The following is a 121,896-nucleotide window of genomic DNA, read 5'->3' as shown; positions in this document are numbered from 1 at the left end:
CCTGCTGGCATATTAGCCAGGGTTCTCCAACAGGATACAGAAGGGATTCATGCTAGGAATTTCCTCAAGTGATTATGCAGACTGAGAAGTCCCATATGGGAGGCCCAGGAGATCTGGGGGTGTGATTCAGTGCAAGTCCAAGGGCAGGAGGACCAGGAGTCCCTGAGCCTGAGGACAGGAGCCCACGGACTCCCCTGCTCAATACCGGGAGTCAGTTCCCGTCCCCCACCTTTCCGTTCCATGGAGGTCCGCAGAGGATCGGAAGGGGCCCACCACACTTGCGGGGCTGGAGGCCTGCTCCCCTCACCGCCGACTCAATGCAAGTCTCTTCTAGAAAACACCCTCACACCACAGGCAGAAATCAAGCTTGCCAGCCACCGGGGCATCCCACGGCCCATTCGGGGATACCTGAAACCAACGACGAGCCCAAGTGGAGAGAGAGAAAAAGGGCCAGGGCTGGGCCCCGTGGCCACCCTAGCAGATTCCCTCACGCCACCCCTGGCAGAGCCTCAGGCCGAGCTGACAAGGGAGGAGGGAGTGGGAAGGATGTGGTTCTTTCCGTGTGAATGCGAGTCGTGCTTTTATGAAGAAGCGGTAGAAATACCCCGAGTCTCAGAGGCAGAAGGGAGGGGAGCAGAATTCATTCGTGGCTTTTCCGACACGTGTAAAAACGACTTCATGGCACCTCAGACCTCCAAGGTTGGGGTCTTGGGTCCACGTTTTCACATTCCCAGCTGTTCCCTTTGCTGCCTCACCCTCGGAGGTGTTTCTGTAAAATTCTCTTTTGACCTTTTCAGTCACCGGCTTTGCAATTTTACACCTTAGGCAAGTACCCATATTGAATCTTCTCTATTCAAGTACCTGGCCCGGGCTGTCTTCTGTCTGAGCCCTGCCCTGCACCTTGGCAGTTTGGGGAGTGAGTGAGTCCATGTTGGCCCGGAGGAGGGGGCGGGGGAGGGGAGGTGATGGGAGAGATGCTGCCGGGGCCCAAGAGGAGGCAGAAGGACTCAGGTCAGCGAGCAGGCAGGGAGAAGGGAATCACGCCCACTGTCCGAGGTCCTGGGGCCAGGTGTGGTCAGGGGCCTGGGTCCTGCTGGGAAGGGAGGAATCAGGAAACCTCTCCTGTCTCTGTTTCGGGCTGTAGGTGGGGGCGGCCGATGTTAAGTGTGGGTACCATAGGCTTTGGGCCCTCCTGGTCTTCCTTTGTCCACCTCCCTGCAGAGAGCCAGATCCACAGAGACTAACTCCTGACCCCACTGCCGACTGCCCACTGTCACTGCCTGACCCCCGGTGCCTTCAGGGGCCCCATTAGGACTGAGAGAGGAGCTGCAGGGTCCAGCCTGGCAGAGACTGAGTTATTCCACACCCAACTTAGGAGCCCAGGCACCAGGTCCTGTCCTCACCACTGGTCCTCAGGGATCCCCTGGTCCCTTGTGCAAACCCACACCCCCCGGCCTGTCCTGATCAACAGGTTCTCCTGGCAGCTCCAACTGGTTCTACGGCTGTGTGGGCTCATGCTGGGCCCTAAAATGAGGGCCTCGTGGGCCTGAGGCAGGCATGGAGGATTCCTGTTATGCGCCCCCAAATTCCCATGCTGAAGCCCCACCTCCCGCCCCCAGCACCTCAGAACCTGACTGTATTTGGGAACAAGGTCTTCACAGAAGTGACATGTTAAAACAAGCCCTGTAAATCTGGCTGGTGTTCCTCCAGAAGAAGAGGAGGTGAGGACACAGAGAGACGCCAGGAGTGCGTGCGCCCAGAGAGGTGGCCGGGTGAAGAGGGCGGCCGTCTACACAGCAAGGAGAGGGGCCCCCCAGGGGGCCGGCCCCCACACTGTAGAGGGCGGCTGTGTGCTGTCTCAGACCCGTGTGCTGTTCCGTCGCGGCAGGAGCAGATTAGCCCAGTCCCAGCCTCTTCTCTGAATGCTTGTTCTGGCTTCCCTCTGTGTTAGATTCCCGGGAATTAGGCAATTCCTGTGATGAACTACTACAAGCCCAGTGGCTTGAGGCTTCCCTGGTGGCTCCATCGGTAAAGAAACTGCTGCAATGTAGGAGACCCAGGTTCGATCCCTGGGTCGGGAAGATCCCCTGGAGAAGGGAATGGCAACCCACTCCAGTATTCTTGCCTGGAGAATCCCCATGGACAGAGGAGCCTTGGCGGGGTGGGGGGTACAGTCCTTGGGGTTGCAAAGAGTTGGACATGACTGAGTGACTAAAACTTTCACTTTCTTTCAGTAGTTTGAACAACACAAATGTGTCCTCCTACAGTTCCGGGTCAGGAGTCTAGAACCAAGGCTTCGGCGTGGCTGGTTCTTTGTGGGAGTGCCCAGGGAGATGGAGAAGGAAATGGCAACCCACTCCAGTATTCTTGCCTAGAGAATCCTGTGGACAGAGGAGCCTGGGGGCTGCTGTCCATAGCGTCGCATGGAGTCGGACATGACTGAAGTGACTTAGCATGCATGCATGCATTGGAGAAGGAAATGGCAACCCACTCCAGTATCCTTGCCTGGAGAATCCCTGGGACGGAGGAGCCTGGTGGGCTTCCATCTATGGGGTCGCACAGAGTTGGACATGACTAAAGCGACTTAGCAGCAGCAGCCAGGTAGAATCGTTTCCTTGCCTTTTTCTAAAGGCTGCACAGTCCATGGGTTGGGGCCCCTTCCTCATCTCCTTCACGCTCTGAGAGCTCCTACTGCTGATCTGACCTTCCTGCCCCACTCTTGGAGAGATAAGTGTAGTTTCAGTCCAAACCAGAGTCAAGGGAGCTGCTGACCGAGGGCGGGGAGGATGGTGGCTGGCGTGTGAAGACCCCGTGGTTATTACTGTCATGTCCAACTCTTTGCAATCCCATGGACTGTAGCCTGCCAGGCTCCTCTGTCCATGGAACTGCCCAGGCAAATATACTGGAGTGGGTTGCCATTTCCTTCTCCAGGGATCTTCCCAACCTAAGGATTGAACCCGCATCTCCTGCATTGGCAGGCAGATTCTTTACCACTGAGCCACGAGGGAAGCCTGACCCTGTGTTTACACTGAATGTAATCCAATTGCATAACCTGGGTCTCTATCTCAAGATTTCTAGTTCAGTCACAGCTGCAAAATCCCTTTTGTCTTGTGAGTAGGTCCCAGGCCCTGGGATCAAGATGACACCTTGGGGTAGGGGGATGAGGGGTTCATCTCCAATCCCTCATCACTTAGACTCCCTAACTCCCTCCTTCTTGCAAATCTCCAGGAGCTGCTGGAGAAGCAAAAGCTAGGATGTCTCCTGGCCTCCTACACCCTTGGCCTCTACTCCCACATTTTCCCCACCTGGACTGCCCAGTGCGGGGCTAGTGAGAAGAAAGGCCCAGTTCTGCTCTGTAAGTCCCCCTGAGAACAGGTGCTCAGCCAGGAGGGCTTCCATGGTGTCTGAGAGACCCCACCAGGGAGAGTCAAGTGAGCTGGTTACTAAGTGACTCATCTGCTCCTGATCAGCAGCAGGGGCCTGAAGGAGTTTCGCCAGCTCTAAAACCTCAAGTGTTCTCACCTGGAAAATGGGAACAGTGGTGCCTACCTCGTTGGGTTATGGTGCGAATTAATCGGAAATTTCTTTTTTGCATGGAAAGAGCTCAGCAGAAAGTTCGGCACTTCCTCGGGGTTCAGAGAATGCTGGTTGTAGTGATGACAGTCAGAATTTCTACTCTCTTTGTCTGTTCAGCCCCACAGAGTCTGGGGAGCTGTCCAGGCTGTCCTGTTGCATGTGCATGAGTTTACAGGGCTGGGCGCTGTGATGCTGGTGGCCCGGGGCGGTGGTTCAGTGAATCTCCCAGTAGGGCCCTGATTCCTCCGAGGGCCCCTCCCAGACTCCTGCTCCAAACGTGGGCTCCCAAAGGGCCTCTGCTACCCTCCCTTAGTTCAGGTTCTCCACTCAGGTGAGGGGGAATTGCATGAGACTGACTTCATACCTCCCAGGAGCACCTTGCGTGCTCAGGGAAGGGGCCTGAGTGCCACCTTCCCGAGGTATGCTGGGAGGGGGGTGTGTGTGTAACTGTGGGTGAATGTTGGGGGGCTGTGTGTGAATATGTGTGAGGGTGTGGGTGTGGGTGTGGGTGGGTGTGTGAGAGTGCAGGGTGCAGGTCCGTCTGGCCCCACCCTCCCACCCCTGGGGATACACTCCTGAGGCTGGAGGCAAGTGTGCAGAGCTCATGGGCGCGGGGGTCTGAGAGTGAGCCTCCTCTCCTCTCGGAGGCTGGGGAACTGACCTTCCCCCCCAGTTATGGAGCCATCATTTCAGGCTTGGCTAGTCTGCTGCCTCCGTGGAGGCCCTGGTCCTGGGTCTGGGAAGGACGAGGGGAGCTGGGCTGTCTGGGGAGCGGGCGGTGCAAGAGGGAGCAAAGACCAAGGCTTGGGCTCACCTGGTCCCAGTGGCCTCCGGCCAAGGCGTGCCACCCTGTGGGTTTCCGTTTCTGATGTGGGCCATGGGCCGTGGGCCCAGATGCCCCTGAGCACACGGGAAGGGTCAGTGAGCCAATGTGCGTGGCTTCCAACCAGACAAGAAGGGGCTCAGTGCCCTGCCTGCTGAGTACCTGGCGCTTAGAAACCTCAGAACTACTGGGTACCTCGCCTGGCAGGGTGCCCACTACCTGGCTCTACCCACACCCCAGCCCAGGCTCCCATCCTCCCACCCATCTGCAGTCTCTGCCCCAGGAGGCCTCCAGAAAGTCCTGCCAAAAAGCTCCCTTAGCAGGGCGAGGCGGCCCCGGCCAGGTTCCTGTTTGCCTAAAGCAAAGCCACAGGCCCTTCAAAGGAACCTAGCAAACCCGGATGGAAGGCTTGTTTTTTTTCTCACACAGAAGGAGAAGGAGACAGAAAAGTGTGCTAAGTCAGGCTCCACTAAACTCACAAAAGCCTCTTTGTTCCAGCTGAGATGGGTGAAAAAAATCACAGAACTGGGAGAGGGTGTGTGCTTGTTTCTCCGTTCCTGGTGTTTAGGTAAGACCAGCCCCACCTAGCTTCCCTCCCCATCCTGACCCGAATCCTCTATCCGTCAACCCTCTTGTCTGTCTTAGGGATGGTCCCCCAGCCAGCAGGGACTTCTGGGGTCTTTAGTGTTGGATTTTCATTTTGCAAATAATGATACATGATACTTATGAATTGATAAAGGTATGCAGTACCTATGGCTGTTTTGTGTTGTTGGTAGAGATGCAACTAAAGCTCCCACCAAAGGTTAGCCAGCTGGTCCCTGGCTGAGCTGGGGCTGGAAGCTGGTCACTTGGGACTTGGCCTGGACTTAGCCTGTGGTCCTCCACTGTCATTCCTGGCTCTGATGTGAACAAGTCTGCTTGTTCCTTTTTTTTTTTTGGTCGATAGTAGAGAGAGATTTATATTAAGATTTGTTCGTTTCCATGAAGTCATAAATGCCTCCAGGCAGGTCACCGTGTGCCTGGCACCCCCTACAGTTGTTCAGTGAGCAACCTGGGAGACGGAACAGGGCAGGTCTGCTTCCAGAGTTGATCCAGTAGTGTTAACTCATCCCTCTGGCATATGGAACAATGCCCTTGGAGGGAAATTATGCCTCTGTTCCTGAGATTGGGACTCCTAAGGCCCACCGCTGGGCCCATTAAGGGCTTCTAAGGCCTGGACACCCCAGCTGAGGCTGTGGGAGGCCCCTGTGCACTCAGCCAGCTTGGGCTGAGCTGGGTGAGCAGGAGAACCCCCCTTGTGGAGCAGACAGGAGGGCGTTTCCAGGGTGCTCTGATGAGGCAGACAGCTGGGAAGCTGGACACAGAAGAATATGTGTAGTTCCTGTCTTGACTCACAGGGGACGCTGTGAGTTTATGGGCTGCCTTCCCATTAGAAGCTCCATTTTCTCACCTGTTTAAAACCAGGCAGAGCTCCTCGTGGGCTCATGTGCGGGCCCACTGATTGCTGGGCCATGGAAGAAGGCCCTGGGCTTGTGGGAAGACTCTCAGAACGGCTGCCTTGCCCTGGCCATGCTGCAGGACTAAGGGCAGAGTAAGGACTAATGGTGAGGATTTCTGGTGGGCACATTTTATCCCAGTGGAGGGAAGGACTTTCCATTAGTAAAAATAAAATGCTACAATCGGGGTACAGACTCCTTGGCACCTCAGTCCTCTCCGTCCCTCTGTAACTGAGGCACTGTTGGGAGTGTGTGTGTGCACGTGTGTGCGTTTAGCTTAATGACACATTAGAAGTGTGCTGTGCTATTTCATTCATGGTTTTTTAAAAGAAGCTTTATTTATCCTCAACTTCTGTTAAAGTATAAACATATGTCTTGAGCCAAACAACTACTGACCCCCGACCAACAAGTTACCCTCAAAACTCATGGCTCAGAGGACAACCCAGTTAAGGAATTCTTCTCAAAAGGTGACCCCTTGGCCAGACTCATTTGTGTCTGGGTGTGTCCATATTACAGAAGCATTCCTACACTGATTTCCTACACTGATCCGCCAAGCTGGGTGGGGTAGGCAGGCGAGTATTAACTTTCTTTTGCAAGAGAGGAAATAAACACCTGCTGGACGTCGCATGGCCAGCAAGCAGCTGGCCTGGGAGAGGCAGCCAGGATCTCTGGTTCCTTCTACTAAGCCATGCCCAAGAGAGGAGTGGGCTGCCTTGAAAGTCCCTGCAGCTCCAGACAGATCAGAGGATGGTGGGACCAATCCATCAAGGGCCCCCGGAGCACAGATTTGTACCGTCCAAGCCTCCTCCTGCCCTGCTGGTGGGGGCAGAGGTTAGCACAGTTTTTAGGAGTTTAATTTGGCAATATGCATCAGAAACTTTAAAGATGTGCTATGATCTGACCAATTATTTTCATGGCTAGGAATGCGCCTTCAAGAAATAATCAGAAATGGGCACCAGATTAAAAAATTAGACACAGGATCACCATAGGATACAGCAATGCCTCTCCTAGGAAACAAAAACATGCGTCCATTGAAAAAAAAAAAAGTTGTATGGGACTGTTTATGGAAGCACTATGTATATCAGCCTGAAAAATGAAAACAAGCCAATGTTTATCAACTGTTGAATGAAAAAATAGAACATGACATATTCATACAATGGAATATTATTCAGCAACAAAAAGGAATGAAGGGCTTCCCTGGGCTCAGTGGTAAAGAATCTGCCTGTCAATGCAGGAGACCCAGGTTTGATCCCTGGTGTGGCAGGATCCCATACCCCACAGAGCAATTAAGCCCGTGTACCACAAATACAGAGCCTGTACTCTGGAGCCTGGGAGCCGCAACTACTGAGCCCAGGTGCTGCAAATACAGAAGCCGGAGGGCCTAGAGCCCGTGTTTCACAACAAGAAAAGCCACCAGAATGAGAAGTCCTCACACCGCAACTAGAGAGAAAGCCTGTGCAGTTAGACAGACTCAGCACAGCCAAATATAAGTAAATAACTAAGAACTGAAAAAAAATAAAAATAAAAAGGAATGAAGCCCTGACACTTGCCACAACACAGATGACCCCTGAAAACATTTTAAGTGAAAGAAGCCTCTCAAGAAATTCCACATGTTGTATGATTCCATTTATATGAAATGTCCAGAACTTGTCTCTACAGGGAAATTGATAGAGACGAAAGTGGATTAGTGGTTGCTGAAGGCTGGGGCAGGCAATCGAGGAGGAACAGAGATTCACTACTACTGATATAGGGCTAATTCTAGGGGGAACACAAACTTTCCAAAATGAGATTGTGGTGATGATTGTGCAACACGGAAAACACTAAAAAACATTAAATTGTACACGATAAATGGCTCACTTGTATGGTATGTTATTTATATCTCATTAGAGCTGTTTTTACAATAAACTGTGGAAAATTCTGAAAGAGATGGGAATACCAGACCACCTGATCTGCCTCTTGAGAAATTTGTATGCAGGTCAGGAAGGAACAGTTAGAACTGGACATGGAACAACAGATGGGTTCCAAATAGGAAAAGGAGTTCGTCAAGGCTGTATATTGTCACCCTGTTTATTTAACTTATATGCAGAGTACATCATGAGAAACGCTGGACTGGAAGAAACAAACTGGAATCAAAATTGCCGGGAGAAATATCAATAACCTCAGATATGCAGATGACACCACCCTTATGGCAGAAAGTGAAGAGGAACTCAAAAGCCTCTTGATGAAAGTGAAAGAGGAGAGTGAAAAAGTTGGCTTAAAGCTCAACATTCAGAAAACGAAGATCATGGCATCCGGTCTCACCACTTCATGGGAAATAGATGGGGAAACAGTGGAAACAGTGTCAGACTTTATTTTTCTGGGCTCCAAAATCACTACAGATGGTGACTGCAGCCATGAAATTAAAAGATGCTTACTCCTTGGAAGGAAAGTTATGACCAACCTAGATAGCATATTCAAAAGCAGAGACATTACTTTGCCAACAAAGGTTCGTCTAGTCAAGGCTATGGTTTTTCCAGTGGTCATATATGGATGTGAGAGTTGGACTGTGAAGAAGGCTGAGCGCCCAAGAATTGATGCTTTTGAACTGTGGTGTTGGAGAAGACTCTTGAGAGTCCCTTGGACTACAAGGAGATCCAACCAGTCCATTCTGAAGGAGATCAGCCCTGGGATTTCTTTGGAAGGAATGATGCTAAAGCTGAAACTCCAGTACTTTGGCCACCTCATTTGAAGAGTTGACTCATTGGAAAAGACTCTGATGCTGGGAGGGATTGGGGGCAGGAGGAGAAGGGGATGACAGAGGATGAGATGGCTGGATGGCATCACCAACTCGATGGACGTGAGTCTGAGTGAACTCCAGGAGTTTGTGATGGACAGGGAGGCCTGGTGTGCTGCGGTTCATGGGGTCGCAAAGAGTCGGACATGACTGAGCGACTGATCTGATCTGATCTGAGAGCTGTTTTTTAAAAATGGACACCCGGATGCTGTTCTCAGAATTTTAAAATAATAATAGCAAAATATTTAAAAATAATCCCTAGGAAAAACAAATAATTAAAAAATTATAATCTATCCATGAAACAGTGAAAATGTCAGTTGCTCAGTCATGTCCTACTCTTTGCGACCCCATGGACTATAGCCCACCAGGCTCCTCTGTCCATGGAATTCTCCAGGCAAGAATATTAGAGTGGGTTGCCATGCCCTTCTCCAGGGGATCTTCCCAACCCAGGGATCAAACCCAGGTCTCCTTCATTACAGGCGGATTCTTTACTGTCTGAGCCACCAGGGAAGCCCCAATCTATCCATAGATGAAATATAAGCAGTCAATAAATATGTAAGACTCTTTTAGATAAAATACTCATGATAGATTATTAAAAATAAAATATAAAACATGTAAAGTGTGATTCCCATTTTTTTCTAATTTAAAAAATTAAATGTTTTAATTGTAGGTTTGCACTGAATTTTAAGAAATAATCCAGAAAGGTGCTGTGTACCCTTTTCTAGTTTTCCCTATGGTAATATTTTGCAAAACTATAGACAATACAATACCACAACCAGGATCCTGAGATTAACACATGAGGCATGGAATGGCTCCATCACTACCAGGATCCCTTGGTATACCCTCTTGGGGCTAAACCCACTTTCTGTGCCCATTCCCATCTTAACTCCTAGCAACCCCTAATCTGTTCTCTGCATCTATTTATCTGTCATTTCAAATTATATATGGAAGTGTATAGTATACAACCTTTGGGGATTCAATTTTTTTTCTCTCAAAACATATTTCTCTGCAGATTCATCTAGGTTGTGGCATGTACCAATCATTCATTCCTTTTCAGTACTGAGTAATAGTCCATGTGTGAAGAGCGATGCATTCACCCAGTGAAGGACATTGGGCTGTATACAGTTTTAGGGCGTAATGAAGCTACTATAAACATGCTGTTTAGTTGCTCAGTCACGTCTGACTCTTGTGACCCATGGACTGTAGACCGCCAGGCTCCTCTGCCCACAGGATTTTCCAGGCAAGAATACTGGAGTGGGTTGCCATGTCCTTCTCCAGATTATAAACATATGTGTACTGAAATCTTAAATATATGTTTTTTCCCCCCTGGGATAATGCCCAGGTGTGCAATTACAGGGTTGTGTGGTAGTTGCAAGTTTAGGTTTTTAGTTTTTTCCTTTAGAAACTGCCAACCTGTTCTCCAGAGTGGCTGCACGCTCTACACCCTGCTTGCAATGCGTGTGTGATCTAGTTTCTCGGCATCACTGCCAACGGCTCCTGCGGTTGCTGGCCTGGCTCCGTTCCTGCAGCCTGAAGGGAAGGGCTGCTGAGGGCTTCAGGCCTCAGGAAGGAAGGACAGGCTGCAGGAAGGCTGAGTCCTGAGAACAAGTTCTTAACTAGCGGACAGAGAGGAGAAGACAGGCCAGGATGGTGGAGTTTGGTTGTATTTGCAAAGTAGTGGAAGCTCCAGGGAAAGCTGGGGGTGTGGTGGGGAGTCCAGAGTGGGATGTGAAGACCAGAGATGGTAGCACCTGAGGTAAAATACAGAGTAAAAGTGAGAAGGGACGGAGCGGGTAGAGATCTCCATGTAGAGAGAGGCCTGTGACAACAGGTGAGAGGAGGAGAGAGAAAGAGACCAGGAGAGAAGACAGCACGGTACAGGTCTAAAAAAGGGAAGAATGGAAGGAAAGTGATGGACAATGGGAAGATTTACAAAGAGAGTTCAACACAGTGAGGACCAGAAGCAGAGAACGACATGAAAGGTCTGGCAGACAGAAGTCCACACATGGTGGTGGGGGGGTTGGGGAGAGGAGGTCAGAGCTAAAAATAGGCACAGAGTTGGCGTCACCATGCCTTTTCTTGGCATTTATGAAGAGCCTGACTGAAGTGTTTGTGACTCTTGGGCACAGACCTGAGGGGCCGAGAACCTCGACTGCATAGATGACTTATCCTTACATATGTAGCTTCCCCAGGACCTGCACTGACCCTGGGGAGAAGGAGACTCAAGCTTCTGCTTCTGGGCCCTCGGGTGGGACCCCCTCCACAGCCCGGGAGGGGCCCTGGGAGGTGTTCACATGGCCATGTGTGTGTGTGGACAATTTGTCAGCGGGCCCAGTCACAGCCATGCTCACTTTCCTCCCTGACTTAGGCAGGTTGCGGTCACTCCATGTACAGTTACACCATCCACACACGTTCTGGTACAGACACGGCCTCGAGGACACACCTCCCACCAGAGGCCTGTGGTCCTACAGCCACATGAAGGCTGCCGGTGATGCCAGGGCTCTGGGAGGACGGAGCAGTGAACGGAAGTGAAGTTCCACATTTACGAAGCCTGAGACTGGGCTGCAAAAAATTCTTCCAACCATCAGATGCAACACAGTAAGGATTTGGTTCCTCTCAAGGCCTAATCTGGAGAAGGCAATGGCACCCCACTCCAGTACTCTTGCCTGGAAAATCCCATGAATGGGGGAGCCTGGTAGGCTGCAGTCCATGGGGTTGCTAAGGGTCGGACACTACTGAGCGACTTCACTTTCACTTTTCACTTTCATGCATTGGAGAAGGAAATGGCAACCCACTCCAGTGTTCTTGCCTGGAGAATCCCAGGGACAGGGGAGCCTGGTGGGCTGCCGTCTATGGGGTCGCACAGAGTAAGACACGACTGAAGCGACTTAGCAGCACCAGCAGCAGCAAGGCCTAATCAACACTGAGGTTCTCGTCTGTCAGGGACATACATGTTGATGTAGCTTGTGTGGTTGTGGTGCAGCCACATCCCCTGGGGGACACAGGGTCTCTGGTCCTGGAGATGGGTTAGTTCTGCAGCCCACCTGTGGGTGCTTTCGCTAAAGAGTAGCTACATGAAGGCAGGTGTTTCTTATCTCTAGTAAACAACATAGTGCCGGGCACGGAGCAGGCAGTCAACAAATAGTTGTAAGATTTATAAATGAATGAATGAAACACACACTGAAATCAGTATCTGATAGTTCCTTCTCCAGACTCTTGAAAGTCCCTTGGACAGCAAGGAGATGAAACCAGTCAATCCTGAAGGAAATCAACCCTGAATATTCATTGGGAGGAACTGATGCTGAAGCTCCAATACTTCGGCCACCTGATGTGAAGAGCTGACTCATTCGAAAAGACCCTGATGCTGGGAAAGATTGAAGGCAGGAGGAGAAGGGGATGACATAGGATGAGATGGTTGGATGGCATCACCGACTCAATGGACATGAGTTTGAGCAAGCTCTGGGAGACGGTGAAGGACAGGGAAGCCTGGTGTGCTGCAGTCCGTGGGGTCTCGAAGAGTTGGACACAACTTGGCAACTGAACAAAAAGTTCCTTCTCCAGGCACTGTGAGTGGAGCTTTATCTGCAGGACACCGTGGTTCTGGATGAGGGTCCTGTCCTGTCCCCCTCCTACCACCCCACTTCCAGCAGGTTGATGGAGATTAGACATGAGAATGTTGACGGGACTAGATTCCAACACCTGGTTTCATTTGCCTTGAAGTCCCTAGGTTCTAGATTAAAGAAACCTTGGTTTTCTTTGGAGTCTCCTGATTCCCCGCAGTTTTTTAAACACAGGACTTGCTTGTTGCAAAACCTCCTTGCCTGTTTTTGTTCCCTTTCAGTAGAGACCTCGCCTTGGCGCCAGAACTGAAGTTTCCTCACAGGTTTTGGATTACAGAGAGTCCTCCTCCAGCCCCGGAGCGTTCCCGCTGGGAACATGGTATTATTTTTTGAAGCTGTGACTGTGCAGAATCTGAGGCTTGGGTAAGGCCGCAAAGACTCCAGATCCAAGGACCAAAAATCCACTTTTAAAATTAAGTAGAGGACTTTGGACCCAGATTTTTATTTGGAGAGCCTGGTTCTTGGAAATGTAGCTGGTCTCTCTTGGGATGTCTTAGAAATGCTCTCATGAATAGCGTCAGGCGTCTGCTCTCCACCCCCTGTTGCAAAGCTTGATATAGGGGCTTCTTGGGGTACAGGGATAGCCCCCCTTCCCATGTAGGTGGTGCTTCTGAACTGGTGGGTTTTCTCATTTGGGGTCCTCTGTAGGCCTCTCAGAATCTGTGCTATTGTGAAACTCTGATTCACCCAGATCAAAATGTTCCCTGAGGATGTTTAAAACCATTTCTTGTGGCTCAGTTCTTCCTGGAAAGGAAGATCATCTTTGTTTTTTGGCCACACTGCGAGGTTTGTGGGGTTTTAGTTCCCCGACCAGGGATTGAACTCAGGCTCCCTACAGTGGAAACGTGGAATCTTAACCACTGGAATACCAAGGAGGTCCTAGAAGACCATCTCTTTACCAGCTTCTACCTAACCTCCCCTCTTTCTTTCTTTTTTTAAAAAATAATCTTATTTTTTATTTTTGGCTGCGCTGGGCCTTCATTGCTAAGAAGGCTTTTCTCTGGCTGCAGAGAGCAGGGGCTACTCTCAAGTTGCAGCTCCCGGGCTCCAGAGCACAGGCTCAGTAGTTGTGGCCCATGGGCTTGGTTGCTCTGCGACATGTGGGATCCTCCAGGGTCAGAGATCGAGCCCATGTCTCCTGCACTGGCAGGCAGAGTCTTTACCCCTCAGTCACCAAGGAAGCCCCCTAACTGCCTCTCCCACCCCTTTCTGAATTGAAAGACATTAATCCAATCCTTCTGGGGTATTTTCTTTCTCTCTTTTGGTGGTGCTGATAGTGAAGGGAGACCCCACGCTGATCACACTTTCTGGGGTGTTAGCACTTCTTTTCCAACCAGGTCTATTGCCCTAGCTGAGCTGGCCCAAGGAGAAGTTCTGAGGCTTCTGACCCACTGTGGAAGGGGGAACTGAGGATGGGGCCTGAGGGCAGTCCCCTGGCCTGTCCAGTGATCCCCACTGAGGGAGCAAGGAAGTGGGGTCATTCATGTCTGGGTCCTCTCCAGTCCCCAGGGACCGATACCTTTAGGGTAGTCATCTCCCCCATTCAGTAATGTGAGTTTCAGTGGTGCTTTCTGGGGAAAGAATCTCCCAGATCAGAAGAAATCTGACCCAGCCTGGAAGTCAGGGATTGGAGAGACAGGCTTTCTGGAGAACTGAGCATCTGATAAGAAGGATGGACAGGAGGTGGTCGCTCCTTTGTGCCTCTGTGCCTTTTCCCATGCTGTTCCCAACACCTAGGAATGGCCAAGCCAGTCCTGCCCACCTGCCTCATCCCACTGCCTGTCTGTCTTCACCTCTGCACCCCGCCCCCCACTTGCTGGAAGGCAAGGCATCTCCTCCTCCACTCGCCCACTTCCCTCCCGCCACCTCCCAGGCGCTGTCTTGTAACCACTTGCTTGCTTATCTTTCCTCCATCCATCGTGAGGTCCTGAGTCTTAATTATCTGTGTCCCCTGAAGCCAAGCACGCACACACACGCAGGCACAGGCACAGGCATGCACACACTCAACAACGCTAGTTGAATGAGAAGCATATTATTTGCACGCAAGTCTGGTTTGGCCCCCGAGCTTCATTTTTAGAGAAGCCATTTTCAGCACAGGGGGGCTTCCCTGGTGGCTTAGTCAGTAAAGAATCTGCCTGCAAGTTAGGAGACCCGGGTTCGACCCCTGGGTCCAGAAGATCCCCTGCAGGGGGGCATGGCAACCCACTCCAATATTCTTGCCTGGAAAATCGTCATGGACAAAAGAGCCTGGTGGGCTACAGTCCATGGGGTCGCAAAGAGTCAGATACAACTGAGTGACTAAACCACCACCACTATTCAGCACCGGGGGATGTGGCCCCACTTTCAATGGCAATTGGTCACCCCTGGTCATCCCTGGGGTCCAGTGAGGCATCACCAAGGACTTTGAAAAGCTGAAGTGTGTCAAGGGGTGTGGTGGCCTGAACACACATCACACAGATCCTGCTGGGAGTGAGAGGTGCTTTGGAGAGGAGAGGGTGAAGGGTAGAAGTGATGGGCTCCACAGCTATGCAGAGAACTGACACAGAGAGAAGGCAGGGCTCTGGAGTCAATGCAGGGTGTGTGTGCGCGTGTGCTAAATCGATTGGGTCATGTCTGACTCTTTGGGGCCCCATGGACTGCAGCACACCGGGCTGCTCTATCCATGGGTTTCTCCAGGCAACAATAATGGAGTGGGCTGCTGTGCTCTCTTCACCCAGGATGTAGGCAGAAGGAAGAAATGCACATTTCAGACCCATGTAAGGAAACGCTTTCTAAGGAAAAGAATTATCCAGCTGTTGGCCAACTGGTCTGGAACTCTCTCATGGACACGTTCAAGGAGATGCAAACCAGCCCTCTCTCCAGACGCTGTCAGGTCTGGGCCTTTCATTCTGGATGGGAAACTGGCTCAGATGAGTCCCTAGGTGGTGTGCAGACCTAGGATTCTTCAAGTCTAACACGTAGCTTCTGGATACCCCGTTCCTTCTGAACCGAGTGCCTGGCTCCTTCCCCTCCCTGGAAACTCCGAGGCTGCTAGAAAGATTGGAAGCCTTGAGAAGGTGTTGAGGGAACCATATGAAACTCCTTCACTGATTGATTGTCCCCATGGGCGCTGTCTCCTTTGGGCATGGACACACTCCCGGCCTTTCCGAATTAATTCAAGTGCATCTCCTAGGACCAGCCCCTGACATTTCTGTCCCCTGTACTTAGAAGGAGGTGCCCCAGCCCCCTAGCTCCTGGCACCTGGTCGGAAGGCCAGGGAAGGCCTCTGACAACTTGCTTCCCCTCTCTGGGTGGGTCCAGGCACCTGTCTGAGACCCCAGTCGCTATAGAAACAAAGAAGATGGTGGGGAGGTTAGCAGGTGAGTTGGGCCCAGACCTTTCTCAGAGATAGTTTTTTTTTTTTGCTTTGTTTTCTGGTGGAGAAACACACCTCATATTCCCCATTCATATTCATTGTGGGCAGTCTCCACCCTACACGTGAGTTTTAATTTTAAATTTCTCTAGTGGAACAATGGAGTCATTTTTAGCCAGCCAGTTTGGGGCGCCTTTGAAGGGCCCCTGGAATCTGCAAGGATCCACAGGAGCCGGCGGGGCTGGGCTGAGTTTGATTTAAAATTGGAAACAGGAGGCAGAGGAAAAGCTTTATATAGCCTGGGAGGTCCAGGAGCCCGGCGCTGATTTATGACCAGCCTGCTGAAAGCCCATGGAAGCCGAGGTAATATTTATAAATTCCTTCTCCAAGGATGGATGGAATGTTCTGAGCTGCAGCAGAAAGCACCTTTTTGGGATGAAGGGAGGTGGTTTAAGTGCAGCTATTCAGTGATCCAAAGGAAAAGGAAACGAGGGTGTGGAGGGGCTGCTCCACGTCTCTTCTGGAAGCACAGGCTGGTCCACAGGCCTGGGCTCCTTGCTCACATCTCCGGGACCTCCCTCCCATCCAGGAGGGCTTGGGGCCTCCTTTCTGATGCTCTGGACCACCCCCCCACCCCATCCTACTCAAAGAGGCCAGGGTCCCATGCCTGACAAATGCGGTGACTGCATTTTACTAGTGAAATGAATAGCTGGGCATCTGGGGACAGGACAGGTCCTGGAGCTGTGGGGAGGGAGGAGGGAAAAGAAGATGGGGTCGGGGAGGCTGAAGACAGACACGGGTGCAGTCCAAGAGCCTGAGTCCTAGGTGAGAACCAGAATGGGAGTGGTTGGTGCCCGGCATGCAGGTGGGCGCCTTGAGGGGTCCCCACCTGTAAGCCATTGTGAGGGACTTGTGGCCACTGCAGTGTGGATGCACCAGCCAGGGCAGGGGACCCCCGGCCTCAGACAGCATTGCCCTCTGTGTGCCCCTCTGGCCGGCATCCCTGTTCCAACCCTGGCAGGTGGGGAGAGTGGCCAGCAGGCGGCCAAGCTGGCTGATGACCCTCCTGGAATGAGACAGGACCATGGAAAACATTTTTAAACATTGTGTCAAGAAAGCAAAACCCAGGGAGGCACAATCCCTATTGACCTTGATGCCGGATTCGCACCTGCTGGCAGAAGGGAGGCCCATGCATCACCAACCCACGTGTGCTGGTTCCCTGAGGCTTAAGGTCATGAGAGGCGAGCTGAAAACAGAAGGGCTCTGCTGTCTCTGGGGAGGGGGCAGTGGTTCCAGCCCGTCTGGACCCCTCCCCTGCCGCCCAGCCTCTGGGCATCACCGGCACACCCATGGGAGGACCAGGAGGTCTTTCCAACACCAGCCGCGTCCCTGCCCTGCCCCATGGGTCTCCACGAAGGGCTCTAAAACCTGTTAAATGCAGGCACAGAAAGATACCCCAGCCCTTCCAGCTGAGGTGTGGGTAGGCACACAACCCCTGTACTTCAGGGCACCCCATGGGATGGGGGGCACTGAATGCCAGCTCCCCAGCCAGCTCCACGCTGGTGCCTACAGACCCATGGACACTGGGCAGGGAGACTTGGGACCCATGCCCTCACTCACCCCTCTTCTCTCCCTCCTGCAGTGCTGAGGGCACATGCCATGGAAGGCATAAGGCCCCTGGGGGGGACGTCAGTGCTGCTTTTGGCAGGGGGGGCCTTGGTGCCCAAATGAGCCTCTGAGGTGATGGGCACTGGACTCTGCCCGTGGCACTGCGGGCGCTGCATCCGTGGCATCTGGATGTGCCGTCCTCTTTTACGGGCTTGTTCCCAAGTCTGTGCCTGGAGGCGCTCAGCCACCCCTGACTGTTGAGGCGGGAGGAGGCTGAGCCCACGAGATCCCATGGTCAGAGCCCCGGCTCCCCTTCCTGCATGAAGGGATCTCTGTGGTTGCCCTGCCTGGACCACTTCCCATTCCAGACTCCGACTCTTCCCTTGGACCATTTCAAGGGAGGGACATGCAGTGCTGGGGCTGAAAGGATAATAGCAATGGTAGCTTCCATTTATTAAGCACCTACTGCATGCCAGGCATGTTAAGAAGATGGTATCTAATCCTCACAAGTGCTGGGGGAGGCATGGTTCTCATCAGGTCACGTGGAGGCCCCAGGGGTGATGGGTGCGAGGTTGGGGTACAGACATGCCTCTACCCCCAGCTCTGCCCCTTCCGCTGCTTTCTTAAGCTCTCAGTGTCTCGGCTTCCTCCTTTGTAGACGGGGAAGTGATGAAGGGCAGCTGCTTGTAGGGCGGCTGTGAGTTACTGTGCAGGCAGTGTGCTCACAGGGGGATCCGGTGCCCAGTTCAGCTTCCCCATGGGGAGGACAAGTGACTTGGTCCAGTTGGCGGGGGCAGCAACAACCACCAGAAGGCCAGAAACGCCAGTCTGACGAGGCCCAGAGCCCATGCACACCCCTCTACATATGAAGACCCATGCATGTGGGGAGGGTGTCGGGAAAGGACTCATGGAGATGGCCCAGCTGCTCTGTGACCGTACCAGGGCTGGCAGCCCTTCCTGATGAGTCCCGGGGTAGCGTCCACCCCTTGAAACACTGTCATCTCTGACAAGCCCCTTGGCCTCTGGGTCATCTGATGCCACCTCTGGGAGCCAGAGTTTAATGCAGGAGGTGCGTCTCTTACTGCACTGGCATCATGGTGGCCTCTCCAGTGCTGGCGTCTTCACTCTATGCTTCCCAGCAACTCCATCGTGAATGCAGGGAGACCACGGACACAGACCACTGTTCCTTCCACCCCACAATCCGCTCAGATCTTAGAGCTCTACGTGGATTTCTAACGACCCTTTGATGCCAACTCATCCATTTTATTTGAAATAAAAATTCAAGATTCACCTTGCTGAGACCCCTCTCTTTGCTCTGCCCACCAGTGCACGATTTCATCACATTTCCAAATGATGAGAGAGATTGCTGCCTCTTGGGGCTAACAAGGATCATTTCTGTCCGAACCAGGGAAAAAGAAACAGAGCAGGAAAGCAAGCGTCTTCTTTATTCCCCTGCAGACTCTTTCTCCCTTACATTCAAATTTCCTTCCAAGAAGGTGAATATAAACCCGTTAGAACTGACTCCTGGCTTCAAGAGATGAATCACCATGGTTTGGCGGAGACAGAAAGGAACCAGGGGGCATGTGGGGAAAAGAGGCCCGGACCCCCGTTGTCAGCCCCAGTCAGCGCCCCTTGCCCAGGGCCTGGGCTACCCCCTCCTCCTGAATCAGAGTGGATTGATGGGGGTGCCAGTTAGGGGTTCTGGGTGGAGGGCCCTCCCCGGGGACACGCAGCTGTGACTGTCTTCCTCTGATCCCTGCCCAGGGCCCCTCTCGAGCGTCTGCTCCCGAGGCACTGAGCATTTGAGCTTTGCTGGTCTTGGCAGTGGTCTGGGTCGTCCTGAACGAGGAGAGTGTTGGGAGGTGGGCAGGAGCAAGGAAAGGAAGTGAGGGCAGAAATCTGGATCGGTCAGCCAACCAGAGAAGGAGCAGTGCCTGGAGGGGTGGGGATAACAGAGATGGGACACCCGGGCAGGGGTGGGCTGGGAGAGTGGCTTCACTTGAGACCAGCAGGTGCATGAACTCCTTGCAGTTCACCTGCCCATCTGCGTCCATGTGTACCGCCTGGATCATCTCCTCCACCTCCTGGTTGTTAAGCTGCTTTCCCAGCCAGGTCATTGTATGCCGCCACTTGGCGGTGCTGACCAGAACTTTGCTGTCCTTGTCAAAGACATGGAAGGCCTCCCAGATGTGGTCCTCGCTGTCCCCAGCCTTCACCTTCCAGGCCATCAGGCCCAGGAGCTCGGGGAAGCCCACAGGGCCCCTGCCGTCGCAGTCCAGTTCACCCACTACTTTCTGGAACTCGGCCTTGGTAGAGTTCGGGCCCAGTGACCACAGGACAGTGCCAAGCTCCTGCATGGGGATGGTGCTGTTGCTGTCCGAGTGGAACAGGGAGAAGGCCTCCTAGAACTCAGCTACTTGCTCCTTGCTCAGTTGCTTGGCCATGACCATTGCTAGGAGGTGGCTGGGCATGCAGGGAAGTGGCTGTGTGTGTGTGGAGATGGCCTTGTGCATGTGCAGGCGGCCAGGTGCGTGGAGAGGTGGCCGAGAGCACATGGAGGTGGCTGTGCTGCACGAGCCCCATCTTTCACCAGCACTTAAAAGCAGCCGGGTTGTCCCTCCCCTTGCACGCTCCCCACCCTGCGGTTGCCTAGAGCCCAGGTCCTGCTGGGACAGGAGTCCAGGACAGGCAGCAGGCTGGCCAGCTGGTTGTACTGATGCCAGCAGCTCTGGGAATGGCCAGACCCTCGTCCCCACTGGCCAGAGCTGCGGGGACAGCTTCAGGGAGGTGAGTGGACAGCCTCGAGAGGGATGAGTTCTGGGTTTGCCTACTGGATTCGCCCAGTTCCCACTCTTTCTCCTCCAGTCTTCACACCTTCCACACTTAGTAAAAGCACCAGCCCTGAGCCCTCTCCTCCCTGTGAGTTTGGGTTGGGTTTAGAGGATGACCTGTGAAAGGAAGACTTGATAAACTAAGTGCTATAGCTGGACGGTGTGTCCCCACAAGATCATATGTTGGGGGGACGTGTCCACGAAAGACCATGAGGGCAGGAGCAGGAGAAGCGCTGGCCGTGGGTGTGAAGCTGACACGGTGTTTGGGGGGACCAGAGGCCAGCATGCCTGGGTCACATTGCCTGACATGGTCTGGTGGATGGGCTGCCATATTCTGTGTCCTGCCCTCCTCACCTGCAAGGCGTAAGTGGCCAACAGGAGTCTGCAGGTTTCTGGGTCAGAGCCTGAGTGGACTCTTCATAAAGCAAGTTGAAAGGGAGCTCAGGAAGGGTTTTAGAGTTGCGCCTGACTCATAGGACACAGTGCTGTGACGACTGAATTGTTGCAACCTGCTGGTTAGGAAACTATGACAGAGGGAATGTTTTTAATTTCCTGAGCTGTGTGTTTTTCCCCCTGTGGCCTCTTAGGGCGGTGATTCCCTTCCCTGCAGGATCTATTTGTGGTCTTCAGTCCCATTTATACATTTAAAGATTACTGGAGACTGTAAAGAGCCTTTAAAAATGTCTATCAATATTTTCTGTGTTTGACATGAGAACTAATAAAATTTTAATATATGTAAATGTATTTTATGTATTCATAACTTTTTGTAAGGAATGTAGAATTTTATTAAAATTTTTTTTTTTACTGGAGTGTAATTGTTTTACAAGGTTGCTTTAGTTTCTTCTATACAACCCTGTGAATCAGCTATAAGTATACATATATCCCCTCCCCCTGAGCCTCCCTCCCACCCCAGCACTCCTCATTGTACCCCTCTAGGTTACCATGGAGCACTGAGCTGAGCTCCCTGTCTTACAGAAGCTTCCTACTAGCTATCTGTTTTATGCACGGCAGTGTGCGTATGTCCAGCCTACTCTCCCAATTCATCGCACTCTCCCCTTCCCACCCTGTGTCCACAAGTCCCTTCTTCATGTGTGCCTCTCTATTCCTGCCCTGCAAACAAGCAAAGAAGAAATGAAAACACAAAAATAGCGTAGTTTTATAAAAAATAATTAGGGACTTCCCTGGTGGCTCAGCAGTAAAGAATCTACTTGCCAATGCAGGAGATGCGGGCTTGATCCCTGAGTCAGAAAGATCCCCTGGAGAAGGATATGGCAACCCACTCCAGTATCCTTGCCTGGGAAATCCCATGGACAGAGGAGCCTGGTGGGCTACAGTCCATGGGGTCGAAAACAGTCAGACATAACTTAGCAAGTAAACGACAACATAAAAAAATAATTACATTTCCAAAACAAAAAATAAGAATCACAGTACCTAAAAAAAATAATTTTTCAAATCTCCTTAATGCCTGGCTTTATAAAAGCTTGTCTGCTTCTGCACTCAGTCTGTGGGCAGGGGCTTTGATTTGAAGTATATGATAATTCAGCATCACATGATAGGCACACCTGGCAAAGGAGAGAATGTTCAATGACCCTTCCAGAGAACTGTGGTTCTTCTTGTTGGATACCATATCAAAAATTGACAGGTGGCAGCTTCTTAAAAGTTCACTGTGGTATGGACTCGGAAACCATGTCAACGAACTTTCATCCTGTTCCGTTGAAATCCGCTGGTTGCTCCTGTGCGCCGAGTGACCTTTCACCCGCTCGTGATTCGGTGATGCCATGTATCAGCCAATTGGAAACCACTAGTTTACTGAGTTCCGCAGATCTTCTGAATGCTGAATCACTTTATTCATAGTTTAAAAAAATTATAAAGGCCTCTTGTGTCTCCGGCATTGGCAGGCAGATTCTTTACCACTAGTGCCGCCGGGGAAGCCCCCACGTTCATCAATATCATCACCAATTCTGTTAGAAGAGGATCTAAGTATTGGGATCTAAGTATTGGGAAGTCTCAGGGCTGTTTTCTGATTTCCCCCCACCGACCAGCACTGGTGACTCAGACAGTAAAGAATCTGCCTACAACGCAGGAGAGCCCTGTTGGGAAGATCCCCTGGGGAAGGGAATGGCAGCCCACTCCAGTATTCTTGCCTGGAGAAGCCCAGGGACAGAGGAGCCTGGTGGGCTACAGTCCATGGAGTCACAAAGAGTCAGACACGACAGAAGCGGCTGACACACACATAGACAGAAGCCCTCCATGACAGGACGGGCCCTGCGCTCGGGAGACATCATTTGCTGAATGAGTGGAGGGCCGGGTCGTCACTCAGGCAGACTTCTTCCACCTGCAGGAGCCTGGACCTGTGTCATCCCTTCCAGCCCTTCCCTCTGGGTCAGACCCCATGGGGTGCCCCCAGGTGCTCCCTCCCAGGTGCCAGCTTCACCCACGGTGTGGTCTGTCATCTCTTTTCACTGTTCACAGGTTTGCCATGTGGCTCTGTGGGGGCGGGTGACCTCTGTGTTGACCCCTGGGAGCAGCTGCTGAGGTTTCACTCTCTGGCCTTCCAGCCCTGGCTTCTCCGTGGCTTCACATCCCCACATTAATGCTAGAAAAGTCCACTCCCACCCACACAGCATTCTTGCTGTTCAGGCCTCAGGAGGACAGACTCACCTCCCAGCTTCCTGCAAGCCGTCTGATCACCTGGGGCACTTTGATCCAACTCTGTCTTTGTTGTGGAATGCTGGCTTGGCTTCATAGAGAGGCCCGAACACAGTCGGGGTGATGGGGGCCAGCAGATCTGGGGAAGGTGGATTTCTCTCCTCCAGGCCAAATGTCTGGACGTGAACCCAGCAGGACCAGGCAGGAGGTGCAGGGAGGCTCAGGACAGAGGTGGGGGAGAGTCCTGGGAAGGGGAGTGTGGTCCCAGGACCCCGGGGTAGGGCATCCACCTTCTCCCCTTGTGGCTTTAGGGCCAACAGCCCCTCAGAGTCTCCTTGGTTCCAGGGCATGCGTCCAAGGGCCAGTGCAGGGCTGTCCCCGTCTCGGGCTGTCTCTGGGGTGTTTGGTCTGCGCGGATCAATTTCCTACCTGTGACTTTCCATCACTCAGTCTCCAAGAAATGAGCAGACACACCTGGGTTTGCAGGGAGCACACAGCATGCACTATTGTTGTGGGATCTTTGCAGTTCACACACAGTCTAAGAGTAACAACACTGACACAGACAAACACGGGATGTGGTGGTGGGATACCAAGAGTTGAGTTCAAGCCCATCTGGGGACAGCAAGTAGCCTCTACCAAGCACGTGGTCTGGACCAGTGCTTTCTGGGGCTTCTTGCTTTCCAAGGCTGGGAGGAGCCAGTGACATAAGTGCATTTTTGCTCAACTTCCTGAGACCGCGGGAAAAGCAACACTTTCTTAGTCGCCCTTATTGCCAGGAGAGGGTCTTTGCAGCTAGTTGGGGCCTTCTGTGGGAACTTGTGGGGATCTGGGATGTCCTTTCTCACCTCCCCCTGAAGACAGTTGCAGCCCAGAGCCTGACCAGCTTGGGAAGGATGTTTGCTTGGTCTTGGTCTTGTGTGAATCATCAGGACTCCTCCAGGCCTGTCCTGGGCTGTGCCTTCAGTTCAGGGAGGAGACCATCGATCTAGATCAGAGCTGTGCAATGTTTAATTAAAACCTGATAAGTAGCCAGGTGCGTCACCCTTCAGGACATGGGCGCTGCTTCCCGCCTCCTGCTTGGGGTCATAGGCCACCCAGGTGATTCATGTTTATGATCTGAGGCCTCACCTGCGGAATGAAGTCCACCGAGTGTGGAGGAAGCCCAGCACTCGGGTTGCTCTGAGGGTTCCCTGTGTCTTCCTGGGCTGCTGTGTCCTCCAGGCAGGTCCTGCTGCTTTCTTCAGGTGGCTGGTCTATGAGTCCACCTCCAGGGTGCCCCCCTGGGCCACCCCTGCCTCTAATCCTTCCAGCTCCTCATCAGTTTATCTGCATCCACAGTGTCTCTGGGAGCCTCACCCTACTTTCCACCCAAGGTGACATATTGTGCAGTCACTTGGTTGTGTCCGACTCTTCGACCCCATGGACTGCAGCATGCCAGGCTTCCCTGTCCTTCACTATTTTCTGGAGTTTGCTCAAACTCATGTCCATTGAATTGGTGATGCCATCCAACCATCTCATCATCTGTCACCCTCTTCTGCCCTGAATCTTTCCCAGCATCAGGGTCTTTTCCAATGAGTTGGCTCTTCGCATCAGGTGGCCAAAGTATTGGAGTTTCAGCTTCAGCAACAGTTTTTCCATAGTTGCTTTCCTTTAGGATTAACTGGTTTGATCTCCTTGCAGTCTAAGGGACTCTCAAGAGTCTTCTCCAACACCACAATTCAAAAGCTTCAATTCTTCAGTGGTCAGCCTTCTTTATGGTCCAACTCTCACATCTGTACATGACTACTGGAAAAATCATAGCTTGACTATATGGCCCTTTGTTGGCAAAGTGATATCTCTGCTTTTTGATATACTGTCCAGGCCCTAACATATAGGCGCCTGTGTTTAGTTGCTAAGAGTCACTTTGATTAACTCAGGATTAAACATTCACCCAAATCAAAACACATCAGTGCTACAGCTCACAAAAAAAGTAGCCAAACAAGACAGAATCTCTTCTTGGACTTCCTGCTTTCCTGGGGAAATGATAGTTTCTGTGATTCCTGTGGGCTTGGTAACTTTTCCCAAGTAGCTCACCCTGCAGTCACTTACTGCCTCTGCTGTGCTGTGGGCAGGCGAAGGGGTTCTGGGCTGGCCTTGGGGTGGAGGCCAGTGGAGAGCAGGCTGGGGGTGGGCAGGGCTCATGTGTGTGACTGTCCCGCCTTTCAAACTTGCATTTGATGGTTTGAGAAAAAATGGACAAAGTATTATAGGGACTAATGTGGCTGAGGGGCTAGAACGCCACGCTACGAATCTTTTGATACCGAGATGCACTTGATGAGTGGCTAAGGAGGCCCATCTGTTCCTTTGAGCCCTCATCACCACCGGGATGTGGTAATTATGTTCAAGAGAACAAGCTGCTTTCCCCCAAGGGTCTGGGACTCACTAAGAGGCCAGAAAGGTGTTGGTTCCAAGTTCCCAGGCTTTGAAGTTTATGGGGTACGTGCTCAGTCACTCAGTCACGTTCGACTCTTTTCGACCTACTGTAACCCCCCAGGCTCCTCTGTCCATGGGATTCTCCAGGCAGGGATACTGGAGTGGGTTGCCATTTCCTCCTCCAGGGGACCTTCGTGATCCCAGGTATTAAACCCACATCTCCTGTGTCTCCTACTTTGGCAGGTGGATTCTTTACCCATGAACCACCTGGGAAGCCCAAAGTTTATGGGTGATGAAAACCTTTGCGTTTAACACAGGAAAACATGTGTGTGTGCAGGTTCAAGCATCTATGGGTGGACACATGTGCCCGCTGGTGAGCAAGTGAGGTGTGGTTGAGGCAGGAGGCTTGGGGCATGCATGGTATCTGGACAGGGCATCAGAAGAGCAAAGTAGTTTAACTCCCTTTAAGATCATTCATCCCCTGGATTTGAACTTGCTCTTGGAGACACCTGGACTCTGCAGAAGTCCTTCCAGAGATGCCGAGGGAGCAGGAAGAAGCAGATGGGAGCTACTCTGCTTCCTTCCTTTCCCCCCACCAACCAGGAAAGCCTGCTTTTAGCCACTTCACTCATGTTGGACAAGTCAGACTCTCCTGACCCCTGGGCCTCACTGGTCAGCTGATCACAGTGAGGCCCAGAGCACCATGCAGTCACACTTGGAAGGGTCAGAGAGCAGCTGGAACATAAGAGCTCAATGAAGATGAACTGCTCTCTCTCAGACCAATAAGGCTTCATTTGAAATGTGGCGCCCCTGCTAATAAAATTCTGAGAGCCATCCTCTAGTGCAATGCCCTCATTTTCCAGACCTGGTAACCCATCAAAACTAAGTGGTTATCCAGCACTGTGCAACTGGTGAGTGAGGGACAAAAATGTGCCTCATAGGAGGGTCTCCTGGCTCCGGGGCAAGTGCTCTCTATGCCTCCCAGGCCGGCTGTCCTTGGAGAATAGACCCAAGGGTGTTTCTGGCCTCTGAGGGGTCCTTTCGCCAGCCTCAGCCCCTCGAGGCGGGGACAGCATCTGGTCACTGGAGGCTCTCAAGGTCAAGCTCAGCCCTGGCAATGGGCATCTGTTGAATGGACGAAGAAGGCTATGCTTGAGGTCACGAGGCTGGATGGAGGCCCCACTGGGATAGAACTCAAGTCTCCTGGAGCGAATGATGGAGTGATGGAGGGGGGGACGAGGTGGGGGAAGGGCTTGTGACTTCAACCTCCCAGCACCCTAGGGAGAATCAGTGCAGTCCCGGCTCTAAAAGCACCAGCAGAAAGTCCTCCGTGTGCACCCCCAACCCCGGATGTGGATACAGGAGGGGTGAGCGCACCTCAGGGTCTGACATCCCACCCCCTCCATCCCCTCCACCCTCTACTTCCTCGCCTAGACCAAAGGCTTCGCGCCTGGACTGAGTTCTTGGGAGCGATGGGGCTGAGAGCCAGAATGTCTGTTTTCACTAATGAGATGCCGGCAGAATCAGCACTGTAAGTACAGATGGAGGAGAGACGCTGTCCTCCTGGCACCTGGGCTAGCTGTCTGCTTTGCGCTCCTCTCTGGACAGATGCCATGAGAGGTAGAAGGGTTTGGGTTTCGTGGTCTGGCAAGCCCAGATCCAAAACCCTGGCTTGTCCATGACCCCGGTTTGTGACTTCTCTTGAGCCTCAGTTGCTTCATCTGGGAGCGGGAGTGAACAGCGAGGACGAGATGAGGTCACCCTCAGAACCCTTCTCAAGGCACCTGGCACACGGGAGCACAGGTGTGAGGAAGACTATCACCCGCTCCCCCAGGTAAATGGGGGAACACAGGTGTGGGCGTGGCTTTACCAGGTCAGGCAAGTAGGCGCTGGCAGGTGTGGAGGGACAGCTGGTGACAGGGGAAAGCTGGGGCCACCACCCCTGCTGACCACAGATATAAAAGGTTCTCATCAGACCATCACTGAGGGCACCCAGAGTCCTGGGGCCGTACGGAATCAGGTGCAGAAGGGAGCAGAAATATGCTTCCTCACTGTTGACCGGTGACAGTGGGTCTGTAGGAGACTCCAGAGCAGGAAAGAGCAATTTCCCCGAAGAAGGAAGCAGCCTGAGAGACAGATTCTGTTTCTAGGAATCTTGGTTGGCTGGACGGGATTGTGGGAAAGAGAGACCCCAGCTCTGGTGGCAGAGAAAGGGCTTCCGGGATCTCATGATGAGGGAGGAGGGGGCAGGGACGCTGACCCAGATCCTGGGCACCGGGCTGAGCCATCCTGGCCGTGGGCAAGAGGTGACCTGCCAGGTTGTGCTGTGTGCTTGTGTGGCTGGAGCGGAGCTGCCCCCACTCCCCAGGTGTCAGCCCTGCCCTGGTCTAAACCAGCACCCCTGCGCGGCTCAGCCAGGGTTCCCCAGACAAGCACAGGGAGACGAGTGCCCCCTGTTCAGGACTGGGTCCCTGTCTTCTTTTTTTAAAAAAAAGGATTTATTTTTTACAGCACCGAGTCTTCCTTGCTGTATGGGTTTTTCTCTAGTTGCTGAGCGTGGAGGCTACTCTCTAGTTGTGTCTTCTCTAGCGTGGAGCAGGGGCTCTAGGGCACCTGGGCTCAGTAGTTGCAGGCTCCTGGGCTCGAGAGCACACACTCAGTAGTAGTGGGACATGGGCTTAGTTGCTCCGCAGCACATGGGATCCTCCTGGATCAGGGATTGAACCCATGTCTCCTGCATTGGCATGTAGATTCTTCATCCCTGAGCCACCAGGGAAGTCCCCCATCTTCTGTTTTGTCAGGCCCACAGTGCTGAAGGCAACTCTGGGCTTTTCCTCAAGTGATGTCACCAACAGAGATGAAGAGGACGCTGTGGGACACTGGGCGAGAAGTGGGGAGGCCAAGTAGAAAAACAGCAAGCCAGGACTGTGTATCGAGTAGCCAGCACTCCTGCCGGAGTTCCAGTGGGCAGTAGGGCATTGCGACATAGCTGATGGCCACGCTCATCTCCTCTGACCACCGGAGGGACGTTCCAGCCAGTTCTATAGTGATGGGAAATAAAACATGTGAGACCTTAGGAAGATTTCCACCTGGGATGATTAAAGTGAAAGTGCCTGGTGTTCTGGGATAAGTCTCAGCCCTCTGGAAGCACTTGATGGAAGCACTTCTTACAGAAAGTGCTGGAAGACAAGTCCACTGTTACCGGGTCAGGCGTGTGCATGGATGGTGAGTGGAGTGTGACATGTCTCCTGCCAAGTTCCCCTAAAGAGAGGAGAGGACAGTCCTGCCAGCCTGCCTTGTGCAGGTGAGTTGTGGGCCCTGAAAACCCAGCAGCCCTGGCTGGCGAAGAGTCGTGGGTGCAGAGCAATCAGACACATGCACGTGATGTGATGTTTACCTCCTGGAAGCCCCAGAATCACACATCTGCTGCAACAGAGACCTGGAAAGGTGGCCTCCAGCCTCTGATCATGTCCTGAGAACATGCTCATCCAGCGAATCTGCTCCTCTACCAGGAGCACCGGCCATGTGAGGGCAAGTAGGAACAGGAAACAATAGAAGCGCTAGGAGTGAAGTGGGACAGACACTGTCCCCCGCACCTGGGAGCCCAGGTGTTTAGTTCAGATTAAGACTTTCTGAGACCTTAGAACAGCCACCCTGGTCCCCTTCAAGGATGCTTGTCCTTTGGCCTGGAAGCAAATGCTGGGAGGAAGCGTGGAGGTGCCGGGCGGACAGCAGCACTTGGGCAATGGGGCAGCGAGGGACAGTGGAATCCCTATTATTGAGTGCCTTCTGTATGCCAGGCTCTAAGCGACTGCCTCCTGTCCGCTCATGTCACCCTGACATCCCCGACATCCCATAAAGCCCGCGCTGTGTCATCTCCTTTAAAGGGAGGCCCCTGGAGCTGGGGAGGTGAAGTCACCCACCCCAGGCTGGTGGAGAGGCCAGCCCCACACCCCCTGCTGCCCGGACCCTGCCATGTGGCCCAAGTGGGAATGTTGTGTTCAGATTGGGGGCCTGGTGGGGGCAGCAGGCTGGAGCAGGGGAGGGGGGCTTGCCTTGTGGGCGGCAGTGACCCCCACACGGTGTCTTTTCCCTTTTCTTGGAGTGGGTCTCCTGGGTAAGATCGTGGCAGGGCCGTTCCTGCGGAGACTGGCTCAGATGGATGGAGAGGCAGGTCCCTGCAGGTCTGGGAGGCGGAGGAGCCTTAAGACCCGTCCTGCTGGTTCCTGGTGTTTCACCCACAGAACCCAGACAGCAGTGGGGTGCCGTGTCAAGTCCCTGGGAAGCGGAGCCACCCTTGACCTGGCTCTGCACACCTCCCCCGCACACTCAGCCACACACATTCACGTGCACGTGCGCACGCGCGCACACACACACACTTATGGCTACTGAGTGTGCGGGTTCCCTACCCCGAGGGCCTCAGGACTCACCCGGCCAGCCTGGAAGAGGTCACCTTCCTGTCCCAGCCTCCTCCATCACCCTTCCTCCTGTAGGACTGGGGCTGGGAGAAGTCGAGTGTCCCTGGGAGATAGAGGTGGGGTCAGGAGCAGATGAAGCCTGGCAGGGCAGGCTTGCTGGCCCACCTGCCAGAGTCTCCTCTGCCTCCCCCTTCCCTCTGCTCCAGGCTCTCCTTCCTCTGCAGACCAAGCACCCCAGCGGGCAGCAGGCACAGACATCCTGCGCCCCTGCGGGGACCACAGCCTCCCTGCTGGGTCTGCAGCCCTTCCTCCCTCCTCCTGTGCCTGAGGGCTGCCCAGGGAGTGGCAGCCCCCAGTCTCCTCATGCTCAGCCCCCAGCCTCCCAGGTGGCCATCCTTGTCCCCTTACCCACTGGCCTTGAGAGCAAAGTCCTCTTCCAGTGAATACTTCTAGGAGTGTTGGTTCACACCAAATGCAAACATGAGGACTGCATAGTCAAAGCTATGGTTTTTCCAGTAGTTATGTATGGCTGTGAGAGTTGGACCATAAAGAAGGCTAAGCACCAAAGAATTGATATTTTTGAATCAATTGGTGTTGGAGAAGACTCTTGAGAGTCCCTTTGATTGCAAGGAGATCAAACCAGTCAATCCTAAAAGAAATCAACCCTGAATATTCATTGGAAGGACTGATGCTGAAGCTAACGTTCTAATCTTTGGCCAACTGGACTCATTGGAAAAGACCCTGATGCTGGAAAAGATTGAAGGCAGGAGGAGAAGGGGACAACAGAGGATGAGATGGTTGGATGGCATCACCCACTCAATGGACATGAGTTTGAGCAAACTCCAGGAGATAGTGAAGGACAAAGAAGCCTGGCGTGCTGCAGTCCATGTGATTGCAGAGTCAGACATGACTGAGTGACTGAACAGCAACAACCAAACACAAGGTGGTCATGGAATAACAGCACCTTCCGTTGATCAAAGAAGCTTCGAGCTTTGATCCTAAGAGGTCTGATCAGATACGGGGACTTATTATCCTGTCTCATAGCTTTGTGTGTCTGTCATACAGACACGCAAATTAAGTCCCCAAATCAAAGGTGGAATTAGAACCTAGAGTTAAAGTCTCCTGACAGTGTCTGCAAAGCTCTCCACTTACAGTGCAGAATCAGTGATGAGAGTAAATGAGATGAGAAGAAAAGGAAATTTAAAGCACAGATTTATATCTTCAAATATTCTTTAAAAATAAGCAAGGGAGCTGGGCTGGTCCCAGTAATCAGTGGCCCCACCCTCCCCACTTGGCTTATGAAGCTGGTCTCCCAGGAGAATCCACACCCTCCACCCAAGACAATTGTCAGTTTCATTGAGAAACTGATTGCTCATTATGTATTGGCCTCTGCACTCTTCTGCTCTGAGATGAGATAGTGATCGTCTTCATGATGTTTGTGTGCGCTCAGTCATGTTCGACTCTTTGCAATCCCGCCAGGGTCCTCTGACTATGGGATTCTCCAGGCAAGAATATTGAAGAGGGTTGCCATTTCTCCTCCAGTGGATCTTCCTGACCCAAGGACTGAATCCTGGTCTCTTGTGTCTCCTGCCTTGGCAGGCAGGTTCCTTACTACTGAGTCACCAGGAAAACCCTTCATGTGAGGAGATGGGCAAACAGAAGATTTCCCATCTCTCTGCATCTGGGTCCCCTGGACTCAGGGTGGCCGGGGGTGGATGTGCACGGTCAAGAAGTGGAGAGGTATTTGCCCACTGCCCTCTAGGGAAGGACAGAATGCTGTCAGATGGCTGAACCAGGAGTGGAACTTACTAATTTCTCAGGAGGACAGAAGCAGTCTGCTCCTCCCCTGGAGGCATAGCTGGGGCAAGTCAGGGGATTTATAGGGATCATGAGGGAATTTGCTTGAGAAAGTCACCATGGGGGCCCCAGGGCAAATGTCCCTTTACAGCCTTAGATCTCAGGGCTAAGGACTTGGGTATGGTCCCCAGGGCCTGAGCTCTTGGTCTAAACTCTGCTTCAGAGCAGTGGGCAGAGGTGAAACAGGTAAGACTATGCAGCCCGGGAATTTGTCTGCTTAGGGCTGACTTAGTAAACCCATAAGGCAGACCAAGTACCAGTCACCCACTTCTACATCCTCCCACCCCTGGCATCTTTGGGGGCTGCCCGATCCAGCCCAGCGCTCTCAGGCAGGACCCCTCTGGAGTTATAAGTGAAGGGTCCCCGCATTCCTGGGGTCTCTGTAGAGAACCCGGGACTTGGGACAGAATCAGAGAAACTAGAGGGGAGCTAGAGGAGAGGACCTTGCGGGATACTGGAGGCTTCCTCTCGCCTCTGAAATCACACTTCGAATATTCACTTCATGAATGAACCTCAGCAGTAGTTGCGGCAGGCTCTGCCCACCTCCACCCCCTGGATCCCCCTTTCTCCAAGCCAAAGGCAGGCAGATGTGCCCCACCTGAGGACCTGCCGGCCACTGTGGTCTGGAGAGTGATGAAGCCCGCAGTGCATCCTGGGAGAATCCCACTCAGCTCTACCATCACAGCCCATCCTGCAGGACGGGGGCTGGACAGCCCCAGAGAGAACAGGAACGTTGGCCACAGCCCTCCCGGTTCTCAGGGCTGTGGGAGGCTCCCCTCCCCTTTCCACACTGGTCTCTAAATTTGGAGAAGTTGTCTTGAGCCCCCCATCTTGAGCTTGGCTGGACTGTGAGAGTGCCATGGGCACTGTGCTCTGCTGTTGGGGTGGGTGAGGCCCGGTCACGTTGGTTCTCTGCAGCCTTTCCTGGGGCGGGCCCGCCTCTCCAGTTCCTGTATTTCTTGTCTGTCTGCAGTCCGCTGTCCCTCCCTGGGAGGAGGATCTCGCCCCGGGACATGGGGGTGGGTGGGGAGTGTCCTCCTCCCTTTGCTGGGATGCACAGAAAAGGAGGGGGTTCCCAGCAGTGGCAAGGCTGCCGCCTGAGCTGTGTTCTCAGACACACACAGCCTTGGTCCCAAGCTGGTCCCAGCTCTGACGTGAGCCCTTCCGGTGGGTTGGCAGTGAGCTGGCAAGCTCCGTAGCAGGTGCGAGCGACATGGCAGAAAAGCTGTCCGAAGAGCAGGTGGCGGAGTTCAAGGAGGCCTTTGACAGGTTCGACAAGAACAAGGATGGCACCATCAGTGTGCAGGAGCTGGGCACCGTGATGCAGGAGGTGGGCCTGAAGCCATCAGAGGCTGATCTGAAGGTGGTCATCTCCCGGCTGGACACGGAAGAGAATGGCAGCATCAGCTTCCAGGAGTTCCTGGAGGCCATGGCCGCATGGCTTCAGACCTCAGACATGGAGGGCCTGAGGGAAATCTTCCGTGCCTTCGACCAGGATGACGATGGCTACATCAGCGTGGACGAGCTCAGACAGGCCACGTCCCAGCTGGGGGAGAAGGTGTCTCAGGACAAGCTGGACGCCATGATCCGGGAGGTGGATGTGGACCAAGACGGTCGGGTGAACTATGAGGAATTCGTGCGCATCCTCACCCAGAACTGAGGTCCCCCCACCCCCCGCCTGCTCTGCTGCCCCCTGCCTCCGCCCGACTCTGGTCCCACTGCCCGGTCAGGCCCTGCTTCCATGTGGGGACAGTCGGTGGTGGGCAGGAGGGGCTTCCTCGTGGCCTGGGGTCTGATCTGCCCGGCCAGACGGAGAGTGCTTGAGAGACGGGGGTGCTCGTTACCTTGCAGAACTGTTGTGAGGAGACCCAAAGCGATGCGCTGGTTGGAATAAAGGAATGTGAGCTCCAAGGTGTATGATTGTGCTTGAATGGGGGTAGAGGGGGGCTGGGGAGGGTGGGGTTTGGGTGGGGTCGTTGAAGAGCCCCAGCAGGGGCATGTGGGGTTCCCTTGAGCCTCTCCCCGTTCCACTCAGCCCTAATGGGGGACCCTAGGACTCCAGGGGGAGAAGGCAATGGCACCCCACTCCAGTACTCTTGCCTGGAAAATCCCATGGACGGAGGAGCCTGGTGGGCTGCAGTCCATGGGGTCGAGAAGAGTCGGACACGACTGAGCGACTTCACTTTCACTTTTCACTTTCATGCATTGGAGAAGGAAATGGCAACCCACTCCACTGTTCTTGCCTGGAGAATCCCAGGGATGGGGGAGACTGGTGGGCTGCCGTTTATGGGGTCACACAGAGTCGGAGATGACTGAAGCGACTTAGCAGCAGCAGCAGCAGGACTCCAGGAGGCCCCCCTCTGATGCCCGTGGTTGAGGAGGTTGGGGGGAGCGCTATGAGTGGGATGGCGCAGACGGGACTCGAGTGTCTGCCTGAGCTCCAGTCAGAACCTGGGGCCAGAGTCTGGACCAGGGGTGGGACACGCCTGCCCCTCTGGTGATATTTATTGCCCTTTGCATGTAGCCATCTGAAAGAAAACTCTGTGTGTGTGTGTATGTCCTGCATTTGAGATATGGAGACTAATAGAGCCAAGTAGGGAGCCCTGGAGGACCAGCCCTGCCTTACCTGAAGGAGGGCGGGATGGTCAAGAAGTGGGAAGGACCAGAGATGCTGTGATGAGGTAATGGGAGGGGATCACACTTGAGGGGTGGGGGGTGTTTCCCATCAGATCCTAGCTCAGGCTCATGGAGGAAGGTGCCCCTAAACCCTTCGGCTCCAGCCCTTTGGGGCCCCTTTGGGGTTGGGGCTCTGAAGCAGCTCCCTGGGTGTGCGTGTGCCCACAGAGGAGCTGGGGGGAGGCCAGAAGTCAGAGATGGGAGGAGCATCCCCCCTTCCACCCCCTGATGTCAAGCTGAGGTGCCATTGGAACCTGGGTTTTTGCAGTGTTGCTGTGTAGTTTCTAAAAACCATTCTGGCCAGAGCCAAGGCAGAGGTTCTCAGTGCAGGGTGGGGACGGACAGAGTCTGCTTACCTGGAGGCCTATAGCAAAACACCTGCCCAGCCCTTTACCCTCCCCTATTCCTGTTCGAGGGCGAATGACAGAGCAGTGTACCCGTGCAGAGGGGGTGGGGCCAGACCATCCGGGTGTGCTGTAGCACCGAAGAAGTGTTTCCATTTGGGGATATTTTCAGTGGGTCACTGGGCCCCGTGACATCACATCTGCTGCACGGTCCATCCTAGCCCTGTCCTCGGGGTCTCCCTGAAGCCCCCTGCTCAGGCCTGGGCTAGAGGGGGAGGAAGACAGAGAAGACAGGCAGGAGCTCTGGTCCCTGAGGGTTCCCAGGGTGGGATCGGGTGTGGCGTCTGGTGGAGATAAGAGGGAGATGAGGAAGGGGGCAGAGGCTGCTCCCTCCTCCTGAGATTTCAGGGGTGGGGCGTCCAGGATGGGGGTGCACCCCCCCAGAAAGTCCCCATTCTCTTAGGGACGCAGGTCACAGAAGGTGAGTTTCTAAATGAGCGATTCTTAAATGCCAAGCTGGTCCAAGGCTAAGGGCTCCAGGCTCTGCATGGAAACAAGGAAAATAAAGATGTTTGGATGAACTTGATGTATTCAGTTTTTAAAGTTCTGAGAACATGCTCTTTCTATAGTTCAAATGTCCTTTCTTTAATGAAATGACTCTGATGGCAGATGGTTTTTTTTTTCCCCCTTTCACGTACTTCCTTTGAAACATGGGGAATCCCATGTTAATTTTGACATCTTACTGTCCTGTGAGGCCCCAACCTCTGAGAAGAACAGCTCCAGCCTTTGGCACATAAAACTGATCTTCTTCCCTTAAAAAAAAAAAAGAAAAAAACGATTCTTCTGACTTTGAAGAAGTATGAGGCTCATACCTGGGAAGAGCAGACTCCAGGATGGGGGAGGGGGGAGGGGGGGGAGGTGTGGGGAGGAGGGGAGGAGGAGAAGGGTAGGGAGGAGGAGGGGAGGAAAGAGGAGGAGATGGAGGAGGGAACCCGGAAGCGCTTGGTCCCTAGACTGGCTGGAGCTAGGATGCTAATGTACGTGTGTGTTTAGTTACTTCAGTTGTGTCAGACTCTGTGACCCCATGGACTGTTGCCTGCCCAGTCTCCTCTGTCCAAGGGATTCTCCAGGCAAGAATACTGTTGCCATGCCCTCCTCCAGGAGATCTTCCTGACCCAGGGATTGAACCCCGGTCTCCTGCATTTTCTGTGTTGGCAGGCAGATTCTTAACTGCTGAGTCACAGGGCAAGCCCAGGATACTAATACATGGATGCTATTTTACTCTTCATATCCGTGTGTGTAAAGATGTTATACTGAGAACAGTGCAAGCAGTTCATGAATAGTTAGAGCTCGCAGAGGGAAAGAGAGAGATGAAGCCACCAGCAGCCTCTGGCTGGTGTGAGAACTTTGAGGCTCATCCCTGTTGAGCTGTTGCTGAAGAGGGCTTGCTGGGGCCACAAGGCAGGAAGAAAGCTGCAGCAGTTTCTCTTCATCTGTTGTCCCGGGAACAGAGAGGGAATCGTGAGTCTGGGAGAGGAACTGACTTGTTTCAGGGCTCTGATGAGAGAAGGACATGGAGGGACCTCAGGGCTCCATCGGCACAGTTGATTTCCATGGAGATTCCTGCAGCCCCGCCCCTGGAGGAAGTAGCCCTGGGGAGGGGTCTTCTGGGTGGGCTGGTGGGGACCAAGGCTGGACCAGCCTCTCGAAGCTGTGGGCCTGCATTTGAGTGCCTTTCTCCTTCCACCTGACACTGCAGGGAGCACAGAAATGGCTTCACATCGGCTCCAGGGGGCCTGAATGACCTTGGAGTGGGGATCCCAGGTTACCCACTCCCCTCAGAAGCAGCCCCACCCAGTCTCGATCCCAGGGGAACTGCAGAGCCAGCTGGAAGGTCCTGGCTCTAGGTCAGATCAGGAAACCTGGGCCTCCAAAAGCCATTTCTCTGAAAGTCCACTTGCTAAGACTAGTTCTTCGAACCGTCAACTTGCTGTTTATCTCCAATTTACCAAACAATTATCTCTAAGGACACTAAGGATTACAGAGATTCACACTGGATAAGATGCTCTGAGCAGTTTCTGAATATTTCTCTGGTTTTCTTTGTTCAGTTGGATATTTTAGTTTTTAGTTTGTGGCTTGGAAATTGGTTTTGTTGCTGTCAGTTCATGTCAACATTGAACCATAACCTGACAGAGATGAACAGTCTCTGAGTCTTTCTTTCTTTTTTAGTATATTGGGGAAGGGAACCTATTCCTTTCAAGGTGGAGTAGCTAAACCCTTGGCCTTAAGAATTGTAGATGGATGGGGTAGGTTTCTCTCGAATAGATTTTCAAAACAGACTGCTGCTTCAATACTCCTTTCAATTTACAGATTTGTTAACTGCCTCCATCAAAGCGCTATTTTGCGTACGTTTTAAGTATTTGATAATTGCTCATGTCTGAAATGTGTCACGCACAAAACTGACATTTGGCTGAGCAGAACTAAACTGACACATCTATGGAAACTGGCTGGGGTGAAACCACTTTGGCAAAAACAAAACTAATTTCAACTAAAGCAAAAATTCCCCCATATCCTTCAAGGTAATAGTTTTAATGAATTATGCTTTTTGTTGTTGTTCAGTCACTAAGTCATGTCTGTGAAGGACAGGGGAGCCTGATGTGCTGCAGTGCATTGAAGTCACAAAGAGTGGGACAGACAACGAAAGCAAAAATTCCCCCAAATCCTTCGAAGTATTAATTTTAACGAATTAAGCTTTTTGTTGTTGTTCAGTCGCTAAGTTGTGTCTGTGAAGGACAGGGGAGCCTGGTGTGCTGCAGTCCATGGGGTCACAAAGAGTCGGACACAACTGAGCGACTGAACAACAGGGTCTGTAGAGACACAGAGAGGTTTGTTATGGGAACTGGCTCATGCATTATGGAGGCAAGGCCCCAGGACCTGCTCCCTGTGGGTGGAGGCCCAGGAGAGTTGAGTCCAAACCTGAAGGCTAGGCTTCAGGGGGCTGACGGGGTACACCCTGACGTCAGCCTGAAGGCTCAAACCAGGAGACCCCTGTCCAAGGGCGGGGGAAGGTGGAGGTCTTGGCTCAAAGCAGAGAGTGAACTCGCCCTTCCCCTGCCTTTTCGTTCTGCTTGGACCCTCAATGGATTGGGCGATGCCCCCCCTTGCCTCCCGGCACTGGGGAGGGAAATCTGCTGAACCAGGTCGAATTCCTATCACTGCTGTACACACCCCTCCCACCTGCACCCAGAAACAAGACTCCTGCAGCTCTTGGGGCATCTCTTAGCCCCACCAAGATGACACACAGAATTAACCATCACTCGGTGGAGGAGGGAAGTAGGAGATCCCAGCACAGGTAACTGGCAAGACAGATGATGATCTGGACATCAGGCCACCGGTTCCAGCTGATAAGACTTCAGATCGATGCTCCTCTCTTCCCCCTCAAAGTTGGGAAGAACAGGTTCTCAACAGATTCAGCTGTGCTCCAGGTCCTCAGGAACCCTCTAGATTAATTATCCAGCCCCATTTGTTCTGTCACCCCACCCAGGTTCTGAGCTTTGAGGTCATGAACATGGCCCCTTCACCCAGATTTTGCTAGATGGTCACAGTCCAGAGGGCACAGCCCTGCATCTGAGAAGCCAGGGCCTGCCTCCTCCCTCCTGGCATCGCCCAGCATAGATGACCTCATCCGCTCCTCCCATGCTCCGCTCCACGTTACCGCAACCTGGGAAAGGGCCCGTGCCCCTGCAAGCTTCTTCTTGCTCACCTGCATCTGTTTGCTATCTCTGGCACTTGGGTCTCTTTCCCGCCTAGACGGCCCCACCCCAGGGCACGGCAGGAACTTTCCACATCATCCCTGCCGGTCCAGCCTGAGCCCGCCTTTGCTATAAGCCATGATTCCTTTTAATTTTTTTTAAAAAATTTAACCTTTTTATTTTGTATTGCAGAATAGCCAGTTAACGATGTTGTGATAGTTTCAGGTGAACAGAGAGGGACTCAGACATACATACACATGTATCTATTCTACCCCAAACTCCCCTCCCATCCAGGCTGCTACCTAACACTGAGCAGAGTTCCCTGAGCTGTACAGCAGGTCCTTGCTGGTTATCCATCTTAAATATAGCAGAGTGTACTATAAGCTGTGATATATTGAGTGCTGGCTGCCAATTAAAGTACCTGGAGAGCTTCGGAAAAGGTCACATGTGGCCCCCCCCAATGTTCTGAACCCACAGTTGGTCGGGGGGTCCTTGATGTTCTGGGGTACCTGGCTTTGCCCTCTGCTTCATGCTCCCAGGTGCTTGGTGGCCGAGGTGAGAAAGTGAGAAGAGAAAGAAGCACTTACCTGCCTCCAAAGCCACAGTTCTGCCTGATGACCCTGCCCTGGGCCTCCTCCGCCCCACTGGTCGGGGGCAGCGCGCTGGGAGAATTGGGGTGGTGAGCACGGCCCAGGCTAGAGGCTGCTGTCGCCCAAGTCAAGTCTGAGTCACTTTGGGAGCCGATGGTGCTCTCCCAGTCAACTCGCAGCCCCCTGCGCCTGCTTTGCCCCCCAGAGCCAAGCCTGGAGCCCTGGTCTTTCTGCCTGGCTGACCTGGGACCCAGATGGGAGTCAGATCTGGGGAGGGGGTTGCAGGTGCTCTTGGCAAACTGAGTTTTCCTGCATTCAGAGCCGTGGGTACCCACGTGGGTGCCGATGATGCTTACCTGCTCATTCCTTCTTTCCACAGCGTTTCCTTGAGCCGTACACCTGCCGTGGGTCTGAGGACAGGAGGGGGCGGTCACAGGAGCCGCAGGAGGAGACGGAGCTGCCCCGAGTGTGCAAACAGGAGCCAGTTCTCCCCGGGAGAGCCGGGCTCTTGCTGAAGCTCAGATTCCTTTCTTGCCTCATCTTCCCATCCTTCCCTCCCTTCAACGTATTTCTGGGTAGAGTGCTGTCCAGCCCTGGTGACGCAAGAGAGTGCCCACTTTGAAAGCTCCCTGTGCTGGGGACAAACCTGGGCACAGATGAGAGCTGGAAGAGGGGGTGCCCACTGGAGCACTACCCCCCACCAAGATGGGGGATTCCTCCTGCCGGGGGCAGAGATGGCTGGACAGGACGTTTCAGTGGGTCTCTCAGTGTTGGGGGCTTCGAAGACCACTTGGGCTGTGGGCATTGCGAGTTTCCAGCAGTTGCTCAGAAATGTGTGTTGAGGCCCCCAAGCTCCTGAGGGCGGAGTCAGGGAGGTTCTCCAGCTGCCTGGGCATGCGTCCGGGTGGCCGCCCATCCCTGACCACACGTGGAAAACAGATGATGCAGCACTTGTGGTTTGTTCGGTGAGAACACCATTTGGGGAATAACAGGGGTCCTTGGGGGAGAAGAGTTGGGAAGCACTGATGTGAGGTTCTCCAAGACCCTCTACGGCAAGGCCAGCAGGGGAGGAAGGAGGAGGGTCCCAGTCCCTGAGGGTGAAAGCCAGGGGTCGGGCAGGACTCAGGTTCTGACCTGAGCCTCACTTGCTCTGCCTGCAGCCTGCAAGGATGATGGGCCAGTTGTCCTGAGTCCACCTGGTCTCAGGGAAGGCTGGGAAAGAGCACAGTGGAGACCCTGCCTGAGTCTGGGGAATCTTTACCCATCCCTCGCCCCCTGCTGCTGAGCCCCGCCCGCCCCCCCCCCCACTCCGTCTGCCCCAGCAGGGGGCTTGGGCAGCAGGTGATCCTTGACGTGAGGACCCAGCCCTGTAGCCAGGGCTCAGCTGCCCTCTGGGGCGATGGCCCAGTCGATGACGGGGGTCACGGTCCTTGAGGGGAAAGAAGGCTGGACAAGGCGCCTGGTCACCAGGAGAAGAGCCCAGGGAAGACCGTGGACAGGAGGGTGGGCTGGGAGTACCAGGATCTCCCCCCAGATACCCAGGCTCACTTTGCCAGCGGCCTTGGAAGGAGTGAAGCTGACCTTGGTGCTGACCTCGAGTTAGATCTTGGCCCTGGTTTTCTTGTTTGCAAAATGGAGGTGGCAATACTTTTCCCCTGAGGGCTCTATCAAGTGGTACACAGGGGCCAAACCACCTCAGACATGGTAGAATAAGCACAGAGGCGGCCGCCTGAGGCCGGGGGGTATGTGTGTCTTGTCACAGGCTCCCAGGTCCGTGTGGATCCCCGGGCCCGAGATGATGGGCTTGTTTTACTCCTGCAGCTCTGGGTGGAGCCTGAGAGGTCCACGGGGCTCCGCTTCCTCCTCTGGGTTTTCCACGTGGCAGGGAATTTCCTGGCAGGAACCACTGCGGTATCTGTCAGGGCCAGTGGGCAGGGATGCTGGAAACACAGCCATTATTGCTCCCCGGACAATGCTGGTGTCTTGCTCTGTGGGTTGGTGCTGGCGAAAAAAGAAAAAAATAGACTTTTTCAGCACATACTTTCAGACCAGAGGATTGTACTTACATGTACATTATGATTTTTATGGGGGAAAGAGAGGGGAGAAAGAAACAGAAAAATAATTAAACCAGTAAATCTTTTGGTTCTTTTGTTTTTTTTTTTTTAAATTTTTTGGCTGCTCCACGTTCAGGATCTTAGTTCCCCAACCAGGGGTTGAACCGGTGCCCCCTGCAGTGGAAGCATGGAGTCTTAACCCCTGAACCTCCAGGGGAGTCCTAAACTGGTAGATCTGAAGGGAAGTCCATTGTTGACCAAAGTTTGGGCCTGATGGTGCCCGAGGTGGTGTGAGGACTTAACCTGACAGAGATAGCCGAGGAGAGAGCTGGCCTCCCCCTCCGAGGGGGAGTGTCCCGGGCAGGACTTATCTCCTGGTGTTTTGTTTTCAGGACGCTGATTGTTACTGTTTGCTTCTATTTATAGTGAGGAAAGTTGGTTTTCCACTTATAATCATGGCCTTTAAAATACATTTACTGAGTGCAGAATGTGTGGAGTAAAGAACAGCAGGTAGTGAATGGTACAAAAAAACCAGAGAATTGTGATGGTGGTTCTAAATGACCCGGCCTCTGGAGATATCCATGTGCCCAAGCCTTTCATTGTCCTGAAGACTGGCGGAGGCCCCAGGAGAGGTGGGCTTGACCAGAGTCCCAGGAGGGAAAGATGGGGCATTAGTGCCCTGGAGAACAAGAGAGACCGGGGGTAGAAACAGTGATGATGTAGGAGAAAAGGTCAGAAACTCCCCCAGTGGGATGGCTGAGGCGGGGGCGGGAACAGCTGAGGGCAGAGGACCCTGGACCTCGCCCCTCTGCAGGGGCAGGCTCTGTTGCCCTGGGGAGGGCCCCAGCATGGTTACCGCCTGCTCCGTCCTCAAGCACCGGGGGAGCTCGGGACTCAAGCCAGAGGCCAATATCTGGCCACAGCCACAGGGGGACCCTTTAAAAACACAGCTTCCGAAACTTCTGATTCTTTGCAAAGTTTTTCAAAAACTTTTGGAGGTCTAAAAACTTCTGTTTTTGCTCATCTGCACAAGCACCGTGAACCACTTTCTGCCTCGTGACCTGTAGGTTTCCACCCAACTCTGAGGACAAGTCTATCCTCCACTGTAAAGTCAAGAGATTGAGTAAGAGTGGGCTGTTCAAGTTCAGCTTGTGGGCCTGGGCCAGTGGGACGCAGGATTTAGGGGCAGAGGGCGGCAGGCCTCAGGCTACAGTCCATGTTTGTGACCTACTCCCCTGTTTGCTGCCCTGGGAGAGTGGCCTTGGTTTCTCTCCCTGAGGTTTATTTTTTGCTCCCTCTACTTTGGTCCAAGCCCCAGGACATGAAAAGGGAGAACAACCCTGCCTGAACTCTACCTCCCTAAAGGTGAGGGGCTGGGGTATTCACAGGGTAAGGACACAGCGTGGTCTGAGGTGTGGGGAGAAGGGAAAGGTGATGGGAAATAAAAGGTGAGTTTCACTGTTCTGAGCAGGCCTTGACTAAGCTGTGGGTTTTCCATAGGACACTTGTTCAGTAGATGGAGCAGTTAGCAGCTTCTGAAGGTAGCCTTTTGGGCCCTGATGTCTCAAAGGTCACCAGGCGGACACTCGTGCGTGCCCAGTGGGAGGCTTGGTGGTCCCAATCAGCCTGAACCAGACACAACTGACTCCAGATTCTTAGAAAACAACTTGGGCAAACATCTTATTGTTTGTGCTCAGTGATGTGTGGAGGACACGCAAGCCTTTTGTGACGGCAGTGAAAGCAAGCTTGATAAATGAGGACAGGTACAGGTGTATTGGATTTAACAATTTCCTTTGGTTTCAAAACCTTAGTAAACATGAGTGTGTGTATGCTAATTCTCTTCAGTTGTGTCTGACTGCGACTCCATGGACTGTAGCCCACCAGGCTCCACTGTCCATGGGATTCTGCAGGCAAGAACACTGGAGTGGGTTGCCATGCCCTCTTCCAGGGGATCCTCCCAACTTAGGGAGTGAACCCGCACCTCTTACATCTCCAGCGCTGGCAGGCAGGTTCTTTACCACCAGTGCCACCTGTGAAGCCCTAATTTCAGTTTCTCCAGGAGCAAAGTAGCTAGTAGCTAGTTCTGGCCCAGTGTCTTTGATAAGGTTGCCAGTGGCTGGGACGTCCCTGGTGGTCCAGTGGCTAAGACTCCATGCTCCCAATGCAAGAGGGCCTGGGTTCAATCCCCAGTCAGGGAACTAGATCCCACATGCCAAGACCCAGTGCAGCAAAATAAATAAAAATTTAAAAAGAAGATGGTGGCTGAGGTTACAGCATCTGAAGGCTTGGCTTGGGGCTCAAGGTTTCCTCCCCTGCTCAGGGGCCCCCTCACGCTCTGGGCAAGCTGGTGCTGACTGTGGGCGTGAGGACTCAGTTCCTCTGCCTGGGGGCCTGTCCACACACCAGCGTGAGTGTCCTTACAGCCTGGTGTCTGGCTCCCTCCAGGACCGAGCACGGCAGAGCGGCTTCAGAGTCATGAGCTGTCAGCTCCATCTTATTCTGTTGGTCATGCAGGCCAGCGCTGAGGCACTCCAGGAGGGGGCGGGGGAAGGTCTGAACTCCAGGATGGCGGCTCATGGCAGGCCTGGCTGCCATAGGGCCCTCACAGCACTGAGGGTCTGCATGGGCCAGCTTCCGTCTGGTACCTTGACTCTCGCTAAGGCTGAGCCGAGATATTGTGGCTTTTCTGGTTCATACAGCAGATATGTCTGAGCACTTTTTCTGTGTCAGGAGAACTGGTGGTAAGGACGCAAAGGACAGTGACCTTACAGACCAGTAGAGAAGGTGATACTGACGGTGGGAAGTGCTCAGTGTTGCGGGGGCAGCAACAGATCCCTGGGGGGGACTAGTGGGGGTATGGGTCAATGGGGCCTTGGAGGCGCAGCCTGGAACAGGTGAGGCCTGGCTGGGTCTGAGGGATTGAACCAAGGATTAGTTAAACCCATCGCACCTGCCTTTACTCATCAAGGTGCTTTTAATTGTTGCTGCAGACGTCTGGCTCATCCTCCAGGCTGCAAGGCGCCTAAGCAATAAATAAGACGCTTGCTCCGGTTGTTTTCCAGAAAGCTGGAGTCAGCTGTGTCTAGTTCAGCCGAGCAAGAGTCAGCGGTGTCCAGTTTGAGCTGAGCTGGTTGAGACTGGCTGGGACCACTGACCTTTCAACTGAGTGTGCGAACATGCAGAGGCCTGTTGCTGAGCTATGTCTGCACAAAGCGACGACCAGGGCACCCTTTTCCATCACCTTTCCCCACGGTCCCCGTGTCTCAGACGACCTGCTTCTTCAGTCTTCATCCCATAAACACATAAGCCCCTTGCCTGAGGGGAACTGGATTTGGGGTTTGTTTTCCCATCTCCTTGCTTGGTGGCCCTGCTGATGGACCCTGTCTTTGCTGCAGACTTTGGTGTCTCTGTTTTGGGTTGCTGTACATCCAGGTAAAGAGGAGCCTGGTTGAAGATGGGTAGGAGGGAGAGGGAGGGGGAAAGAGGGGGAGGGGGAATGTGTGGAAGTAGAGGGAGGAGAAGGAGGGAAGAGGGGGAATGGAGAGGGAGGGGGAGGAAGGGAGGGGAGGAGGGAGGAGGAAGGAGGGGAGGGAAAAAGGGAGGAGGGAGGGAAAGGGGAAGGGGAGGGAGGAGAAGGAGGAAAGGGGGGAGGGGGAAGGGAAAGAGGGAGGGGAGAGGGGGGAGGGGGAAGTGTGGAAGTGGAGGGAGGACAAAGAGGGAAGAGGGGGATGGGGGGAGGGGGAAGGAGGAAAGAGGGAGGGGGATGGGGAAAGAGGGAGGGAGGAGAAGGGGAGGGGGAAGAGGAGAGTGGAAAGGGGAGGGGAAAGGGGAGAGGGGGAGGGAAAGAGGGAGGGAGGAGCACTCTCCCAGGTCGGGGAGCCTGCCTGGCTGCTCAGGGTGCTGGGCATTGCAGGTCAGGGTGTCACTTTCCATGGCTCTGACTGAAGAACCTCATTCCGCACCCTTTGGACCCATGCTGATCAGCAGGCAGATGCCAGCATCTGCCCTTGCTAGTCTGTTCCTGCAACAAAGAAAGTGACTGGAAAGTTGGGAGCTCCTGCCCTGGAGGACCTGGCTGTGTTAGCGCTGGAGCATGGCTGCTGAAATAGTTTCCACTTGTGGGAAAGATCGCCTACACGCCCCTACCCCGCAGGCACGCAGCATGTCACGTTCCAGGGACTCTGCCCAGTCACTTAGATGCTGTCCCGAAGTGTGTACTGACATGCCTGTGGGTCTCTTTCCCTTGTTTTGGAAAAGCACGCTGCCCGCTAGGATCAGCCACACGGAGGTCTGAGAGGACTTGCCTGACCCGGGCCTACTGTGCCCCCAAAGCTGTGCTGCTCCCTGTGAGATGCGGGCACCTCTGATGCTATGAAAAAGTCACCGCTGGCTATTCACTGACCCCTGTGGTTTGTGAGGTTTGTCCCATGTGGGCTTCATGCCCTCTTGTCTTAGGCCGCACGTTCCTTTGGGCAGAGACTCTGGGCAGCCCCCTCCTGTCCTGAGGCTCAGCTGGGCCCTGAAAACACGGTGGTGGAGTGGTAAGAAAGCAGGGGTGAGGGCGCCCCCAACTCTGCAGAGTCAACCTTGGGGGTGTCTTCTGCCCATCTGCTTCCTGCCCCTCCCCCAGTCATCACAGCTTCCATGTCTTTCTCTGGCAGGTGGGTGAGAAGCTGAGGGCTGAGCATCACACCTGGAGATGGAGCCTGGTGGGAAGACGAGCTCATGTTGGCAAAGCTGCATGCTGGCAGATAACAGCCTCTTTTCCAGCCCTGAGGCAGTTTCCAGCTTCTCCAGTCAGGTTCAACCCACAGCTGTAGCCTGAGAAGCCAGAGGGGAGAGAGCTACTCCAACCATGGGGGGAGGCCTGCTGCTTCCTGATCCCATCATAGAGCCCCGCTGGGGAGGGGCCAGAGTGGGAGCCCTGCTACGGTCCTCCATCCTCGAGCACAGAGAAGATGGGAGAGAGGCAGGGGTCTCTGCCCGGGGCTGGTCCACCCCAGCTCAGCTGAAACACAGGCGTCTCCAGCCCAGACTCCATGGGGTGGACAAAAGGCAGTTTTGGGCCCCTCCCACCCAGACTGTGGGGCAGGCCCAGGATGCATGCCTGTCTTAGATGCTGGCCCTTCAGGAGTGGCTGCCCTGGGTGGGTTGGGGCTGGGATAAGCCTGAGGCCTGGTCTCTGGGTCACTGTGTTGGGTACCTGCTGGCCATATTTGTAGAGCATGCACACTGTTACTTGTGTTCTGATCTCTGCAGACTGTCCTTGAAGGATGTGTGCTCCTGGGTCTGGGTAATTTTTTTTCTTTCTCTTAAAAGATAAGACTTCTAAGAGCAGCTTTAGGTTCACAGCTAAACTAGGTGGAAAGTGTGACATTTCAATATTCCTCCTCCCTCACACCCGTGGCTTCCCCGTCATCATCTCCACCGGTTGGTACTTGTGTTACAACTGATGACCCCACATGGACATGTCATTATGACCCAGAGTCCACAGTTGACATCAGGGGTCACTGTAGGTGGTGTGTGTCCTGTGGGTTTGGCCGAACAAATAATGACACGTATATTATACATCAATACAGTATCATACAGAGAAGTTTCACTGCCTTAAAAACTCTGTTCTCCACCTGTTCATCCCTCCCTCGCCACAATCCCTCAAAATCAGACCTTTTTATCCTTGGCATATCTTGCCTTTTCCGTGACATCAAACTAGTTGCAATCATATAGCGTGTAGCCTTTGTTTCCTCCATGTCTTCATGACTTGACAGCTCGCTTATTTTAGCATGTAATAATATTCCCATCTGGATGCCCTGTAGTTCATTTATCCATCACCTACTGAAGGACACCTTGGTTGTTTTCAAGTTTTGGCAATTATGAATAAAGTCACTGTGAAAAAGCACCCATGTGCAAGTTTTTGTATGGACATGAGCGTCTTAAGAGGCAGGGAGGTGGTTTACTGTCTGGTCCTTGCTGGAAGCTTCCCTTGTAGCTCAGTTGGTAAAGAATCTGCCTGCCAATGCAGGAGACCAGTGTTTGATCCCTGGGTTGGGAAGATTCCCTGGAGAAGGAAATGGCAACCCATTCTAGTATTCTTGCCTGGAGAATCCCATGGACAGAGAAGCCTGGCAGGCTACATTCCATGGAGTCACAACAGTTGGACACGGCTTAGTGACTAAACCACCTTTCTGGAAGGTTTCAGGGTCGGGCTGCGTGGAGAAGCTTCCCTGGGGGACCTGGAAACACCTGGTTTCTCACTGGCTTAGCTCCAGGGGGAACCCATGTCCGTGTGTCTGGGAAAGAGGGCAGGCGAAGGAAGCCACTGATGGAGAGGGAAAGGAAAGGCAAACAGGGGAAGAAAAAGAGAGGAAAAGGCTGTGTGGATTAAACCAGAATCCAGATTTTTCTGATTCTGTTGCCAAACGGTAACATAGGACATGGATGTCGAGTTGTTGAGGCAGGTTTGTGGGTCTCTGAGAGGGCAGAGAGTAGACCATCTGTATTTGATGAACATTCTGCCTTTATTATGAAAAGTGAAGCCTGGGGGTTCAGAGGGGGTTAAGAGATTAAGGACTTGGATACAATCCTGGAATTTCATTCTTTTTAACTTTAGCATTTTTAATGAAAAATTTCAAACATCTCTTCAAGAGATATGCAGAGTATAAATTCTCATGATGCCTCATCTTGCTTCAGCAATTCTCAACTTATGTGGTTTCCTTTTTATCCCTAACTATGCTCTTGCCGTATAATTTTGAAGGAAATCTCAGACCTCATGTGATTTTTATCCATAAGGATTTCAGTATGTCTCTCTAGGGACACTGCAATCATAGTACTTCTGTCAAAGAAAATATAACCATATCTTGTGCACTTTATCCAGTCAATTCTGGATATTTTGGATTGTCTTATTTAAAAAACCATTTGCTCGATTTAGGATCCAAACAAGTCCATACATACATCACAATGGTTTGATATATCTCTTAGGTGTAGGATTCCTCCATCTTTCTCTTTGAATTAATTTTACTTTGCTGAATGAACTCATTTGTCTTAACTTCTTGCAGATTGAACTCAGGCTGACTTTCCTGGCAAGACTGCTTAGGTGGTGGGTGGGCGCCTTGTCTGGAGGTATGGTGGTCTTTATTAATGGTTGACATCTAGATCCATCAGGTCATGAGGGCTTACAAAACGGTGCTATTCTATCCTGCCTTCTTCACTGATTAGCTGGGCCACTGCTCTAAAGAAAACATTCCCTTCCTCAGCTATTTAGTTACCCTGAGATATGGTTTGTGGAGGAAAGGGCAGAATAAATGATTATCAGTTTTCAAAGGAGTTGGGTTTCCTGAGATACTCCAAAGGGCGTTTAAAAAGTGGTGTTTTCTTCTTATGGAATCACTTTGCAGCTCTGGGTTTAAATACTCATTATCTTAGTGAACGTGTCCATTGTCTCAAAGCCTCATGATACATAGGACTATGGACACTGGATCTGAGGAAACAACTGTACCTGGTAAGTCCGAAGACTTGCGGTTCGTTCTGGAATTCCTCACTTATGCAGGCAAAACTCCAAGCCCTTCTGATCTGGGAAGGCCTCTGATCTAGGATTGAGGGAGATTTTCTTTTCTAGGATACTCCTCTCATGGGAACTGGCTTCACTGGACAAAGGGATGCGATTCTTTCTAGAGTGTTCTTTAACACTGATTAAGAAAAGCCCAAGTTTGCAGGATGTTATCAGCTACTTTTACCTCCAGGTTGTGTAACCCTAACAGACAATACCACCCATCCACCAGTGAGTGTCTCCTCGAGGGACTGGCAGTTCTGATGAGGAAGAGAACCAGAGAGATGCCCACGCGCGTCTGCATCAGTCACCAAGACTGAATCATGGCGGCCCAGGCCAGGCATCTGTTGATGGTTGTAAAATGAACTCAGTCACATTAGCGTTAGGCGTATGTACAGAAAACCGAGCACTGTGCCAGGTGTGTGCGTTCGCTCAAGCACTAAGCATACAGGAGAGCTAAGTCAGCTCAAGAGGGACCCAAATCAGCCAAAGAGGCGCCAGTCTTAATCGATTCAAAGGCGACTTGGTGACACTGGTGCCCCATTGGCTGACGATTCACCCAAGCGCCCGTACCTCCCCTCCCACCTGTGTGCACACAACCAGACCGAGCCCTGGGTTCAGAAAGACCACTCTTTGCTCAAAACAACACACACAGTGTTTTGAGTATTCTGCTTGTATATATTTAACTTAGATTCTGTGAAGAGTTTAAAGGCAAACTGAGAAGCAGGTTAAGTAGATATATGTCAGTACTACCTACATACCTGCTGGATCAGTGATGACTAAGAGCTGACTTGTGGAATTCTCTGTATCAGAATTACTGGGGGGAGTGTTGACAAATATAAATTAGGACCCCTGTACCCCACCCCCCCTCCCACTGATTCAGTGAAACAGGTGTGGAATTGGGGGAGGGGAGCTGGGGGTGAGGCCCGGTTATCTTCATTTTTTTTCAAAGTACCCCTCATGACTCATGCCCAAACAGGCTTGAGAACTACTGGAATAATCAGAGATTTTCAAATACAGATGCAATTTCTGAAGGGTGTTCATTCTACACAATTACTCAGTTTCTGGGTCTTATTTCTTCCCTAGAGTGATCCCAGGAAAGCTATATAGTTTCCAATAAAACATCTTCTGATTAAGAACATAGGAACTATCATTGTTTCTACAACTTAGGAAGCTTATCAAGGTAACTCTGGAAGAAACTGTATTTTACAACATTTCTAGGAACGATTAGAAATCTTGCCAATTTCCGATCACAACCACTGGTGTAATCTACACTATTAGGTTTGAATTTGCAGAGGCAGAAACCTGAGTTACCTAAATTAAAATCTGAAATTAGATTAATGAAGGACCTTTGTTAATAGCTTGACTACTGTATCCAGAAAGTGGCCAGGTGTTCAGCTGTCTTCAATTCAACTGCTGTTTCTGATTAGAGTGTGTTCTAATTGTTTAATAAGATTCAAAAAACTTGACCTAATCTTTCTCTTTTTGATGCATTTTGAAGGCATATTTGTGACCTTCTAAAACCTCTGTGAAGCTTGTCATCACCTCCTTGGCTGTAGCAGCATGTTCTGGCAGAGGTCCAGCAAACATCCACCAGTCAGGAAACCTTTAGGTGATTATGGGTGTGACTTTTTTTTTTAATTGTATAATTCATTTATACAGAGAAATCATTTGGAATTAATTATTTACAGTCTTTTTCAGTTTTCATTTCCACTGGCCGGATACAGTTCACATAACAGTCCACGTTTACTGGAACAGTCACCATGACAAATCTTCCACGACATGGGTTTTCAGTCCTCCCCCATCCAAGACAATTACATTTGAACAGAAACATTTCAGAGTAAAACACTCACCGGTCTCTTTTCCCCTCTTACGAATAAATCTGCCAGAATGGATCTAGATCTAATATGGTCAAATTTTCAACACATTTCCTTTTCTTTTCAAACCCCTTATTTGCAAGTACTGTAAATCAAGGCAAACACCATTCACATCCCCCAAGCCTTCTACGACTTACTACATACTCTCGACTTCAGCTTTTACTATCTCTTCTCAGAAATGTCTGACACAATCAGACATTTTTACTTTAAGACAAAACTACACTCTTTTTCCCTCTGTTTTTTTAAAAAAATACTTATTACCAGTCAATTGCCTTCCCTCTTGCTTTTCAGAGAATATTAACTTTCCATGAAATCCTTAAGATGGTTTCCTTTCAGTAGTTCAGAACACACTGAGTCATTTCATGTGTGTCCACCACTCTGAAACACTACACTTTAAAAATCGCAATTTTCTTAATTGGCTCAAAAACAGTATGGCTTGATTTCACTTGGTAAAGTTAATATGATTTAAAAACATACACACACACACATTTTTAATCAAAGGAGAAAAATACTTTAAAGACGTGCCAATTTGAAAAGGGATCAAAGTAAAAAAAAGGAAATACTAAAAACTACTTTACAATAAAAAAAATTAAATAATCGGCAGGTTAAATCAATGAAAAATGAGGAATGTAGAGTGAAAAACAAACTAATAAAAAGCATTCCAGTTGGCAAAATGGAAAACCGATTAAGTTTGGTTTGTTTTCCAAGAACTTATGTTTCAATGTAAATTTTGAAATATTACAAATATTCCAAGTAGATTTAGATGCCAATGTTACAATTTCAAATTTTGCATGCAAAGTTCATCAAAGAAACACTGGTAAAATCCTGGTATTTGTAAAATTTTAAGTTTTGGCAAATATTGTAAATATCACAATTGGTATTAAAAAGTCATGATGAATGCAGAATGAAAATACCTGTTAAGTATTTCATTTGATTAAAAATACCAGGTTTGCATGTTCTAAATGATCTGAGAAGAAAAAACAAACAAACTGCAGTTTAACAGTAATCTGTATATGTATCTTTAGCTGCCATTAAAAAAAATAAAAGAACAACAACCAAAACCAACCAACCACACAGAAGACATGAGACAGGTACTGAGTAATGCTGCCTTGCTCACAGGACAGAAAGAAAAACTGTACAACGTCATAAATAAAGTCTCTCCTAGCTGTTGCCCAGAGCTTCCTTTATACCAGGGTCTCCTTCCGCTTGCCACCGACCTGGGCTCTGTCCCTGGCTTTGCGGAGGCTGGTGTGGGCTCGGGGTGCTTTCATGCCCGTCGTGTGGTCTGCTGTGTGCACCGGGGCGCCACACTCAGCAGCGTCTCCATCAGCTTTGCCCTGAGTCATGCTAGAGGCCATGGATGCCCGTCTCTGGGCCCTGGCGTTGCTGGTGGTGGTGGGGTTCTCCCTGCATTCCTGGTGGAGCTCCGAGGGGCCGGTGGCCTGCTGGAAAGGGGCGATGGCGCTGCGGATGCAGCTGAACCACTGCTGCTTGTGGAACACGTCGTTGGCTTGGAGAGTGTGGGACTGGCCCAGACAGGGGTCTTGGAAGCGAACTCGGAAGATGTTTTTAGCTAGAAAAATAAACATTGACAAAAGGAAATAGACTTAGAAAGCTATTCCTAGATGTGGTCAGACTACATGAGTATGGGTGCTGGTCTCCCCACAGCAGACATCTAGGAGGCAGTGCCCTATGTATCATGTATGTATGAGGCAGTGCCCATGTATATCAGGTACACATGCGGGAGTCAGAGCACCACAGCACCTGACGACTCAGCGAGTGGACCAGCTCGGGATGACATAACCCATTTCATGTTTAGTGTGTTGTCTGGGGACAGATTCTTAATTATTAAAGCTGAAATCATTTAGGTTCTGAGCTTATGATCATTGAAACCATTTTAAAGTGTGACTGGTACCTTTATCTGAGTTGCCAAAAGCCCCTCGGAAGGACCCTCCCATCCTCACGTCTCCATCCTGCAGGTCTTCCAAGACCAGCTCCTGGACGGGGATGGGCTGCCGGTAAACCTGGTAGGAGTGACGCTCGTTTCGAGTAACAGGCCGAGTCAACACCAAGATGTCTTGAAACAGGAAAATGTGCAGTTTCTGGAGAAGCAAGAAACAAATACTTCTTAAATATAGAACTTTGTGACTTTAAGTGAGTGAAATCCATTGTTAAAAAAATGTGACTGGATCTTAATTTTATCAAATTCATTTACTAAGATCTCCTTACAAATGACTTCATAAAGATGGCGCTTTAAAAGCAATGCACATTCTCCTTGGAAAGCTTTTCTCACTGTAGACTATATACAACTTTTCTGTCCATGTGTAACATTAGATCAGCAGCAGCCGAGCAAACGCCACGCACCACAAAGACCTGTCGGTGGCGATGTGACTGGAAATGCCAGGACTGTACACTACAGTCTTCTAACAGGGCAAGAACTTAAAAATGTAAGCTGGTAAAAATGTTAATGGTTCTGTTTTGTCTAAACAGAGACAAACCTAAGCTTTTATAGAACAATGAAGCCTTATAAGAGAAATCAGAGATGTAAGATTTAACTCTTTCCAAACAGAACCTCAACTTATGAATTGGGCTTCTGAAAAGCACATGATGAAATAAAAAAACCATTCCACGTGTATACTTAGTTTCAGCAGGTACCTTTGTAACTAAGATTGAAAAAAGAAGTCTGCTCTCATTCTATCTGCTGTCAAAGTTTGTTTCATAGTGCTAAAAACTTCCACTACTATAAACTCTTCAAAAAATTATTCTGAAGGATATGCTTTTTTATTAAGCATCATAAAACTAGCAATTTATTTAGAAACGAACCCCTAGCCAAACAAGTTGACTTATGCTTCAAAACTAAAAAATAAATTATTACTGATTCTCCACCAAGACATTTAAGTCACTCTGTAATGACAGAAACCAACTATTTGCTTTATCAAAGCTGATAACATAAAATCCAGTTACTTTCAGTATGTGATGAGTTTATTTTATAAACCTGCTTCATAATTCATGTGGAAAAAACTAAACAATGGGAAGAGGGCAGGAACTGCTCACTTCACATAAGTGTTAAATGCACTTACATGTCCGTTTTTATTTTTCAGTTCCCCATGGCAGAGCAACACTTTGCTTGCTTCAATTCTAGGGTCCTTCTGCTTTTCCTCCAGATACTCCAGCTTGTCAATGTAATATTGGCATTCTGATTCACCTTTCTTCACGTTGATATCAGAGAGAACTCCTTGTATTATTAGTATCTAAAAAATGATATATATACAAAAAAATCAATGGTGCGTTTTCAGCATATTAATTTATCCCTGTTTTCCTACAGGATTAAAATGATAAAATTTTACAACTTGAAGGGACCCCAGGAATCAGATAATTCAGTCAGTCCCTTCATTTTACAGTGTCAGCCACACTGGTGATTTGCCTTAAGTCACACAGCTAGCTAATGAAAGATGTCAGATTAGAACCCAGTCTTCCGACTAAAACATAGATAAAACATCTGTTACACCTCTTTACTAGTGCATAGTGTGCTAACACACAAGAACTGAAAGTTCATGTACTCATTCAGCATACAGAAGCTGTGAGGGGATCACTGTGTATCTTTCTCAGGCAAGTTAACATGCAAACTGGCAAAGCATAGGAACCACTTCTTGGGTTACTTACAGCCTTCTCCAGGAGCTGAACATCCGGGTGATCTTTGGGAGTATGTCTAAGAATCTCTTTCAACAGTAAAGGGTATTTGACAAGGCGGCTTCGAGGAATATCGAGGAAGCTCCAGAGATCCAGTTTTCGGCTGAAGGGAGACTCCAGACACCGCTGGAGGAAGTCCTGGACTCTTGGGTCCTGTTTCTTCTGATCCAGAAGAGCCTTGGCTGCCAGCTGGTTACTGCAGTAGCCTTTGTAGGCATTCAAGCCCGGCAACTAAAAAGCAGTAAGAGAAATCAAAGAATAGTCCATTAGTGAGACTGCAACATGTCTAAGTTTCTAAGACATGAAAGTGAAAGTGAAGTCGCTCAGTCGCGTCCGACTCTTTGCAACCCCGTGGACTGTAGCATACCAGGCTCCTTTGTCCATGAAACTTAAGAGCTATTCGTGAAAGTTTTTAACAAGCTGTGAAGATTCTCCTGCAGGTGATAATGGGTGACTGTTCTCTCACTTGACTGTACGTGCAAAGGCTGTCTTTCATCACCGAACCTCAGCCATTCCTCCTAGAACAGGGCCTGGCATCGGCAGGCACTCAGATGTTAACTCAGAGAGTAAGACAGGTAATTAACAGATGTAATGTGGGAATTCTGTCCAAGGAGGAACATATACTTAAAACAAATGAAACAGTGTCATTCATGATATGTTTTTCTTAAACAGTGACTGTAACGTCTATGTACATTTGTTCAGTTTTAGTGCCCCATTTATCTGATTTTAGAATCCACTAACTGGATCAAATCAGTGTGATCCTGATCACAAGTGACAAGCCTGCCCTGTCTGCATAAACCTGCTACATACCCAGTTCACGAGAATCTGGCCAACGTGCTCCACTGTCCCGCCAGGCTTGGTGGCTTCTCCTATTCTCTCCAACAAATCTGAAGTGTAAGAAAGCAGAAATTCCAAGAACAAGTTTATTTAAAAATAATTCAGGGAGGAGCAAGACAGTGGTAGGGGGTTAAGAGGTGCAAACTACTATGTATGATATAAATAAGCTACAAAGACATACTGCACAGCACAGGGAATGTAGCCGTAACTTTAAATGGAGTATGATATTTAAAAATAGTAATCACTATGTTGTACACCTGAAACTAATTTTGTAAATCAAACTCTATGTCAATAAAAATTTCAAAAATATCCTGAACTAAATTAGAAGTTTAGATTTAAAATTACTTGTTGTTGCTGTTCAGAATCTTATGAAAATTAGGGAGCAGATCTTACCTTCATGCAGAGGTATGTAAGCATCCAAATCACCAAATATATGTGTGAGCTCCTCTTCTGACATAATAGACAGCTTTAACATGGGGTCGTGGTAGGCCTGTTGGAGGAGAGAAGTACATCACACACAGATCAAGCAAATAAAACACGAAGAGAGGTCTGCATGTGAATCAAGCCTGACCATGTAAAAACCAGCATGACTACTATTTTATACATAACAGAAATTAAAGTACATGTTAATCTTGAAAAACTCTTCCTGATATTCACATTTGAAGAAATGTGTCTGATAAACCTCATCTAAAATTAGTATACACCAATAGATACTCTCTACTTTTCAATTTCTAAAGGTAACACCCTTTAGAATTTGTGGAATATAAGTCTTAAAACCTATGGCACAGGAGAGAAAGTTCTTTACTGACCTTTCTTGCAAGTTTTAGGTCCTCAATTAAGTCCTGTTCCCCTCGGGACATTTCATAGATTGCCTAAAAAAATCCAGCAAACATCACAGGTCACTCCTTCCTTTCAGAAAGGAAAATTACATGCAATGGATAGTTACCATTATTTAACTGATGTTTGAACAGCGCTTTTCAAAGTGACTCAGTCTGAACACTATAATTCAGAATGGAACCTCTAATAAGAGGATGCCATACGTTTCATATTCTACCCCATCAGGGTGTTAAACCAAATGACCACCACCCTCTGCAAGTGCTGAAAACGGCTACTCAAATGCAAAAATGCAAGTCTATCTTGCCGGAGGTGTTAGTTTGCTATTCTTCCGACAAAACACATGTTTAAGAATCAGAGTCTATGTTTCATCTTATGCTAGAGCACATAAAGTCTTGCTGTGGGGTGCACACCTCTTGACGTCTGATCTCCCTGGAGGTTAGAGACTGCTTCATGCTACCATCTAACGTCTCCGACCACAGGGCGCTGCTTCTCCTCTTGGCAGGCACTGGGACTGTCGACCTGCTGGAAAACTTTTGGGCTGAAGCTGGGGATCTGCTGTCACCACGAAGGGTAAATGACTTAAAAGAAAAGAAAGAAAAGTGAATAAGAAAAAGCTTTGGAGGATACAGAAACTATTTATTTTTTCCTCAAAAAAAAAAAAAAAAAAAAAAAAGGACAAATTAAAAGGTTGTGGCAGTTTCTTTATGCATAAAAGTCATTTATGCCAGCTTCAATCTGACAGTATTATAAAATATTTGTCAGTCAAAATTACTTTCTGGGAATAAAAACTATCGAAGTTCTTGCTTTGCTCTAAGATGTAAACTAATATAATGAGGTTATATAAATATTGTTTTGACAATAATATTCCTTAACAGCATATTCCAAAAGAGGAAAATTATATTTAAGTATAACAGTACAAACTTGTCTGTACAGCTCAAAGAAAATGCACATTTTAGGCTTCTATAAAACATTGCCTCACTGCATTACTTGCTCCTACCTGTATTGTTTGACCAAAGCGCCTGACGGCTCCATTTCTTACAGGAGAGATTAGATTTGCCAAGGATGTGACCCGAGCTAGAGGTCGCACTCTTTTATTGCTTGGCTCCTGTGAAAACAAGAACAAGTTATACTAAACATGTGTTTAGGTATAACTATTTCACCAAGTTTGTACAAAATGTTAAGCTCTCTCAAAAGTCAGATATTTGTACAGTATATACAAGAAACATGGAACTCTGAAAGTAAATGTTGTTTCTCATTGTTAAAACATAAAGAACACTAATGAGTAATGGAAAATTAAAAAATAAATGGTACAAGAAAGGTCAAATATCTGAACATCACTGAGAACATAACATACTATCATTAAACAAAACAAAACAAAAAATCCAAAATTAAAACAAAAGAATGATACTTAAAATCCTACAGAAACTTTTAGTTTAATATTAACTTTTGAAAAATACCTTCATATTATGAAAAATCAAGCATACACAAAAGGGGAGAATTGCATAATGGATCTTGGTCTAACAACAGGTTTCATCTGTGCCCATACTGAAATATTTTACAGCAAATGCCAGACCTTCTATCATTTCACTCTTAAAATACTTCACTTAACGAACAGCCTTTAAATGAAGGTATCTGACATTGGGATGAGTCAGCTCCAAGGCAGCCAGGTCCCTGTGGTGGGAGGTGTTCAAGCATAGGTAGAACAGTGGTTAAGAGGAGGCTGAGCCTCTGGACTCAGACTGACTGGGCCCAAATCCTGGTTCTGACACTTGACAGGAAACATCCTGGGTCCCAATGTTCTCATCTGTAAAATGGAGTTAACATGAGAACGTCTCTTATAAAGGTGATATGAAGATTAAATAAGATGTTTAAAGGGTTTAGAATAGTTCTCGAAACATACTGAGTTTTATCTATTACTGACATCCTTTCTCAGGAATATTTCCACTTACTATGTAAATACTGATATTTATAAATAATTAGATCCTCTCACACATTTAATTATCAAGGAAAAATATATACAGATTGAGAAGATGTAATTATTTTACATATATTGTTTTTATAACAATAATAGTATAGCAAACACATCATTTACCAAAGATTCCAAAACCTTACAAACTGCATTTCTTTAACTTTACAGCTAGGAGAGTGGAGGCACTCCACCAGGTGACTCACACAGCTGCCTAGGTAATGAAGGTTAGATCATAAAACAGTCCTACCCTTTATAATGTCCATGGTGCATAATTATTTGTTTGTAATTTTTGGTGCCTTTGGCAATTTGTGGCATGCTTGACAAAATTTTAATGAGGCTACAGAAGGGTACATGATGAAAAATTACACAAAACTCACAACTTAAAAATGACAGATGAAATTTTTTTCTAAAAAAACTTTGATATGACCCAAGTCATGATAAAGAGGAAAGTGAATAAAAATAATCCCGAGAATAATTTGAGAGTAAAGTGGCAGAAAGGGTTAAAATCCTTCGGAAAGAACTTAAAAGATGGAATATCCAAACAAGCAATGAGACTTTTCAGGCTCTGAAGGTGTGGACATAGCCGTGGCCAGGAGGCTCTGCAGACAGACCACAGTCCAGGCCCCTGGGTCAGTCCTGAAGAGGTAGTGCGGCAGGCCAGCCCCCACCCCCACCCCAAGAAACTGACTCCGAAGTAAAACCGTGAGTATAAAGCCACAAGTGTGTGAATGTTAAATGAACTGAAAAAGAAACCTCCCGAGATATCTACTAAAACAACGCACTGTGTGGCTGAGGACATGTGTGAATGCCTTTACCAGACCCATCTGTGCAAGACTGAAGGGACACATGCGCGGGCAGAAGGCAGGCAGAAGGCATTCCTTTCTATTTAGTAAAGGCAGGACAAAGACGCTTCTGTGTGAACGGAGATAGAATTACCTCACAAAGTAAGATATGCCAGTGCCAAGGAGAAACAGAACAGTTGTCAGAAAGATCTGCCCACCGATTGGAAGGAGAGGTTAATTCCTCATCCTTGTTTAGAGCATAACCAATTTACTTCCTGGTAAATCATAAAGTATTTAATTTCAATTGAGAAGTCTTTGGAAAGGTGTTCTTCCCAGTGAATTTGAAAGGAAAAGTTAAGTTTAGCTGGAAGGAAAGGAATTTCTGATATCTATTTTAATACATAAAATAAAAAATTCTTATCTTTGGATCAGTCAGTACAACTACTAATTTCCTGGTAACGCAAAACTGTGATATTTAAAATGAAAACTACTGAATTTAGATAATTAAATGTAAAGATATCTAAAGCATCTTTCTGAAACTAAAACTGAAATGTGGATTCTCTCTCTGAGGGTGGTGGGGTATTATGCCAGGCAGTATATGTGTGGTATTAATATGTTCCCAGCCCTTGAGAAGCCCACCCATAATCTCCACAAAGGAGATGCCAGTCTCAGGAGTTTATCTAATCTAAAAGGTCTGGGAGGAGCGTCTGGCTAGCTCTGTCACAGAGCAAGATACTCTTGAGTCTGTACCAAAGTAGTGCTGAATCAGTACACGGAGGAGGGCCTGGGGTGAGAGGACATTTTCGTACTTTCCACACTGGCTTTTGGGATCTGAAAGTAATTTTCATGCCTCACTAAACGTTCACATGTGAAGAATGCTTGTAAGATACAACACAAACTTTTAGCATATATATTTATTATAAAACTACAGAGAATTTTAATGAATAATTCAAAAAGTATGATTGAAAGGCAAAGATTTAATACTGAATATGGCTCACTAATCTCAGGATAAACACATTTGAAAAAAATGAGAGACAACTGTTGTGGAAAAGTGTTATAGACCAGGTCACCTATAAGGTAGGGACAACAAATTGTCTGTTATGGGTTAGAATTTGGTCTGTGTGAGCTACAACCAAGAGCACTGTTTCTTTAGAGGTTGAGATGCGCCATCTAACCTACTCTGATTTCTTGTGGGGAATGCTGTGGAATCCACCCATGTCTGTCCCTCTGCAAGTGAAGGAACAGAGGGTAGGAGTCTACCTGTCTTACCAGTACCCAAATAAGGCTTTCTTCCTGGTTTTATTGTCGTGTTATTTTTGTTTTGAAGTGTTGTTAGCAACATTATGGTACATATAAGAAGCTTAAAGAATGCATACAGATACTGAGACTGTACACCCTCCTTCAAAGAGGATCTGAAAACCCAGGGGAACAATAAAGAACATAAACAAGTTTCACATGTTCAAGGAACTTTCTACTGTCGGCAACCTTTCACTAGGGCTAAAGTTCATTTGGAAAAAACCCAACACCCTCTAATATAAACTTATGTTGTTTATTTAGGTTAGCTTTTAACCAGACTATCTAGGTTCGCCAGGCAATCACATGTATTGTTATAGGGAATTTACTTGAGACCTAGAATTTAATCAATTTATTTATTTCACTAACCCAGTTGTACTTAGATTTTATGCCTTAAAATATTTTCTGGATAGCTACAAACAGAAAATTCTTAAAAACAATTTAAAGTCTTTTACTGGGATGTACCTTGTGCATAAAAGCAACAACATGGAAAAGTTCTAAGGTGAACTCTGTTTTTTGTAAAAAGGTTTTTTTTCTCCTCAGGATGTCACATAGAGGATATTTTTTTTTGGGGGGGTCGTCTTTTCTAGAGTCAACCAAATCAAGACACAAAAAACCAAGTATGTGTCTAGGTTTACTCATTCGGGTTACTGGATAAATAATTTTCTCTTCTATCTGGCAAAAGCTTTAACAAGAATGAAAAGAAAAGTTATTTATAAAAAGATAAAAATGAGTTATGATCACATAGGATTTCTTCCCTTTCCTCTTAGTACTAAATAGTCAAATATAGTTATTTATTTATGGCTGTGCTGTTAAAAGCCTGATGACATTCTTGGTGTTTTTAATCTTTGGAATAAAGGTATGCTGTAACACGGTCAGTGTCTGATACCAAACAAGACTAGTTCCGCTTTAGTATTTACATGATGACCACTTTCGTGAAAACTGAAACACATAAGCCAAAACCAAACAGAAAAACGAAAACCAAAGCCAAATCATGTCTTTTAAAGATGGCAGTTATTTTAACTACCAAAGGTGTGTGTGTGAGACACACTGCGCATATTTAAAATGTATAATTACATGTTTTGATATACATACATGGCCACAAAACCATCACCTCAAAGCAGCGGCATATAGTTAACTGAATACAGGAATGATATTTCTAGTCCATCAGCAATGATAAAGTATATACCATAAAGTATATCTATTGCCGTGTGCTATATATATATAGAATGAGCACATAGCATTAACTATTAAAATTAGATAAGAGGCATAAAAGTCACTTATTTTGATAAATGTTCACAAAGACCTTAAAAAAGTACAATAACTAGGTAATTAAGGCAAGGACGGCAGAAGTACCTAAATAATGGTTCACTGGCTTAAATAATTTAACATATTTTTCTTTCTGAAGGACAAAGCCACACACAACGAACTTATTAAATGTGGAAAGAAAATTAAAAATGAACGCTGGCATTTTGTTCACTAGCATTAACTTCTAAGTAAGGGATTCCTACTTTCTGCTTACTCCACAACCCAATTCCTAAGACTGACTAGATAACAGAAATAAATGCAAGACAAAAAAACCCCCCAAAACAAAACCTAACCAAACAAAAAACTGTATTAAACATCAGAAATGTGACCAATTCAACCAAACCTAAGTATATACATTTAAAATCTTTTTCTCTTGTATAAAAGTTTGTGTACACTTAAGTAACGCTATGCATAAACACATTTCAAACTTGCATGTGAATCAAGGCCAATTTTTTTTTTTTCCAAGGCCACTTTAATGCTCAGTAAGAGCAAAAGTTCAGTTTAACGTCATTCTGTTAATACGCTGTTCAAGAGGCTAAGTTTCGTGGCGTTAGAAACCTTCCCTGGGCTGTTCTCGTCCAGTCTTACCTCCTGCTCTCGGAAGGACTGGTTGTTCACGTCGAGGACTCGTATGGTCCTTTTAATGGGCAGGAGACCTCCGACCTCATCGTGCGCCACCATGCTTCCCAAATGCCCCCGCGTCCCCAGCCCGAATTCCCGGGCTCCTCCCGGCTGGGTGCTCAGCCAGCCAGCGAAGCCATCAGCTAGTCTCCGCGCGGCCGCAGCTTCTGCGGGCGCCCGCCTGGCTCGCAGCCTCCAGGCTCTGGGGGCGGGGCCCCGGGGACACGTGACCGCCTTAACTGACAGCCGGGCGCACCTAGGCCTCTCCGCTTTCCCTGCCAGAGAAAAGCTATCAGGGGTTTTGGAATTTCTACAGTGAGGCCAGAGGGCAAAAGGAAACTGGGTTAATGTAAGGCTCTTCCTGATTTAAAAAGCATTCCCAGAGACAAAGGAACTGCTTATTCAGGTTACCTTTTTCGTACTTAGCTGCAGACACGGATACTTTTTCTATAAAACCCTGTTACTAAAAAATAAATTATGGACTACTTGACAACGTTCAGTTCACTTCAGTTCAGTCCCTCAGACTCTTTGCGACCCCATGAACTGCAGGACGCCAGGTTTCCCTGTCAACTCCCGGACAACTTTAAGAAAATCGTAATTCAGAGTTAAATAATGTAGATACTGAAGACAAGAGTAATTGTCCAGGGACCTCGCTTTTATTTTACATAAGTGCAATTTCTAGTCCAAAACCTTACCTCTATGAAGCAACCCTACTTCTGTTGGTTTGGCAGGCCTACAACCAAGCAGGTTTTCTTCTTTTTTGGCAGGCCTACAACCGAGCAGGTTTTCTTCGTAGACAATAAGTACTGTATTCCATTTTGAAAAGTAGAATTTTCTCTTAATTATATGGTAATTAAGCCTGCCAGGAGAAGGCAATGGCACCCTACTCCAGTACTCTTGCCTGGAAAATCCCATGGATGGAGGAGCCTGGTGGGCTGCAGTCCATGGGGTCGCTAAGAGTCAGACATGACTGAGCAACTTCACTTTCACTTTTCACTTTCATGCACTGGAGAAGGAGATGGCAACCCACTCCAGTGTTCTTGCCTGGAGAATCCCAGGGACGGGGAAGCCTGGTGGGCTGCTGTCTATGGAGTCGCACAGAGTCGGACATGACTGAAGCGACTTAGCAGCAGTAGCAGCAGCATGAGCCTGCCAATGCAGGAGACCCAAGACATGGGTTTGATCCCTGGGTCGGGAAGATCCCCTGAAGAAGGGCATTGCAACCCACGCCAGTATTCTTGCCTGGAGAATCCCATGGACAGAAGAGCCTAGAGGGCTACGGTCCATGGGGTCGCAGGAGTTGGACATGACTGAGCAACTAAGCACACATGCACTATGAATGACAGGATGCTGGTAATTTATGAAAACAATTCTTAGGATTTATTCAGTTCAGTTCAGTAGCTCAGTCATGTCCAACTCTTTGTGACGCCAGGGACTGAAGCACACCAGGCTTCCCTGTCCATCACCAACTCCTCCTGGAGCTTGCTCAAACTCATGTCCATTGAGTTGGTGATGCCATCCAACCATCTAATTCTCTGTCATCCCCTGCTCCTCCTGCCTTCAGTTGATTAGGATCAGAGAAATCTGAGGCATCTCTGTAAAGGCACTATTCTAGATGATGCAGGTGATCGAAAACAATAGGTTCCACATCCACTTCTGAAGTGCTAACAGATCATTGTGTAAAGCAAGGCCACACAGAGAGATAAGTGATGCAAGACAGCTTCTTACAAGTCCCAAAATAAGTTGTATGGCTAGTGAGGCATTCAGGAGAAGAGACCACTTCCAGAGTCTTCCCAGCTGAGAGGAGGATGGGAAAGACATTGGGGGCGGGGCTGTAAGACATTGTTTCAGGGCCTTGGAAGGTCATGTTGTGTTTTTCATAGGTCTGAGCAAGGGAAAAGTACAAGGCCTTCCCAAAGGAGCACAGGGAACAAACTCATAGCATGAGGTCACAGGCACAGATGAGCACATGGTTTTATTGAGCAGGTGAGAGAGATAAGAGGTGTGTTGTAAGGTGGGGTTTATGATGGTTTAAAACATGGCTGGAAACGTAACACAAAAATCATAGCCAGGTATCAGGAACTTTGCCTAAGGTGGGCCAGTGGGAAAAGCAAAGGACAGATGCGAGACAACATGTGCAAGACCTAGTTAGAGATTCCGACGACTGTAAAGTTAGGAGGTAACTGTTAATGCACATAAAGAAGAATCAGCTTTGAAAGGACATTCTGAGTTTCATTTTAGATATACTGAGTCTGAGGTGGTGGAAAAACATGCAAATAAAACTGAAGTTAGTAGTTGGAAATGTTGGACAAAGACTCATGAAGAGGTCAGAGAGTGGATTTAGACTGTGCAGTCAGAGACACAGGGATCAGAGTTGAAGCTCTGGGAGTGAATGAGATGCCTGGGGGAGAAAAGCTGGACAAAAAGAAAAGAGGCCCAAGGATCTAACTTTGGAGAAATGCCAAGGGAAAAAGAATTTTGCAAAAGGAACTGTCAAAAGGAAGGAAACAAAACAGGATGCCAAGGGAAGAAAAGGTGTTAATTATGGCAAAAAGGTTACGAAGGGTAAGAAAAGATTCATGTATTTACTGATTATAGGTCTAATGAAGACCTTAAGTGTGCTAGCTCAGCAGAATAAAGACAGAAGAGAAACCACAAAAGTTGAAGACTGAATCAAGCAGAACAACAGTGGGCATAGACTATAATGACAAATAATCTATAAAAAACAATATACTAAGATTTGCAGAACAGCGTTACTTCTTGCAGGGAGGAAGAATGCTGTCCTTCCATAAACACCAATGTGTTTTGCATTTAGGATCGTGTTAATAATCTGTCGGCTTTGAGACTTGGAAAGAGTAATGGCAACTGGCTATCATCAACTAATCTTTATTACCAAGTCACACCTGGGCAACATGTGCGACGCACGGGGCCTTAAGAGAGGCTGCTTGTAGTAGACAGTTCTCTGCTATACAGCATAAAAGTGGAAGCACCTTAGAGATCCTGGAATCTTGTCCCCTTATTTTACAGGTGAGAACACTGATCTGCTTAAGCCCTCGGAGCTCATAGGGTCCAGTAATCTGGTTCAATTAGTTTCATCCATTAAAAAATAGTTGCAAGGAAGGCTAATACCTTGTGGCTACTTAGTTTCATAGGGAATAAAGGACTTATGCAGAGAGGGATTGAGGAAAAAAGCTGCTAGCGTATTTTCCCAGTCTCTTACCTGACGTCTTTCTCAAGGCTCTGTTTTTCTATTTAGTTCTGATAGAGGTAAGGCCAAGGTAATTGGGGGGAAACGACTATCTCTCACTTCTCTCCTTCAGTAAGGATGTAAGGGATAAAGGTAGAAATAGCCACAAAAGCCAAGGAGGTATAGTGATAGTCCCAGTGGAAAAAAATCTCAGCTCATCAAACCTAAAATCTTAGATTCAGTTTGGATGTCCAGATTTGTGGTCTATATCCAATTAAGACAACTGTAGAGATTATCTATAAAAGCAACAGTGACCCTGGGATTCAGTTCAGTGAGCACTCTGAATGATGAGTCTGAGGGACTCTTGACTCTAACAATACTCTATTAAAATCCAATGGCTGAAAAAGGTCCCTTGTGACCGCTAACTCACCCTCCTAAGAAAACTTAAGAGGAAAATGGACAGTGGGGAAAAGAAAAGGGAAATGTGAGTCCTTATTCTGTGCTGGGAGCTTTATGCATATTATCTTGTTCACCAGACTTTATGAAGTATGTATTATTACCTTCATCTTATAGATGGAGGAAATCAGGCCTCAGAAGGTTTGAGAAACCTGTCCCAAGTTTCAGGGGTCATCAGTGGCTAGACAGGTTCGAATCTGGTCTGCTCAACTGCTGCTGCAGTGTCCCTTCCCCATGAGACAGTCTGTGTAGCACCTTCAGCTCAGTGCTCAGGCATGGCTGGTTGTCATTCTGTGAGTTAGGAGCAGAGCTGAGTTTAAAACCCAATCTTAGTCCCAGGCTAGTTTTAATAGGTAACTGCCAACAGTTTACAGGGAAGCAAACCATAGTAGAAAGATTATTTGTATTATAGGCAGGTAAATAAAAGATAATAATGAAATTATTATTAAGCAGTTCCAGCTGCTTAAGTTTTAGAAAAAAACCCTATTTCAATCAAGTTTACTTTAATGATGTTATTAACAGCAATTTGACTTGCAACAACTGGCATTAATTGGAACACAAATTGGTTAAGTGTCCTGTCTGTGTATAAAATCTAGAATTTATAAACATAAAAACAAAATTGCATTATCTAAAAATAGTAATGCAGCTTTGTTTAAAAAAAAAAAAATCAAGTGTTTGGTAAAATTACTGTTTTCCAAAAACCAAGTGTAATGATAGCCTATGTTCATCTGTTCGCATGGTGCCTTCAATGCTTACTTTCCTAAAATTTGAATACTGTGAAGAGAAAGATGTTTTCCTTCTCTATAGACAAAGGACTATTAGCCAATTTACCTTTTTTCTCCTTTTAATGTGAAATAAGAATTCTGGAATTTAGAAATAAATTAGAGCTGAAGAATAATCATTACTTTTTTTGGGTCTAGATACTATTTGTTCTTATTTACTTTTGTCTGGAACAATAACAAGCAATTGGAAATTAGGCTAGGAAACCCTTCTTAAAGGTAAAGAAGAAAACAAAATCTAAGCTCTCTGCTGCCCTCTACAAGGGATAATGTGAAATGCAACCGCCAACCTGCTTTTCTTCAACTTTGTAAGGATCTTATATTGAGGACAGTAAAATTTTTATCTTTAGCCCTTGTATAGCGCTCATGTTTTATATTGCTAAATTAAACATATTTTAAAGTTGTAGAAGTATATAAAGAGATTGCAAAGTTCACAAGATATATTTTAAGAACTTTTTATAAATATAAAAATCTATGTTCAACTTTAAAACAAGTTCAAGATTACAAAAACTACTGTACTTCACTAAAAATACTTGAGTTAAAAACAGAATTTCAAATCTTACTAAAAAAGGAAACACTGATTGAAATATTAACAAAGTGGTACTTCTGAGGAACAAGTGCTCCACAATATCTAGTAATGAGTTAAAAACAACACCAAAAAGGCGTTCACATTTGGGTGAGATGCGTATGAGAGAAGTCAGCAATGAAACTATATGTGGATCTGAAATTGTAAAACATTTGGATTAAAATTTGAGTAGTATGTCCAAGCTTTACTAAGAATTTATTTTGGGACAAGATCAGTTAATACTATGAGAAAGACTATAACCAGAATAGCTGACAGGCTAAGAAGCTTGGTATTATCAAATCCACAGTTCTCTTTGCAATGATAACCCAAGCATCAAACAGAATCAGATACTGCTGCTGTAAGTGATGACTTTTTATCTCAAGTGTACAGGATAACATTTCTTGCATCATTTAAGATGGCCTGTGCTTATGTATTAATATCATGATGTTGAGTGGGATTTCCCAAATTTTTCCCCTGAAAATCAGCTAAGGCCCAAACCCAAAGACCAACTGCACTGCTCTGAGCCAGTCCTGTGTTTTCAACTCATATCTCACTCCAGCTGCTCCTGCAGCAATGGCTCCGCCTCAGATAGCCCCTGGCCCCAGCTGCCCTGGCCCCAGCTGCGTCGCGTTCTCACCCTGGGCTTCTCAGAGGCGGAGAGAGGCATTTACACGTGGTTGCCTGGAAGTGTGAGGGATTAACATCCCTTGGGACACCCACTGACTAATGGAGCACAGAAGCTGGTGGGTAAAAGCTCCCCGGTGAGTCCCCGGAGAAGACAACTGTGTGGTGTATTTTATGTGGCTCTTTAGAAGGTCCCATAATTATACACTTGCAGTAGCTGCCTCCATGTTCCTTGGCGCCACACCTGGAACCCAACTACCTGTCCACTACCTCATGCCTCAGGCTTGGATTTCTGGAGGGACCACAGGCTGAGACACCGACACGGAGACTGGCCCTAGAGACCAGACACTCGGGATGGGAGTCTGAAACTGGTCACTCATGGATGAAGTGGTGACAAGGACCACAGGTATGGACTGGTACAGATGGAGCGGTGAAGCAATGGTATATGTAGCAGGGATGACATGGGGGCAACAAACTGTAAGGACTACTGAGTTGGCTGGCTTCTGTTAATTACTTTAAGAGACTGAAAAAGAAGATGGTAACCTTCATGTTCTCAGAAGTCATTGCAGAGGGAAGGGCAAAGTGGGAGCCCCTGAAATGTAACCCCCTACCCCTGGGCCAAGGTAAGAGACTGAAGCAATATTGCATACCGAGAGAAAACGCAGAGACAGCTATCAAATTTGGAGTAAGCAAGAGCGGTGATCTCTACTGGACCTCTGTTAAGCCTCCTGCAAGGAGGTGGTGGTTCTTTCTCTGAAGGTTCAGATTTGGGGATCTCATTTTCTTAAAAGTTAATAATGCATTGAAGGGTTACATTTTGAGTACTGGTATACTCAAACTGTATACCAATCTGCAGAGTATAATGCTATACTCTACAATTTTAGATTATACCTAATACTAAATTATATATTTTATTCTTTAATGACTATGACAGGCAAGTGGTACTTTAATACTATGAAATACTATAAAAAAGCATGAGGTAGCCCTATATATTGGAGAAGGCAATGGCACACCATTCCAGCACTCTTGCCTGGAAAATCCCATGGACGCAGGAGCTTGGTGGGCCGCAGTACATGGGGTCGCTAAGAGTCGGACACGACTGAGTGACTTCCTTCCACTTTTCACTTTCATGCATTGGAGAGGGAAATGGCAACCTACTCCAGCGTTCTTGCCTGGAGAATCCCAGGGATGGGGGAGCCTGGTGGGCTGCTGTCTCTGGGGTCGCACAGAGTGGGACACGACTGAAGCGACTTAGTAGTAGTAGTAGCCCTATATATATTTATAAGATATAAATTAAAAAAAAGCAAGCTATAGCATATGTACAGTAAACTCATATGTGTCACCATTATACACACTGTGCGAAAATAGGTAAATAAAAAGGGCCTAGAACACATAAAATAATAATTAGTTACTTCAGAGGATGGAGGTGAAAACTGGAGACTTGAAAAAGTTTTAATTTTGTACAAGGACAATGCATTTGTGTGTTATTTTCACAATGAAAAAACAGACAAAAGTATTTTAGATCACGCAGTTTAGACTCGACTGTCCCAGACCACTACTAACCTAGACTTGCTACATAAACAGAAGGATTATATTTCAGAAAATAATTTCAAGAATCCAGAATGTTGCTTCTGTTGTTTTTCATGGGAGATCAATAAATTCTTCAGCCTATCATTTATAGCCTTCAACTAAGTGGTCAATTAGCCCTCTGTACTTCATCTCTTAGTTCTTCTTCATATATTATTGGACTCTTTTCAAATCATTTGTTCATCATTATGTTAACATACTACTACTACTACTAAGTCGCTTCAGTCATGTCTGACTCTGTGCGACCCCAAAGACGGCAGCCCACCAGGCTCCCCTGTCCCTGGGATTCTCCAGGCAAGAACACCGGAGTGGGTTGCCATTTCTTTCTCCAATGCATGAAAATGAAAAGTGAAAGTGAAGTCGCTTAGTCATGTCCGACTCTTAGCGACCGCATGAACTGCAGCTCACCAGGCTCCTCTGTCCATAGGATTTTCCAGGCAAGAGTAATGGACTGGGGTGCCATTGCCTTCTCCATATGTTAACATAACTGATCTTAATTATTGGTACTTGTAGATGCCCCTTCTCTATCTGGGCTGGTTTTCCCTAGTTCACATTTGCTTTCCCAAACACCCAACTCCAAATCAAGATCTCCACAGTATCTTCTGTTACTGTTATAACTCCTCCTAATACCAATTGGGGAGAAGGCAATGGCACCCCACTCCAGTACTCTTGCCTGGAAAATCCCATGGACCGAGGAGCCTGGTGGGCTGCAGTCCATGGGGTCGCTAAGAGTCAGAGACGACTGAGCGACTTCACTTTCACTTTTCATTTTCATGCATTGGAGAAGGAAATGGCAACCCTCTCCAGTGTTCTTGCCTGGAGAATCCCAGGGACAGGGGAACCTGGTGGGCTGCCATCTATGGGGTCGCAGAGAGTCGGACATGACTGAAGTGATTTAGCAGCAGCAGCAGCAATACCAATTGGTACTTCTGCAGTCTACTGTAATCTATGCAGGTATGATTCTGTCAGAGGTTCTTGTTTCCTGTTTGTATACAGTCTTCTCTCTAAAGTTCAGTATAGTATTTGAAATATTGTGGGTACTCTAAATGTCTGTGGTATTTTTTTTTTAAATAAAAGAATAAAAGAATTTAGATCAGATCTCAGTGAATTTTGGGTATACAAAGATGATGTTCAATAAATAATTATTTCAAATTCATTCTTTCATTACTATAGTTGTACACGAATCCTTGGCTTTGGAACAAATGGAGACTGCATATCGCTGCATTATTCTCTTTGCAGCTGGGCATGTACTTAATGCAACCAAAATTTTATAAGGATTTCCTTCTTGAATATAATTCCTCAGTTTAAAGGAAGTTAACAACAGTATGTACAAATATACAACTACTGCCCTAAAATGTACTATTAATAAATTCTGAAGGGCAACAGAAGCCTGTCTTTGGCTAGTTGGTGAATATTAGTTCATAATATAATATCTGCCCTCAAAATTATAGTAATTCAAATAATTCCCATAAATTCAATGTCAATAAAAACTGCTAAAATGACATCAGGTTTAGAAGAAAGCTGAATTTCCCTTTCACCAGACTGGGGACAAAATAACACGAGGCAAAGACCATATGACCCACAAAGGCTTGGAATACCTTGTCGTCCAGGAAGAAAAGGAGGCCATTTAGCCTCTGGTTTAGCTGTGAGGTGAGGCTATCAAAAGGAATGGGGAATCAACCTGCTGTATACATTAAATTTACCCAATGTTGTACGTCAATTATATCTTACTAGAGCTGGAGGAAAAGGACATAGGAGCCATCCAGAAGCCAAAGATGGGACAATGTGAGCCCAGTAAGAGTAACAGCTAAAATGGATCAAAACACAACAAACGTGTTCACATCCATGAGTTCATAGTACTATTAAAAACAAAAATCACTAGTTACTTTTAGAGGATTTTAATGACTAAAACTCATTATTTTTGAAAACTGATAAAGGAAAGGAATCAAGCACTTGTCCAGCCTTTATTATAAAAGAGTACTCTGAGTAACCAAGGTTGATGAGAGGAATTTTCTCTTTACAGAAGTGTTCCAGTTAATAAAGAGCTGATAAAGGCACAATAGAACTATTCTGCAATGTCAATGAATAAATGAATCTAGGCAATGACAATTAATCTTTGATAATCAAGCAAATTAACAAGATTTGCTAAAATGTTGAGGGGCAGACCTGTAAAAATCTGATTTTTAGAAAATATCTGTCTTTAAAAAGTAGCAGCTCCCATCATTAAACATGATGGCAAACATATTTTAAAAAACCTCACTTAAAAATGTATAATTTTTTCATAACAATCTTTTAAAACAAAGTTTGTTAAAACCAAGGTGGTTCTGTAAAACTTCCAAGTGACAAGAGTGAAATAAGTAATTCCAAAACAGTAGTTTTGGACTTCAAAGTACAATTTTACAGAATAGGAGACATAATTTGTTTCTAAGTGTGCACTGAGCTCTGGTTGATCATACATCACACACTGGAAACCCCGGGCCACATCTGGCTTGCAGATAAGTTATTTGGCTTGCACAGTTGTTAGAAAAAATCTGATCCAACATTTAAAATTTAGGATTTCATACAAAACCCCAGATTTGGGGATAAGGCACAGGAGAAGCTGCCTCTCAGAGGAGGGACACGTGCTCTCCCATCCATCAGCCACCCCCATTCCTCTGCACAGATGACAGGCCTGGTCTCCTCAGGTACAGGAGCATGTGGTCACTACTGTTTTGAGTGACATTTTCTGCTCATTCTTCACAGAGAAGTAGAACAGAAAAAGGAGGGTATCTGTAAGAGCCAATACTACTCAGTTCTGCACTTAGAAAATCCAAAATGCAAAAAACTCAGCATTCGCTATTTTTATAGCACAGAAATTAAGTGCTATCTGCATATTCTTAAAAGCTTTTCTTTGCTAGAGCATAAGGCTTACCTTCAGATCAAGGCTGCTAAGGCTTACGACATCATCATCTTTCTCTCTTCGTTTTCTTTTCTATAAAAAAAGGAAAAGATTTCATTCTTATATAGAAGGAAAATCACTTTTAAAAAGTGAAGCCTTAGGCTGTATTCATAAGAAAGTTATTTTTATGAGGGATACTCATAATTTATCACTGCTGCTGCTGCTAAGTCACTTCAGTCATGTCTGACTCTGTGCAACCCCATAGAGGGCAGCCCACCAGGCTGCCCCATCCCTGGGATTGCCCAGGCAAGCACACTGGAGTGGGTTGCCATTTCCTTCTCCAATGCATGAAAGTGAAAAGTGAAAGTGAAGTCGCTCAGTTGTGTCTGACTCTTCGCGACCCCATGGACTACAGCCTACCAGGCTCTTCTGCCCATGGGATTTTCCAGACAAGAGTACTGGAGTGGGTTGCCACTGCCTTCTCTGATAATTTATCACTAGCACATACTATATACTTTCTAAAAAGTTCCCTCAGATTGAATTATCTGGTGTGAAGTGATTCCACTCTACTAAAAAACTTATCTAAAGTTTTCCAGAACAGAACTCTTATGTAAGTCAAGCCTATACTTGTTAGAGAAAAAGTAAAATATATTTTATATATACAGGCAGAAATATTTTTAAAAAGGAACACATTTTATTTATTCTATGAGGGGGTGATTTCACTGGGAAAGAAATATCCTTTTTTCCTGGTCCAAGTAATTAAGGTTTGTTGCCCAAAGCAGGACTTTTCAGCTGGAGGAACATGCACGTACCTAGAGAACCTCCAGTAATCATTACCACCTTCCTTCAGCCCTACAAGTGCCAGCAGTGACCCAACTGTGTATATAGCTTTAACTTCTAGTCCTTAGTCAATATTGCTGGGAAAGATTGAAAGCAAAAGAAGAGGGAGGCAGAGGATGAGATGGTTGGATGGTATCACCAACTCAATGGACATGAACTTGGGCTAACTTTGGGAGATGATGAGGAATAGGGAGTCCATAGGGTTACAGAGTCAGACATGACTTAGCGACTGAACAACAACAAAGTCAATACTGAAAAAGAATCCTTAAGTAACATTTCTTCTGTATCTCAAAATAATTTTCTGATTAAATATGACACAGCCCAGCTCCTGTGAACTCTCAACACTGAGCAGCCAGGACCTGGCCACCCCACAGAAGAGGAACTAGGAGAACAGAATCTACACTGCGCAGGATGGGGACAACTGAGAAAAGGAAAGATAAAGTCCAGGTAGAAGTGGGGGAAATACATGGAAGGGAACATGGCTAGCACTTTATCATCATGTATGTTGCTAGTGGTAGGTCTCAGGCTAAGTACAATGTTCTAGTCTATATTCTCACCTTGGTTTGCCAAGACTTTTACCATGATTGGGTGTTGACTTTACTTTTCCACTCTTACTTCTCTTCCTCTTTTCTTCAGTTCACTCTATTGTTCTTCTCCTCACCCCTTGAGTTAGATGCTTAATTTTTGATCTTTTCCTTTCAACTATGTATTTAAAAAGTAATAAATCTCCCTCTTAAGTTTTCTTAATCATATTCCAAAAGTGTTAATACATGAACCATGAGATATTTCTTTTGTCATGGAGACCTCTATAGAAGTGTTTTCACAAGTGAGATGCACCTATCTCAGAGAAAATGCAAGATATCTTTCCTGGAGTACAGGAGTAAAATATTATAACTTCATTTCTATGTATTTCTTACTCCTTAAAGTGAGCTACTAAAATTTAATATACAGATGACAAGCTCATCATCACTCACATTTTCCAATGTGAGTTAAAGACAATGATAATCTAATCAGATCCAATTCAGAAGTCAGTCCCCAGCTGTGAAATTATTCTGGCTATCTGAAATACACATTTACGTCCACTCTCATTAACCTCACCCTGAGTATTATGTTTTGATACACTAAAATATCAAATTAAATACAAGAGAATAGAATACAAATGAAGCATGTATTATTGGACCATCATAATACATGCACACAGGTAAAGTTTGGCATACTAGAAGCAGAACCATTTTTTCTATTTCCCCCAAATAAGAAAAGCATAAGAATCATGCTCTCTTTGTACATATTTTATTTATATGAGTATTATGAAGCAATGAGGTTTTAATTACTTAAATTAGTTTTTAATTATTAAAAAACTCCAATTTTCTGGTGTTAGTTTCCATAAGGTTGGATGCCTTTGGAAGTCTCCTAAAAATAATGAAGCAGTCCCTCTATACTAAGATTATTAATAAGAGAAATAATTCATTTGTCATATGTATTACCTACAATCATTTTTATATTTTTCAACAAAGGAGAAGCCTGTCAGAGTATGTACATAAAAATATTAATATATTCATGTTTCATAATATATTAATTTTAACACTGGTAGAAATAAGAGAAAGAATTGAATAAAGATGAATAGATCCAATACTTTTCAAAATATATTTTGCATTTAACTGAAATAAAAATTTCAGTCTGTTAGCAGAGAAGAGTTAAATTAGGCTGGCAAAGACAGTGACACAAACTCTGTACCTTAAGACTTTCAGAGATGCATAGACAACTAGACTGAAGGACAGCCAGGAATTATTTCTATCTAATGTCTTGAAATAAAAACCCAGGTGTCTACTCACCAAAGTGAAATCCCAATGGGGGCCAGGTGTTAAAAATGTGAAGGAGCTACCTCTCCGAAGGGAGTGTCTGTTAACAGAAAATTCAAATACATTGAGAGGAACTTCAGTAAAATTAAGCATTAACAGGTAAAAAGCTATCTTTTTCGTAGTTTCAAAACTCTTCAAAGTAGCCTAATTAATCAGAATTAAGAGGGAGAGTATTTAAAAACAAAACAAAACAACCCACAAAAACCAAAATCCAAAAAAATCAGGGTAGGGTTCTAGTCACTTCCGGAAATTTTCAGGAACATTACAAAAGTGAAAAAGCCTTTATAAAACTAGTAGACAGATTAAACTAATTCACCAAAACAAGCAGAGTTTATTTTAGAAACATATACATGGCTCAATGATATGAAATATATTTTATATATTTCACTAATAGGTTAAGAAAACAGTAAATGATGCAACAAATTACTTGATAAAATTCAGCATTCATGTTTAATATTTTAAAAATAATAGTAAAAAACATAATAAACAAAAGTTAAATGAATTTATTTTGTATTTTATGTGTAAATCTCTTCCATGTACTGATTGTTTTTTTTTTAGTGTTATAACTTAAATAAACCAAATAAAAAGCTTTGAATAACTATATCTGAGACAAAGGTCTCAAGTAAGGTTAAAATTTGACAAGGATTTTGTTCTTTACTACTAAGTGACACGGGCTTCCCTGGACAGAGGAGCCTGGTAGGCTCAGTCCATGAGTCGGGCACAACTTAGCGACTGACCAATCCTGCCTTCAATCTTTCCCAGCATCAGGGTCTTTTCTTATGAGTCACCTCTTCACATCAGGTGGCCAAAGTATTGGAGCTTCAGCTTCAGTTCTTCCAATGAATATTCAGGATTGATTTCCTTTAGGATTACTGGTTTGTTCTCCTTGCAGTCCAAGGGACTCTCAAGAGTCTTCTCCAATACCACAGTTTAAAAGCATCAATTCTTCGGCATTCAGCCTTCTTTATGGTCCAACTCTCACATCTATACATGACTATAGGAAAAACCATAGCTTTGACTATATGGACCTTTGTCGGCAAAGTAATGTCTCTGCTTTTTAATGTGCTGTCTTAGGTTTGTCAAACATGTAGAAAATCACAAAACATAGGTAGTGCAGAAATGTTTATAAACGATGTACACATGTTCAGTCACTCAAGTTGTGTCTGACTGACTCTTTATGACCCTGTGGACTGTAGCCTGCCAGGCTCCTCTATCCATGGGATTTTTCAGGTAAGAATACTGGAGTGGGTTGCTGCTATTTCCTCCTCCAGGGGATCTTCCTGACATAGGGATTGAACCCGAATCTCCTGCTCTTTACCACTGAGCCACCTGGGAAGCCCTTATAAACTACATTTATGAGAAAAGCAAAGGTTATTAATTCAGAGCTTGCTACAGCAAGGGAGCTGGCCACCATCACTGGTGTTTAGGGAGACTGAAAGGCAGGCTGGGGAATGAGCAACAAGGGAAGGCTTCAGGTGTGTTCTGACTGGAGGCTGTCAGCAGGGGGAAGGTGCAGGCAAGCTAAGTGGGACTGGGGCTCCTGTGTGATTTACTGGGTGCAGATAGGATTTGCTTGAGTTGGTTTTAAGTTGGAAGTGAAGTGTTAGTCGCTCAGTCATGTCTGACTCTTTGTGGCCCCATGGACTATAGCCCTCCAGGATCCTCTGTCCATGGGATTTCCCAGGCAAGAACAACTGGAGTGGCTTGCCATTCCCTTCTCCAGGGGATATTCCTGACTCAGGGATCGAACCCAGGTGTCCTGCGTTGGAGGGAGATTCTTAATTTGGAACCAAAGACAAAAACTGGGGAAGCTGGCTGTTGCTGATCAAGTCTTGGCCATTTGGGCAAGCAATAACAGAAGTTATTGCTTAGCTCCTGCACTGTCAGGCCACTGTCCACTTGTGTACTCTGTCTCTCACCTTCATTCTCAGTCACTGTTTAAGTTACAGAAACACCACAGATGGCGGTTATTTCTATAAACATTTACAAGCTTAAATCAAACACAGGCTTTTGTAGTTTTCTAAGCTAAATATAAAGCAGAAGTTTGTTTATTTTTGACAAGGAGCACAAGTGAAAATGGCTACAAGGAGAAAGAGGACAGCAAAATGGCTTTGCAGAAGAATTAATACTGCTGCTGCTAAGTCGCTTCAGTTGTGTCTGACTCTGTGCGACCCCACAGACAGCAGCCCACCAGGCCCCCCCCGTCCCTGGGATTCTCCAGGCAAGAGTACTGGAGTGGGTTGCCATTGCCTTCTCTGAACTGTAAAACTGGAGCAAAGAGAAATCGCAATCAGCAAAGCATATAAGAGCCAGGCAGGCTCTGTGGGGAAAGGGAAAGGCACAAGTGAAGCAGGGGGTGAAATGAATTATATACAGGAAACTGCAAGTAGCTCTTTATGTTTGAGCATCAAAAGAAATAAAACAGGGCTTGATCATGATAAAAGGCCTCATGTACAGCCCTTAAAAATATGAACTTGATCTTGAATATGTATGGCAGCTGTCGGCAATTGAGTTCTAAGGAACAAGAAGGCTGAGTTGGAAGAAGGCAGCACTGGTCAGGAGGTTGGTTAAGAGGCAGTTCTGATACTGCTGACAACAGATGGCGAGGGGCGGAGGGACAGCAGCAACGGCAGAGTAGTGAGGTGACTAGAAAGGGCTCAAGGTCCGGTTGGAGAACTCTCCCTTCTTCCCAAGGCCTGTTCAGTTCCTGGGAAGGGTCCTGACACAGTGAAATAGGATACCACTAATGATAATTAGAAACAGATACAGAAAGATCTGAAGATATTTAAAGAGAATGCTCTCTAAATAACTATTTGTAGCTCAAAAATTGTTTTGAGGGCCTCTCTGGTGGAGCAAAATAAACTAAGGAACTGGTGATTTCTTGCCACTATAGAAAAGTCAAGTAACAATGAAGGTTGCATGATTTCTGATAAAACAGTAAGATATCAGCAATAAATTATAATTCATATGACTAAAGAATACATAGATAAGAGTATACAGAGATATAGTACTATAATCAAATGCCAAAGGATTACAGGGCAAATGGAACCTTCATGTTATGATTACTTTTTAAAAACACTGTTCTAGGTATCATATACTACACAAAGAGCCACCAGTAGAGACTGGGTTGAGAAGCAAAAATTATGATTTCTCAGAAGATTATTTTTAAAGTAATACAAATATTCATTACAAAGTAGTAATCATAGTGGCACTTAAAATAGTCACTGAGCACTTCCTTTCAGATATAAGACAAGGAGAACACAAAACCAAAGATATTCATTTCTTTATTCCCTAGAATTATTCATTCTGACCTCAGAATGAATTTGATGTTTAAAAGCTGGAAAGAATTAGCTGTTAGGAATTTTAAACACACTGAAAACTGGAAAAATATTTCCAACTGGATGGCAAGATTGTTTCCAGCACCAGCTGTAATCAGCTTTATAGTAATGCTATTTTTTCCTATTTCAAAAGCAAGTACCTATTTATTTTGAGAACTAATGGAAAATAGGAACACAAAAAACAAACTGTGCCCTGAAAGTATGTGAGTCAGTGCCAGCTTTCAAAAAACTTGGAAAGATATATAGTCATTTTTTCATAGGGGTCACACTCAAAATGTAGCAGCTATTTTAAATCCTCGTGGGAAAATTTTTTATTTCATAAAACATTAAAAGTGGCCTTTAAAAGATATGCAGTACAGTCCGTTTAAAAAGCAGCTCAAAGGCTGAAATAAGAAGTGACAGTTCATCTTTTTAAGAATTTTTGTCCAATCTTTTTTCATATATCCAATTAATTACTAACTTTTAAGGCATAAAATAAATGAATACCCGAAGGAACTAGCTTGATATATTAAACTGTGTTTCCTATTAGCCCCACTGATTACTCCTTGGTCTTTACATACTTCTTTTTGTGTCATTTGATGTATTTTCAAACTATGTAAATTATTTTTACACTCAACTAGATTTAGTCTAAACAAAACATAAATAAAATGGTACAGTTGATGTTCCACAAAAAATCACCTGTTATTTCATTCTCAAGCCAAATTATATTTTCAGAGATTATGACTTATGTCATTGCCCTCCTCTATCATATCAGGTAATTAATACAGATGAACTACAAAACACGCAAATGTGAAAGATTATATTGTGTGGTTCTATTTAGATGGATATCCAGAAACAGAAATTTACAGACATGGAAAACAGACTAGTGGCTGCCTAGGCCTGGGGGTAGGAGGAGGACTGACTGCAAACAAACTTGAGGGAGTATTTGGGATGATGAATGTTCTAATGGTGGACTGTGTCTATACTGCTGCTGCTGCTGCTAAGTCGCATCCGTCGTGTCCGACTCTGTGCGACCCCATAGACGGCAGCCCACCAGGTTCTGCCATCTCTGGGATTCTCCTGGCAAGAACACTGGAGTGGGTTGCCATTTCCTTCTCCAATGCATGAAAGTGACAAGTGAAAGTGAAGTCGCTCAGTCGTGTTCGACTCTTAGCGACCCCATGGACTGCAGCCTACCAGGCTCCTCCGTCCATGGGATTCTCCAGGTGAGAGTACTGGAGTGGGGTGCCATTGCCTTCCACTTACTAATAATTACTGAATTGCATACTTACAACAGGCGAATGTTATGACATGCAAATTATGTCTCAATAAAACTGTTAAACAGTACAGTCATTTTGATGTGGGAGGAAACAGCCTTAGGAGCTAGTGGGGGCATCCTTTTATTTTCAGCAACTATTAATATAAATAGTAATAATGATGACAATCCCGGGTTATCAAGGACTGGCTCAATTTCTGTTTAATTTGGTTTTTTAAATGTTTTGAAAAACAGTCCATCCAGGAAGTTAAATTCCCTTAAAGGCAACAGGAACCCTTAGCTCAAAATTAACAGAACTTGCTTTAAGAATATACATTTAACTCTGGATGTCCACTCTACAAATCCATCAGTTTCACTAGAAAAACAAAAGTCAAAGATCTACCATCTAGTCAGAGATCCACCTCTACAAAACTGATAACAGAGATAATTGCTAAATACTTCTTGATAGAGGGTAAGTTATAGCTCTTAGTGTTTCCTGCAGAAAATGAAAACAATGATACCTAAGATTTATGGAGCATTTGCTAATATCTAGGTACTATTCTCATGTTTTACATGAATTACCTCTTATAATTTCCACAACCTTATGGGACAGATACTATAAAGTGAGATTTAAAAAAGATTAATCACAGCCTGCGGAGACAGATACTACTAATGAGCTAGCAAGTATGAAGTGAGGTTTAAAGAGATTAAATCCTCAAGAGCCAGAATTTGAACCCAAGGAGTCTGACTGTAAAACCTAAACTCTTTAAACACTAATGTTTTATTCAGCTTTGGATCTCAGTCTAAAAGAATGTCCATTCCCAGAGAGAGTAATTAACTGAATCAAAGCTGGGGCTAGAACAGACTCAGTGTCAGGAAAACTAGGCCAGAGAAGCACGCTGCTTTCTGAGTTCTGAGCCATGTAGCGGGGCCCAGGGCCGCCTGTGGACAAGAAACTGGCCTATTACTACCAAGAACAAACAGAGCGGGACAAGGAGGAGGAGAAAGCAGCCGACAGCCACTGCCACAGAGCAAGCTTAGACCCCCAATGGATTCCAGCTGTCTCTACTCGCTTTTTCTCCCTAATTATCTTGCCCCAGCCATGACCTATGGTAGTCAGCATTCACGTTATGTTCAAAATTTTTTTTTACCTCTGTGTGAAGCAATGCCCGGGATCAGTCTTTAGCAGAGGCAGATCAGCATCATGATCTGTTATTTAATTTGGTACAGTAGGCCCTCTCTCTCAGGTTCTGCATGTATTAGCCATTCCAACTCCTGAGCTCATTCTCAAGTCTACCCGTTTCTCATCTGGATGGCTAGGATTAACAATTAGCAAAGATGTGGCTGAAAATGAGCTCCAACCACGTGGACAGGCTGATTAAATGGCAGGCCTGTAAACAGCAGTGTGCATGCAAATATGTGTACAAACACACACGTGCTGGATCACTCTGCTGTACACCAGAAACTAACACAATGTGTAAATCAACTGGACTTCAGTTAAAAAAAAGACAACCCACAGAATAGGGGAACATATCTGCAAACCATGCAGGGACTTGTTATCAACAGTAGAGTTCTTATATCTTAGTAATAAAAAATACAAATAACCCAATTTTTAAAATGGGCAAGGATGCCTCATTAAAAAATGGCCACATATGATTTCATTCATGTGCAATGTCCAGAACAGGGAAATTCATAGAGATAGGAAGCAGGTTAGAGTTTGGGGTAAAAGAAGAGAGAGGAGTTAGGGAGAGAGGTATGGGCTTTCATTTTGAGATGAAGAAAAAATTGCCTGGTGATGGTTGCACATGTCTAGAGGACATTCACATGTCTTGAATCTAGAGGAAAACAGTGAATTGTACACTTCAAGTGGGTAAAACTGTATGGTATGTGAACACTGTTTTATAAAAAGGTGATACTTTCATTTTCCTTTTTTTGTCCTTCAAAAAAATAACAGGTAATGAAGTAGGACAACTTCATCATTCTCCTAACACTGCCTATGGTGGTGGTTTAGTTGTGTGTAGCCTGCCAGGCTCCTCTGTCTATGGGATTTCCCAGGCAAGAATACTGGAGTGGGTTGCCATTTCCTTCTCCAGGGGATCTTGCTGACCCAGGGATCAAACCCATGTCTCCTGAATTACAGACAGATTCTTTACCACAGAGCCACCAGGGAAGCCTATGTCACCACCCTTTTCTCAGCTGACATAATTTACAACCTCACCTAAAAAACACAACCCTAGTGGGAAAGCCCCCAAATTCCTGCTCATAACATCCCACATTCCCCAAACTTACCCCAAAGGCTACTGTCCACAGCTCTCAGACAGGCTAGACGGTCTATCTTTACACTTAGGAGTCCATCCTTCTCTGTCTTTCTGGTTGCTTGTTTTATCACCTTTTTTCTTTCCTGTCTCTTCAACCTCTCTCTGTACTTGCTTATTCCCTCATCTGCCCCATATCAAGTTCACCCCTTCTTCAGAATCTACCCCACAAACTGGTGTTGCCTCCATTATTCTTTCTTGCCCTCGGGTTGCAATGAGACTTCCTAAAAGTGTAACCCAGTGTTTCAAGTTCTCCAACCTCACTGCCAGCCACCAGATTCAAACACTCATCCAGGTAACTGCAAATTGACTTCCCACCAATGATGAATTCACTTGCGACTTTTAATTTGGTTCCATAGTTGGGCTGCAAGAGTCCACAAATTTGGAATTTTGTGTATATGAGCACTTGTTTGGGGGCTAGTTTTCATCAGGTTTACTATCATGGCATACAAGGCTCCCCTCAGTGATGTGGCTCTTACTTCTTCAGTATCATCACTAATCACTACCTCCTCTCTATCCTCATCTCAGTCTTCTCCCTATACAGTCAGTGTCATGATACCTAAAACTCTTCACTCTCATTTGTGTAAAGTGCCTTTTAACATTTAAATGCTTCCCCCTACATGATATCACCCACGCACATCCACTCTCTAAACTGGCCCTCTGAGACTCAAGGGTTCCTGTCCTTTCCAACCAGAATTTCTCCTTTTATTTGCATCTATGGCATCATATACCTAACGCGATAGTAACTGTCATCATACACGATTATGATTATTAAGTTTCTTCCCTATACCATTGTAAGTTCTTCTGTAAGAGCAGAAATTGGTTAAGGCTGCTTCCAACATGCTAGGCCTTATTCTTTTAAGTCCACTAAGCCATTTTCTCAGAAAAGCTTCTCTTGCTTACTTAATTACATTTTGAAAACGATTACTTTCTAATCAGAGCTGTGTACAAGGCATATGGTGTTCGCTTCTCTGAGGAAGCACTTCCTAACACTCCCTTCTTTTGTTAGCATTCTTTATTCTAGAAAGTCAGTGCAATAGCCTCAAGGACACTCCCGACAGCCTGACACTGACTTAGACCACGCAGAGATTTTCCAAAAGGAAAGAAGAATGCAAGCTTGCTACTGCCCTATTCCTTATCTACAGCACTCCCTTCCCCTCCTGAACTTTAAGATCCCTTCCTATTTTTCCCAAAGGAGGACAGTCTTGAGGGTGCTAGCCTACTGTGGCCTCCTTTGCCTGGCAAAACAATAAAAGCTACTCTTTTCAACTTCACCTGTCTCTGTTTCTATCCGGCACCAGAGAACAGAGGCTGGGATCTCGGCAACACTCCCCGAGTAAGGACAGTATTTTGCATCTCCATATTTATAGTGTCTGACACTCACACATTTCTGGAAAAAACCACACCTCATTCTCTTCTCAACCTCTACAAACATTCTTAATAGTTTAATTATTTTATGGAAACTACTGGAGGTCAATATGCTCTTCTCACGACCAGATTCAACGATCACTCATTCCTCATCTCACTAAACTGTTCATTCCTTCCTTATCAGTAACACTTGACATACTTTCCCATCTCCTTTCTCAAAACCCTTTTGCCACTTGGCCTCCTGGACACTGATCTCACCTGGTTCCTCACCAGCTGTGGCTCCTCTGAGCTTGTTCATCTCCTGGACCTTTACATGTGGGGAGTGTCTCGGGGTTTAGGCCCCAAACTCTCCTCTAGTTAGACTATCTAGATGACTTCCCAGTGCTGAGATTTCAAGTCTATTTGCTGATAAGCCCTCAATTTATATTTGGTTACACAGATGTGTTTACTTTGTGAAATTTCACTGGGCAAAACACTTATGATTCATGCACTCTTTCATTTGACTGTTAAACTTCAATGAAAGTTTTTTTTTTTTTTAAGAGAAAAAAGCAAAAAAAGAGAAAAGGGGGAAAAATTGTTGTGATGCACTGCTTAATAGGAGCCTCATAACGCATCCCAAACCAAACTTCTCTCCAGGAACATGGAAACCTGGTCTTCTGGTGCTCAGATTAAAAACCTCGGAATCATTCTTCATTTCTCCATCTCTCTTAACTCCACACTGAATCCATGTGCAAATCCTGTCGGTGCTACTTTAAAAATACATCCCAAATAGGAGTATTTTCCACCATGTTTACCACTCAGATGTCTCAAACTGCAATAACCTTTTCATTAGTCTACCTGATTTTCTCCCAGCTACATAACAGACCAATCCTTTTAAAATACACATCACAGAATTTTCTACTGTCTCCCAACCACAGATTCAAATTTGAAGTCTTTCTGGTGGTTGGCCATGTACTACCCAATCTGACCCCAGGCATCTCTGTGACCTCGCTGTCCACCTTTCTCCAGTTGTTTTGCTCCACTCCAGTTACCGTGGCTTCTCTAACAGTCCTTGAACACACCAAACAGGATTCTACTATGAAGCTCTGCACTTACTGCCTTTCTCTCCAAATCTTCACATGGTGGAGTTCCTTAATTCCTTCAGATCTCTGCTTAAATGGCATCATTACTATGGAGGAGGCTTTTTTTGATCTTTTAAAAATAGCAACACTGCCCCTCTCCTTATCTCTGCCTGCCCTTACCATGCCTTAATCCTCCTCACAGGATGACCACCTGGTATTTCATTATCGTCTTTCATCCCTAACCAGAATGTAAGCTTTATGAGAGCAGAAGCTTCATCTGTTCACCCAAATCTCCAATATCTACAACACCATGAGGATCTAGGGAAGTGAAAGTGTTAGTTGCTCAGTCCTGTACGACTCCCTGTGACCTCCACAGACTGTAGCCCTCCAGGCTCCTCTGTCCATGCGATTCTCCAGGCAGGAATACTGGAGTGGGTTGCCATGCCCTCCTCTGGGGATCTTTCCAGGCAAATGCTCAAAAGCTTTATTGAATGAACACAGAATGAATTTATCACTGTTTTTCTTCCCTTCACTACATGGTCCTGATTCTCTAGGATGATGACGTCTTTCTGCTCTTTCACTACCTCTTACATATAAGTTGTAATCAGTAAAAGGTTTCAGGCAAGGATTATCCTAATCTTCAAAATAAAAAATCAATATCTAATGAGAAGGTCTAGTTCTCTGCACGATGACTTATTAACAGTGAGTTTACAAATGCTCTGTCCATGAAAGTAAGGTGTTTTCCTTTCTCTGAAAAAACGACTGGCACATCCAAGCATGACTGGAATGTAACTTCAGTAAGGAACTGTAGTTTAAGAATAAGTAGTGGACCACAGGGACTTCTGAAAAGAGAAGCAGATGTGGAATTACTGATAAAAATCAGCAAATAACAGTTTGTTTCTAACTCCCTGCATATAGGCTCACACAATGACCTCACTGAATTGCACAACTTGGAGGAAGTGGATACTATTTCAACCCCATATGACGGATGAGGACCCAACCTCAGAGATGAAAGGTCCAACGGCCGGTCACAGGAACCCAGGGCCTGCAGCATCCTGATGGGAAAGCAATGCCCCCAGTCCTTGTTCACTGCTTGCCTCGCAGACATCACCTCTGACACCCTCGGCCGGTGTCCTCCCTTCGCAGACGCACCGGACAGAATGAAATGTGTCAACAGCTAAAAAGTCCAAGACGGGCCTCTGCGTCCTCTTTACCTGGGAGGCTGGGGCCCTGAGCTGCGCCCTAATCGCCGACTTGGTCAGAGGCTCGAAAGGAGGGACTCTGGCCTCGGAGAAACTTTTTATTTTAATGCTTGCTTTTAGGCTAAAAGTTTGGTGTCTGGTAGAAGTCCTCGGGGGCTTCCCTGGTGGCACAATGGTAAAGAATCCGCCTGTCAATGCAGGATATGCTGGCTTGATGCCTGGGCTGGGAAGATCCCCCGGAGAAGGGAATGGATCACAAGAATCCTCCAGAATTCTTGTCTGGGGAATCCATGGACAAGAGGAGCTTAGCGGGCTGCGGTCCATGGGGTCGTAAGGAGTCGGACACGACCGAGCGACTGAACAAAAGAAACTCTCCGGCTCCAGGAACGATTCCAGTCCCCTGAGCTAGCAGCTTTCTGTGGGCATTTAGGAACCGCCCCCGCCACCCCCAAATCCAGCCCGAAACCTGCTGGGTGTGCAGAGAGGACGTCCACCCCTTGAGCGGGGAAGGGAGGAGACGAGAGGGAGGAGGGAGAGGAACCGGAGGTAAAAATAAAGGAGGGTCAGGCGATCCGAAGACGGGGACGAGGGGAGAGAGGAGGAAAGAGAGGAGAGCAGGCAGCCTGGCTCTCCTCTGCCCCCGGCCCCTTCCCTGCCCGTCACCGCCTCCCCAGCCTCGGGCACGACACCCCGAGTCCTCAGGCGCCGTTCACCCCGCGCTCACCTGCCATCCGGGCCGGGCCTGGGGGTGTCGGCCGCTGGCTCCGCGGCGCCGCCGGCGTTGAGCCCCGAGGCCCGGCGGCTTCGCCTCCGCGGCCGGCTCTGCTCCTGGGCCTCCAGCTCGGGCTCCATGGCGCGGAGGGGGCGGCGCGGTGGCTGGGTGCCCGGGAGGCCCGCTGGGAGCCGCACGGCGCCCGGCCGCTGCGGCCCGAAGACAGGTTCCTGTCAGGACGGCGCCGCCACCTCCGCCGCCGCCATCTTCCGGGGTTTGAAAATGGCGGCCGCGCGGCGACCAGCCAATCAGGGGACGCGGCGCGGTTGCTAGGATCGTGGAGTCCCGCCCCTCTCCTCCCTTCAGGCGCTAAACTGCGGAAGCTGTGTAGAGGAGCGTGGTCCTCAGGGTCGCCCGGCTGATGAGCCGGTGGCCTGGGGTCTAGTTCCTAAATCGCCAAGGCCCGGTTACTACTGTACAGTTCATTAGGACTTTCACCACAAGTCGAGGGAAACTGGGAAGCATTTTCAGCTCAGTTCAGTCGCTCAGACCTGTCCTACTCTTTGCGACCCCATGGACTGCAGCACGTCAGGCTTCCCTGTCCTTCACTATCTCCCAGAGTTTACTCCAACTCATGTCCATTGAGTCGGTGATGCGATCCAACCATCTCATCCTCTGTCGTCCCTTTCTACTCCTGCCTTCAATCTTTCCCAGCATCAGGGTCTTTTCCAATGAGTCAGTTCTTTGCATCGAGTGGACAAAGCATTGGAGTTTCAACTTGAGCATCAGCCCTTCCAATGAAAATTCAGGACCTATTTCCTTTAGGATGGACTGGTTGGATCTCCTTACAGTCCGAAGGACTCTCAAGAGCCTTCTCTGAAATCACAGTTTAAAAGCACATTTCTTCAGCGCTCAGCTTTCTTTACAGTCCAACTCTCACATCCATACATGATTACTGGAAAAACCATAGCCTTGACAAGACGGACCTCTGTTGGCAAAGTAATGTCTCTGCTTTTTAATATGCTATCTAGGTTGGTCATAGCTTTTCTTCCATGGAGCAAGTATCTTTTAATTTCATGGCTGCAGTCACCATCTGCTATGATTTTGAAGCCCAAGAAAATAAAGTCTCTCACTGTTTCCACTGTTTCCTCACCTATTTGCCATGAAGTGATGGGACTGGATACCATGATCTTATTTTCTGAATGTTGAGTTTTAAGCCAACTTTTTCACTCCTCTTTCACTTTCATCAAGAGGCTCTTTAGTTCTTCATTGCTTTCTGCCATAAGGGTGGTGTCATCTGCATATCTGAGGTTATTGATATTTCTCCCAGCAATCTTGATTCTAGCTTGTGATTCATATAGCCTGGCATTTCACATGATGTATGCTGCATGTAAGTTAAATAAGCAGGGTGACAGTATGCAGCCTTGACGTACTCCTTTCCTGATTTGGAACCAGTCTGTTGTTCCATGTCCATTTCTAACTGTTGATTCTTGACCTGCATACAGATTTTTTCAGGAGGCAGGTCAGGTGCTCTGGTATGCCCATCTCTTGAAGAATTTTCCACAGTTTCTTGTGATCCACACAATCAAAGGCTTTGGCATAGTCAAAGCAGACTTGGATAAAGTTTAGCAAATTCATCAGTGGTTGTGCATAGATTTTTATCCCAGGGGACTCAGGCAGGCCTGTCACACCTCCTTTGATCCCAGAAAAGTGAAAAACTGAAGAGAGGCTGTGCTGCTTTAAGTGTGCAGCCCTCAGGTGGGGTCATTTCCTGCCCTGTGATAAAGCTTACCTGGGCTGGCGCCTCCTGTCATTACCATGGGCAGTGGGGCACCTTCAGATCAGCATGGTAAGTGCTGCTGTCAATAGTTATAGCAAACTTTACTCATCCTGTGTCTTTCTTTTCCCCACCAAACAATTCTTCATAGATTCTTCCTACAAGAGACAAAATATTTAAAGAGACATTTGTTTCTTTCGATATCTGTGTTTGGATCAGATTTAAATCTACTCTGAATTTCACCTGTTCATCTATAATTTTGCTACTTTGGGGGAAAGCTTCATTGATTTGCCTTCAGTGGAAGCACTAAGGCCCACTTGACTTTGCATTCCAGGATGTCTGGCTCTAGGTGAGTGATCACACCATTGTGATTATGTGGGTCATGAAGATCTTTCTTGTATAGTTCTTCTGTGTATTCTTGCCACCTCTTCTTAATATCTTCTGCTTCTCTTAGGTCCATACCATTTCTGTCCTTTATTGTGCCCATCTTTGCATGAAATGTTCCCTCGGTATCTCTAATTTTCTTGAAGAGATCTCTAGTCTTTCCCATTCTATTGTTTTCCTCTATTTCTTTGCACTGATCACTGAGGAAGGCTTTCTTATCTTTCCCTGCTATTCTTTGGAACTGTGCATTAAAATGGGTATATCTTTCCTTTTCTCCTTTGCTTTTCACTTCTCTTCTTTTCAAAGCTGTTTGTAAGACCTCCTCAGACAACCATTTTGCTTTTTTGCATTTCTTTTCCTTGGGGATGGTCTTGATCACTGCCTCCAGTACAATGTCACGAAGCTGCATCCATAGTTCTTCAGGCACTCTATCAGATCTAATCCCTTGAATCTATTTGTCACTTCCACTGTATAGTTGTAAGGGATTTGATTTAGGTCAGACCTGAATGGTCTAGTGGTTTTTCCTATTTTCTTTAATTTAAGACAGAATTTGGCAATAAGGAGTTCGTGATCTGAGCCACAGTCAGCTCCCAGTCTTATTTTTGCTGACTGTATAGAGCTTTTCCATCTTTGGCTGCAAAGAATATAGCAATCTGATTTCAGTGTTGACCATCTGGTGATGTCCACGTGTAGAGTCTTCTCTTGTGTTGTTGGAAGAGGGTGTTTGCTATGACCAGTGCATTCTCTTGGCAAAACTCTGTTAGCCTTTGCCCTGCTTCATTCTGTACTTCAAGGCCAAATTTTCCAGTTACTCCAGGTATTTCTTGCTACCTACTTTTGCATTCCAGTCCCCTATAATGAAAAGGACATCTATTTCTGGTGTTAGTTCTAGAAGGTCTTGTAGGTCTTCATGGAACCGTTTAACTTTTAGATCTTTCTTAACCTTTGGGGAGAAGAGAGGTTGAAAGTCATGAGCTAAAATGAATTATTCATGTGCGATAATCCCCAGTTGCCAAAGGTACTGGAGATGAGTTCTCAGGTTGTCTCTAGGAATCTATTCTGAGACCTCCTCCCTCCCAGTGCAGCAGGGACAGCATCTCCTTAGCAAAAGAGAGTGAAAGTGCTTCATCCTCTAATTATAAGAAAGGACCACATCACCTAAAGGACCTTCTTAAATAAAAAAGGCAATTTAACAACTGTTATATAGTACATTCTTTGGTTTAAAATACTGCTTTGTAAGTGTTCAAAGCTTTTAAAAAATAGCCTCTCCTTTCACACCAGAAAGGGAATCTATCCTAAGAAATGAAGTTATATACACATTGAAGGGCAGCAGAATGTGCTGCCCCAAATATTGCCAGGGTCCAGCCCCAGCTGATCCAGGGTATTCGAAGGAGAGACGGCGTAGGCGAGGGTCAGGAAACAACTGCTTAATTAAACGTTAATTAAGGATATAAAGAGTAATAGAATAAGGATAGCTCAGTAGGAAAATTCAGTGGAGAAAAGAGGCTGAGTAGCTTGGTTTACGCGGGAGACCAATAAAACTTCAAGACAAGAAGTTTGCACCACTTACGTAGGCCACAGGAGTCCTTCCGTTCTCCCGAAGGAGAGGAGACACTGAGGCCTCCCCGGTCGGATCTTAGAAGCCCAGGCATAATTAGTAAGCATGGTGGGTTCCGCGCTCCAGATGGAGACTCAGCCAGAGTGAGAGAGAGACATGGGGAGACCAGTCTTTCGAGGAACTGATCCCAATTCTTTATTTTCCATGGTCTACTTTTACACACTGAGATGTTATGCAAAAGTCACGCGGGGTCAGCAGTCCTGACTTTTATCAAAGTCAGGTGCTTCATACAAATGTATACAGAGGTCTTAGGGATGTTACATCATCTTCTGGCCAGGGGGGCCTGCTGACAATTTATGACCCTCTCCTTGTGACAGCGGTCAGTCAACCAGGACACTTATTTCTCCAGGGGTGATTATTCTTAAAACAGACGCCACCCAAATAAAGTTACATTCCTATAGGGTGAGGGTATAGTGGGTTTTAGTTAAGGAAAGAATTTACTTAGCCTAAGGTCTAACGTGATTTATATCAAAGGTTAATACTTATTTCTTATATATATTCATTAATGTGTGTAAGGGCAGGGGATATGGAGACTTAGCAATAAACATTGGCTCAACAAATGAAAAAAACCCTTCACCAATACAATTTCTAATCAGCCCATTATACTTATACTAATAGCTTTCTAACTTCTCTAAAGAACCTGTTTTTAGAAGGTTTAAAGCATCTCGTGCCTCTCACGGTTGGGAGGCTGTGAGCAATCACATGTGGCCGGACAAGCCTGTCAGGCAGGCTAGAGAACCTTCAGAGGAGTTTGTAGGTTGAAACACTCCTATCACGCCCAGGAATTATTACTCCTTCTCCGAAAGAGGTGGTGGGGGACAGCCCCCCGTAAAGTCAGAGGTGTAGTAGGCAGGCTCTGGTTATGGGGGTAGATGCTTAAGGATTTCCAGGGGGACTCCTGAGGCTGGATCCCACCTTTGCGTATGTCGAGCCTCCTTCCTCATGACCTTTGCCATGGGCGGAGTGCCTCACGCCGGCCCCCAACAAAATATGCCACTTTGGAAGCAGGATTCTTTTGAGCTGAAGAACAACAGGTGCCAGAAGCACCTTCTGACCTCTCCTTTCTTCCTAAAGGCGGGAAATAAACCTCTCTTGTGCGAGGGGCCCTCCCGGCATCAGGGGGAAAGATACATACTTATTACCAGAGGTAAGCAGAGCCAAGAGACAGAGAACTGTGTGGAAACAGACTTTGTTTAAGTAGCTCCTATCTTCCTTTGGTGGCCCTGTGTGTTTTAGCTACTTTTCTACAATTCCCTCTCATTGTCCCACCTCATGCGTAAGCACTGAGGATTTGCTGCCTTTGTTCATCTTTGTTTTCTTATGGAGGCTCCTCTGTACATGTCAAAGTCTGTTTGCTTTTCTCCTGTTAATCCATCTTCTGTCATTTATATTCTCATGTCTACTGGATACCCTAAGAGGGTGAAAGGCAAAGGAGAAAAGGAAAGATGTATCCATTTTAATGCAGAATTCCAAAGAATAGCAGGGAATGATAAGAAAGCCTTCCTCAGTGATCAGTGCAAAGAAATAGAGGAAAACAATAGAATGGGAAAGACTAGAGATCTCTTCAAGAAAATTAGAGATACTGAGGGAACATTTCATGCAAAGATGGGCACAATAAAGGACAGAAATGGTATGGACCTAAGAGAAGCAGAAGATATTAAGAAGAGGTGGCAAGAATACACAGAAGAACTATACAAGAAAGATCTTCATGACCCACATAATCACAATGGTGTGATCACTCACCTAGAGCCAGACATCCTGGAATGCAAAGTAAGTGGGCCTTAGGAAGCATCACTATGAACAAAGCTAGTGGAGGTGTTGGAATCCCAGTTGAGCTATTTCAAATACTAAAAGATGTTGCTGTGAAAGTGCTGCACTCAATATGCCAGCAAATTGAGAAAACTCAGCAGTGGCCACAGGACTGGAAAAGGTCAGTTTTCATTCCAATCCCAAAGAAAGGCAATGCCAAAGAATGCTCAAGATACTGCACAACTGTACTCGTCTCACATGCTAGCAAAGTAATGCTCAAAATTCTCCAAGCCCAGCTTCAGCAGTACATGAACCATGAACTCCCAGATGTTCAAGCTGGATTTAGAAAAGGTAGAGGAACCAGAGATCAAATATCCAACATCCACTGGATGATTGAAAAAGCAAAAGAGTTCCAGAAAAACATCTGCTTTATTGACTATGCCAAAGCCTTCGATTGTGTGGATCACAAGAAACTGTGGAAAATTTTTCAAGCAATGGGAATACCAGAGCACCTGACCTGCCTCCTGAGAAATCTGTATGCAGGTCAAGAATCAATGGTTAGAACTGGTGTTGAAACAACAGACTGGTTCCAAATTGGAAAAGGAGTACATCAAGGCTGCATACTGTCACCCTGCTTAATTAACTTATATGCAGCATACATCATGCGAAATGCCAGGCTGTATGAAGCACAAGCTGGAATCAAGATTGCTGGGAGAAATATCAATAACCTCAGATATGCGGATGACACCACTCTTATGGCAGAAATTGAAGAACTAAACAGCCTCTTGATGAAAGTGCAAGAGGAAAGTAAAATGTTGGCTTAAAACTCAACATTCAGAAAACTAAGATCCTGGCATCCAGTCCCATCACTTCATGGCAAATGGGGAAACAGTGGAAACAGTGAGAGACTTTATTTTCTTGGGCTCCAAAATCACTGCAGATGGTGACTGCAGCCATGAAATTAAAAGACGATTTCTCCTTGGAGGGAGATTCCTGGATAGCTCAGTTTGTAAAGAGTCTGCCTGCAATGCAAGAGACCCTGGTTTGATTCCTGGGTTGGGAAGATCTGCTGTAGAAGGGATAGACTACCCACTCCAGTATTCTTGGGCTTTCCTTGTGTCTTAGCTGGTAAAGAATCCATCTGCAATGGGGGAGACCTGGGTTCGATCCCTTGGTTGGGAGATCCCCTGGAGAAGGGAAAGGCTACCCACTGCAGTATTCTGTCCTGGAGAATTCCATGGACTGTATAGTCCATGGGGTTGCAAAGAGTCAGACACGATGGAGACTTTCACTTTCACTTGCTCCTTGGAAGAAAAGCTATGACCAACCTAGATAGTATATTAAAAAGCAGAAACATTATTTTGCCAACAAAGATCCATCTAGTCAAAGCTATGGTTTTTCCCATAGTCATGTATGGACGTGAGAGTTGAACTATAAAGAAAGCTGAGCACTGAAGAATGGGTGCTTTTGAACTGTGATGTTGAAGACTCTTGAGAGTCCCTTGGACTGCAAGGAGATTGAACCAGTCAATCGTAAAGGAAATCAGTCCTGAATATTCGTTGGTAGAACTGATGCTAAAGCTGAAGCTCTAGTACTTTGGCCACCTGATGTGAAGAACTGTCTCATTTCAAAAGACCCTGATGCTGGGAAGGATTGAAGGCAGGAGGAGAAGGGGACGTCAGAGGATGAGATGGTTGGATGGCATCACCAACTCAATGGACAGGAGTTTGAGCAGACTCCAGGAGTTGGTGATGCACAGGGAACCCTGGCGTGCTGCAGTCAATGGGGTTGCAAAGAGTCAGACATGACTGAGTGACTGAACTTGCACTAGAATCATGACACAGGGAAAAAAGTTTTTTTTTTTTATTCAAGTTTAGTTGATTTTCAATATTGTGTTAATGGACAGGAGTGATTCAGGTAAAGGGATATATACCGTATCTATTTTATATATTTCTTTTTAGATTCTTTTCCGTTATAGGTTAGTACAAAATGTTGAAATAGTTTTTAGTTGTAGAAAGAATGAGAAGTTAGAGAGTAAGAAGCCGATAGCTAAGAATCATCTCTATACTGCTTTGGAGCAGTTTGAGTAAAGCAGTACAGAAATGTCATCTAGGGAGCTGGTCCCCACCCAGACAGGGCTTCAGAACATGCAGGGATGTCAATGGTACCTAAGAAATTGCTGACATTTGATCTTTTTACTCAGAGAAACAACAATTTCACCCTTTCAACCTAGCACTTAGTTGAGATTTTCTGAAGTTAGAATCTGTCCTTAGCTCTTTGATGGTGTAAAAGGAAACAGTCCTTTGGGATTTGTGATCATCAGTTCCCACAGTGACAGGTAATCCAGGATGTCGACTGGGATTCTCAGTGGGGAGGGGTTTCTCATCAGTAATCAGAATACTGTCCTTTTAGGCAGAGCCTCCCTTTCCTATTTTTAGACACTTGGTAACCTACTATTTTGTTCAGTTACTCACAAGTGTTTATTGAATTCCTACTATAAGATGCCCTGGCTACACACTAGGGAAGTGATGAACAGGAGACAAATTTTACTAGGTACTGCAGAAACAGAGCAGAGGATAGTGGATTAGTATGAGGGCTGGGTACTCAAAGATGTGAAAAGTCTGGTGAACCATTTTGATCCTACAAGAGATCAACTTTCTGTTCCTAAATCCCATTCCCAAATGGAATGTCTTACTCTGCCTAGGACAGTGCTGAATACATGACAAACATTCCCTGAATCCTCTTTCTCTCATTATTTTTCTTGTAATAATCAGACTCAAGATTTCCCTCCCAGAGAAGATGTTCCTGTTACCTTAATTGGACCTAAATGTCACCCAAATTCCTTTAATCATGGATTTACAACAATAAATTTACAAATACTGTTTAGGGGGATTTCCTTCTAGATTATTTCCAGAATCTTCAGCTGTATGCAATTACATCGATCACTGTGTAGGTTGATATTACATATATTCAGCAACTAGTATACTAATATAAATTAATGTGTAAATCAATCATTCTAAAACCAACACAACATTGTAAAGCAATTACCTTCAATTAAAAATTCAAAAACAGGATTCAAAGAGGCAGTAACAGATACAAATGTAATGAAATAGAAAGTAAAGTTAAGGAGTAAAGAGGAAAAAAAAAATCAAACAGTGTTTTTGTAAAACTACTTACCAAGTGAAACATTCATCTGTTGTCATACATTCTTAATATGAGAGGAGGATTATTTTTTTTAAAAGACATTGTTATTTTCAACCTAGGTATATGTTAGAAGCAGATCTGGATAAAGTTTAGCAAATTCATCAGTGGTTGTGCACAGATTTTTATCCCAGGGGACTCAGGCAGGCCTGTCACACCTCCTTTGATCCCAGAAAAGTGAAAAACTGAGAAGAGGCTGTGCTGCTTTAAGTGTGCAGCCCTCAGGTGGGGTCATTTCCTGCCCTGTGATAAAGCTTACCTGGGCTGGCGCCTCCTGTCATTACCACGGGCAGTGGGGCACCTTCAGATCAGCATGGTAAGTGCTGCTGTCAATAGTTATAGCAAACTTTACTCATCCTGTGTCTTTCTTTTCCCCACCAAACAATTCTTCATAGATTCTTCCTACAAGAGACAAAATATTTAAAGAGACATTTGTTTCTTTCAATATCTGTGTTTGGATCAGATTTAAATCTACTCTGAATTTCACCTGTTCATCTATAATTCTGCTACTTTTGGGAAAAGCTTCATTGATTTGCCTTCAATGGAAGCACTGAGCCAAGATCTTCTTTCTTTAGTTTTTACATTTGCTTTAGAGCGAGTGTGCTGATCTTTCAGTAGGAAATCAGTAGCTTCGCTTTTAGTTACGCTTTCAGAATTTCTGGGGACTTCAGACCTAGGTTGCTCTTGCTAAGCTCACAAATGCGTGGCTGGGTGAAGTACAGGGACCTCTGTCTTATTCTCTCTTGAGTGTAGTTCTTTGTGGACAATAATTAATACACACTTAACAATAATTCTGTTTGGAGACCACCTTTTAAGATCCACTTTCCTTTCATTCTCTCTTTTTTAGTTGACATATAGTTGCTTACAATATTATATAAATTACAGGTATATAGTATAGTGATTCATAATTTGCAAAGGTCATACTCCATGTATAATTACTGTGGCATATTGGCTATATTCCCTGTGTTGTGTACTATATCCTCGCAGCTTATTCTTTGTACATAATAGCTTGTACTTCTTAATCTCCACCCCTGTCTTGAACCTCCATCCATCCCTCTCCCCACTGGTAATCAGTAGTTTGTTCTCTTTGTGAGTCTGTTTCTGTTATTATATTCATTTGCTTATTTTTTTTAGATTCCATATATAAGTGATAACATGTAATCTTTGTCTGACTTTATAATACACTTCAGGTCCATCTAGTTTACTGCAAATTGCAAAAATTTGTTCTTTTTAATAGCTGAGTAATATGCCACTGTACCATACCGCTTCTTCTTTGCCCAGTCATCTTCAATGGATATTTAGTTTGCTTTCATTTTTTGGCTATTGTTAATAGCGGTGCTCTGAACACTGAGGGGCGTGTGTCTTTTCAGTGTTTTTGTTTTTTTGGAATACAAGGAGTCAAATTGCGGATTAAGTGGTAATTCTATTTTTAGTTTTACACAGTGGCTGGACCAATTTACGTTCCCACCAACAGTGTAAACTCTTACGTTCCAGTCACAGTAAATTTTAGTATCTTAGAATTTTTTAATTCTTCAATGGAAGCAAGCATTCAAACTGCTTTTTTTTTTTTTCATCTTTTATCATCTCTCCCTGTTGGACACTCTCTCCAAATTTAAGGATGTTTGTTTTATATTGTTTTGATCTGAAACATTTTGCCTTTCTACATGAGGAGTGCTTGCAGCATTGGAAACCCACTGTGTTTTTACTGTATCAGTTTTGATATTCTGGGTGTGACCCTGCAAGATATTTCCATTGTGGAAAAATGGGTGAGCGATCCATGAATCTACAATTCATATTTATCTCAAAATAAAAAGTAATTAGAAAATTGTGCTGTCCCAATAATTCCAGTAAGCTTTAAAGCCGCATTTATTAGTGCTTGGACATCACTACTGATATTCTGTGGGCATCTCTTTTTGTTTGTTTGTTTAAATAGTGTGATCATTTTAACAGATAGTTACTTGGAAAGGAGGAAGAGGCTAAGAGAAGAATAAGGTGGAGATAGCCTTCTGTCCCTAGGGACATAGTTATGAGATAAACCCGGCTGCTTCTGCAACCAGTATGGGCAAGATTTGTCCTTCTTGGGCCAAGTATTCTTGCTAAGTTCAAAAGGCTCAGTCTCACTCCGATGTCTGCATCACACAGGGGAATAGTCCCCATGAAGAGCAGCGATTTTTTTCCATGTTGGTGTTTACTTTTACTGTGAATAATTAAGACAAGTGCCCTGTGGACTGGTGGACTGGGTAGAAAACAGCCAGGGGAGGATGTTGTGAGAGAAGTCCACATGTAAGTGGTTTTAATGATGTAGAAACAACAAACTTCCACCCCACCCCCACTGCTTTCAAGTCTGTACCTGAATCTTGAGATGTAGGTAAGTTTTGATCTGATTACAGTAGCTGATGTACTGAGATCATCTTGAGTCCTTCCTGAGGGGAGAGGAGAAAGCTGTGCTTTGCAGATGGGGTGTGAGGAGGCTGTTGATGGAATGTGCTGTTTAGGCTTTCCTGTGCCAGAAAGAGATTGGAAAAATTGGTTGATACTAAGTGAAGTTCACTGCTTTTGTCATGAGAGACATGGTGGCACAGAAAAACGACAAGAGGGAAGTTCTACTCGATTTGTGCACTTGAATTCCTGATAAAGCACTGTTAGGCCACATGACTCAGAGAGGCAAAGTACAGGGTTTGTGCAGCTAAGCAGGAACAGAGTCCAGGTCAGATGATGGGGGTGTGACCAGCCAGAGAAACTACCCCCAACCTCCAGCTAGTGTCTTTTTGTGGTCCAGTCTCAGTCACTTTGGATAGTGACAGCAGCCATGAAATTAAAAGATTCTTGCTCCTTGGAAGGAGAGCTATGACAAACCCAGACAGCGTATTAAAAAGGAAAGAAATCACTTTGCTGGCAAAGGTTTGTAGAGTCAAAACTATGGTTGTTCCAGTAGTCATGTACGGATGTGAGAGTTGGACCATACAGAAGGCTGAGCACCGAAGAATTGATGCTTTTGAACTGTGGTGCTGGAGAAGACTCTTGAGAGTCCCCTGAACTGTAAAGAGATCAAACCAGTCAATTGTAAAGGAAATCAGTCCTGAATATTCATTGGATGGACTGATGCTGATGCTCCAATACTTTGGCCACCTGATGCGATGAGTCGACTCATTAGAAAAGACCCCCATGCTGGCAAAGATTGAAGGCAGGAGGAGAAGGGGATGGCAGAGGATGAGATGGTTGGATAGCATCACTGACTTAATGGACATGAATCTGAGCAAATTCTGGGAGATAGTGAAGGACAGGGAAGCCTGGCATGCTGCAGCCGATGGAGTTACAAAGAGTTGGACTGAACAATAACTCAGACCTTGGGAAAGTGCAGCCATGGACAGACAGACGAGGACAGAGTTGCCTATTAGTGGATCAGACAGACAGCCTGAAGGGTCCTGATATTGCAACAAATAGACCTCTTACCCTTCTGCACAGACTTGTTCCATGACAATTGGCAATTGGAACACAGTGATACCAAAGCCAGCAATTGCTGTTCTTTTAGATTTTTAGGATTTAACTTTTTCTCCTCTTAGGTGAGTAGATACTTAAATTACCACAAAAAGTTGTTTGCCTTAAAAAAAAAAAAAAGAAGTGATTTAAAAGTGGGAGAGGAGGGGGAGGCCAATGGAAATGAAAATAGGTAAGTTTAAAGAGGAAAAAAATTCTCCCCAGATATAACTAGACTTAATGTTTTTATGCATTTTTAAGACCTTTTTCTATGCTTATTTTTATTTTACTTCATTTATTTATTTTTATTGAAGTATATATATGTATATACTCTTTCATATTCTTTTCTATTATGGTTTATTGCAAGCTCAGATGGTAAAGAATCCGCCTGCAGTGCAGGAAACCTGGGTTCAATTGCTGGGTTGGGAAGATCCCCTGGAGGAGGGCATAGCAACCCACTCTAGTATTCTTGCCAGGAGAATCCCCATGGACAGAGGAGCCTGGTGGGCTATAGTCCATGGGGTTGCAAAGAGTTGGACATGACTGAGTGACTAAGCACAGAACACTGAATATAGTTCCTTGTGCCATGCAATAGGACCTTGTTGTTTACCTATTTTATATATGAGTAAGTGAAGTCGCTCAGTCGTATCCGACTCTTTGCGACCCCATGGACTGTAGCCTACCATGCTCCTCTGTCCATGGGACTTTCCAGGCAATAGTTCTGGAGTGGATTGCCATTTCCTTCTCCAGTGGATCTTCCTGACCCAGGGATCGAACCTGAGTCTCCTGCATTGTAGAGATGCTTTACCGTCTAAGCCACCAGGGAAGTCTTATTTTATATATAGTAGTGTGTGTATTTTAATCCCAAACTGCTAATTTATCCCTCCCCACTTTCCCTTTGGTAACCGTAGGTTTGTTTTGTATGTCTGTGATCTGTTTCCATTTTGTAAATAAGTTCATTTTTATCATATTTTAGATTTCACATATAAGTGATATCATATGATATTTGTCTTTCTCTGTCTGACTTACTTCACTTCATATGATCATCTCCAGGTCCATCCATGTTGTTCCACATGGCATAATTTCATTCTTTTTTTACGCTGAGTAAGAAGGCAATCGGAGAAGACAATGGCACCCCACTCCAGTACTCTTGCCTGGAAAATCCCATGGACAGAGGAGCCTGGCGGGCTGCAGTCCATGGGGTTGCTAAGAGTCAGACACGACTGAGCGACTTCACTTTCACTCTCCACTTTCATGCATTGGAGGAAGAATGGCAACCCACTCCAGTATTCTTGCCTGGAGAATCCCAGGGACGGGGGAGCCTGCTGGGCTGCCGTCTACAGGGTCGCACAGAGTCGGACATGACTGAAGCGACTTAGCAGCAGCAGCAGCAGCAGCAAGAAGGCAATGGCACCCCACTCCAGTACTCTTGCCTGGAAAATCCCATGGATGGAGGAGCCTGGTGGGCTGCAGTCCATGGGTGTCTCGAAGAGTCGGACATGGCTGAGCGACTTCACTTTCACTTTTCACTTTCATGCATTGGAGAAGGAAATGGCAACCCACTCCAGTGTTCTTGCCTGGAGAATCCCAGGGACAGGGGAGCCTGGTGGGCTGCCGTCTATGGGGTCGCTCAGAGTTGGACATGACTGAAGCGACTTAGCAGCAGCAGCAGCAAGCTCATTTTTAAATGTATCTGACATCATACTTTATATAAATTATATAACATATGCTTTTCATTCAATATTTTAACATAAGCATTTCCTATGTCATATAGGTTTTTTTGGGGGTGGTAAATATAAAAGTTTGCATAACATACCATTGTATTATTTTCCTTTAAATGCCACCAAAAAGTGAATGGTTAACTATGTTGGTTCTTGGTTTTTACCCTTGCAAATAATGGTGCCGTGAATGCCACTCTGCCTAAATCTTTCCGTTTTGGATTCTTTCTTTTGTAATTCATTCGCTTATGTCATTTGCCCATTTTTCTAATAGATATCTCAAGTATTTTAAAAATGATGTATATAAAATTGCCTTATACATAGCTCTTATATATGAAGGGTTATACATAAATCCTTTTTATATACATCAACATTTTTGCCTATTATGGAGTTTTTGTATTTTGGGGTTGTTAAATCTCTAGCCTGTTTCCTTGGTGAAATTTGCTCTACTTTTAAGCTTAGAACATCCTTTCTTATTTAGAGCACATAAGAAAAGTGAAATCTCAAGATATGAAATGATAACATCTTTAATTTACTGCAGTTGGTTTTAATATGTATCAGGCTGTACATCAATTTTGGTTTTATTCCTTTCTAATAACAAATTTTTTTCTGGGTGAGTAAGCTTGATTTTATTCGTATGTAGTATGTCTTAACTCATTCTTAGCTCATCATACAATAGGTGCTTAATTTATGTTCCTTGAACTAGAGTCCTTGATTCACTTGTTCCTTTTCTTTTTTTTGGCTGCATCACACAGCATATAGGATCTTAGTTCCCTAACCAGGGATAGAACCTATGCCCCCTGCAATGGAAGTATGGAGTCTTAGCCTCTGGACAGCGAGGGAAGTCCAATTCAATCATTGCTGAAGCTTACCCGTACCCTGGTTTTTGGTTTCCACGACACAGCTTTCATTAGCCTTATCATCAAGTTCTCTTGCTGGCATAGGCTGCCTGGTTTCTGTCAATCATGAGCAGACATGCTGAGTGATGTAGTTCATGTTGTCATGTTAGGAAGATACACACAGTTGTAACTTCTTACTATGGCTCATTTCAGAGGGAGTGCCTGTCTATCCACATTGGCCAAGCCGGTGTCCAGATTGGGGGTGCTTGCTGGGAGCTCTATTGCCTGGAACACGGAATCCAGCCAGATGGTGTTGTTCTCAATGGTGGTCAGGATCTGCTGGCACCTGCTAAAACAGAGCCCATGCGTGCATCTTTCGATTCCTTCTTTTGTGAGACCAGAGCTGGGAAGTATGTGCCCAGAGCACTCTTCATGGACCTGGAGCCTACTGTCGTAGGTAATGTACATTCCAGCGTGGTTAACCCGGTCCACAACCCAAACAAACAAGTACAGAGACTGGCATGACTAGCTGTGGGCCTGGGAACTCCAAGAACTGTCCACAGTCACCAGGAGCTGGGAGAGAGGCAGGGGGCAGTTTCTCCAGCAGAACCTCCAGAAGGAGCCAACCCCACCAATGCCTGGACGTTGAACTTCCGGCCTCCTGAACTATGAGACCATAAAACTCCCTTGGTTTTGTTTGTAAATTAATTTATTTTATTTTTGGCTGTGCTGGGTCTTTGTTGCTGTGCTCAGGCTTTCTCTCGTTGCGGTGAGTGGGGGCTACTCTCTAGCTGTGGTGCATGGGCTCAGTCGCTCTGTGACATGTGGAATCCTCCTGGACCAGGGATCGAACCTGTATCTCCTGCATTGGCAGGAGGATTCTTATCCACTGCACCACCAGGGAAGCCCAACCTCTCCTGTTTTAAGCCACCAAGATTGTTGTAATTTGTTAGGGCAGCCCCGATAAACTAATAAAGGGTGGGATGATGGAAAAATGTGCTTTCCATTTACGTGGGAATAATTACACCTTTTCCTAGACTAAAAAAGCCAATTGGGCAGTTTAAATTCATTTCTTTCTATGATATTGGTGGAGAGAAAGGGGGCTGCGCACGAATTAGGGGTGGGATGGTGTGGGTTGCACTGACCTCCTTTCCTGTCTGCAGACGGGGTGCGTGCAGGCAGCTACCGCTCACTCTTCCGCTCTGAGCAGCTCGTCAGTGGAAAAGAAGATGCTGCGAACAACTACGCCCGAGGTCGCTACTCTGTGGGGCCGGAGATCCTCGACTTGGTGCTGGAGAGGATCCGCAAGCTGGCAAGTGGCTCCCTTCTCCTTCCAGGGCCATTCAGAGTGCCCGGGGTCCCTGGGGACCCACCTAGCCAGCACCAGCACTTTCTCCCTCCCCTCCCTCACCCAGCTTCTACCGTGAAGCCTCCCGGACATGAGCATGCTCAGAGCTGGGTTGGTCCTGATGCTGGCACTGCCAACCTTCCTTACTAGAGAGGGGAGAAGCCTCACACTTACCCCACGGGCCCGGTCAACTCCTTTGTTTCTTTTTCCTTTTCCCATGCATGAAGAAATGTTTTATTTTATTCCCCCCCTACTTTATTGAGATATAATTGACATATGGAGTAGAGTGTGTTAGTTGCTCAGTTGTGTCTGACTCTTTGCAACCCCATGGACTGTAGCCCACTAGGCTCTTCTGTCCATGGAATTCTCCAGGCAAGAATACTGGAGTGAGTTGCCATTCCCTTCTCTGGGGTATCTTCCTAACCCAGGGATTGAACCCAGGTCTCCCACATTGCAGGCAGATTCTTCACCATCTGAGCCACCAGGGAAACACTGTGTAAATTTAAGGTGTAAAACAAGATGATTTAATTCCTATTATCAAATATACATATATATTATCAAATGATCACCACCATCAGGATACTTAAGACATCCATCCCTCACATAATTACCTTTTTTGGGTGTGGTGACAGCATTTAAGATCTATTCTCGCTTCCCTCGCAGTTCAGTGTGACCACTGGACTTCACCTTCCAATGCAGGGAATGGGGTTTGATTCCTTCTCAAGGGAGCTAAGATCTCACATGCCTCTCAGGCAAAAAAACCCAAATCATAAAATGGAAGTAATATTGTAACAAATTCAATAAAGACTTTAAAATGGTTCACAGTAAAAAAAACCTTTAAAGAAAAAAGATCTCTTCTCTTAGTAGCGTTCAAGTATACTATACAGTGCTGTTAACTACAGTCACTATGCTGTACGTTAAACCCCCAGAACTTATTAATCTTATAACTGGAAGTTTATGCCCTCTGACCACCAGCATCTCCCCCTTCTCCTTCACGCCCCCCACCCCACCCCACCCCAGCAACTACTATTCTACTCTCTGTTTCTATGAGTTTGGCCTTTTTCGATTCCACATGTCAGTGAGATGATTCAATATTTGTCTTTCTCTGTCTGACTTATTTCACTTTGCTTAATCACCCCTGAGGTCCATCCACGTTGTCGCAAACGGCAGGATTTCCTTCTTTTAAACGACTAGCCACCGTCTACTCTTGCTTCAGCTGACTCATGACTTGTCTGGTTACCAGAGACTTCCCTCTAAAACTTGTCATTTTCCAATAGTGACCACGAGTTGTAAAGTTAACAGGAGGCACATCCTCCCTGGAGATCAGTTCCTCTATTTACTGACAGTGAATTCTTCTTTAAAATCCTGTCTGGAGAATCCTCTGTCTAGTAAATAGTTTGGTGTTTGGCATCATCATTAGGGAATATGGTGTTTTTTTCACACCAGCACAGTAGATTGGGTACAAAAGTGACAGATATTTCATCTACTGAGGGGTGGTGGTTGGGGAACTATATTGCTTCAATATTTTGCTTGTCATTTTCTTCATTATTGATAAACACCTTACTTTAGCTCACATATACATTTATATACTCATATACATATACTTTAGCTCATATACACGTACATTCATAGAGGGTAGCAAAAGACAGTTGAATGTTTATGCCCAGCTTATAGCAAAACTCTAAAGGATTTCCCCCACTCCAGAAGTAACCGCTCAAGTATGTTTCAAAGTAAACATGTTTGTGATGATGATAACAACGGTAAACCAGAACTTTCTGTTTTTGGGTACTGGCTGTGTCCCACAGTTACCACTGCTTCTGGGTTTATTTGGCTGAATTCTCATTTCTTATTTATGAATACTTTCCCCAGGCGGAACACTGCAGTGGGCTTCAGGGGTTTCTCATCTTCCGAAGCTTTGGAGGAGGCACTGGGTCGGGATTTACGTCTCTCTTGTTGGAGCAGCTCTCCGTAGAATACAGTGGGAAGACTAAATTAGAGTTCTCCGTCTACCCAGCCCCTAGGATCTCAACCGCTGTAGTGGAGCCTTACAACTCCATCCTCACCACCCACCCCACCATAGAGCACGTGGACTGTACCTTCCTGGTGGACAACGAGGCCATCTACAACATCTGTCATGGCAAACTTGACCTTGAACGGCCCTCTTATGCCAGCATCAACAGGCTGATCAGCCAGGTAGCATCTTCCATCACTGCCTCCCTCCGGTTTGAAGGCATCCTGAATGTGGACCTGATTGAATTCCAGACCAACCTGGTGCCTTACCCGCGGATACACTTCCCAGTGACCAGCTTCGCCCCCATCCTGTCTGCCGACAGCACCCACCACAAGGAGCCCTCTGTGTCAGACATCACAGCTGCATGCTTTGAGCCCTCCCACCAGCTAGTCAGGTGTGACCCTCGCCTGGGGAAGTACGTGGCCTGTTGCCTGCTCTACAGAGGGGATGTGGTCCCCAAGGAGGTGAACGCGGCGATTGCGGCCACAAAGTCGAGGAACTCTATTCAGTTTGTAGACTGGTGTCCGACTGGATTCAAGGTGGGCATCAACGATCAACCCCCCCGGGAGGTGCCAGGAGGGGACCTGGCCGAGGTCCAGCGGGCAGTCTGTATGCTGAGCAACAGCACGGCGGTTGCAGAGGCCTGGGCCCGTCTGGGCCACAAGTTTGATCTCATGTTCGCTAAGAGGGCGTTTCTGCACTGGTATATCAGGGAGGGCATGGAGGAAGGTGAGTTCGCAGAGGCCAGGGAGGACTTGGCGGTCCTGGAGAAGGATTACGAGGAAATGGGGAGAAGTCTCTGATGCAGATCTGACCAGTGACAATGAACCCTGAGTTGAAGTGTCACGCTTTATGTTTCAAGGCTAGAGTTCCCTCAATGAGAAGAAAAAGGAAACTAAGTCAAGAAAGACCCCAAGTTTCATGTTCAGTCAAATGGGGTCAACATTAACAGTAAGGCCAGACTTCCCTGGTAGTCCAGTGGTTAAGAATCTGCCAGCCAATGCAGGGGACATGGGTTTGATTCCAGATCTGGGAAGATCCCACATGTTGTGGAAAATAAATAATTAAACAAATAAAATACCAACAATGTACCACTTTGCCTGTTTTCAGCTCACACTGTTGTTGCCACAGAGGAGAATGACTGCAGTTTGGTAGAAATGATGTGTATAAACACATACTTTTCACCGTGTTCTCACGCACTCCAATCAAGCTAGACAGCTTGCCCCTGCCCACGTTTTTCTCTCTCTTGACTGCTTCTCTCTCTCTGTTTCTCTCTCTCCTCTCTCATTCTTTCTTCTCACTGCTTTCTCTTTTCTTTCCTTCTATGACTGTGGGGTATAATTCCAACTTCGGACCCAGTTCAGGTGTCACCTATTGCATGTAGCCTCTTTGGAATTCACTTACTTTCACCCAGAATACCGGGAGAGTGAAGGTACACGGTGAAGTTTCTCACTATACTGAAAATACGCACTGATAAAATATATTTTTTCATGTAAATATCTTACATAGTAATTTGAACTTTCATTAGGCTGGTTCCAAATTGGGAAAGGATTACATCAAGGCTGTGTATTGTCACCCTGCTTATTTAACTTATATGCAGCATACATCATGCAAAATGCTGGCCTGCATGAAGCACAAGCTGGAATCAAGATTTCCTGGAGAAATATCAATATCCTCAGATACGCAGATGACACCACCCTTATGGCAGAAAGTGAAGAAGAACTAAAGAGCCTCTTGATGAAAGTGCAAGAGGAGAGTGAAAAAGTTGGCTTAAAACTCAACATTCAGAAAACTAAGATCATGGCATCCAGTCCCATCACTTCATGGCAAATAGGTGGGGAAACAGTGGAAACAGTGAGAGACTTTATTTTCTTGGGCTCCAAAACCATAGCAGATGGTGACTGCAGCCATGAAATTAAAAGATGCTTGCTCCATGGAAGAAAAGCTATGACCAACCTAGATAGCATATTAAAAAGCAGAGACATTACTTTGCCAACAAAGGCCCATCTGGTCAAGGCTATGGTTTTTCCAGTAGTCATGCATCGATGTGCGAGTTGGACTATAAAGAAAGCTGAGCACCAAAGAATTGATGCTTTTGAACTGTGGTGTTGGAGAAAACTCTTGAGAGTCCCTTGGACTGCAAGGAGATCATACCAGTCAATCGTAAAGGAAATCAGTCCTGAATATTCATTGGAAAAACTGATGCTGAAGCTGAAGCTCCAGTACTTTGGCCACCTGATGTGGAGAACTAACTCATTTGAAAAGACCCTGATGCTGGAAAAGATTGAAGGCAGGAGGAGAAGGGGATGACAGAGGATAAGATGGTTGGATGGCATCACCGACTCAATGGACGTGAGTCTGAGCAAGCTCCGGGAGTTGGTGATGGACAAGGAGGCCTGGTGTGCTGTAGTCCATGGGGTTGCAGAGTCAGACAGGACAGAGAGACTGGACTGAACTGGAGGCTTTTACAAAGTATTTTGTTTACCTGTGCTATTTCTCTATTTAGACACTAGAGGGCGCTAGTGAAATGCTTAAATAATTGCTCGATTTAGAGGGAAGCAGGCATACTGCAGTACACGGGGTCGCAAAGGGTCCAACACCACTGAGCGACTGAACTGAACTGAAGGGTATTTGCATAGGGCATTTGTATCTCTATATGTATGTGTACGCATGTGTGAAAAGACATTTAGAAAACTCAGAAAAGAACTTTTAGAAGTTTCCTTTTATTTTTTTAAAATTAGTAATCTACTAAAATTAAGATTAAAATCCTAATAATTCCTTAAATTTTAAGTTCAGCTTGTAAATCTTATTTCTAAGTTTAGCAAAATTTAAATAATCATTTTAAATATGTATGAATTTTTGGTCCCCTTTGCAATCTTAGATAAATGCTTAAATACTTTACGTTATATTCATTTTAATTTATTTTATTTTAAGAATTTTAATTATGTGACAAACCTTCCCAAGAGCTCTAGTTCTTTTAAAATAAACTAAACTAAACTATAAATGTGGTGACTGGTATTCTTATGTTCTCAAAACTGTCTATAAATTAATAAGATTTTTATTTAAGATCACATGCATAAATCCTTTACTCAAAATATGTATTTAAACTTGGAATTATAAGGCTGACTATAATTCTATTAGGCCAAATACTCTCAAATATTATACACATTGCACTTTAAATGCTAAATATGCACGGATTCCTATGTCATAAGAACTTTAATGATCTGTATTCAATTCACTCATTCACCAGTTATTTTCTGAACACCTGTCATGTGTTCCTAATTATTCTGACCACTGAGGATAAACAGTGAACCAAAAAAAAAAAAAAAATTCTTGCCCTTATGGTTTATATGACAGTGAAGTTGGGGGTCTATTTCCTGAGTATGTAAAGATGCTCACTCCTTAAGAAAACACCATGTCTGGGACTTCCGTGGCCGTCCAGTTAAGACTCTATGCTTCCATTTCAAGGGGTGCAGTTTCGATCCATGGTCAGGGAACTAAGATCCCACGTGTCTCGAGGCATGGCCAAGAAAACAAAAGAGAAACACACTGTGTCATCCCATAGGCTTGGGTTATCTTCCCAAGATACCTTTTTTGTCTTTTGCCTTCTCAGCTTGCTGCAGCTCCTAAGTGATGATGGCCAGGCTGTGACAGGATGTTTGTGGCTCTAATGGACGTGCTGAACCCTAGCAACTGCCTGTAACAGGGACTTCATTAATTAAAGGATGATGTGGGATCTTTGTGTTGTGTGCCTGGAACTAGTGCAATGGTGTATGTCGATTACACCTCAATAAAAATAAATGTTAAAAAGAACGAAGTGTCCCACAGCGCACTTAGATTTGAGTTACATGTTTAGTTTTTCAAGTCTGATTCCATCTGTAATTCTTACAGAGGTAGCTAGCTACACCATTTGATTAGATTTTGTGTTTCTTCAGCTCTATCTATCAATGTCTTTTAGTTTAATACTACATACCTTGGAGCATATGTACCTCCCATTTCTTGGAATTATATTGAATTCTGGGTATCACTTGGCTTTTGCTGATGATTTTGTTACAGCTTCCAAAATTATTCTGCTATCAGGAAGCAGAAACCATTTTTGGTTTTTAGTATTTGTTTTTGGGGTTTCTTGTTGGGTAGACCATTTAGAGATCCTGTCTTCCAGGCACTGGTCTCTTTGAAGAAGGTTCACTTGGCATTTGAGCCTTGTTTTAAGTAAAAGTTGCTCAGTCATGTCTGACTCTTTGTGACCCCATGAACTGTAGCCCCCCAGGCTCCTCTGTTCATGGGATTCTCCAAGCAAGAATGGAATTCCAGTACTGAAATGGGTTGCCATGCCCTTCTCCAGGGGATCTTCCCGACCCAGGGATCAAACTTGGGTCTCCTACATTGTAGGCAGATTCTTTTACTGTCTGAGCCACCAGGGAAGCCCCTCGAACCATTTTTTATTTTAAAAAGAGAGCTTAAAACAGTTTTTTTCAAGGGAACTCAAACCAGCACAGTTCTCCCCTACTCCTCTGCCCCCATCAATGATTTTACAAAGTGAAATCAAGAGAATCTTGGTTTTATGAGGTGAACTCAGGGGTGGGAGAAGGCAGTGGTAGTAGTCTCTGGATGTGGCAGTCTCCTCCACGTGCTTTTTTTTTAAAGGTTTTTTTTTTTTTTTGATGTGAACCATCTTTGAAGTCTTTATTGGATCTGTTACAATATTGCTTCTATTTCATGTTTCAGGGTTTTTTTGGCTGCAAGGTGTGTGATTCTGGCATTTGCAATGATCTGTGTCTTCTTTTTTTATTTTTAATCACCCTCTTGATTGGAGCTTTTGTGATGCAGGAACCATGATTTAAAATAAAGCAAAATATGAGAACCAATGTTATAGTACAGAGAACTCTACTCAGTGGACTGTGATGACCTAAAAGGGAAGGAAATCCAAGGAAGAGGGGATATATGTACACACATAGCTGATTCACTTTGCTGTGCAGCAGAAAATGACACAACATTGTAAAGCAACTATACTCCAGTACAAAAAAAAGCGAAACAAAACTTTGTAAAGCCACTTACTAAGTCCACTAGAGGCTGCTGTCTTCAAGGCTTTGTTCACCTAGCCGAAGGCCCTAAGAGGAGATAGCTGTGAACTTGGGTGTGCTTGCAGGTACCAGCCCCAACTTGGAAGCTCTCCTAGTGTTTTTGGTTGTTCAGGGAAATGTCATACCTGCTTGAGTTTTCTTTAACCAAGCTAATTCCGCACCCCCCCCCCCCCCAATTTCCTGTCCTTTGCACCTTTGGTGTGAGCAGAATGCCACACGCACTGTTAGAACAAAAATAAATGTTAAATATACTTGTGAGAACTCCGTGACATCTCGTTCCTAAAGAGGGTTCCTGGCACACCAACGCTGAGGGAAGTTAAAGGATTTGCTCAGAGACACAGAAGTGGAGGAACCCAGACTCACATAGGTATTTCTGCTGTGTCACAAGGGTTTTTTTCCCCCCACCCAGGATGGAAAAAACAGCTGCATTTCAGCTTTTTGAGCATTGGTTCTCTTTAGAGGTGGGGTATTTTTCATTTCCAAGTTAGCTTAACATTTAAAAAACTACACAGTTTTGCCTTTTCAAATAATGTTCACCAGAATCAGGGTTGTTGAGTTAAAGGTATAGTGAATTTGTGGTTTTGATTCGGATTTTCCAGATTGCCTCTCAGAATTCACGTTCCCACCAACCATCAGTGAAGGAGGGCGGCTTTGCACCTGTCAGTCATAGTGTGAACCTATTGTCAAACAGATTTTGCCAGTCTGATATGTGACAAATTCTGTTAGTGCAGTTTTGCTTTTTTTAGCAGTGAAGTTTAGCATCTGTTTGTACACTTAGGGGTCACTTGTATTTGTGTGTGTGTGATATATGTATTCCTGCTTATTTTTTTGAGGGCGATTGTTTTTTTTTTTTCAGTTATTTTGTGTGCGTGTTTGTGTGTGTTAAATTGCTCCAGTCATGTCCGACTCTTTGCAACCCTATGGACTGTAGCCCGTCAGGCTCCTCTCTCCATGGGATTCTCCAGGCAAGAACACTGGAGTGGGTTGCCATGCCCTCCTCCAGGGGATCTTCCCAACCCAGGGATCGAATGTCTCCTGCAATGGCAGGCAGGTTCTTTATCAGTAGGGTCACCTGGGAGGTTATTAGCTCTTTATGTATTTGATCAGTAAGATACTTGTCTTTTGCCTGTGTGGCAAACATTTTTCCAAATTTGTTGTCTGTCTCTTGACTTTGTCTGATGGTGGTGGTGTGTGCATATGAGGTTTATTTCACGTGAAGATGTTTTTTGTATGTATTCATGACTTGTCACCATGCAGAAAGCTCTGCTGCCAGAGGCCATCAGGGTGCTTGCTGATGTCCATTTTTAGTGAAGTGCTTCTATATTAAGCCTTCTCATCTTGCTCTGATTTCCTTGTATTTTTTACACTAATTGCTATCACCTTGCAGTTCATCACTTATATACTCCCTAGTGAAATTGCTTCTTTTCACATTTTGTTTTTGTCTGTTCTTTTAAGACTGTTGACTCATGGACAGCAAGGGCCTTGGCGCCTCCCACGTCAGTATCCCTAACCAGGCCCAGCACTGGGCTGGACAATGACCGTCGATTCTAGAAGCACCTATGACAGACTTAGTGGCCCAGGCCCTAGCAAGCCAGGGAGGAGCTGGGGGTGTCTTTCGTTCTACCCAGGGGCCCACTCTGTAGCAGACCCAAGGCTATGCCTCTGGTGGGACCTGGCCACATAGCCAGCTTCAGATCCAGTGATGGCCAACAGGGTCCTGCCAACTTGGCCTTTCCCAAGCTCTTGATGCCTCCCAAGACCTCCAGGGACTGTCCTGGGAGGGTCAGGAACGGACTCACCTGTACCCTGTCTCACTAGCTGCCCCTTTCCAAGCTTGGAGGCCTGAAGGCAGCCGACTGAAAGAAGAGGAATTGAAACCAGTCAGGGGTTCAAGAAGCCATGGGTTTTAATGTGGGTGAGAGGGGTTTTAATGAGGGTCTGGGGGCAGGGTGCTCAGCGCCCTTGCCTTCCTGCCTGGGTTGGTGTTGGTGTGGGGAGGGGAGGGCCTCCCTGTACTCCTCTTCTTGGGGTCAGAGAGCGGAGTGGAGGGCAGGGGTGCCTGACCTTTGCCTCTCCTTGTGGGGAGGGAGAAAGGAGACGCCTAGGGTAGATCTCAGTGTCTCGGTATCAGTACGGTGGCCTCCATCTGTGGATCTGGGACAACAGGCCGCTGGTGTGTGTAGGTATAGAGGGTGGGGGGGCCCAGCCGGAGGTGGGAAGGCACAGAGGGGTGGAGAGCCAGGAAACCAGGGCCGATTTTATCCCGCCGATAAAAACCGGCGGGACGGGCCAACCCTCCCTGTCCACCCCCCAACCTCCGTCCTCGTCCCAGGGGGTCCCCAGCCTCCTCCTCTACTTCTTCCGCCCGATCTGGGCCATGAGGTGGGCGTTGGCGGCGGCCTTGGCTCGCAGGTTCTTGGCCTTGGCGATGTTGAAGAGGATGTTCATGATGTTAGTGGGGACGTCCAGGGAAAGAGTGACCTTGGTGCGCCGGTCACTCTTGGCCTTGTCCTGGGACGGCCGCCCCTGGAACTGTGCCTGGGATGGGTACTTGTACCGGGTGCTGCCGGCCCCACCACCACCGCCGCCGCCCACGGAGCCAGGGAAGGTCCTTTTCTCCGTGTCGTCCTCCTCCTCCTGCCCCTCCTGGTCCTCCGGATCTCCGCGGGGCAGGGCGGGGAAGATCCGCTTGATCAGCAGCGACGTGTCCTTCCGCTGGCTCTTCTCGGCCTCACGTAGGGCTGTGTGGAGGCAGCTGGGGCTGGACCCGGCTTTGGGGGACCTCTGGGAGAGGCCCACCTGGGGGGCCCCGAGGAGCAGTAGCAAGACCAGCAGGAAGGGGGCCGGCACGAGCATCTCTCCCTGCAGCGGAAAAGACCGATACGTGTGAGAGGGTCTTAGGGTTCAGGGGGAGACGGGGCAGATCTACCAGGCTTTGTTCAAGTTCAACTTTGCCGGGTTTTGAAAGCGTGTTCTCTGGACTTGCAGGCCGCGTATCATGGAAATTTGTTAGCAATGCAGGGAATTCTCGGGTCTTGCTCCAGAGCTGGTCAATCAAAAGCTCTGGGGCCAGCAATCTGCGTGTTAACAAGCCTGATGATGACAGACCGTTGCCAGATGTAGGAATGGTCCAGATGTAGGAACCAGCTACCTAGCACGTGGAAAGAAACACAGGCTCTGGAGTTAGACAGAGGTAGGTTCAAATTCCAACTGGGTCCTTGTTTGCTTGAGGGTGGCAGGCAGATTACTTAACCTCTGAGAACGTCAATTTCCTCATCTGATAATAATAATGATAATAATAATAATGGGGGATAATAGGTACTACCTCATAAAGGTTAAATTAAAGTGGAAAAGCTCCCTGTCTAACCAAATACTTAACGAAGCATGTTGGTTCATGACTGTTTACATGTAATAATCCCCACGTGCTATTAGGATAAGATTCAGTACACAGGCAACCATCTCAGAAGTGATCTATCTGTATCTATGTATCTGTAAATGTACTATACATTATATAACTAATGAATATAATTCATATGAATATAAATATAGATGTATAGTGTGCCAGGGAACTTCATCCTGCAGACCATTATCTTGGTTGTGTTGCATTTCTGGCTTTTCTTTTTTGTCTCTTTGCTCCACTCTTACCCAGGTAGGCTCATCGTGCCTTGAACTCTAAGTCAGCGGTTCTCACGCTTCAGAGTGTTCAGAATCACGTAAATGGACTGTTCAAACACCAGCTGCTGGGCCCCATCCCCAGCATTTCTGAATCAGTAGATTTGGGGCAAGGCCTGAGAATCTGCATCCCTAACACATCCCTAGAGGATGCTGATGCTGTGGGTTCATGGACCACACTTTGTGAACCACTTTCTCAGCGTTCCTATCCATCTCCGAGGTCCTTAGAACTGTGTGCCCGATTCCCGGAGAACATTTTACAGGGCTCTTTAGACTGTGGAAGAATGGACTTATCCTTTCTTTTGATATTGTGCTCAATACCCAGACTTCTGGTTTCCTCATTCACTGAGGCTGTCCTTAGTTGTTTTGCATAAACATCCATGAATTGTGGCTTTAGCTGCCTTATGCCTTGAAGGCATTTTAAAGCTTGGGAGCACTCTCAAAGGGCTTGTTAAGCCTGAAAAGATTAAAAAAACCAAAAACCAACGCACAGAGAAAGGGTTAATAACGGGGTGGGGGTCGGGGTGGGAGGGGATCTGTCTCTCTCTGTCACTATCTCTCTCTCCCTTGGTCCCCTGCTCTTTTCATGGGTCAGGCTCGGCCCTACCTCCCACTACCTGGCTCAGTGACTAAATGCCCCTGGTCCCTATGTTCCCATCTGTGAGATTAGGGGATTGAGCTCCAGGCTCTCCTCCCTCTCTCCTTTTCTCCCTCTCTCTCCAGTTTAGCTTTGTTTAGCATTTGCATAAAACCATGGGAGATCGTGGGGCTTTCCAGGTGGCACTAGTGGTAAAGAATCTGCCTGCCAATACAGGAGACACAGGTTCAATCCCTAGGGGGGGAAGATCTCCTGGAGAAGGACATGGCAACCCACTCCAGTATTCATGCCTGGAGAATCCCATGGACAGAGGAGCCTGGTGGGCTATAGTCCATAGGGTGGCAAAGGATTGGACATGACTAAAGCGACTTAGCACTCACTCCTGCGTGGGAGGATGTTTGTAGATTATGTGCAAATAATACATTATTTTATATAAGGGACTTGAGCATCTGGGGATCTGTGACGGTCCTGGAGCCAATCCCAGGAACAGAGAGGACTGTCAAAGAAAAGAAACGTCCTTTCCTCCTTACTCAGGTCTGATTCCTAAGCAAGTTTCTCCTCTTACATTCTTTGGATTCCTTTGCCTTTACCATAGTGCAAGAGTACAAAGATTTAAGATTTCCCTGCTACCTGCTCTGAAAACACGTGGCCCCCATCTAGTTAGATTTACAGGGAGAAGTTCTTCATCTTCATTTTTCTCATTTGGGTACCTGACACTCAGCCATTCTTCGGGGGTTATTAGGGCAGTGCTTCTCTGGAGACGGACACTTGCTTCTAAGAGCTGTGACAGTCACGTCAAGCCCAGAAGGACAGGCAGCGAGGGACTCAGCTGGCCTGAAATTCAGAGCACCTGTGAGACACAGCGTCCCTGAAGGAAAAAAGTGAAGCTAGAGGCAAATGCAGGACACCATGGGCTTTGCCCAGAGGCAGCCCCATTTTCCAGCGTCCAGGAAGGCAGAGATAGTTCGCAGTCTGCAAACACGGGTAAGAAGTTGAATTAAAAAAACACTTTATAAAACCGTCACTGCTGAACCCAGGGACCCTTTAAGCATTTTGAAAGATATTATAGTAATGAGCTGCAGACTCATGGAAGCATTTATGTGTAACACACACACTTCTTAGCAATTCACACTTGAGCAAGCAGAGGGGGTTCATTCATGAAAGGCCTTTCCCCCCAAGAGGGAGAAAAGCCAGGAGAAAGTTGACAAGATCTAGATAACACTTGTTACTGGCAGCTTTTGTGTTGCTTTTCTGACTCCATTCATCCTCAGAAGTGGGAATGCTGGCTAGATTGCTGTGTTACAGGAGAACCCTGCAGACAGGATTTCTCGGAACACTTGGACATCAAATGGAGACATGAAACATCCATCTTTATGGCCTCTCCCCTTCAAGTGGGGGCATCTAATTGTTACAGACATCTGTTCCCTTCCTCCAGTGTCCCTGGTGGCCAGGGGGAAAGGACTCCAGGCTGTGAGGGCAGAGGACCTGGGCTGCGAACCTCGCTTACCCTCAAATGCCTTCCATCAGTCACTTAACCTCTCAGTCACCGCATCTTAAAAAGCAGACGTTACCTGCCTCACAGGTGTATGAAGAGAATGAAAGGAGATGACTTAGCAACCAGGAAATGCAAGCATTTTCCCGATCGGTCAGGCAGCGGGGACTGGTACCCCGGTTTCCACCCCTATCTTCCCCATCCACCCCATCTGGAAACACGATTTTCATGTTCACAGCTGGACTCTGTTCAGAAAAACACATTTGTGAGAACCCATCCTGCTTCTGGTTTATTACCTTTTGCAAAGCAGGCCTCTCTACTATTGGGGGGAGGATGCTCTTGCCCCCCCTGAGAAACCTCCCCCTGGTCCCTTTGGGGCTGCCTTCTCCCCATTTAAAACACAGATGTTGACGTTTCAGCACAGTGCCCCCAGGGGTGCTTGCAACTCTTATCGCTCACCCCATCCAGTCCCCAGCACCTCCTGCATAATTAAGGGCAAATCAAGTGATCCTTCATAGGAAAGTCCCAACCAGAGCCTTACCTGTGAGAAGACTTCCCTCTGGAGTGCAAATGCTCAGTGAGGCGGGCGGGCAGCTTCAGAACCGAGAGGTCTGCCCCAGGAACATCCCCCCCGAACTTCTGTCTTCTCTGGGGTCGCCGGCTCCTTTTCTTGAATTGTTTGTAAGTGGGCCGTGATCTTTCCTCTCTATGGAAACCACTCCACTCCCTCGTGTGTGTGCATATACATAAAAGTGACAGATCACGGGGTGGATCATAAATCCAGACGCGGTGTCTACCCTGGGATGTGATCCTGTTTAAAATACAACCCAAGCAGCTGTGCACGTCACGGAGATGACAAGCTGTCAGCATCTCTGACCGCTCCTACCCACCTTCTCTCCCAGACCTCCCATCACTGCCCCCACCCCCCACTGCCCTTCCTGCCCTAGCAACTGGCTTCATTGATAAAAAGAAAAAAACACACTCTGTTGAACTGAGAAGCAGCTTCTTTGAAGAGTTTTATTACTCATCTTCGTTCTTACTAACTTCAGTCTCTCTACCCTTCTTCCTGGAGCCAACACCTGCTTGAAAGTAGAGAAGAAATTTGTCTGCTGTCCTGTGATTAGTTTTAGTTTTTTTTTTTTTTTTAAATTTCTTTGGCATCACCAACTCAATGGACAAGTGTTTGAGCAAACTCCTGGAGGTTATGAAGGACAGGGAAGCCTGGCGTGCTGCAGTCCATGGGGTCAAAAAAGAGTCAGACATGACTTAGCTACTGAGCAATGGAAACACTTATTTATTATTATTTTGGCTGTTCTGAGTCTTCATTGCAGCGTGCAGGTTTATCCAGTTGCGGTACATGGGCTCAGTAGCTGCAGTGTGTGGGCTTAGGCACAGTTTGCATTTTCACCAAGACCTTTATTGAACAGCCTAGCTACATTCCAAATGAACTTTTTGGCCAGCTCAATGCAAATAACCCCTTTAATAATTTGACTATAAACCCTTTCAAATCAAATACCACTTTTTGTCTTACAGTCTGCTTTGTCTGATATTGAAATAGCTATTCCAGTTTTCCTTTGGTTGACATTTGCTTGGTGCATTTTTTCCATTTTTTTTTGTGTCAAAGTTCTTTTGTAAAGGGTATGTGCTGAAATTAAAAAATCTAATCAACCATCTCTGTATTAACAAGGCCTTAATATTAGTATTAGTTTGTACTAATAGTGATCACTGACGTGACACATTTGTATGAATAATGATTACTGATGTTTTCGGATTATTTTCTGCTGTTTCACATCGTAAAACACTTCCTATTTGGTCTGCTTTTCCCCTCTGTTTCTGTTTATTTCTCTTTTTCCTTGTCTGTGTTCTTCTAAATTGATTAAATTTTCATTTCATTTTCCCCGCTATTAGTTTGTATATAAGCATTTAAAGCTACAACTGGGGCTTCCCTGGTGGCTCAGTGGTAAAGAACCATCTTGCCAATGTAGGAGCTGTATGAGACCCTGGTTTGATTCCTGGGTTGGGAAGATCCCCTGGAGGAGGAAATGGCAGCCCTCTCCAGTATTCTTGCCTGGAGAATCCCAAGGACAGAGGAGTCTGGTGGGCTATAGTCCATGGGGTCGCACAGTGTTGGACACCACTGAGCAAATGAGTATGCAAAAACTACAGTTCTTGCTCTGGGCACTGATTCACTACACCTCACGCATGAACAGAGCCCCCTGTAACCTGGTGAAAAATCTCTGGTCTGTGAAGTAAGGGGAGACCCTTGCCTTGACTCTTGTTTTTCCCAACAGGCAGGACTGATTTAGTTATTAGTAACCGTACTTCTATAATAACAGCACACCCATGATCCTGCATTAACATCCAGTCCTTTCTGATATGGGTTCTCTAGCGCTGTCTTCTATCCACCTATCAGGAATCAATCTCATTGGACTTTGCATCCCCCTTGAAACCAGCAGCGGTGGGAACAGGTGGGGACAGTTCCAGCCTGTCTCTGTGTCCAGGTGCCATGGTGAATTACAGACGTTTTATGATCCTCTCAGATGGACTTTTAGTGGCTGATTGATTCCTGGAGCAAAGCTCCTGGGAGCCACAGGCTAGAGGCAGCTGCCTCCCTCGGGGCCTCGTGAAACAGCATCAGAGCTTTCTGTCTGGGACTTACTTCCCTGATGGTCCAGTGGTTAAGACTCCATGCTGCCCTTGCAGGGGGTGTGGGTTTGATCCCTGGTCAGCGAACTAAGATCCCTCATGTTGCATGGCCAAATAAATAAATAGTAATGGAATAACCTTAAAAAAAAAAAAAAGCTTTCTGTCTCCCTCCAGGGGAAGGGGAGGACGTTGGCTTCTTGGGCAAACTTGCAAACTGCCCCATAGCCACTTTTCCACATGTGGATACAATCACAGTGCCCTGTTTACCTGATCTGTAGACAAGGGGATCAACACCAACAGATACACTTAGGGCACATGTTTTCTCTATTGACAAGGGAATTGGAAACTCTTCTGAACATCTTACAAAGCAGTGGACTGGCAGCATGCTCCCAGACGGGGCCAGGATGGCGAGCTCACTTGTGGTTCTGCTCATGGGAAAAGTAAGTAGTAATGGTAACCAAGCAGCCCACGTTCTTCCAAGGCTAATACACGCACTCTGCCACCCCCCACCCCTGAACATGTTTTGGAATCTCTTATCTACATGTTGTTCAGTTGCTCGGTCATGTCCCACTCTTTGCAGCCCTGTGGACCATAGCCCACCAGGCTTCTCTGTCCATGGACTTTTCCAGGCAGGAATATTGGAGTGAGTTGCCATGGCCTCCTCCAGGAGCTTTTCCTGACTCAGGGATTGAACCCACATCTCTTACATCTCCTGCATTGCTGGCAGATACTTTACTGCTGAGCCAACAAGGGGAAGCCCAATACATAGCACACTATGTTACTATTCAGTTCAGTTTAGTCGTTCAGTCGTGTCTGACTCTTTGCGACCCCATGGACTGCAGCACACCAGGCTTCCCTGCCCATCACCAGCTCCTGGAGCTTGCTCAAACTCATGTCCATCGAGTTGGTGATGCTCTGTCATCCCCCTCTCCTCCTGCCTTCAATCTTTCTTGCATTGGGGTCTTTTCTAATGAGTCAACTCTCTGCATCAGGTGGCCAAAGTATGCCTGCCAGCTAATCAGGGACTATGCTTAATCAGTTCACCAATCAATCAATCAATCAGAAATAAACCACCATGTTCCTATCTACTGTGAATTTTAATCTGTTTCCCCAGGCAAGTCTAGGCTTTGAGACTGGCTGTGGTCCACTCCTGACTGTGTCCGTTTGCCTGTAAGCAGCTTGAGACTGAAGTCTATGCCAGGAAAAGCACCACGAACACAGCATCTGCTGTTTAGCAGAGACTCAACAAGTGAGGTTGATTCTCCTTATTCAGTAGCTCCGTGTATGTGCATATACAATTGCAACCCATCACATATATCCAAACAGATAATACATATTTAAAAAAATTTATTTGGCTGCATTGAGTCTTAGCTGTGGCATGTGGGATCTCGTTCCCTGACCAGGGATAGAACCTGGGCCCCCTGCATTGGGAGCGTGGAGTCTTAGCCACTGGACCAGCAGGGAAGTCCCAACAGACATTCTTTAGTATTTTAAATGCTTTTGTTTGCATGAACTCTTTCAGAATCACAGAATGCTTGGCCTAAAAGAGAGTTCATGATCTAGTTCAGTCACTTAGCTGGGGTCACACACAGGTGAACCTCAGAACTCAGGCCCCCGACATGAACATCCTCAAGGATGATCTCTTTTGCGAAGCTGGATAAGCCTGCATTTCTAACCACAAGGAGAGAACAGAACTTGGCCTTGAGAGTGAGGGATTGTTGTAGACACGGAGCCCATAATTGAAGATAATAGTATTGAAATGAAATTAAAAAGAGATTATTAGAGGTTTATTCAAAAAGACAAGTTACGGGGACTCAAATTGCATTGAGATTCCATTTCATCTCTAATAATCAAGGGAGGGTGAAGGATGTGTGTGCAGGTCTCCACAGAATGAGGCTGGGTTAGAAGACAGTGATGTCATCACTATAGTTGGCTTTTGAGAGTATAAAATCCTACAGTTTCCATTATAGAGGCAGAAGGAACAATTCAAATTTCAGGGAGTACACTTGTTTGTATACAGGTGTACAAGACAGAAATAGTAGGGGGAGAGTAAAAAACAGACAGTTCTGCAATTTTGGCCAGTAATTGTCATGAGGTTAGGGAGGAGAGCTGCTACAAACAGGAAAAGCAGGTTCATCCCATGATGCTGGATCACTGGCCACATGGGCAGAGACCTCCACCACTGACTCCACCTCCAACTTTTCTTGTTTTGCTCTATAAGCCAGAAAAGAAACACCACTTTGCCAAGTCTGCCTCCACCCAATTATGCCCTGGCTTCCTTAACTCCAAGAAAAGAGAGGGAACATGAGTAGGATGAAAGACTGATGTGTTGGTAAAGCTTTCCCTCTTTATTCTACTACTGTAGAAACATTTAATAAATTCAATCATAGCTCCATGGGATGAATTAGGAGATTGGGATTGACATATATACACTATTGATACTGTGTGTAAAACAGATAACCAATGAGAACCTGCTGTATAGCACAGGGAACTTTCCTCAATGCCCTGTGGTGACCTAAATGGGAGGGAAATCCAAAAAAGAGAGGTATATGTATACGTATAGCTGATTCACTTTGCTGTACAGCAGAAACTAAAAGCTCTAATACTTTGGCCCCCTGGTGTGAAGAGTCAACTCATTGGAAAAGATCTTGATTCTGGGAAAGACTGAAGGCAAAAGGAGTAGGGGGTGGAAGAGGATGAGATGGTTGGATAGCATCATCGACATGAATTTGAGCAAACTCCGGGAGGTAGTGGAGGACAGAGAAGCCTGGTGAGCAGCAGTCCATAGGTCACCAAGAGTTGAACACGACTTAGTGACTGAACAACAACAACAGCAGCATCAGAATCTAAGACAGCATTGTCAATCAACTATACTTCAATCAAAAAGCCATCCCTCCAAGTCAGGTTTATTGTAGACCTACTAAGGACAAGAAACACAAGTGCTTAATATTTAATACTAAGGACTATAGTAACTACTAAGAACTATAGAAGCCAGCTGCTCAAAGTGTGGTCCATGGACCTTCAACCTCAGCATCCCTGGGAGCTTTTAGAGATGCAGAATCTCAGTTCTCACTTCAGCCCTAATGAATCAAACTTCCTTTTAATAAGAGCCTCAGGTGAGAAGAACAGCCTTTGGAAGCGCTAACCAAAGGCTGTATCACAGGAGTATTTTTGTAGACAAGTTTGAAGAATCAGGTAGTTAAATGGGAAGAGAGCCTCACAAGAAGATTAGAAATGATAAGCTTTTAATTTGTTTTTAAAATAATTCTATTTATTTTTGGCTGTGCTGGGACTTTGTTGCCGCTTAGGCTTTTCCTCTAGTTGCGGCGAGTGGGGGCTCCTCTGTAGTTGTGGGGTGTGGGCTTCGCGTTGCGGTGCGTCTCAGGGCACGAGCTCCAGGTGCAGGAGCTCAGCTGTTGTGGTTGTGGGGTCAGTAGTTTCGGCTCCTGGGCTCTAGGGCACACAGCAGTTGTGGTGCATGGGCATAGCGGCTCCTGGGGGGCTATGTGGGATCTTCCTGGACCAGAAATCAAACCTGGGTTTCCTGCACTGGCAGGCAGATTCTTTACCACTGAGCCACCGGGGAAGCCCAGACATGATCAGCTTTTTAATCCTGTGTGGAACACAGCTTGACTTTGCTGCTGTTGCTGCTAAGTCGCTTCAGTCGTGTCCGACTCTGTGCGACCCCATAGATGGCACTCCACCAGGCTCCCCCATCCCTGGGATTCTCCAGGCAAGAATACTGGAGTGGGGTGCCATTGCCTTCTCCCAGCTTGACTTTACTCCCCAGTGAAAGCCCAGTGTCACTTTGGTCCCATGGCCTGTAACTTTGGGAAGTTACAGGTCCCAGGGCTTGTAACTTTGGAAAGTTACAGGTCCCAGGGCCTGTAACTTTGGGAAGGACATCTTTTTACCATGGTGAGGGGCCAAAAGTGGATGAAATTAAAAGTATTGTTCAGTAAGACAGGCCCAGAAATCGCTTGTTGGGCCTTGGAGGCGGTGTGGACTGCAGGTCCCACGTCATCAGACCAAGGCATGAGAAACTGAACTGGTAACCTGAGAAAACATGGGTGCATGAATTTGTAGCCATAGCGTAGGTGTTATTTTATATTCTACCCTTTCTCCCTCTCTCCCTGCCTTTGTGAACATTTAAAAATCTGCATTTCTCTCTGTCATCCCAGACTTGCTTTCCACCTACTCTCTGTCCTGGGGCTGATGACATCTGTTCCTTCATGTCACACTCTGGACGGTGGACAGCTCTCAGGATTGCTCATGTTCCCATGTGGGAAGGGATGTCTCCACAGTCATCTTGGTGAGCAGCGGGTGCCTGCTGAGGTCCTGGGGTCTGCAGGAAATAGTGCTGATGTTACGCGGTGTAGAAGGTAGAGAAGCCTGGGCTGAACCTGAGCTGCTAATGAGAACATGTGGTGACACCCTGGAGTCTCCCTGCAGCAGCTCAGAGGTGAAAATGAGATCCTCCCTCATGACAGTCCATTGTTCATTCCCACCAGCTGGTCCTTCTCTCCTAGGCTTGTTTTCAACAATCCAAACCTTGTTATTGAAGATGGCGGCTTCTTAGTGCCTTACCATGATTGCAAGCTCACTGTCCCCCTTGTAAAACAAGCATTTGTGCTCAGTCATATCTGACTCTTTGCAATACTATGGACTGTAGCCTGCCAGTCTTCTCTG

At 46.6% G+C, this 121,896-nt stretch overlaps 4 protein-coding genes, 1 long non-coding RNA gene, 1 other non-coding gene and 1 pseudogene across 8 annotated transcripts; 4 read left to right on the top strand and 3 right to left on the bottom strand.

The window, feature by feature from the left end:
- Positions 1–18,870: 18,870 nt before the first annotated feature.
- LOC123329044 lies at positions 18,871–20,253 on the bottom strand (annotated as a pseudogene).
- A 12,157-nt stretch (positions 20,254–32,410) lies between these two features.
- Positions 32,411–33,326, top strand: LOC102405655 (calmodulin). The gene has a single exon (XM_006042885.4). The coding sequence runs from the start codon at positions 32,629–32,631 to the stop codon at positions 33,073–33,075; it is 447 nt and encodes a 148-aa protein (XP_006042947.3). The 5' UTR covers positions 32,411–32,628; the 3' UTR covers positions 33,076–33,326.
- A 9,474-nt stretch (positions 33,327–42,800) lies between these two features.
- Positions 42,801–46,740, top strand: LOC123329214. Of its 2 annotated transcripts, none has more exons than XR_006544559.2 (3): positions 42,801–43,238; positions 43,894–44,263; positions 45,493–46,740. It is a non-coding gene; the product is annotated as an uncharacterized LOC123329214 (long non-coding RNA). The 2 variants fall into 2 exon arrangements; XR_006544560.2 differs by lacking the exon at positions 42,801–43,238 and adding an exon at positions 43,291–43,572.
- On the top strand, positions 42,956–43,029 carry TRNAW-CCA. The gene has a single exon. It is a non-coding gene; the product is annotated as a tRNA-Trp (tRNA).
- Positions 46,741–49,990: 3,250 nt separating the features above from the next.
- On the bottom strand, positions 49,991–85,857 carry NET1 (neuroepithelial cell transforming 1). Of its 2 annotated transcripts, XM_025264111.3 has the most exons (12): positions 85,606–85,857; positions 74,337–74,403; positions 71,698–71,757; positions 56,613–56,720; positions 56,026–56,193; positions 55,588–55,650; positions 55,172–55,268; positions 54,752–54,828; positions 53,915–54,172; positions 53,332–53,502; positions 52,167–52,353; positions 49,991–51,824 (listed from the first exon to the last, which is right to left on the bottom strand). In XM_025264111.3, exons 1-12 carry the CDS (start codon positions 85,731–85,733, stop codon positions 51,436–51,438), a joined length of 1,773 nt encoding a protein of 590 aa, XP_025119896.1. In that variant the 5' UTR covers positions 85,734–85,857; the 3' UTR covers positions 49,991–51,435. The 2 variants fall into 2 exon arrangements, with proteins under 2 accessions (XP_025119896.1, XP_025119897.1); XM_025264112.3 differs by lacking the exons at positions 71,698–71,757; positions 74,337–74,403; positions 85,606–85,857 and adding an exon at positions 61,556–61,766.
- Positions 85,732–104,828, top strand: TUBAL3 (tubulin alpha like 3). The gene is made up of 4 exons (XM_044927388.2): positions 85,732–85,913; positions 100,509–100,813; positions 101,520–101,668; positions 103,574–104,828. Exons 1-4 carry the CDS (start codon positions 85,732–85,734, stop codon positions 104,516–104,518), a joined length of 1,581 nt encoding a protein of 526 aa, XP_044783323.1. The 3' UTR covers positions 104,519–104,828.
- Positions 104,829–111,151: 6,323 nt separating this feature from the next.
- UCN3 (urocortin 3) lies at positions 111,152–111,655 on the bottom strand. Its single transcript, XM_006042884.4, has one exon. It carries the CDS (start codon positions 111,653–111,655, stop codon positions 111,152–111,154), a length of 504 nt encoding a protein of 167 aa, XP_006042946.2.
- Between the last annotated feature and the right edge of the window lie 10,241 nt (positions 111,656–121,896).

The sequence above is a fragment of the Bubalus bubalis genome, chromosome 14, assembly GCF_019923935.1.
Source record: "Bubalus bubalis isolate 160015118507 breed Murrah chromosome 14, NDDB_SH_1, whole genome shotgun sequence".
NCBI lineage: Eukaryota > Metazoa > Chordata > Mammalia > Artiodactyla > Bovidae > Bubalus > Bubalus bubalis.
Note: the sequence above shows the minus strand (reverse complement) of the source record. Positions and strands in the feature narration are given on the sequence as shown.

Excerpts from the sequence above, each read along its gene's own strand:
- NET1 (XM_025264111.3), bottom strand. The coding sequence starts at position 85,733 with ATGGAGCCCGAGCTGGAGGCCCAGGAGCAGAGCCGGCCGCGGAGGCGA. Across the intron at positions 55,269-55,587 it reads ACCTAAAACTTGCAAGAAAG|GCCTACCACGACCCCATGTT; the intron begins GTCAGTAAAGAA and ends CTCCTCCAACAG. Across the intron at positions 54,829-55,171 it reads TTACATACCTCTGCATGAAG|ATTTGTTGGAGAGAATAGGA; the intron begins GTAAGATCTGCT and ends CTTACACTTCAG.
- UCN3 (XM_006042884.4), bottom strand. The coding sequence starts at position 111,655 with ATGCTCGTGCCGGCCCCCTTCCTGCTGGTCTTGCTACTGCTCCTCGGG.
- TUBAL3 (XM_044927388.2), top strand. The coding sequence starts at position 85,732 with ATGGCGCGGAGGGGGCGGCGCGGTGGCTGGGTGCCCGGGAGGCCCGCT. Across the intron at positions 85,914-100,508 it reads CCAGCCAATCAGGGGACGCG|TTCATGTTGTCATGTTAGGA; the intron begins GCGCGGTTGCTA and ends TGAGTGATGTAG. Across the intron at positions 100,814-101,519 it reads CCTGGAGCCTACTGTCGTAG|ACGGGGTGCGTGCAGGCAGC; the intron begins GTAATGTACATT and ends TCCTGTCTGCAG.
- LOC102405655 (XM_006042885.4), top strand. The coding sequence starts at position 32,629 with ATGGCAGAAAAGCTGTCCGAAGAGCAGGTGGCGGAGTTCAAGGAGGCC.